The sequence below is a fragment of the Phyllobates terribilis genome, unplaced genomic scaffold, assembly GCF_046119375.1.
Source record: "Phyllobates terribilis strain yellow unplaced genomic scaffold, ASM4611937v1 Scaffold_2__4_contigs__length_985480577, whole genome shotgun sequence".
Lineage (NCBI taxonomy): Eukaryota > Metazoa > Chordata > Amphibia > Anura > Dendrobatidae > Phyllobates > Phyllobates terribilis.
Window position 1 is genome coordinate 134239818 of NW_027362762.1, and position 144179 is coordinate 134383996.

Below are 144179 nucleotides of genomic sequence, written 5' to 3' on the forward strand. Positions count from 1 at the left end.
TCGGCACTGTCCCTATTGGGGCTCACAATCTACATTCCCTATCAGTATGTCTTTGGAGTGTTGGAGGAAACCGGAGAACCCAGAGGAAACCCACACAAACACGGGGAGAACATACAAACTCCTTGCAGATATCGTCCTTGGTGCGATTTGAACCCAGGACCCCAGCGCTGCAAGGCTACAGTGCTAACCACTGAGCCACCATACTGCCCTTGGGTTGTTACGGATGCGGCAATAACAAATGTGCACCTTTTTGTTTACTTCAGTTTGTACATAAAAGATCATACTGCAGTAATGTCCCCCATCCTGGTCCTCATACTGCAGTAATGTCCCCCCATCCTGGTCCTCATACTGCAGTAATGTCCCCCCCATCCTGGTCCTCATACTGCAGTAATGTCCCCCCCATCCTGGTCCTCATACTGCAGTAATGTCCCCCCCATCCTGGTCCTCATACTGCAGTAATGTCCCCCCATCCTGGTCCTCATACTGCAGTAATGTCCCCCCCATCCTGGTCCTCATACTGCAGTAATGTCCCCCCATCCTGGTCCTCATACTGCAGTAATGTCCCCCCCATCCTGGTCCTCATACTGCAGTAATGTCCCCCCATCCTGGTCCTCATACTGCAGTAATGTCCCCCCATCCTGGTCCTCATCTTGCAGTAATGTCCCCCCATCCTGGTCCTCATCTTGCAGTAATGTCCTCCATCCTGGTCCCCCATATTGAAGTAATGTCCCTATCCTGTAGTAATCTCCTCAATTCTGATCCCCATATTGCAGCCATGCCCCCCATCCTGATCCCCGTATAGCAGCCATATCCCTCATCCTGGTCTCCATGTAGCAGCCATGTCCCCCACCCTGGTCCGAGGACGCACATTCAATTGGAGAGAATCCCTGGCATGAGCGACCCCCTGGAATGGGCCGCATTATTACGGGAGCTCACTTGCCTGAAGGCCACATGAAACGTGTTTGAGATCCTTAGCCTAAAGGCCCTGTCACACATAGCGACGCTCCAGCGATCCCGACAACGATACGACCTGTCAGGGATCGTTGCTGCGTCGCTATGTGATCGCTGGTGAGCTGTCAACAGGCAGGCTCACCAACGATCAGGGGAGCAGCGACATCGTGGAAAGAATCTTTCCACGATGTCCTGCTCCTGGTTACCAGCCTGCTGAAGCAGGAGCAGGCTGGTAACCATGATAAACAGCGTGTTACTAGGGGCACAAGCATACCTAGTAACCTGTTGTTTATCATGGTTACCAGCCTGATCGCTGCTCCTGCTGGTCACACACAGCGATGTGTGCTGACCAGCGGGAGGGCAAAGACCAAAAAATGGTCCAGGACATTCTGCAGTGATCAGCGACCTCACAGCAGGGGCCTGATCGCTGCAAAGTGTCACACATAGCGACATCGCTGGTGAGGGCGCTGTTGCGTCACCAAAACCGTGACACAGCAGCAATCTCGCTATGTGAGACGGGGGCTTAAGGCTTTTGTGAACATATCTTTTTAAGAAGTGATCTAATCTATGCTCTAAATCACTTTCATTTCCCCTGCTGGACAAGCCTTTTATCCAGTGTTGTAGCTAGAGTCTGATGAACCCCGGTGCAAGATTTGGACTGGGTTCCCCCCATCCTAATTTATATATACCCTCATCCTGGTATATATATATACCCTCATCCTGGTGTATATATATATATATATATATATATATATATATATATATATATATATATCACCCATCCTGGGTTGCCGCTGTTCTTTAATGTGTAGAAAAAAAATAAACCATTATACTCACCAGATACAAACATAGAAGTCATGAGGCCCCATAGCAGAAGTATAATGCACTTCCCATAGAACTCCATATAGTATAGTGCACAGCCATAGTCAACCATGTAGTAGTATGGTCACGGGCACTGTGTACTCACGGATTTAAAAATAAATAAATACTGACCTTCCCCGCCACGCAATGTCCTCTTCTGAAGCCGGCAGCTGACTTCAGTGTGTAAGCGATGGGAGCGCATGACGTCACTGCCATGCTCCCCCGGTCACGTGCGTGCCGATGTCAGCTGCTGGCCTCTGATTGGCTGGCAGTGTGTATTGCCGCGCACGAACCCGATGGGTCTGTGCGCGGCAATACACTTCAGCTGAAGTATTTGCGGTCATTACGCCCCTGCTTTTATCATGTGTATTTTTTTTTTTGCTTTCTTTCAGACGAGTTAGGGCTTGTTTAGATAAACGTATTAAATGGCGGTGTACTAATCATATACAAAACTGATAGCATACGGACAGCACACTGACCAATATGCATGCCAAAGTGGTAATTCACATACACGTTTTTACACATGGATTGAAGCATGCACTACTTTGATCCGTATTCTGGATCAGACTCGCCTATTATAAATCAATGGGTGCATTAAAAAAAAACAAATCACATATTGGCTCATATCCTGATGTCATGTGTTTTTCATGGATACGTTACAATTATAGAGCTTGGAAAAGGTATTTGTCCTTTATTACGTACGCCAACAGTGATGAAAATTCGTCTTTTTTTCTGGACGTAAGGGTATGTGCCCACGTAGCGTTTTACAAGCATATATGCTGCGGAATTTCCACAGCGTAAACGCTTGTGAAACGCTAGGTAATCCGCCCCCCCATGGTCCCCAAGGGGAATCTGCAAGTTCTATGCCCATGCTGTGGATTTTTCCACAGCGTTTTTGATGCGGGCAAAAAGCCGCAGCATGTCAATTAATTTTGCGTTTCCGCAAGGGGAATTGCCTTTGCAATGCAATAAAAAACGCAAGGCAATTCCGCATGCGTTTTTCCGGGAGAGGACATGCGGAAATGAAGCAGAAATTTTCTGCTTCATTTCCGCAACGTGGGCACATAGCCTAAAATTGATGATTTTGCATACGCACATGGGAACACACAGCCTACGTCCACCTAGATGGTCTAGAATAGATCACTACTGCTCCTATTATTTCTGCATATAATTGTTGATTTCTTCAGCTTTTTTATCGTAGTGTCTCAAAACCTGATGAGCAGTCTGATACCTTCACATCTCAAATATTACATGCTTCTTGACTATAAATATTGTAGTAATCATGCAGATTTTGGCATTGCATATTTGTTTTATTGTTCTTTTTCTTATATCATCATGTTTCTATTTCTGTTGTTTGTAACCTTTTTAATAAAAAAAAAAGTTTTAAATCTTTTTAATTAAGTCTACATGTAGAATATTCAGGTTTTTTTTTTTCTTTAAAAAAAAAGTAATCTTTAACATAATTTCATCTATTGTAAGTATTTATTATGAGTGTCAAGATGGATTGATTGAACATGGGACTGTTACTCAACACAAAGACGACAAAGATATTGACTACTGCCAGGTACGACGGGACACATTTAAGATGGATGGAGATGAACTGGAAGTTGTAAAAGACTTCAACCTATTAGGATCGATGATAACTTAAGATGCAGCAACACCAGAAATCAATAGGAGAATAGCTATTGGCAAACAATGAAATCACTGGGCAAGGTCTTCAAATCGAGGAACATTTCACTGGCAATTAAGACAAGGCTCATACATAGTTTGGTCTTTTCCGTGGTACCATATGGATGCAAAACCTGGGCGATAGAGAAACAAGACAGAAGAATCGACGCCTTCGAAATGTGGTGCTGTAGAAGGATGTTATCAATACCATGAATGGCAAGAACGATTCTTTCACTAACCAGTGGTCAATATTCAGATTCACATATATTCCATGCAACCTTACAGCTGCGGCAAGAACCACTGACCATTTGATAAAGACTCTTGGAGCCACTGGCAGACCAAATGGAAATGGAATATCAGACCCCACCTGAATGGCCAACCGAAAAAACTTGCGATGGGCTGGCAGAATTGGAATGTGCAGATACGCATTCTGAAGATCTATGCTTGCCAGGAAAGTCCTCCTTCTGGTGAATCCCTATCACAGACCAGATAGTTTCCATCTTAAACTTTTTTTATTCTAGAAAACTGTTTAGAAAGGTTAGATCTATAACCAGATGCCATTTTGACCCCTGGTTTGGGGGCTGTAAAAACTAGGGAATAGACTTATGACCTCTTTTGCTGAACTAGAACTTTTTACAGAGTCCCTTTTTGGAGGAAGTCCTGTATCAGATGGCAGATCAACAGATTCTTGCCATGATTTAAAAGGAAACCATTTGGAGGATAATCCTTTAGCACTAGAGAATACCCCCTCCTCACCTCTGACATGAACCCAAGGTCTGAAGAGGTAACTGACGACATTGAGAAAAATTGGATAATCTTCCTCCTATGGGTAACTGATCACTGGCGTCATAATTGTGATGTTTGACAGAAGGATGACTTGTTCTTTGCAGAGACCGTCTCCGGCTTTGGCCTGGACTGCTTCCTTTTTGTTTATCTTCTTCTAAATCTGGGGCAATTCCTTCTTTAAGAACCAAATAGCTTAAGGGTTCTCTTAAGTTGCGGAAAAGAGAATCCCTTACCCTCACTTAATGACTTGAGTATCTCTATCTGTCGACCAAAAAGACATGAAGGTTGATCTCTTCTCTTCCCACTCCCTATTCCAAATTAATGGACAACTGGCTAAGCCAGATTCTCATTGCTTGGCAACTGGAACAGATTCTAAGGCGATTTTGGAGGCAGATGTCATAGATCTCTTTGGAAAGAAAACTGCCATCCTGTCCATTGAGTCCTTTAGAAGGGAAGACTCTTCTAAAGGAAAAATCTACAACTGACAGCCTATCCCTTTGCCAGGTCGGGCCACATTAGGAGTTGCATCCCAGTATGCCATATATTTAGGATCTACTTTATAGATAGCCCTGAACCTGACTTCTAGGTCCAACTTTTGCTGACTTTGCCCACTCCTTTTGCAGACACTCATTCAGAACGGGGACAGAACAGGAGCTCTATGGAACGCTCGCTCTGTCTGCAACAAAATTTTATAAATCCATGATCTTTTCATTACTAACAAACTTTCCTTCCACAGAATCACCGAAATCTGTCTCACTGCCTCTGACTCAGCCTCTCCAGCTGCACTTTCGTAACGTGGATTCCATCTTTCTCACACCTCGTGCCCCATTGGCAAGCATGGCGGAGGAGTTGGTTTTCTCCTGTCAGATAACTGCTCCTTCACCCAAATTCCACTGCCACCCTCCATTACACTCCCTTCTTTTGAGGTGCACTGTGCGCGCATCTATTCCCCCTCCATCTGCCCCCCCCCCCCAGACTCTGTATCTAGACTTTCTCTTTCTTTTTTTGGAGGAGCAGACATCTAGAAATAAACAATAGCAGGCACATACCCCCTGTGTAGGGGCTCACGTCAACCACAGGCACCCAAATACCTCTGCAAACAGAGAGCAGCTGCCTGGCAAAAGTGCACTGACTAACAGGCAGTGGTGCTTTAAATATGATGTCTCACTGACGTCATTGGCTGCACATGCGCTTGCAGGATTTAGAAGATGCGCACCTCTAAAAGCGCGCTTCGGACCAGACGCCGGGCGTATGCACAGGTTGCCTGTCTTTCACACTGACTTTATACTCTATCGCATACGCACGAGGCTCCTGCCGCCAGTTCCTGGAGAGAAAGATCAGCTCAGTAGCGATATCAAGACAGCAGAAGGAGACATGTAATGGAGGATACACCAATGCCATACAGACACACCAACCTGGGCACAATCTAAAACTGCTATGACTGAGGGACAACGTATAATTGAATACAGTCAGCTCCGTCTTCTACCCCGAGGGACAAGAGAGCCCCTCTTGTATACAGGGAGGAATACAGTTTTACTCCCCTTATTGTGTAGGATTGAGGAGTGATAAATTACTTGCGATTAATTAGTTTTAATTGCTTATTAACATATCTTCTATTTCTAGCTAGGGGTAAATTATTAATCCATTAAATGCTGCCGTAGGATGCCCAGGAAAGAAAAGTTTTTTTTTTTATTGTTTTTTTTTTTACAAAGAATATTGTAGTAAAACATAAAACAAAATTATATCAATTGGTATAAACATAATTCTACAGGCTGACAGAATAACGCTTACATTTTTTGCACAGTACAGTGAATAGCATCAAATTTAAAAAAAAAAAAATTTCATTTTTTTCCCCTATTTCTTTCCATGAAAAGTTAATACATGCTGGGCAATAAGTTATTTGTACACCCAAAATTGTGGCACTATCAAATACAACTTAAAAAAAAAAAACAAAACTAAAAACTAGCACTCATATGGCTACATCAAAGCAAAAAAAAAAGGGAAAGTTATTGGTCTTGGATTGCAATCCTAAAAAAAGAAAAAAAAAAAAAGGCAATGAAAAAAGCATTTAGCCCTTTTTAAACAAAACCAGTCACCTTGAAATATGCTATTTACCTGCAGATATAGGGTTAATCTGCATTAAAATAGCGTTACAATGCAGCCCAGCCACGTTACTGAAAGTGCGGCTCCCAGAAGAAAATCAAGTTAACTTATTTCCTCCTTGGAGCCACCGGCTTTCAGTCATGGGGGCGTACATGGGGCGGATACAGTCGCATCTCAATATATATTGTAAGCAGTGGCTGGAAGCAAGCCCCAGGACTTTGACATCGTTTCGCTCTGAAACGATGTGCCGGGGCATGCTTAGAGTATAGTGAATGGGGCTTTGTTCGTGGCAGGTAGAGGCAGATGATGACTGAATAAGACAGCAATCATCTGCCAGGAATGGATCAAGTTCAGCTCCCGAGCCTGCTGCATTCCTCCACTACCTACGAGGCCATAGGTGTGCGCCGCTAGTCGTTAAGGGGTTAATAAGTACAAGCATTCCCAAGTTATTGTCATGTAAAATAACATAACAGATTTGAAGATGGGGCTGCAATTACAGTTGCTATTACTTTTCCATAAACCGCTTTATTTTTGGAAACCAGTACATAGAATTATGGAGAGGTTGTCCACAGGAATCAATGCGGATTTTGTGTTTTAAAAGTGCACTGGAAAAATAAAATCTAATCAGTTTCTTTGTGCAAACTTTCCGTAAGGTCGCATTCATGAATCACATACCAGTTCTGGCCATGTTTTTTATACCCATTATAGACTATAGAGCTATTCACATGTTTATGATCATTTTGTGGACTGTGTGTCCGAAAAAAAAGAAAATAATTGAGACCTGCCTGTTTTTGATCTGAGTCACAGATGAAAATTACCCATACAAATGTACGGGTCCATGAAAACCACCGGCAGCAAAAGGATGGCATCAGTGCGTAATCTGTAATGGACGTTGTAATGAATAGTAGAAGCTTGAAGTTGTTGTTTATTTTTTCATCAGTGAAAGTCACTGATAAAACATTGATGGTAAAAACTGACGCACGGACCAAATACTGATGAAACTTGTTCTTAAGGGTTTTGGATCCAACGGTCTGTATTTTTACATATTAGAAAAATCAAGGACATCTGAATTAAGTCTTAAAGGGATTGTTTGGTCTAAACAGGAAAGTCTGCAGTGACTACGTGACAGGGGTATAATACAAGCACTGTCCCAATTCCCCTGTATTCTCTGAGCGAGTGGACTATCACTTGATTCCATGTATGTGATTCACATGCTTGCAGTCACATGCCTACTAGACTCTCCCGCTTCTCAATGTTCAAGCAGAGTAGTCAAGATGGCACATGAGTGCAAGTATGTAAATCACATACATGCGGTCATAAGACTGCCCACCCGCAGAGGAATACAGGGAATCATGACTGTGTGTGATTCACACATTGTCAGGATTCAGCACACTGCAGTCACAGTGTGTCTGTAGCCTTTTCTTCTTAGGCCACGGCCCCACTATCAGTATTCAGTCAGTATTTTTTCTAAGGAGTGGGAGCCAAAACCAGGTGAGGAACAATCAGAGAAGAGGTATAATAGAAACAAGTGCACAAATTCTGCATTTATCACCCACTCCTGAGAAAAAATACTGACCGAATACGGATAGTGGGGCTGTGGCCTTAGACTGGACATCCCCTTTAAGAAGTTGTCTAGCTACACCACTCTTTTCCAAAGCGTCCTAAGTTAATGCTTGACCACAAGTAGATGGTTTATACAGTTTATTAAATCATAGGCATCGGCTGTATAGTATTTACGAGAGATGAAATTGTGTTGCGGAGTCCAATAATGGTTCTGCCCTGTAGCAGGTTAGTGGAGTGTGTGGGGCTGTGTCCTGTTACTGCATGTTGCTCCAGTGCGACTCTTCGGGGAACACGGACCTACACTTTTGATAATATATTGCACCTCTACTTTCTCTGGTACTTTTTATATATGCACTCGGTTTTCTGGCCATTGTTTCAACTTATTAGTCATGTACATTTTGTAAATATTCAGTAAAAAAAAGTTACAACTTTTTCTGTGTTTTTTTTTCTTTTTCTAAATTGTACTAATCCGATGAACCAATGGCGCCACAGGATGAGGACTGCTGAAATCTCGCCAGCCCTGTCCGAAGGTTGGTTATTAATACTTCGAGATCAGGCAGCTTCGCATATCCACGAAATAAGTCTGCAGAAGCGAGGACATATGACATGTACTTGGCCTGTCTGTCCTCTGGCATCCGCCGACATTGTCCTGCAACTGCACTGCCAAATCCATCCATGTCATGCAGATCTTCAACTCCTTCATGTTGAAAACTTGACTGGCTTACTCGGCAGGGGAAGAGACTAATCAACCGCCTTCTAACTGGTGTGATCATCTCAGAAGGTCCAGAATGGTGTCCTGATGGCTGGTCATACTCCTCCGACCTTAGAGTTTCAGTCTCTTCCACCAATGAATCTTCTGTGACGTTATCATCATCTTGATTCTCAGGATTGTCCTGCTGTTTCGGTGGCTTTACTTCAGTTCTAAAAGTAAAAAGAGGAATTAGTCTTGCAGCCCCAATTCAGTTTGGAGTCCTAACATAGATTTATGCTCCATCACCCAGTTTTTCCTGACTAGGTGTCTCCACTACACTCTACACAGAGGAGTGGAGATCCCACTCCCCTATCTCTGCATCACACCCTCAAAAGAAAAAGCAGTAAAACACCCACGAGTCTAGTTTCTGTGTTTTTCTCCACCTCTCCGTCACTGTTCTGTCCCTCTTATCTCCATAGACTTCCAGGGGCAGTGTGCGATCTCTCAAGACAAATTTTTGCAGTTTTGCAAGTGAATGTTTATTTCAGGGAGCAAGAGGAAAGAGAACTGACTCATAAATGGAGAAAAAAAAAAAGCTTAATTCTGTAAATTACAAAATTTCTTTGCTTGTACTATTGATTAATACAATGTTGGTTGAAACAGCACCGACCATGAAAAATTGTTTCTTTCCTGCCCTCAAAATTACAGTTTACGCTCCAAAAAAAAAAAATTCTCTCTCTCTCTCTCTCTCTCTCTCTCTCTCTCTCTCTCTTACAGACCAAAAGTTTGGACACACCTTCTCATTTAAAGATTTTTCTGTATTTTCATGACTTTGAAAATTGTACATTCACAAAGTAGCCACCTTTTGCTTTGATGACTGCTTTGCACACTCTTGGCATTCTCTTGATGAGCTTCAAGAGGTAGTCACTGGAAATGGTTTTCACTTCACAGGTGTGCCCTGTCAGGCTTAATAAGTGGGATTTCTTGCCTTATAAATGGGGTTGGGACCATCAGTTGTGTTGTGCAGAAGTCAGGTGGATACACAGCTGATAGTCCTACTGAATAGACTGTTAGAATTTGTATTATAGCAAGAAAAAAGCAGATAAGTAAAGAAAAACGAATGGCCATAATTACTGTAAGAAATTAAGGTTAGTCAGTCCGTCCGAAAAATTGGGCAAACTTTGAATGTGTCCCCAAGTGCAGTTGCAAAAACCATCAAGCGCTACAAAGAAACTGGCTCACATGAGGACCACCCCAGGAAAGGAAGACCAAGAGTCACCTCTGCTTCTGAGGAATTATTTATCCGAGTCAGCGGCCTCAGAAATCGCAGGTTAGCAGCAGCTCAGATTAGAGACCAGGTCAATGCCACACAGAGTTCTAGCAGCAGACATATCTCTTCAACAACTGTTAAGAGGAGACTTTGTGCAGCAGGCCTTCATGGTAAAATAGCTGCTAGGAAAGTACTGCTAAAGACAGGCAACAAGCAGAAGATACTTGTTTGGGCTAAAGAACACAAGGAATGGACATTAGACCAGTGGAAATCTGTGCTTTGGTCTGATGAGTCCAAATTTGAGATCTTTGGTTCCAACCACCGTGTCTTTGTGCGACACAGAAAAGGTGAATGGATGGACTCTACATGCCTGGTTCCCACCGTGAAGCATGGAGGAGGAGGTGTGATGGTGTGGGGGTGCTTTGCTGGTGACACTGTTGGGGATTTTTTCAAATTTGAAGCCATACTGAACCAGCATGCCTACCACAGCATCTTGCAGCGGCATGCTATTCCATCCGGTTTGCATTTAGTTGGACCATCATTTATTTTTCAACATGACAATGACCCCAAACACACCTCCAGGCTGTGTAAAGGCCCCGTCACACTAAGCGAGATCGCTAGCGAGATCGCTGCCGAGTCACAAGTTTTGTGACGCAACAGCGACCTCCGTAGCGATCTCGCTACGTTTGACAAGTAGCAGCGACCAGGCCCCTGCTGTGAGATCGCTGGTCATGTCGGAATGGCCTGGACCTTTTTTTGATCGTTGAGGTCCCTCTGGGTAGCATGCATCAGTGTGTTTGACACCTTACCAATGACCTCGTTGGCGACAGACACAGAAACACATAGGCATACATCGTTACACAGGTCGCCACGGGTCGCCGCATCGTTGGGAAGATCTGACTGTTTGACATCTCACCAGCGACCACATAGCGATGCAGAAACGATCCCTGTCAGGTCGTATCGTTGTCGGGATCGCTGTAGCATCGCTAAGTGTGACGGTACCTTAAGGGCTATTTGACCAAGAAGGAGAGTGATGGGGTGCTATGCGAGATGACCTGGCCTCCACAGTCACCAGACCTGAACCCAATCGAGATGGTTTGGGGTGAGCTGGACCGCAGAGTGAAGGCAAAAGGGCCAACAAGTGCTAAGCATCTCTGGGAACTCCTTCAAGATTGTTGGAAGACCATTTCCGGTGACTACCTCTTGAAGCTCATCAAGAGAATGCCAAGAGTGTGCAAAGCAGTCATCAAAGCAAAAGATGGCTACTTTGAAGAACCTAGAGTATAAGACATATTTTCAGTTGTTTCACACTTTTTTGTTAAGTATATAATTCCACATGTGTTAATTCATAGTTTTGATGCCTTCAGTGTGACTGCACAATTTTCAAAGTCCTGAAAATACAGAAAAATCTTTAAATGAGAAGGTGTGTCCAAACTTTTGGTCTGTACTGTATATATATTAATTTTTTTTTTAAATTACTGTTAAAGTAGAGAGTGATATAAACAAAGCTGCCATCAATCCAATGTCAAAGAGTTGTGCAGATACCTTTTTGTGTCTTGCTACAAAAAAAAACTGGATCAGTTTTTTTTTTTTTTTTTTTTACATTTAAGTCTATGGAGAATGGATCCGTTAAGGAGGATATCCGGGACTTTGTAAGGAAAGGAAAAAAAAAAAAGTGCCTACGTACTACCTGCCTGTTGTGCAAGGCGCTGTTCTTCGCCGGCACAGAGTGGTCTCAGTCCGCTCCTGTCAGCGATTCAGCTGCCTCTGCTGACGCCACGTAGACAGAGCGGTGGCTTCTTTTCTGCCCTGCTCTATTTAACGGATCAGTTTTTCATAGGCTTCAATGTTAAAAAAAACAGATCCAGTTGAAATTATTATTTTTTTTTTTTACCCGGACAAAAAAAAAAAATGTCTGCACAATTATTTTGTCAGTACATTGTTGCTGGATCTGTTCTAACGGATGATTACTGGACATGTGAACAGAGCCTTACTAAGGTGAATCTCCTAAAAGGTTTGGTCACAGAGGACAAAACGGTAAATGTAATCAGTTATCAGGTTGGAGGTATGAGACATACTTACCGCTGGGGTAACCTGCTTGGCAAGAGCTCGTCATGATCCTGCAATCGCGGTCTCTTTGAAGTAATGGACTCCTTTTTATCCAGATCCTTTATTCTTATGGAATCATCTGTCAGAATTTTAAATACAATATTAGTTTTACGTAAAATAAACTATTGTCTCATTATCAAAACTGAGAAGCAGTATCAGTGATTTTTCATCAGCCAAAACAACGAGCGTCTCCAAAACAAGAACAAGTGTCAATCTTTCAATTATAGTTTTTCTTTGTATGTTCCACTCGTGAAAAATGACTGACGTCTGAATGAGCCCTGACTAAAGTAGGGACTGTAGCTAGCTTGATCACTGCAGTCTAACCAACAGCAGCATTTAACTGGCGCAATCGCAAAGAGCAACTGTTGTGGTGCCCATCTGCCTTGCCCACCTACTGCGAGGAGCCAATGAGGTGCACTTCGCTTGTTATTACTACTATATACTGCAATACTGCTGTATTGCAGTATATAGTACAAGTCATAAAATGATCCCAGGTTCAAGCCCCTAGAGAATTAAATAAAAATAAAGTGAAAATAAATTGAAAAAAAAAAAAATGCTATTAAAAAACTTAAAAAAAAAAAAAAAAAAAAAATAGAAAAGTTTGAACCACTCATTTCCCAAATCAAAAATAACGTCTAGCTGTGTTTGTTACAGTCCAACCTATGAAACTATGAAATAAATTAATACATATGGTATACACGGTAAAGAAAAAGCATTCTGAGGTACATACAATGGTGACCGGAAAAAGGCATCAATAATAAATAAACCACCACAACAAATAAATGCCATGTACCGCACCTACACCCAACCTTCATTACTGAACTCAAAGAAAAATATAGATTTTTATCCCAATCTACATTTCACAGTCATGGCTAAAAATGACAGCAACCTATGGAAGTATATAACACAAAATAATGCACACACAGAAAGGAAAAGCAGAATGTCACTCACATCATCTTGTATGTACTCCATTACTGTACTGCTTTTGGCCAAGTTCCCACAATGAATATTTGCTGCGTTTTTAATGCAGCATCTTACAGTTCCAGCAAAGTGAATGGGATTTATAAAAATGCATTTATTTTATGCAGTGTAAACTGACCTGCGGTGCATTTTTTAAGTCTCATCAAAGCCAAATACAAGAAAGTATATAAAAAAAAAAAAAAAAAAAAAAGCTTTTTTTTTTGCTGCTGTTTGTGTCTTTTTGGTATGTCATGCTTTAAATGAAACACGATAAAAACGCTTGTAAAAACCACACCATGAAAAAAACGAAAAGTAGCGAAATTTAGCTAACTGGTGCAGAAAATCTGCAAGATCAGAAATTCAAATATTTAGGGAAACAGTCACAAGCCACGGCTCCACTATCAGTATTCAGTCAGTATTTTTTCTCAGCAGTGGGAGCCAAAACCAGGAGAGGAACAATCAGAGAAAAGGTATAATAGAAACAAGTCACCAATTCTGCATTTATCACCCACTCCTGGTTTTGGCTCCCACTACTGAGAAAAAGTACTGACTGAATACCGATAGTGGGGCCGTGGCTTTAGGATCATTCACAAATCTGATTTTTCCATGTACCAGAAAAATGGACTGATTATTCTGATCAGAGTGTGGTCAGTATATCATCAGTTTTTTCTCGGACTTGACTTAAAGAAAAAAAAAAAACAAAAAACAAAAACTTTCTTCACCTTCTTCATTCTGACAACAGTCCATGAAAATTGTCCGAGTGAGGCCTGATCAAAATTGGACATCCGTGAAAAATCACAGATATGTGAATGGACCCATAGACTATTAAAAGTACGAGTGCCATCCGTGAAAACCAAGGATAGCACTCATACGTGAAAATCGGACGTCTACATGAGCCCTCAGTCACTAGAAATGGAGGCCGGCATGTCCCTTTAGCCAAATAGAACTACGGTCAATTTCGATTACAAAAATCACTCCATGTAAAAACTGCTGCGGCCAATTCCAAAGTCTGCATTTACCCTAAATATAGCATGCCTGAGAATAGTCATTTAACAGCAACATCCTATAAGCATAAAGCAATGTTCCTGATTAAGACAGATCATGAGGATATGTCAGATATTGAGATTGTTGGGGCCGATGAGATACGGTGACACCACAAATGAGCTTCAGTCAGGAAAGCTAATGAAATAGTATTACAGGCTGACATCAGTCAGTGTGAGAAAAATAAAATATGGAAAAAGCTGAACAAAATAGTAACTGACTGGAAGACAAGATTACAGTATCCACAAGATATACCTGAAGTTTTCCAATTTCTCAAGGGTTCATGAGGATTATTCTCTGCCTGAAAGCATAAAATAGGAAGGTCAGTAAGAAAGAAGATTGATAAAGTTGTAGACTTTCCTGCAGACACAATTAACTTTAAAATAACAAACTTTGCTTTACTTATTCTTACACTTACCCTTAAGAGTTCAGCAGCTCTACTTCGTGATTGACTGCAGCGCTGTCCATGTGGAGTCACCACTGCAGCCAAACAACACCTACAGAGAGACACTGCTGGACCAAGGAGGGCAAGAAAAGCTTAGTTTGTTTTTTTTTCTTTTAAAGCTAACAGTATCTGTGGGAAAAAGTTTTCTGAAATAGGACAACCCCTTTAATATTTAATTTTCTTATTATATCTCTGGTTTTTATTTTAGAGCTTTAACTTTTCATCTTCCTTAGTGCCAGCTTGGATCTATATTTCTCACTGGCAGGTAGATTTCGTAACTAAATCATTTTTCACACCAATTTCAAAGACAACATAGTACCTAGCTCTACTTTTCTATGTATATGAACAAAAATAAAGACATGCTGTTATCAAATAACCCCACTGTACAAGTAAGAAATATTGGGGCATTTTTATCAAGCTAAACTCTCGCGAATTCTGGAGCAATTTATGCAAAAAAAACCCTCCAACCCTGAAATTAAAGACTTGCGCCATATTTGTGTTTTTGACAATTTTTGTACATTTTTCAGCTGAGAGCCGAATTTGGTGAAAACAGGAGATCCTGATGGAGTGTCAGCGTGGCAGTGTGTGTGACCCTGTGTGCCAAAAAAGGGCTAAATTTAGGGTGCACATTCCTGGCACAAAGTAAGCCAACTAATAGTTGCTGTAACTTTAGATTAGATCGGTGCACCAGATTTATCAAACAGCATTTATCACTATGATAAATCTGGGACATTTTAAAAAACTGTTTGGTCTTAATTTCCACAGACTAAAGGTCGACATGTGAAGTGCAGCGTTAAATGACTGCTGACTGGCAACACGTTTGCTGGTCGACAGTTCTTAATGATCCTTTTTACAGAGCTCGATCCGGCTTCAGATGCGCACTGAGCGCTCCGTAACAGATCACTCAGTGCTTACACTGACATTGCTCTCGGCAGCACATATCCTATTTACACACGACGAAGCGATGGAAAAAATTATGGTGTTTGGGCGAACAAAAGCTCATTTCACCCTACAAACGAGTGACTGCACGATTATTGTGAAACACGCTGGTTCCCAATAATAGTGCAGTGTAAAGAAACCTTATGAATTAGACAATATTAATAAATATGCCCCATAATGTCCATACTATTACTGAACAAAGTCTACTGTATAAAGGCCAACATTACAACAATACCTCATAGGAAAATACAGTACACATCTAAGGACTCACAGGTAACGTCTTCACTGACAGTTGTCGCCTACTATGCCCTCTCTTCACAATCCAGCCAGCACTGCTACGAAGTCGTTTCAGTTCAGTGGCTTCTCTCTGCAGAATTAACATAATGTTACAATATGTATATATATATATATACATATACATATATACATATACACATATATACATATACACATATATACATATATACACATATATACATATATATATATATATATATATATATATACACATATATATACATATATATATACACACACATATATATATATATATATATATATATATATATATATATATATATATATATATATATATATATATATATATATACACACATATATATATATATATATATATATATATATACACATATATATATACACACACATATATATATATATACACATACAGTCATATGAAAAAGTTTGGGCACCCCTATTAATCTTAAGCTTAATGTTTTATAAAAATTGGTGTTTTTGCAACAGCTATTTCAGTTTGATATATGTAATAACTGTTGGACACAGTAATGTTTCTGCATTGAAATGAGGTTTATTGTACTAACAGAAAATGTGCAATCTGCATTCAAACAAAATTTGAAAGGTGCATAAGTATGGGCACCCTTATCATTTTCTTGTTTTAAATACTCCTACCTACTTTTTACTGACTTACTAAAGCACTTTTTTTGGTTTTGTAACCTCATGGAGCTTTGAACTTCAGAGCCAGGTGTATGCAATCATGAGAAAAGCTACTTAAAGTGGCCACTTGCAAGTTGTTCTCCTGTTTGAATCTCCTCTGAAGAGTGGCATCATGTGCTCCTCAAAACAACTGTCAAATGATCTGAAAACAAAGATTATTCAACATAGTTGTTCAGGCGAAGCATACAAAAAGCTGTCTCAGAGATTTAACCTGTCAGTTTCCACTGTGAGGAACATAGTAAGGAAATGGAAGAACACAGGGACAGTTCTTGTTAAGGCCAGAAGTGGCAGGCCAAGAAAAACATCAGAAAGGCAGAGAAGAAGAATGGTGAGATCAGTCAAGGACAATCCTCAGACCACCTCCAGAGAGCTGCAGCATCAACTTGCTGCAGATGGTGTCACTGTGCATCGGTCAACTATACAACGCACTTTGCACAAGGAGAAGCTGTATGGGAGAGTGATGCGAAAGAAGCCATTTCTGCAAGCACGCCACAAACAGAGTTGGCTGAGGTATGCAAAAGCACATTTGGAGAAGCCAATTTCTTTTTGGAAGAAGGTCCTGTGGACTGATGAAATCAAGATTGAGTTATTTGGTCATACAAAAAGGCGTTATGCATGGTGGCAAAAAAAACACAGCATTCCAAGAAAAACACTTGCTACTCACAGTAACATTTGGTGGAGGTTCCATCATGCTTTGGGGCTGTGTGGTCAATGCCGGCACTGGGAATCTTGTTAAAGTTGAGGGACGCATGGATTCCACTCAGTATCAGCAGATTCTTGACAATAGTGTTCAAGAATCAGTGATAAATATGAAGTTACAAAGTGGATGGATCTTTCAGCAAGACAATGATCCAAAACACCGCTCCAAATCTACTCAGGCATTCATGCAGAAGAACAACTACAATGTTCTGGAATGGCCATCCCAGTCCCCAGACCTGAATATCATTGAACATCTGTGGGATCATTTGAAGAGGGCTGTCCATGCTCGACGACCATCAAACTTAACTGAACTGGAATTGTTTTGTAAAGAGGAATGTTCAAAAATACCTTCATCCAGGATCCAGGAACTCATTAAAAGCTACAGGAAGCGACTAGAGGCTGTTATTTTTGCAAAAGGAGGATCTACTAACTATTAATGTCACTTTTCTGGTGAGGTGCCCATACTTATGCACCTGTCAAATTTTGTTTGAATGCAGATTGCACACTTTCTGTTAGTACAATGAACCTCATTTCAAGGCAGAAACATTACTGTATCCAACAGTTATTACATATATCAAACTGAAATAGCTGTTGCAAAAACACCAATTTTTATAGAACATTAAGCTTAAGATTAATAGGGGTGCCCAAACTTTTTCATATGACTGTATATATATATACATACACACACACATACATACATATATATATATATATATATATACACACATACATACATACACACACACACGTGCATCTCACTAAATTAGAATATCATCAGAAAGTTTATTTATTTCAGTCCTTCGATACAAAAAGTGATACTCGTATATTATATAGAGTCATTACAAACAGAGTGATCTATTTCAAGTGTTTATTTCTGTTAATGTTGATGATTATGGCTTACAGCCAATGAAAACACAAAGTCATTATCTCAGTAAATTAGAATACTTTATGACAACAGCTTGAAAAATGTTTTTAAAATCCAAAATGTTGGCCTACTGAAATGTATGTTCAGTAAATGCACTCAGTACTTGGTCAGGGATTCTTTTGCATCGATTACTGTATCAGTGCGGCGTGGCATGGAGGCGATCAGCCTGTGGCACTGCTGAGGTGTTATGGAAGCCCAGGTTGCTTTGATAGCAGCCTTCAGCTCGTCTGCATTGTTGGGTCTCTCATCTTCCTCTTGACAATACCCCATAGATTCTCTATGGGGTTAAGGTCAGGTGAGTTTGCTGGCCAATCAAGCACAGTGATACTGTTGTGTATAAACCAGGTATTGGTACTTTTGGCAGTGTGGACAGGTGCAAGTCCTGCTGGAGAATGAAATTCCCATCTACAAAAAGCTTGTCGGCAGAGGGAAGCATGAAGTGCTCTAAAATGTCCTGGTAGATGGCTGCGCTGACTTTGGTCTTGATAAAACACAGTGGACCTACACCAGCAGATGACATGGCTCCCCAAACCATCAATGATTGTGGCCTCTCCACTCTTCCTCTAGACTCTGGGACCTTGATTTCCAAATCAAAATTGGAACTCAATGACTGCCTTCTGGACATCTGTCAAGTCAGCAGTCTTCCCCATGATTGTGGAACCTACTGAAACAGACTAAAGAACCTTTTAAATGCTTAGGAAGCCTTTGCAGGTGTTTTTTGGTAATTATTTTAAATTTACTGAGATAATGACTTGTGTTTTCATTGGCTGTAAGCCATAATCATCAACAGAAATAAACACTTGAAATAGATCACTCTGTTTGTAATGACTATAAATTATAGGAGTTTCACTTTTTGTATTGAAGAACAGAAATAAATTAACTTTTTGATGATATTCTAACTTAGTGACATGCACCTGTATGTACATACATACATACATACACACACACACACACACACACACACTGTAGTGCTAAGATGTTAATGGCCATCAGGAATCCATATTGGTAGCCTGTTTTTAAAGAACCCTTTAAGATATTTCACAGTAACAGTTCAGCTTGTTAGCCTTGTACTTTCTGTAATTTTCCCAACACCTGGACCGAGTAGCTCTAGTATCAATGTTTAGTTTATAGTATCACCCAGTACCACATCGTTCTTTTATCAATGTTTAGTGAGAACGATGCATGTTTATATTCGTTCGCAATATTTGGTGAGAATATGCTGTGTTTATAGAATGGTAAAACATCTGGTACCAGGAGGCTTTGGCACGTTTCATCTCCGGTGATATATTTGATATATTTGTTTGGTGTTAACTGACATCTGAAGAGCTGGCCACTCAGAAGAAAAATACTATATCGAACAAATAGAACCTGTCAGAATTTGTGTAGTATTTGGTTACGCAAACATGTGTTTTCAAACAAGACAAACTAGTGAAGTTTTCAGCTAAGACAGAAGTCTGTTGACCTGTGGACTAAAAGGGGACGCCCTGACGTCGCAGTGTGGATTCATCCCAGGACTTTTTTCTGTCTTCGCTGTTTTGCTTCTCATGGCTGAGGTCTCCCGGACAAATGATGTATGTTGCTCCTGGTGAAGTTTTACCTGTATAGCGTGCGCAGTAAGTAGTTTACCTCTGTGATTTATATTATGCAAAAGTTTACACAATATCACACCGTTTCCTATTTTCTGTAATCATTTAATTATAATAAAAATTAATCGCCTTCTTTAAAGCCGTATCCGAGCCCTTTAAATACTTGGCAAAACACACACTCATACACACATATATACCTACAGTGGGTACGGAAAGAATTCAGACCCCTTTAAATGTTTCACTCTTTGCTACATTGCAGCCATTTGGTAAATTCTAAAAAGTTCATTTTTTTTTTCTCATTAAAGTACACTCTGCCCCCATCTTGACTGAAAAAAAACAAATGTAGAAATTTTTGCAAATTTATTAAAAAAAGAAAAACTGAAATATCACATGGTCATAAGTATTCAGACCCTTTGCTCAAAACTCATATTTAAGTTACATGCTGTCCATTTCCTTGTGATCCTCCTTGAGATGGTTCTACGCCTTCATTGGAGTCCAGCTGTGTTTAATTAAACTGATAGGACTTGATTTGGAAAGGCACACACCTGTCTATATAAGACCTCACCGCTCACAGTGCATGTCAGACCAAATGAGAATCATGAGCTCAAAGGAACTGCCGAAGGAGCTCAGAGACAGAATTGTGGCAAGGCACAGATCTGGTCAAGGTTAAAAAAGAATTTCTGCATTACTCAAGGTTCCTAACAGCACAGTGGCCTCCATAATCCTTAAATGGAAGAAGTTTGGGACCACCAGAAGTCTTCCTAGACCTGGCAGTCCAGCCAAACTGAGCAATCGTGGGAGAAGAGCCTTGGTGAGACAGGTAAAGAAGAACCCCAAAGATCACTGTGGCTGACCTCCAGAGATGCAGGAGGGAGATGGGAGAAAGTTCCACAAAGTCAACTATCACTGCAGCCCTCCACCAGTCAGGCCTTTATGGCAGAGTGGCCCGATGGAAGCATCTCCTCAGTGCAAGACATATGAAAGCCCGCATAAAGTTTGCTCAAAAACACATGAAGGACTCCCAGACTATGAGAAATAAGATTCTCTGGTCTGATGAAACAAAGATAGAACTTTTTGGTGATAATTCTAAGCAGTATGTGTGGAGAGAACCAGTCACTGCTCATCACCTGCCCAATACAATCCCAACAGTGAAACATGGTGGTGGCAGCATCATACTATGGGGGTATTTTTCAGCTGCCGAGACAGGAAGACTGGTTGCAATTGAAGGAAACATGAATGCGGCCAAGTACAGAGATATCCTGGATGAAAACCCCTTCCAGAGTGCTCTAGACCTCAGATTAAGCTGAAGATTCACCTTCCAACAAGACAATGACCCTAAGCACACAGCTAAAATAACAAAGGAGTGGCTTCAGAACTCTGTGACCATTCTTGACTGGCCCAGCCAGAGCCCTGACCTAAACCCAATTGAGCATCTCTGGAGAGACCTGAAAATGGCTGTCCACCAACGTTCACCATCCAACCTGACGGAACTGGACAGGATCTGCAAGGAAGAATGGCAGAGGATCCCCAAATTCAGGTTTGAAAAACTTGTTGCATCATTCCCAAGAAGACTCATGGCTGTACTAGCTCAAAAGGGGGCTTCTACTCAATACTGAGCAAAGGGTCTGAATACTTATGACCATGTGATATTTCAGGTTTTTTTTTTTTAAATAAATTTGCAAAAATTTCTACATTTCTGTGTTTTTTTTCAGTCAAGATGGGGTGCAGAGTGTACTTTAATGCGAAAAAAATGAACTTTAGAATTTACTAAATGGATGCAATGAAACAAAGAGTGAAAAATTTAAAAGGGGTCTGAATACTTTCCGTACCCACTGTATGTTACCTACTAACATTCTTTAATAATAAAAAACATAAATGTACTTTTCTTCTACTTACTGGCCGAGCACTTGTTTTTGGCTTTGGTGGTATTTTAGAGGGGGCATGGCCTGCAAAAAAAAAAAAGTATCCAGTTGTACAAGAGGGAAACCTCTGAGGTTGTGAGGTAGTTTCCTAGAATGATATATGCATGGTAGAACAATCTATTGGATACCATTCGGCCAGGCTGTGGATGCATGCAGAACTATAGTCGTTGCTCACTCCTAATCGCAATGGGACAACAGTCATTAGCCAACAACCAGTTAAAGGCATATTCTCTTGATGATAACCCCTGTACATATGCCCTATTAGAACCCCCCATATAACCCAAAAAGGAGAACTCCCATACTGGAGTATTGAAGCTGTATAATAACTCTAGGTTACTCTCGCAGCCTCTGTTGAAGAAGAAGTGTCCAACTAGACAACTCTGAGAAAGACGACAAGATGTGGGCTGGGGAGCATGGGGGCAGAAACAAGCACCTCGGGTGAGTTACCTCTGTGCTGCCTTTGATTAGACTTGCTGTTACTTGGTCATTTATTACGGATGGTCACCACGCTCATGGTTTTTGTGATGTACTGGCGGCTGTGCCCCATGCAGGTGGTTCTTATCTATACTGTGTGTAAATTTACAGTTTTAATAAGTCATCAATACATTTATCTATGCTTTTATTTAGAGCTAGGTCTCATTTTCGGATAGGATATACTTTGCATTTTGGGGGCTTTCTTAGTTTTCATTTGAAAACCTGGTCTTAGCATTTCATATGGAGCACAATCTGGTTATAGACCCGTCTGCCTGTTGGGCTGCAGGATGTATGACAATTTCTTAACTGTCATGGTGGCTGTATTCAGAATGGATATGTCTCTTATAAGACACTAATGTTACTGCTGCCAATGCCATCACTCTACAGGTGATCTTATATCAAGCTTCCAAGACCGCGGCAATCAACATTAAGATCACACATTTTACTACAGCTATATCATTCTTGCTTTCTAAGATTTCTATTTCTGGAATTAAAGGGGTTTTATCTACGAACAAAGTACATATTAAATCAATAGATCTTGGAATAATTATAACTTCCACAATTGGATGTGTTAAAAAAAAATGTTCCTGTGCTGAGATAATCTTATAAATGTGCCCCTGCTGTGTTCTGTGTAATGGCTGTGTCTGACCGTACAGGAACATGGTCTGATCATACCACATCTCCTGGGCAGGGGAGGAAGCAAAAGAGTATACAGAAATTACAGCTCGGGATCACATCTGATTCTTTCTGTGAGGTAAAACATTTCTATGACGCCCCATTCCAAAATCTGATGTACATGTATGGCTCAAGTCGTTATTGGGTGTATGGAGAAAGCCGTTTTGGTAATGGCTGTTCCAGGACCGGCCTCTAACAGTTGCAGGTGGAGCAGGGCTCCGCTTGCAACTATTAACCTGTTAAATGCCGCTGTCAAACTCTGATAGCAGCATTAACACAGCACGCCAGCATGGGGGCGGGTCATTCTCTGCACCCATTGGTGCTCCTGCAACGCAATCACGGTCTGTTGATGACCTCTGTACAGACCATGTTCCTGTACGGTCAGACACAGCCATTACACAGTACACAGCAGGGGCACATTTATAAGATTATCTCAGCACAGGAACATTTTTTTTTTTTTTTTTTTTAAACACATCCAATTGTGGAAATTACTACTATTCCAGGATCTATTGATTAAAATGTACTTTGCTGGACATCCCCTTTAACATTAGATCACAGTAATTATTATTTACCATCTGCATTTTGTTCAGCATTCTTAGCGGTGTTTCTTCTTGGACAATTTATAGTACTTTGTATCTAAATGAAAAAATATAAGTGTAAGGAGACTTATAAGCCATGAAATGCTATTTTGGGAATTTAAAGAGAACCTGTCAAGATTTTATATTCTAAACAAATAGCATGTATATAAAGGTGTTTTAATGCTGATTAAATCGTTTTTCTTGTAGAAATCCATTTTTCTGGTTTAGAGAAATCCATAGTTGAAATTGCATGCTAATGAGTTAAAGGTACAGTAGGCGGGCATTGTACTTACAGCTCCCAGTCCTCTCTCCCTTTCCACATTCAGTTGAGTGCTTCCTGTCTCTGAATGATAGGTCACTAAAACAAGAGTCAGGCAAGAAGCAGGCAGGGAATAGGGTGAGAGCGCAGGAGAGCTTCAAGTGCAATGTCCAACCCCACTGCACTTGCAATTCAATAGCATATAATTTCAAGCTATAGATTTCTCAAATACAGCAAAATACATTTCTACAAGCAAGGTAAAGAAGGGAATTTGTCAGCAGTTTTTTTTGCTATGTAACCCAAGAGCAGCATCGTGTAAGGGCCGGATTCCAGAGATGTATCACTTATTGGGCTGCTCGGTGCAGTTTTGATAAAATTCCATTTTCTTTGCTGTAGATGTAGCAGTTCTCTGAATGCTGAGCTGTGTATAACCCCGCCCACACCCCTGATTGGCAGCTTCCTGTGTATATTGTCAGCCTGCTGCCAATCAGTGGTGGGGGTGGGGTTACAGATTAACCTGACTGGCCTGCACTTGTGCCAGGTTTGGTTAAATGTCTTATTGGTGGGTATCAGTTCAGTCCTTGTGTAAATCTCTTCATTATGCTGATCAGTATCCCAGTCTGCACACTGTTGTATTATACTAAGGCTAAAGATGGCCATACATATTAGGTAGCAGTCAGGTGAATAATCGTTTGGCTGACAGCTATCTCCCTCGATTCCCCATACTGAGAAATGCTCGGCTCGACCGGATGCTTCTGTGTTTCCCATGCGAGAGAGGATCACAGACTTATTTGGCATAGGTTTATCTCCCCGTCAAGCACAAGGATTAGCAGTTGAAATTCCAACACGTTGATCCTTTTCTCCCCCCGATATTATCAGTTTGGGCAGTAGTATTGGGTTTGCATGATTTTTATTTTCTTTTGTGGATTGGGCCTTAAAGGGAATCTGTCAGCAGGTTTTGGTACCTCATCTGAGAGCAGTGTAAAGAAAGAAGAGAGACCCTGATTCCAACGATCTGTCACTTAGATTACTGGGAGCAGCCGTTCTGACACAATCAGAGCTGATAGATTTAGCAATGCAGCAGAGCTGAGGAAGCTAACCCCGCCCACACCAGGCTCTGTATATACATTGTCTATAGACAGTGAGCTGCTCATCACTGAGGGAGGGGCAGGGTTGGAGTGATGTAGTCTGGGGAATGCTAATCACAAGTGATAAACCCTTCAATATAAGACAACACCACACATGGTAAAAAAGGACATATCATTCAACTTTCTGTTTTGGCCTATATCTCCTGCGGTCTTCAGATTACATACCAAAAACCTACTGACAGATTCCCTTTAACAGAGTTTATTAAGCTGATAAAGCGGTTGTCTAGGAATTCAGTTACCTGTGGAACGATACTCCTGAACTGTCCGGTAAGAGTCCCTGAAATAAAAGAAGAGTTAAAATTATAAAACATTTCCAATTTTAAAAATGCATATAAAATTCCAAAACACACAATATTTGTCCATATAAAACACCCATGTAAAATAATAATATTGTCAAATCTTGCAGAGCTCAGTAAAAGAAAGCTATATAAAAAAAAGTCAATGTCCTGGCTGCTTGCCACTATGGGGCACTTACAAGTTCAAGGCATTCATTTAAAATGAAAATCTTAAAAAGGGTTATCCCTCAAAGTAGAATTTAATTAATGGATTTGAAATAAAAATAAAGTTCCATAAAGTTCCAAATGAGCCTCTGTGTAATGGCTGTGTCTGACCGTGCTGGAACATGGTCTGCACATACTACTGATCATGGCCAGGGAAGGACGCAAAAGGGTACACAGACAGGACAGCATGGGATTGCAGGTGCTGCTTTCTGTGAGGTAAAGCATGTTTAAAAATAAATAGCAAAAGCTTTTCCTCACAGAAAGAATCAGCTGTGATCCTGTGCTGTCCTGTCTGTATACTCATTTCCTTCCCCTCCCCCAGGAGATGTGGTATGATCAGACCATGTCCCTGTATGGTCAGACACTGCCATTACATAGTGCACAGCAGGGGAACATTAATAAGATTATCTCAGCACAGGAAAAACCCCTTTAAGAAAAAAAACAGTATACAGTAAGCGCATAAGCCCCCCTAGTGGTTAGGTTAGCAAGAAACAGCAGGCAATTGAAAATGGCCTGACTGCAGGATCAGGTAACACGCACACACATTTTTTCAGCTCAGCAATTTAGTTTAGGATACCAGTACGTATGTCTAGTTTAGGACCACTGTGAAATACACAGAGAAGTCACATGCAACCATATTTATTAGTCTTTCAAACATAACAGGCTCTGTTCACACCAGCATCAGTGCTGATTTTCTTGTCAAAACTCTGGATAATTCAGCAGAATCCAAAGGACCCCCAAGTCAGTAGGGTCTATCAGACAAAGCTGGTGTACGTTGTGCAATTGATCTGTTGCAACGTTTTGGCTTCTGTTAAATACAAAAGCTAGAAGAATGATGTGAACAGAGACTTATGACAATATTTTATCATTCGCAGGTGTGTTTTCTTCATGTTTATTCTCATATTGTCAGTAAACTTTTCTTCCTTATAAAAATAGGCATCATATCATAAGTTATAATAAGGGATTTAAAATTGGACAAGTATTACGAACCTGTGTTATGGATCTGAATTTTCAGAAACTATCAATTTCTATTGGAAATAAAGGTTTTACAGGACTAAAAAAAAAATTAACTAGGATAGGTCAATGTAAGGTCAGTCAAGGCTCAACAATTTAGATCTTGACAGTCAACAGGATGAAGGGGCCATGTGGGTCCCCATCATTCTTTACATAGGAACATCTACACTTCCAGGTGCCTAGTGCTGCCGCTCAGTCTCATTCATGTGATTGGGAATGAGCACCAGTACCAGAAGAACCAGAAGAAATGCCTCTTACTGTGTAAACAAAAGGAAGGGATGTTACTGAGCTACAGTACCAGGCACAGTCACCCATATGACAAGGCTCTGTGTGTGTATAAACAATGGAAGGGATGGTACTGAGCTACAGTACCAGGCACAGTCACCCATATAACAAGGCTCTGTGTGTGTAAACAATGGAAGGGATGGTACTGAGCTACAGTACCAGGCACAGTCACCCATATAACAAGGCTCTGTGTGTGTGTAAACAATGGAAGGGATGGTACTGAGCTACAGTACCAGGCACAGTCACCCATATAACAAGGCTCTGTGTGTGTAAACAATGGAAGGAATGGTACTGAGCTACAGTACCAGGCACAGTCACCCATATGACAAGGCTCTGTGTGTGTAAACAATGAAAGGGATGGTACTGAGCTACAGTACCAGGCACAGTCACCCATATAACACGGCTCTGTGTGTGTGTAAACAATGGAAGGAATGGTACGGAGCTACAGTACCAGGCACAGTCACCCATATGACAAGGCTCTGTGTGTGTAAACAATGGAAGGGATGGTACTGAGCTACAGTACCAGGCACAGTCACCCATATGACAAGGCTCTGTGTGTGTGTAAACAATGGAAGGGATGTTACTGAGCTACAGTACCAGGCACAGTCACCATAAAGCATGGCTCTGTATGTGTATAAACAATGAAGGGGGCGGTACTGAGCTACAGTACCAGGCACAGTCACCCATATAACAAGGCTCTGTGTGTGTAAACAATGGAAGGAATGGTACGGAGCTACAGTACCAGGCACAGTCACCCATATGACAAGGCTCTGTGTGTGTAAACAATGGAAGGAATGGTACGGAGCTACAGTACCAGGCACAGTCACCCATATGACAAGGCTCTGTGTGTGTAAACAATGGAAGGGATGGTACGGAGCTACAGTACCAGGCACAGTCACCCATATGACAAGGCTCTGTGTGTGTAAACAATGGAAGGGATGGTACGGAGCTACAGTACCAGCCACAGTCACCCATATAACACGGCTCTGTGTGTGTATAAACAATGGAGGGGACGGTACTGAGCTACAGTACCAGGCACAGTCACCCATATGACATGGCTCTGTGTGTGTGTAAACAATGGAAGGGATGGTACTGAGCTACAGTACCAGGCACAGTCACCATAAAGCATGGCTCTGTATGTGTATAAACAATGGAGGGGACGGTACGAGCTACACTACAAGGAACAGCCGCCCATATGATACGCCTTTGTGCCATAAATATTTGCTCCGGAAAAAGCCCCCAGTCAGAGACCTTTTCCATAGGGACTAACAGATCTCCAGTAGTCATCTCAATGAGACTATTGTCAGATGGTCATGTAAATGAAGTCACACACCTAGTTTTCTGGAGATTGCCATTATCTGTTGTGGGCTGGCAATATTAGAGATTCTTCTTTTGTTCTGTGCTTTTTCTTTAAGCAATGTTGTAACATTACTGGGACTTGTCACAGGGAAGCTTTCTCCATTAGAGAGGAGGGATGTTGACAAGTCATTTTCCATTGTCTCCACTGAGGCATCACTGATGCTGGTAGATACTTCTGCCTTGCTCCCATCCTTCTCCAGAGTAAGTGGAGAGCGGAGAATCGATTCCGGTTCTGTCATGGAAGAACGCCCTGAAGGATGGCTTTCGGAAGTTGCTTGAGTTTGAAGGTCCTTAGCTGGTTGGACATTAAAAAAAATCAGAACATTCTACCAATGTATCATCTCCTATAGATTTACTAGCAGCTGAGCATGGAGCTGCATCAAGTGTACTTATACCTGATCTGTCTGGTGCATCACTGTCCGAGGACAATGTGCTATGGAGAATAGAAATCACATTGTTTAAGTTCCTTTTTCTTTTAGAGAAACTCTTTGACACTTTGTCTGGCATTTTCTCATCTTGTGATGAAACAGTTTGTTCTTCTGTGAAATGTTTTTTCTCAGAAGAGTATCTTGAGGGAATACCATGCACATTAATGTCTGGCAGTCTCTCTGGAGTCTTGTCCCTTTCAGAATTGTCTGAAGATGCTGAGGTTTTGGGGACATCGGTATTCATAGCATCATCTGTAGTCATTTCACCCTGCAAGAAAAACAACAAGATTAGTTTTAAGAGGTCCCCAAACACCAGCAATCTAATACGCTGAAAGGTCTTATCAACACCTTAATGAACAGGCTTTTTTTTTGAGCTTTGTTTTTTCCTCCTTTTCTTCCAAGAACCATAACTTTTTTTTATATTTCCGTTGACAAAACGTATGAGGGAGTTTTTTTTGTAGGACAAATTGACAAATTGTAACTTTAAATGACACTAACACTGCAGTGAAAAAAAAATGCAATTCTGCCACTGTTTTTACATTGCTCATTGCATGTTACCTGGCAACATTCTTCCAGTCAGTACTGATTATAACAATACCAAAACTTAAGGATTGTTTTTTTTAAATATATGAATGGTGAACAGGGGGGTAATTTTATATTTAATGGCTTTTTTTCAGATTTTTGATGTTTGTGTTTTAAACACATTTTTTAATTAGACCTCTTATCGGACTTGTTGAGCGCTGTAGTATCACACTGTATTGTAAAATTGACGATATCCTATGAAGTCCGGCCACAGGTTGGGCTTTAAAGGAATTCTAACATGGCACATATGAGGCATTTATTTGACCTCAAGCTGGCATGGCAACTCATCAGTGACACAAAAAGGTGTTGTGCGGTCTTTATAGGGTTGTGATGATAGCTGCCATGTAGGAAGCCTTTTAAATATTACTGTTACGTTTGACAGTGGCATTTCAGGGGTTAAGCTTCACAGAGCTAGCTTTCACCTCATCAGTTACTCTGGGATGTTGGCTATGTAATACATCCGCTACCTGCGCCGTATGGAATGAGCAAAACTTTTCAGCTACATTTACAGTGGCTGTTGCCGAGGTTAATACATATGGGATTTACAAGCTCAAAAAACAAAGAAAACAAAATAAAGGAGTATGCCCCTCAGGATTAACCCCTGTACATATGCCCTATTAAAGCATATGGACAACAGAGAGGATCTACAAAGACTGGCGGGGGCATTTAACATAAGAGCCATGGGTAGCACTCCGCTCCACCCACGACTGTTAAAGGCAAATGATGGCTGATTAAATCAGCCATCATCTGCTGGGAAAGGTACGAGCATGCATCAAAGTCAGGGACACGACTTGACACATACAGTGCATTGTGAAAGTATTTGGCCCCCTTGAACTTTTCTACCTTTTGACACATTTCTGGCTTCAAACAAAGATATAAAATTCAAATTTTTTTGGGAAGAATCAACAACAAGAAAACTGAAAAATGGGGCGTGCAATAATATTCGGCCCCTTTACTTTCAGTGCAGCAAACTCACTCCAGAAGTTCATTGCGGAACTCTGAAGGATCCAATGTTGTCCTAAATGACTGGTAATGATAAATAGAATCCACCTGGGTGTAATCAAGTCTCCGTATAAATGCACCTGCTTTGTGATAGTCTCAGGGTTCTGTTTCAAGTGCAGAAAGCATCATGAAGACCAAGGAACACACCAGGCAGGTCCGAGATACTGTTGTGGCGAAGTTTAAAGCCGGATTTGGATACAAAAAGATTTCCCAAGTTTTAAACATCTCAAGGAATCATAGAATCATAGAATGGTAGAGTTGGAAGGGATCTCCTGGGTCATCTGGTCCAACCCCCTGCTCAAAGCAGGATTCACTAAATCATCTCAGACAGATGTCTGTCCAGCCTCTGTTTGAAGACGTCCATTGAAGGGGAACTCACCACCTCTCGTGGCAGCCTGTTCCACTCATTAATCACCCTAACTGTCAAAAAGTTTTTCTAATATCTAATCTGTGTCTCCTCCCATTTAGTTTCATCCCATTGCTTCTAGTCTTTCCTTGTGCAAATGAGAATAAAGATGATCCTTCTACAATGTGACAGCCCTTGACATATTTGTAGACAGCTATTAAGTCTCCTCTCAGTCTTCTTTTTTGCAAGCTAAACATTCCCAAATCCTGCAACCGTTCCTCATAGGACATGGTTTGCAGACCAGTCACCATTCTGGTCGCTCTTCTCTGAACTTGCTCCAGTTTGTCTATGTCTTTTTTAAAATGTGGTGCCCAAAACTGTACACAGTATTCCAGATGAGGTCTGACCAAAGAGGAGTAAAGACTAATAATGACTTCACGTGATCTAGACTGTATGCTTCTGTTAATACATCCCAGAATTGTATTTGCCTTTTTTGCTGCTGCATCACACTGTTGACTCATGTTCAGTCTATGATCTATTAGTATACCTAAGTCTTTTTCACATGTACTGTTGCTTAGCTCTATTCCTCCCATTCTGTATATGCTTTTTTCATTTTTATTGCCCAGATGTAGTACTTTGCATTTTTCCCTGTTAAAAAACATTCTGTTGGTTGCTGCCCACTGCTCCAGTTTATTTAGGTCTTTTTGAATCCTCTCTCTCTCTTCTCTAGTATTAGCTATCCCTCCTAGCTTTGTGTCATCAGCAAATTTAATCAGTTTACCCTCAATTCCTTCATCTAAATCATTGATAAAGATGTTGAACAATACAGGTCCCAGGACGGAGCCCTGTGGTACCCCACTTGAGACATTCATCCAGCTGGATGTGAAGCCATTTACAATCACCCTTTGAGTCCGATCACTAAGCCAGTTATGAATCCACCTAACAGTTGCCTGGTCCATTGCATACTTGGTCATTTTTTCAATAAGGATGGTGTGAGATACTTTGTCAAATGCTTTGCTGAAGTCAAGATATACTATATCTACAGCATTTCCCTGATCCACCCAGTCAGTGATTCTGTCATAGAAGGAAATTAAGTTAGTCTGACATGACTTGTTAGTTATAAACCCATGCTGACTCTGGTTAATCACTTCATTCTTATCCAGGTACTTACATACATGTTGTTTAATAATTTGTTCAAAGATCTTTCCTGGTATAGAAGTCAGACTCACCGGCCTATAGTTCCCTGGGTCCACCTTCTTCCCCTTTTTGAAGATAGGAACAACATTTGCTCTTCTCCAGTCTTCTGGGACTTCTCCTGTTCTCCAAGAATTTTCAAAGATTATGGAGAGTGGTTCTAAAATTTCTTCTACGATCTCCTTCAGTACTCTGGGGTGTAATTCATCTGGACCTGGAGACTTGAACTCATTTATGTTAGCTAAATATTCCCTCACAATCTTTCTGTTTACAAATAACTTGGATTCTTCTATTCCTTTAAAAGGACAGTGAAGATCAGTTGATGTTACATTTTCTTTCTGAGAGAAAACAGATGCAAAATAGGAATTAAAAAGTTTGGCCTTCTCAACATCCTCTCTTACCATTTCTCCATTTTCATCCTGTAAAAATCCTATAGCATCTTTGACTTTTCTTTTACTTTTGACATACCCCCAAAATCCTTTTTTATTGCTTTTGACATCTCTTGCAAGCCTTAATTCATTGTCAGCTTTAGCTAACCTGATACATGCCCTGCAGGATCTGCAGACTGCATTATAATCTTCTTTAGATATGCCTCCCTCTTTCCATTTAATAAACATTTCTTTCTTTCTTTTTAGCAGGTGTTTAAGTTCTGTGTTCATCCATCCTGGTTTCCTTAAATGCTTCCCATTCTTCCTACTTTTCAGATTGTTAACGATTGTGCTTTGAGAATCTCATTTTTAAAAATTTCCCATCCTTCCTGGACATTTTTGTCCTTAAGGACATCCAGCCATTGGATCCCTCCTATTCTCTTTCTGAGTCTCTTAAAATCTGCCTTTCTAAAATCTAACCTTGAAGTTTGAGTCTTCACATGTCTTCCTCCTCTAGTTATCCAAAATTCTATAATAGCATGATCGCTGCCTCCTAGGGTCCCAGCCACTTTTACCTCCTCAACCATTTCCTCCTTGTTTATAAGGATTAGATCCAAAGTAGCAGATCCCCTTGTTTTCTCCCCTACCTTTTGGAAGATAAAGTTGTCAGCAAGAGAGGATAAGAATTTGCTTGACCTGTTAGTTTTACTTGAGAGAGATTCCCAACAAATGTCTGGATAGTTGAAATCTCCCATGACCACTACGTCATATTTTTTTGAGAACTTGGTCATTTGATACATAAAGAGTTCATCCATATCTTCAGCTTGCCCAGGTGGCCTGTAGTAAATGCCTACAATGGTGTCCTTTCCGTTGTTCTCTCCTTGTATTCTTACCCAAACAGTTTCCACAGAACTCCCAGTCTCTGAAGCTTCAATCTCTGTGCAGATATACGCTTTTCTAACATACAATGCGACACCTCCTCCTCGTTTATCAAGTCTGTTTCTTGCAAATAAGTTGTATCCTTTTAGCCTTTTATTCCAATCATGTGTATCGTCCCACCAAGTTTCAGTGATTCCAATGACATCATATTTCTTTTCCTGCGTTAGTAGTTCTAATTCTCCTTGTTTGTTGCCCATGCTTTGTGCATTTGTATAAAAACATTTTAGTTTGTGATTGGTTTCTCTTCCTCCCATATTTTTATTATTTAAATTGTTTTGTCTTTGTTCTTCCTTTCCACTTCCAGTAGCAGAGATCTCAATAGTATTTGTCAGCTGTATGGCTTTTTCTGGCCTTTTGCTTCCCTTCCCACATTGTTCTAGTTTAAAGCTCTCCTGATGAGTGTAGCAAGGCGACTTCCAAATACATGCTTTTCAGTCTTCGTAAGGTGCACCCCATCTCTAGCAAGTAGTCCATCGTATAGGTAATTCATTCCGTGATCCAGAAATCCAAATCCTTGTTGACGGCACCATCGACGTAGCCAGTTGTTCACCTGTAGAATCTTATTCCACCTCATTGTTCCATGGCCATCCACTGGGAGGATGGATGAGAAGACCACCTGCGCTCCCAATTCTTTCACTTTCTTGCCCAAGTCTTCAAAGTCACTGCAGATGGTTTCCAGGTCCTTTCTTGCAGTGTCATTTGTCCCCACATGTATTAGCAGGAATGGGTAGTGATCTGTAGGTCTGAAGAGTCTTGATATCCTGTCAGACACATCTTTAATTTTTGCTCCTGGAAGACAGCACATTTCTCTTGAGGTTATGTCTGGTCTGCAGATAGCAGCCTCTGTTCCTCTTAACAGGGAATCCCCCATGACCACCACTCTCCGTTTTTTCTTCACAACATTCTTCTTTCTCCATCCAGGAGGATTCTGAGGGCTTACAAGGTTATTCATTGCTGGCAAAGTCTTATCTTGCTGTATTTCTTCATGGTTCTCCTGTGTGAGAGCCTGGTACTGGTTCCTGAGCAGTATAGGTGCTGACTGCCTCTCTATCCTCCTGCTTCTCTGGGTCACATGCTTCCATTCCTCTGTTTCCTCAGGTGCAGTTCGAATTTCTTCTCTTTCTGAATCATGAAGAGATAATTCTGCTCTGTCTAAGAACTCTTCACCTTCCTTAATGATTTTCAAGGTAGTTAACCTCTCTTCTAGATTTCGCAACTTTTCCTCCAACAGGGACACAAGCTTGCATTTCTGGCATGTGAAGTTTGGCTTTTCCACTGGCAAGTCTGTGAACATGTAGCAGGATATGCAGCTCACCAAATGGCTCCTGGACTCTTCCATGTTCTTACTGTTAATGTTCTGAAAACAGTGAAAAAAGCTGCGCGCGGTTTACCGATGTCCTCTTTTCAGCTATAACAGCCAAAATCCAGTGTTCTTTGAGCTCACGGAGACTCTTCACTTACCCCAAAATGCAGTGGGAATATGCAAATTATCTCGCACTGTGCAAGCGATCATATTGAAATGGAAGAAGTATCAGACCACAGCAAATCTACCAAGACCCGGCCATCCCTCTAAACTTTCATCTCCAACAAGCAGAAGACTGATCAGAGATGCAGCCAAAAGGCCCATGATCACTCTGGATGAACTGCCCAGATCTACAGCTGAGGTAGGAGAGTCTGTCCATAGGACAACAATCAGTCGTACACTGCACAAATCTGGCCTTTATGGAAGAGTGGCAAGAAGAAAGCCATTTCTCAAAGATATCCATAAAAAGTCTCATTTGAAGTTTGCCGCAAGCCACCTGGGAGACACACCAAACATGTGGAATAAGGTGCTCTGGTTAGATGAAACCAAAATCAAACTTTTTTTCCACAATGCAAAACGATACGTTTGGCGTAAAAGCAACACAGCTCATCACCCTCAAAACACCATCCCCACTGTGAAAAATGGTGGTGGCATCATCAAGATTTGGGCCTGCTTTTCTTCAGCAAGGACAGGGAAGATGGTTAAAATTGATGGGAAGATGAACGGAGCCAAATACAGGACCATTCTGGAAGAAAACCTTTTGGAGTCTGCAAAAGACCCGAGACTGGGACGGAGATTTATCTTTAAACAAGACAATGATCCCAAACGTAAAGCAAAATCTACAATGGAAAGGTTCAAAAATAAACATATCCAGGTGTTAGAATGGCCAAGTCAAAGTCCAGACCTGAATCCAATCGAGAATCTGTGGAAAGAGCTGAAAACTGCTGTTCACAAACGCCCTCCATCCAACATCAATGAGCTCGAGCTGTTTTGCAAGGAAGAATGGGCAAGAATTTCAGCCTCTCGATGTGCAAAACCGATAGAAACATACCCCAAGCGCCTTGCACCTGTAATCGCAGCAAAAGGTGGCGCTACAAAGTATTAATTCAAGGGGGCCGAATAATATTGCACGCCCCACTTTTCAATTTTTAATTTATTAAAAAAGTTTAAAATATCCAATTTCGTTCTACTTAACGATTGTATCCCACTTGTTGATTCTTCCCCCAAAAAATTGAATTTTATATCTTTAGGTTTGAAGCCAGAAATGTGGCAAAAGGTAGAAAAGTTCAAGGGGGCCAAACACTTTCACAATGCACTGTATGTACGTCAACAGTCGTGAAGGGGTTAAAAGGAGTCAATCTTGTTTGCGCATTGAATGCAAGTCTAAACTGAAGACATTTGTAAAATTGAGTATGAGTCAAGCCAAATTTCTCTTTAAAGGGAACCTGTCACCATTTTTGCCAATATAACCTACGGCCATCACTATTCAGCTCCATGTGACCGCATTCTATGTGACAGAGCCGGCGCATGCGCACTGCATTACTTTGCTCTCCCCTCAGCAGGGCAGAGAAGTGCGCCTGCGCAGAAGTGAGAAGGGGAACCCTATGTGGATGAAAAAGGGTGTCATCCACACGAAGCACTAAAGGACGGCATTGCAGAGCAGGCACCAGACCAAGACTAGTAACACTCATCCAACCGAACGGCCCCATAGGTGAGTATAATAATAAAAAGATCTTTTTTTTGGCCTTACAGGGCAAATTGGAGTCATATGGCAGCATTATAGAATACGGTCACATGGAGCTGAAAGGTAGTGGCTGTAGGTTATATCGAAAAAAAAAAACAACTGGTGACAGGTTCCTTTTAAGTTGTTTGACTGCGCCTAATTAATTGTATATACGCCCTTATCTAAACAGTCTTGTAAATCCTCTAATTTATTAAATTCAGAGAATTTCTTATTACACAAGATAGGGGTTAGCTCATTGTATCCATTCATATCCACAATATGCTTACCTCTTGTCCAAGCCCTTATATATTCATGCAAACATTGGATATGTCGATTTGTTGCCAAAGGAGCATCCCAACTCGACAATATTAATAGGAATTTACCATAATGTCCCCATATTAAGTTATTCTAGAATACCCAAACTCTTTTTCATCCCACCCTCTCAAGTGTTGCAGATGTGATGCAAGGAAGTAAATGAATGTGTTTGGATTTGCCAAACCTCCAGAATCTTTATCCCTCCGTAGAAGTTAAATTTTTCATCTTGCCTGTTTTTTTTCCTTTAAGGGAATGAAACAAACTGGGATGTTTTAAGGAAAGAGCAGGGATCCAAATAGGGGCATGATTGTGTTAGACACCCGCTACACATGCAGGGATCTCCTAACAGTCGCAAGACATGCAGCCGCGGCGACTCGAACATAGTTTTCGAGCACGCTGAAGATACTCGGTAAGCACCCAAGTACAAGAGTGCTCGGTTAACCCCTTAACCGAACATGTTCGCTCATCACTAATTACGTCCCAATACTGGCCAGAGCCAGTGTCAGGACATACTTTGTGGGAGGAGTCCCACTGAAGATAGCAGCCCCAGTGTCTCCCATAAGTAGTATAGGCTGCAGCCCCAGCATCTTCCATGTGATCTATAGGCCACAGTCCCAGCGTCTCCCATGCGATTTATAGGCTGCAGCCCCAGCGTCTCATGTGTGATGGATATGCTCAAGCCCAAGCATCCCCCATGTGATTTATATACTCCAGACTCAGCATCTCCTGTGTGATGTATATGCTCCAGTGTCTTCAATGTGATGTATAAAATAGTCGGTGTCTTCTATGTGATGAATACTGAGGTCTCAGTGTCTCCTATGTGATTTGTATACAGCAGTCTCAGTGTCTCCTATGTGTTGTATATACAGCAGCCTCAGTGTCACCCATTTGATTTATACAGCAGTCTCAGTGTTTCCTATGTGATGTATACATAGCAGTGTTAGTATCTCCTATGTGATATATACATAGCAGTGTTAGTATCTCCTATGTGAACCATCTTCAGCCATCACATTAGCGGTGAGTTAATTGCTTGACCAAATATAGCAGGATAAATTTCAAGTTGTTCTGTAAAGCCCCCCAATGAAGTTATAAATATCCTAATGGCCTTTGGCAGAAAAAAGGTTCCCCACTCCTGGTCTACAGTATAAAAGTTGTATACAAGAGAGGAATCCGTGACCCAACCCCATCCTTTTAAAGAACAGACCACAAATTTTACCACTTCACACTGTTGAATGCCTTAGCGACATTGAGGGAAAATATGGCTTTATGCCCAACTATTGTAGTTGGTTTCTGCAGATTTTAAAATAATCTTCATAAATGTAGGACTGTAGATCTACTTAGCATAAAACCAGATTGATCTAGATCAGGGGTCCTCAAACTACAGCCCGCGGGCCACATGCGGCCCGCGGAGGACTTTTATCCGGCCCGCCGGGCTGTGGGCAGAGGAGAGCGGTGTCAGCGCCCGCCCTTCTCCCCCGCTCGCTCAGGGCCCCGGCAGCCGGATACTTACCTCTCCCCGTGCCTTCGCAGATCCGCTGTCTTCCTGCTGTGTGCTCCCTGTGACGTCTCAGGTCAGAGGGTGCGGTGACGTCTTTCCACCGCGCCCTCCCCTGAGCCGTCAGACAGCGCAGAGCGGGACAACACCGGAGACGCTGGAGTCTGGACCTGAGCAGCGGCAGAAGGCAAGGAGGGAGGTGAGTATTGGATTTTTTTTTTTTAATGTATGGAGGCATGGGACATAATATTAGGGGTGACATCCTGCATGTGGCATTATATGGGGGGGGGGGGGGGGGTTGTGTGACATCCTGAATGGGGCATTATATGGGGGGGGGGTGACATGCTGCATGGGGCATTATATGGGGGGGGGGTGACATGCTGCATGGGGCATTATATGGGGGGTGACATCCAGCATGGGGCATTATATGGGGGGTGACATCCAGCATGGGGCATTATATGGGGGGTGACATCCAGCATGGGGCATTATATGGAGGGGGTGACATCCTGAATGGGGCATTATAAAGACAGGGGAGTGACATCCTGCATGGGTCATTATATGGGGGGGGGTGACATCCTGCATGTGTCATTATATGGGGGGGGGGGGGGTGACATCCTGAATGGGGCATTATAAAGACAGGGGAGTGATATCCTGCATGTGTCATTATATGGGGGGGGGGGTTGGGGTGACATCCTGAATGGGGCATTATATGGGGAGTGACATCCTGCATGGGTCATTATATGGGGGGGGGGGGGGGTGACATCCTGAATGGGGCATTATAAAGACAGGGGAGTGATATCCTGCATGTGTCATTATATGGGGGGGGGGGGGTTGGGGTGACATCCTGAATGGGGCATTATATGGGGGGGGTGACATCCTGAATGGGGCATTATATGGGGGGGTGACATCCTGAATGGGGCATTATATGGGGGGGTGACATCCTGAATGGGGCATTATATGGGGGGGTGACATCTTGAATGGGGCATTATAAAGACAGGGGAGTGATATCTTGCACGGGGCATTATATGGTGGGAGAAAGGGAAATCCTGCATGGGGCATAATAAAGGGGGGGGGGGGGGACGACAGCCTGCATAGGGCATTATAAGGGGGAAACAGCCTGCCTATTGAGGACCTACGCTGCCTATTGGGGACATTTACCGGCCTATTGGGGACATTTACCGGCCTATTGGGGACATTTACCGGCCTATTGGGGACCTATGCTGCCTATTGGGTACATTTACCTGCCTACTGGGGACCTATGCTGCCTATTGGGGACATTTACCTGCCTATTGGGGACCTATGCTGCCTATTGGGGACCTATGCTGCCTATTGGGGATATTTACCTGCCTATTGGGGACCTATGCTGCCTATTGGGGACCTATGCTGCCTATTGGGGACATTTACCGGCCTACTGGGGACCTATGCTGCCTATTGGGTACATTTACCTGCCTACTGGGGACCTATGCTGCCTATTGGGGACATTTACCTGCCTATTGGGGACCTATGCTGCCTATTGGGGACCTATGCTGCCTATTGGGGACATTTACCTGCCTATTGGGGACCTATGCTGCCTATTGGGGATATTTACCTGCCTATTGGGGACCTATGCTGCCTATTGGGGACATTTACCTGCCTATTGGGGACCTATGCTGCCTATTGGGTACAGTTACCTACCTATTGAAATACCAGTTGATTTAACTTTACTTGTTCTTCATTTTAAATATTGTATTTGTTCCTGTATTGTTTTTTTTACTACAAAATAAGATATGTGCAGTGTGCATAGTAATTTGTTCATAGTTTTTTTTAAAAACTATATTCCGGCCCTCCAATGGTCTGAGGGACCGTGAACTGGCCCCCTGTTTAAAAAGATTGAGGACCCCTGATCTAGATGAATACATTCCCGCAATGACCTTAAGTAGTCTATTGTCCAGGGCTTTTGCAATAAATTTTAGCATCAACTGGAAGAAGCAAGACAGGTCGGTATGGCGTAATGAGTCTTTCCGTGGGTTTAACAGAACAACAACTATTGCCTTGCTCATAGAACTCGGCAGTCGGCCTAATTGTAATGCATTCGGGAACGTTTTCAACAGCCTGGGGAACAAGATCACAATATTTTTTGTAAAATTCCCTTGGCAGGCCATCAGAACCTGGGGCTTTTTCATTTGCTAAAGGCTGCAGGGCATCTTCAAGTTCAGATATTGTTAAAGGCCGTTCTAAAAAAAACAATGCTTTCATCAGTGAGCCTATTGTATTTTGTCCAAGAGTCTCAAGTTTCACTCCATTCCCTGGAGACCTAGATCTATAAACCTTCTTATAATAGCACTGTAAGGAATTTAATATATTAGCATTCCCTGTTGATCTAGCCCCATTTTCTGTAATCAGTTGTATTATATGAAATTGACCTTACTGAGATCTAATTATCAGATAATAGAGAACCAGCGCTCTCCCCTTGTTCATAATATTTTTGTTTAATAAAGAACCTTTTATTTTCCGCATTAGACATAAGATGTTCACTAAATAATTTTTGGGTCTTCTCCAATTCATGTCGAGCACTCCCAGGAGGGTTCAAACTATAATGACATTCAGCCTGTTGTACTTTATTTTGAAGACCCCGTGTAAGTGCTTTTGATGTGGACTTATGCCTAGAAAAACTCCCCTAACACATGCCTTCATCGTATCCCAAATCGTTGGTATTGGCGATGTGACTTCATTAAGTCGGAAAAATTCTAATAACTCGTTTAAAAGAGTGGCCTAACAAATTGAGCCATAAGGGATCAAACACCAAGGACATCCCCGTCCCCATCTGTACCACCTACAGTAGCATTTTTATAGGAGAATGATCTGAAATACCCCTAGCCCAATATTCAATACTAAGAATCAATAGGATTCCTTTCATATCACCAAATCTTTGATAAGGAGAGATGTGAGACAGTAACAAGAACATTGTTTCGCTAGCATATTCCTGTGGAGCCAGATATCAAAATACTCCATCTCAGACAAGGACCTAGCCGGAGTAGTAGGGGGTGCCCATTTGGGGATAGTGCCTGTAGGAGATCTCTCCCAGTAAAGGTGTAGGTAATTTTTGAGGTATCCAAGTATAGAAACTGGAACTATGAAGGAGGGAAAATATAAAAACTATTTTTTTAAAAAAGAACTTCACCTTTGTATGGGGTAGAGGGGGGGGGGATAAAGAGCAACCAAAATTAGTGTGCCATCATGCATAAAACATAACAGACAAATAAAACAACCCTCCGCCTCAATAATGGATTTAAATCACTTAATGAGATCAGTTTATGTATCAGCACACTCACCCCTCTAGCATGACTGGAATACAACAAATGATAGGAATGACCCACCCATGCTCTATTGTTTCTGCAACCAAATGAGTTACAGATAGGAAAAAAAACCTGGTTGAAATTGGTATCCCCATGTGTATATTGTGCATCTTTTATTGGGATCCCCCATGTGTATATTGTGCATCTTTTATTGGGATCCCCCATGTGTATATTGTGCATCTAAACTGGAGCATGAGACCTGTATACAACGGGTGAAATAAGTATTGAACATGCCACCAAATTTTTAAGTAAATATCTTTCTAAAGGAGCTATTGACATAAAATTCTCACCAGATGATGGTAACAACCCATCCAAACCATACAAAGAAATCAAACCATAGATGTCTATAATTATGTGCATGGAAATTACACAGGGAAAAAGTATTGAACACATGAGAGGTGCAAAAGCCATGGAAAGTCATGGCTCCAGCTGAAATCTATCAGTAATTAGAAAGCAATCCTGCCACTTAGTGAAAAATAATATCAGCTGGTTGAACTGAAGACTTATAAAAAGGTGTCTCATTATCAAGGTGTCACACAAGAAACATCTCATGATGGGTAAAACCAGTGAGCTGCCTCAAGACCTTCATATCCTCATTGTTGCAATACATACTGATAGCATTGGTTACAAAAGAATTTCTAAACTACTGAAGCTTCCAGTGAGCACTGTTGGAGCCATAATTCAGAAGTGGAAAGAACATTATTTTACCATAAACCAGCCAAGGCCAGGTGGTCCCCGCAAGATTTTAGACAGTGAGGAGTCAAAAGAATTATCAGAAGAGTTGTCTAAGAGGCAAGGATCACCTGTGGTAAGCTACAGAAAGACCTGGAATCAAAATGTACAATTGTTTCAAAGAAAACTACAAATAATGCACTCAACCTCCATGGCAAGACTCCATTGCTGAACAAAACAAAAAAATGATCAAGCATGTTTAAAGTTTGCTCAACAACATTTAGACAAGCCAGTAAAATACTGGGAGAATATAGTCTGGTCAGATGACACCAAAATTGAACTCTTTGGATGCCATAATACAGACACTGCATATCAACCCAAAAACACTATACCAACAATGAAGTTTGGAGGTGGGACCATCATGGTGTGGGGCTATTTTTCAGGATACGGCACTGGCAAACTTCATGTGATTGAAGGAAGGATGTAAGGACAAATATACAGAGACCTTTTTGATAAAATCTGCTGCCATCTACCAGGATGATGAAGGTAAAACAAGGGTGGACATTTTAGTAAGGCAATGATCCCAAACACACAGGAAACTCTCAATTGGTTTCAGAGAAAAAAAATAAAGCTACTAAAATGGCCTAGCCAGTCACCGGACCTGAATCCAATAGAAAATGTATGGAAGAAACTAAAGCTCAGAGTTCATAGAAGGAGCCCACAGGACCTTCAGGATTTGAAGAGTGTTTGTGCGGGGATACAGGATGAGCCTCCAACACGACAAGAGTTTATAAGACAGGCAGCTTTTATTATTCAATTAGAAAAATAAATTTATACTAAATGGAAAAAAGACAATATGTTTGATAAGTTATGGAAGCCCTGGTTAGAGAGAGGAGGAGTTCCTGAGAGTGCTGTTTTCATTCAATAATAAGGGTTTGATTAAGGTATGGTGAGAGGGGAGGGGGGGGGGTTAAAGGTTGCTACTGGTTATAAGAAAAGACAATATGTATGCATGTTCAATTTTTTTTCTTGAATAAAAATCTGTTTTTAAATCACACCTGAGCAATGCGTGTGACTAGTTTCTCCATACAGGAGGAGTCTTGAACTGGTCATCACCGACAAAGGCTTTTATACGAAGTATTAAATAAATTTCAGTACACGTATTCAATACTTTTCCTTGTGTCATTTCTTATTATTACACATAATTAAATTTATGGACACCTATGGTTTGATTTCTTTGCCTGTGTGGATTGGATGAGTTGTTATCGACATCTGATGAGAATTTCATGTCAATAGCACCTTTAGAAATATACAGTACAGACCAAAAGTTTGGACACACCTTCTCATTTAAAGTTTTTTCTGTATTTTCATGACTATGACAATTGTACATTCACACTGAAGGCATCAAAACTATGAATTAGTACATGTGGAATTATATACTTAACAAAAAAAAAGTGTGAAACAACTGAAAATATGTCTTATATTCTAGGTTCTTCAAAGTAGCCACCTTTTGCTTTGATGACTCCTTTGCACACTCTTGGCATTCTCTTGATGAGCTTCAAGAGGTAGTCACCGGAAATGGTCTTCCAACAATCTTGAAGGAGTTCCCAGAGATGCTTAGCACTTGTTGGCCCTTTTACCTTCACTCTGCGGTCCAGCTCACCCCAAGCCATCTTGATTGGGTTCAGGTCTGGTGACTGTGGAGGCCAGGTCATCTGGCGTAGCACCCCATCACTCTCCTTCTTGGTCAAATAGCCCTTACACAGCCTGGAGGTGTGTTTGGGGTCATTGTCCTGTTGAAAAATAAATGATGGTCCAACTAAACGCAAACTGGATGGAATAGCATGCCGCTGCAAGATGCTGTGGTAACCATGCTGGTTCAGTATGCCTTCAATTTTGAATAAATCCCCAACAGTGTCACCAGCAAAGCACCCCCACACCATCACACCTCCTCCTCCATGCTTCACGGTGGGAACCAGGCATGTAGAGTCCATCTGTTCACCTTTTCTGCGTCGCACAAAGACACGGTGGCTGGAACCAAAGATCTCAAATTTGGACTCATCAGACCAAAGCACAGATTTCCACTGGTCTAATGTCCATTCCTTGTGTTCTTTAGCCCAAACAAGTCTCTTCTGCTTGTTGCCTGTCCTTAGCAGTGGTTTCCTAGCAGCTATTTTACCATGAAGGCCTGCTGCACAAAGTCTCCTCTTAACAGTTGTTGTAGAGATGTGTCTGCTGCTAGAACTCTGTGTGGCATTGACCTGGTCGCTAATCTGAGCTGCTGCTAACCTGCGATTTCTGAGGCTGGCGACTCAGATAAACTTATCAACAGAAGCAGAGGTGACTCTTGGTCTTCCTTTCCTGGGGCGGTCCTCATGTGAGCCAGTTTCTTTGTAGCGCTTGATGGTTTTTGCAACTGCACTTGGGGACACTTTCAAAGTTTGCCCAATTTTTCGGACTGACTGACCTTCATTTCTTAAAGTAATGATGGCCACTCGTTTTTCTTTACTTAGAATTCATATTATGGCAAGAAAAAAAGAAGCTAACAGTCTATTCAGTAGGACTATCAGCTGTGTATCCACCAGACTTCTGCACAACACAACTGATGGTCCCAACCCCATTTATAAGGCAAGAAATCCCACTTATTAAACCTGACAGGGCACCCCTGTGAAGTTAAAACCATTTCCGGTGACTACCTCTTGAAGCTCATCAAGAGAATGCCAAGAGTGTGCAAAGCAGTCATCAAAGCAAAAGGTGGCTACTTTGAAGAACCTTTTTTGTTAAGTATATAATTCCACATGTGTTAATTCATAGTTTTGATGCCTTCAGTGTGAATGTACAATTTTCATAGTCATGAAAATACAGAAAAATCTTTAAATGAGGTGTGTCCAAACTTTTGGTCTGTACTGTATTTACTTAGAAACTTGGTGACATGTTCAATATTTTTTTCACCCGCTGTATATTTCCATGAAGCTTTCAAGCACGAGTCGGAAAACCCGCAGCAAGTCCATTCTTTGCGGCCCGAAATCCACAGACATCAGCATGAGCCCTCATGTAGATATTTCCCCACTTTAAAAATAAAAAAATAGAATATACACAAAATCTAGTAAGCAACACCAATAAACTAAAGACATTTCTCTCCGGAGGAGGAAACAGAAGCTAATTTAAGTCCAAAGCTTGAGTCATTGAACTGTAATTGGTTTATACCAGAATTATATGTTTGATTGAAAACTGAACAACATCAAATATTCTCGCTACCTATAGTGCATAAGAGCAGTTGCACGTAGAGGAGCTCTTGGCCGGGGATGTCTGACGGGCGCTCTAGGGGCGCATTCTATTACAAATTGGGGGGGATAAGACCTCTTTCCCATATACAGTGGAGAGCTAGGTTTCAATATATTCAGCAGAATTTTTACCTTCAAGCCCTCTAAGGGACACTATCAAGCGTAGATTGTAAACTTTTTGTACCTTTACATCTTTCCAATTCTAAATATTAAATGATACATGAAGTTCACAGGTGTGTACTGCAGGGGAAACTGGAAAGGCTCCATGTTGTCCCAGCTAATATATAAACATAATTCTGTTTGTAGAAGTGGGCAAACCCACAAAACTTACATTTTGATTGTCCGAGGCTGCATCCATTTCTGTAGTTAGATTCGACTCCGACCCTGTTAATTAAAAAAAAAAAATTGCTTTTATATTACTTTTTCATGTAAATCTGGATAAAAAAAAACAATATGATCATTTAGGCTGCAATGTAAAACTAAATTGTGTTTCACCAGAGACAAGCAGATTATTTTCTATCCAAGTTGAATCAGTTGTGTGTCTTACGGCGTTATATTTTTCTTGGACCTATAGATTTAAAATAGGGAGGCATCTAAGACTCAGACAAAATAGTGCATGCTATGATTTTCTCCGTGGAGACCTACATACATTGTTTCATTGACTTGACTAATGGGTCAGTGTTGTGCTGACTGGTCTACACTCGGACAGCACTTGCATGTGAACCTTGTTAGTGTTATGGTAGACCGGCTCACTCGGCTGCTCACAGAGGTAGATTGAGGACCGCTGTCTCTTTAAATCTCATGTTGGTTTATTAAAACATGACATAAACCAATATAAAGTTCATCAAATCAAACACGGCCCGTCTGGCATAACGGCAAAACAAAAGAAAATGTACAGCATAGTCCATACGTCAGTGGGAATCTGGCACTCGGGGTTAGCAAAAATCACACGGCTCATTTTAGCACAAAGCACAAGCTTCCTCTCTCTGGAGCTAGCCTCTCCAGATACACTGAACACCTAATGACTCAAGAGGCTGGCTATTTATCCTCTAAACCCCACCCTCAGGTGGAGATATGGAGAACAGCCTTCCAACCCAGTCTACAGCTGTTCACCTAGCCCATTAAAAATGTCAGATTATCCCCTCTCAACACACAGTGTGCTGGAAAAAAACTTTTAGGTTTCAAATCACTGACGCCAATAGCCTCAGTGAAACTTATATCCCCTCCAGTACTTTGCCAGTGAATTTATCACAGTGTGAATAGGCCCTAAACAAGTGTAAATGTCTCTGCTTACCACCAAGCTCAGAATAAATTTGAGATAAATCTTTCTTTTCCTCTGATGACATAGTCTGTAGAATCTCTTGAAGCTGTCATAAAATAGAAAAACAAAATATTAGTTTCTCCTGATGGCCTATTACAATTTTCCAGCAACTGTAGATCATTGGACTAAAGCTGCAAGTAATATTTGTTGTAGGTAGCCACACTAAAAAAAAAAAAAAAAAAAGTTTCTAAGCTTCTTCAAACCTCAGGTAGGATGGCCTCACCACAACATAAAAAACAACCTTTCCCCAAGAAAAATTGATGAATAAAGCTGTATGATAAAAAACAGATAGTTTTACTCCAGAATTCTGGTGCCATGTGCGCACGTTCAGGATTTGAAGCAGAAATTTCCTGAGCATTTCTGCATCTCCTTGGCAGGAAAACCACTGTGGAAAAACCGCGCGGTTTTGCCGCATTTTTGAAGAGTTTTTTTTTACATCAATGAATTTTTTTTGGAGCTAAATAAAGTTATTTGGTGGGACATTGCTAAAACCCTTGGATTACTGTCAGAACTGGGGTGAGTATATTGGTTAATTACTCCTCTGCTACCCCCTTTGCAAATCCCTTCACTGGCTCCCAAATGCCCAGCATATCCAGTTCAAACTAATCACAACGACCTACAAAGTCATCCATAACCTCTCTCCTCCGTACATTTCTGAACTAATCTCTCGATACATTCCCTTATGTAATCTCCGGTCCTCCCAAGACCTCCTTCTCTCCTCCACACTTACTCGTTCCTCGCCCAATAGCCTCCAAGTTTTCTCCCGAATATCCCCCGTCCTATGGAATTCTGTGCCTCAACAAGTCCAATTATCCGCCACACTTGGATCCTTCAGACAGAACCTGAAAACCCATCTCTTCAAACAAGCTTACAGCCTGTCATGACCTTGCTTGCTGCCACCTCAACAACACCGGAGCCATTGCAATGCTCCAACCTACTGTCTCCTTCCCCGTTACTGTAGAATGTAAGCCCGCAAGGACAGGATCCTCTTCCCTCTGTACCAGTCTATTATTGTTAGTTTGTTTACTGTAAGTGATATCAGTTTTTGGTATGTAACCCCTTCTTATGTACAGCACCATGGAATCAATGGTGCTATATAAATAAATAATAATGATTAAATGTGTCTGTTGTATTTCAAATAAAGTGTTTGCTCTGTGTCTGTGTGTTTATTTAACTTTACTTTAATTAGGTTTGGTGATGAAAGGGTCTGATTGACACCTTGTCATCACCAAACAAAACAGCTAGGTGTCAGCTAATTCCATTCGCCCAATGTCATTAGCACTTCCATTCATGTAACTTCTGGGGCAGTAGTGAGCTGCTATTTTTGGCCTAGGAAGGTGCCATTAGGCAAACATCGTCCCTATCCATTATTAACAGCTCACAGCTGTTTTGTTAGCCGCTACGTCCCCACGAGCAGCAACAAGCAGCGCTTTGGACGCAGCGTATTTTTGCTGTTCTAATGCCGGTACATGTGAATACACCGCATATAATGACACTTCAAATCGGTCAAAATCTGCAGCGGAGACTAGGTGTCTGCTACAGAAATTGACATGCTGCGGGTGAGTTTGGGTACGTGGCAACGGTCAAGAGCCACTGCAGGTTTGACGCTGCGTGTTTATATAGTGTCAAAGCTGCATCGTCCAGATGTTACAGCATAGTGGATGGAATCTCTAGAAATCCCACTATGCGTGCATCAGAGGCTGCGAATCACCCGTGGACACTGACATGTGGCGCGTCTTTCAGGACAGCAGTATGTCAAATTTTCTTGCGGAGTATCTAGTCTCCGCAACAGAAATTTGACCACTAGAATGTATTGAATGCGGTAAATACACATGGTTCAGTGAACACATGTGGATTTTCCTGTGTTCAATAGAATGCAATTTTGGACGCAGCAAAAAATGAGTCCAAAGCACTGCTACGTCCGAATCGCGGGCACAGAGCCTAAAATGAAAAAAAAAAAAAAAAAAAATGGCGTGGGCTCCCACGTCATTTTTATAACCAGCAGAGGGAAAGCCGACCGCTGGTGGCTGATATTCGTTACCGGGGAAGGGGCCATTAGCCATTAATATTAGCCCACAGCTGTTTGTTTAGCCTTCACTGGCTAGATTACAGGGGGACCCCAGAAAAAAATTGGCGTGGGGTCCCCCTATAAAATCTAACCAGAAAAGTCTAAACAGACAGCTGTGGGCTGATATCAATAGCTAGGAAGGGGCCATAGATATTAACCCCCTCCGCAGCCAATATCACCCCTCAGCAGTCACAGAAATGGCGCATCCATAAGATGCGCCAAATCTGGCGCTTAGCCTCCGCTCTTACACTGCCCTGTAGCGGTGGCGAGTGGGGTAATGGGGTTGGGGTTCACTTTAGCCTTGTATTGGCGGCTGACGTGAAGCCTAGATTAGTAATGGAGGGAGTCTATGAGACGCCCTCCATTACTAACCGCGTAGTAAAGTTATTGCCGGCTTTTCAATAAATACACTGCCAGAATAAAGTATTTCAATGAAATAAATACACGGTTTAATTTTTTTTTCTTATTGCGCTGTCAGTCCCGAAGCCTTCAATCTTCTGAAAAAAAATTAAAATAAAAAACAACCATATCTCTCACTTGTCTGCCGTCACGACATAGTCCACGATTACCGCCAACGATTGTCCCTCGGCGATCCGTGTCACTTCTACAGCAGTGACATCAGCAATCACTGATGTCATTGCTGTAGAAGACAGCAATGTATACTGACAGGAGTGTAAAATCACTCCTGTCAGTGTACATGCTGCTGGAGTGAGGTCAATGGGGTTCATCAGCTGAAGATCAGCCCCGGTAAGCTCACTACCAGTACTGGTGGGAATATCCTTGAGAATGTTCCCACGGTGAGGTCACGTGAGCGATCAGCTGATCGCTCACGTGACCGCAGGCACTGGCAGCGCAGTACACTGCTGGGAGCGAGCGCGCTCCCAGCAGTGTACCGCCAGCTGCCGGGCTGAAGACATCACCGAGGACCAGGAGAACACCGGGGGGGGCGTCGGACAGGCGAGTAGTGTTTTTTATTTTTTTTAACCGCGTGGTATCGGGCTCGGCTGAGGAGACTACTGCTCCCCTAGCCGAGCCGCTGTCGCTGTTATCAGTAGGAGCGGTGGTCGTTTGTGAGGAGTAGTAGTCCTCCTCTGCCGACCTGGGTACCACCCACAGAATGTTTCCACCGCAAATTTGCGCCCATTAACTTGAATTGAACAGCAGCAAATCCACAAGTATAATATCTATAGCTGTAGATTTTCTGTATTTCAATTAAAGGCAATGGGCACGAATTTGCGCTGGAGCGGCATGGCTGGGGGGAGCAGTAGTCTCCTCAGCCGAATCCGGTACCACGAGGTTAAAAAAATAATAAAAAATAATAAAAACACTACTCACCTGTCCGGCACCCCCCGGTGTCCTCCTGGTCTTCGGTGAGGTCTTCAGCCCGGCAGCCGGCGGTACACTGCTGGCAGCAAACACAATGGACATGCTGTGTTTTTTTACGCAATGGAAATCCTGAGCGGAAACTTCCGCATCATGTGCACAGCACATCAGGATTACCATTGCAATACCTGGCAGACTGATTACATAGTGTTTTTGATGCTTTTTTTGCGTCGAAAACGCTAAGTGTGCCTAAAACGGTTTCCAACATTACAAATTTTTTGCAAAACTCAAAAAGGTGCACAAATTTGTTTACAACTTTAGGTGTTTTCATGCTAGTCCCGGACAGCTGTGCCATCTTTTTGAAAAGTGGTTGGAGACTAGCAGGGAAAGGTTGTGGCAAAGCACTGCCCACAAATTCATCAAAAGTGGAGTAAGTTACAACAAAATGTACTCTAGTTTCCTACTGGCATAGAATCCTTATGGTGGCATACAGCAGAAGATGCTCCAAGCACACCCTCCATCAAGAATGACGTGCAAAGCGCTGGTCTTGATGAATAGGGGGCTAAAATATTTAAAAATTAAGAATCGGAATGAGGACAGAAGAAATATAAAATTGGTTTGGGGCAAAAAAAGTAGAACTGTAGGTTAGTAATATAGAAATGTTTAGCATCATCTAATTCTACTAGCAGAAGAATAAATAAATATACAGACTTACTTTTGGCGAGTCCTGACCAGTGGCGCAAAAAATGAGGGAAAAACAACATGGTTGGAAATCTACCTTCTGCACAAAACTTTACCCAAAAATGTAAACTTGGAAATAAAAAAATCTCAAAATTACACAGCTAAAATCAAAGTTTCATGAAGCCGTAAAATCAGCATAAACCTTAAAAAGGCTGGTCTTAAGGTTGGAAGTCATCCCTATCCATGAAGTAGAATATAACGGCCTGACTGCTGGGGTCCTGACCAATTGAACCCCCACCGAACCATAGAACATGGTGAATGGAGCAGTGGTCGATCATGCACATATCCTCTCCATTCACTCTTAACACTAGAACTACTGATGGAGTCATTTTGACTCCTTTCGTTTTTTATTTCTCTTCTGTGACTACATTTTTCAGAATTCCGGCTTGAAACTCGGTGACTTTTCCTCAAATATGATGTGAAAAAAGATTTTGTGAGAATAAATAATTTTGGTGAAAAATTTGTGCGTTTTTTTCAAAATTTACCAAGAACTACTGAAGGGAGTCATTTTGACTCCCTACTATATTTTGAGATCCTTTTGTCACTAAATGTTGCTATAAAGTTTTGTGCATAATTTTTTCACTCTGTCTTATTTACCCTGATGTTCATATAGATGTAGTTCAATTTACATGTCAACTTTTCACATTTTCCTTGTGTTTTACCTGCTTTTATTACTGTGTAATGCTGAACAAAATAGCTTGTTTACTCTAGGCTCTTATGCTAATGAAGGGTGGTGTTTTTCTAAGGTCCTAGCAGGAGACAGTATTCTGGATAGTAACTTTACTTTCAGTTCAGCTGAAGAGACAAAGAGAACAGACGCAGACATACGAGCTCTGAAGACTCATACAGGTATGAATTGTTATGAAATAGTTTAGCTGTCTGTCAACTGATTCAGCCCACCTACTTTTGAAGGTGGCAGAACAGTTATTATTTCTTTTAGTTTTCATTTCATTTCTATTTTTCAGCAGGGAACTATATAGAATTATGGAATTTGTGAGGAATATGGAGAGAAGACGTTTGATAAAGCCTCAGGATATTCTGGCTACTTTGCAATCCATACCGGAGGATGAATCGGAATCCGAATTGCAGGAACATGTATTTGATTCTGACAGTGATGAAGATTTCATTCCTCAGAACATATCAAGTGAATCTGAAGACTCAGAAGGAACAAATCCAGAAGGTAAGTAGTTATGTGTATTTATTTGTTCTTCCACACACTGAGTTAGGGCCTGTGCACACTAGCAGAATTCTGGCTGAATAGCCATCTGGATATTCTTGCCGCAATACAGGCCGTACCTGCCCGCTCATGCCTGAAGCTCCGCTCCGAACCCCGGGCTGGAGCCGCTGTCAGGGACAGAGCAGCGCTTGCTTACGCGCGAGCACGGCTCCGTCCCAGACAGCGGCTCCAGCCCGGGGTTCGGAGCGGAGCTTCAGGTATGAAACTCCGCTCTGTACCTGAGCGGGCAGGTACGGGCCGGATTGTGGTGAGAATATCCGGTCGGACATTCCGCCGCTAATCCAGCCAGTGTGCACGGACCCTTACAAAACAAAAATTCTAAATATTCATCAACTTTTTTACAGATATTCCAAGCACATCAACTGGGGATCGGGCTCATGCAGTTATGTTGCCTCGTGACCATCCTCCTGGTCGTGGACAGAAAAAATCAGCAAAACGTCCCAGAAATTAAAGAACAACAGATAACGATGGCGGCGAAGGTAATGCAACAACAAACACCAGAGAAGGCGAATCTGAAGGAATACTAGTTTCAGCTGATGGTATTCAATGGAAACCTGTTGAAATTGGAGAACACTTGCCTGGTAGGCGTGACAGCCAAAATATTCTTCGAGAAGCACCTGGCCCTACAGGATACGCCAGAAGAAATATCATTATCGATAGTCCTTTGAGCGCATGGCGTTTATTTTTTGATTCATATATATTGACACATATAAAGAACTGTACGCTTGCAGAAGCATGCAGGAACAATAATTTACAGTTTACTCTATCTGATGAGGAGCTAGACACATTCATTGCGATATTCTATGCTCGTGGAATATCTGGCACGAACCGTCACTCGATTAGCAGTATTTGGTGTAATGACTGGGGAATACCGTTTTGCAAAGCGACAATGTCTAGGGACCGCTTTGTTGAAATTATGAGGTTTCTCAGATTTGATGAGAAATCTACTCGATCGGAGAGACTGCAAACGGACAAGTTTGCTCTATTTTCTACTGTGTGGGACAGGTTTATTGAAAATTGTATTGCGTGTTACAAACCTGGCCCATACATAACGGTGGATGAGCAACTTTTCCCAAGCAAAACTAGGTGTCCATTCACGCAGTACATGCCTTCCAAACCAGATAAATATGGCCACAAATATTGGCTAGCTGTTGATAAGAGGAGCAAATATCTGGCAAATGGCTTCCCTTATCTAGGCAAAGATGACACACGCCGTGCTGAGGACCGTTTAGCTGACCATGTGGTAATGAAGTTATTGGACCCGTTTTTGAAAAAAGGTCGCAATGTTACAACCGATAATTATTTTACTTCAGTAAAATTAGCTAAACAGCTAAAAAGCAAAGGAACAACCATCGTGGGAACACTGAACAAGATAAGGCGAGAAGTGCCTAAAGAAATAAAATCCATGAAAGAGGAATTGTACAACACTAAAGTGTTTAGAAATGAAGACAATTTTACACTTACAGTATATCAAGGAAAGCCCAACAAAAATGTTGTCATTTTGAGTTCCGTCCATCCAGATGTTGTTGTTGCGTCTGATTCCGCTAAAAAAACTCCAGAAACGGTAAAGTTTTACTATGAAACAAAATATGGAGTAGATGTAGTGGATCAGATGGCACGAAAATATACCACACGAACATGCACAAGGAGATGGCCTGTTCATGCATTTGAAAATGCCTTAGACTTTGCGGGTATAAATGCATGGATAATATTCAAGGAGATTACCCACCAAAAAATGTCACGCAAGGCATTTTTGCAAACGCTTGTGAGAGAGTTGAGTGGTCCTTATGTCACAGATAGGGAAAAGGGTTCCACATCCCAAGTTTCTACATGCTCAGAAGTGATGGTTCAAACAAAATTTTGCCAGATCAAAGAAAAGTGCAAGAAAAATAGATCTGTCGGAAATTGTAAGACTTGTGGTAAGTCTTTGTGTGGGCAATGTACTGCCATAAATCAAAGGCAATGCCTAAAATGTGAAACACCAAATGTTTAGAAGGTGAATTCTGCGCCATATTTTCATTTTTATGCTCCTCCACCTACATTTTCTCTGCTTTTTGTTCTTCAGTTGTTGTTTATATGTGTGCACTTGAATAAAAAAAAATGTTTGAAAAACGTCTATTATAATTATTGTTATTTTCTGTAGAAAAATAAGAAAAGCAGAAAAAAAACAATCAAAAGCATTACTGTTGGATCTCACAATAATAATACATTACAAAAAATATAATTATTAATAAATAACCACAAATGAAACTCTAAAAATAAACGAAAACAAGCAAGGAGTCAAAATGACTCCTTTCAGTAGTTCTAGGCGGGGTCACGAGTCCAGTAGTCCTAGTGTTAATGGGACTGCCAGGGATAGTCGATGCAGGGTTCAGATGGTCTTCAGCACTCCAATGAAGAATGAATGGAGAAGATACACACAATCAACTAAAGCTCCATTCACCCAGGGCTCTCCACAGCCCAGATTCTCAGGATGTGGAAGTTATGTCCTCTCAATGGGATCGGGGATAACTTGTAAACTTAAAACAACACCTTTAAAGAGAATCTGTCAGCAGGTTTTCGCTATCTCATCTGACAGCAGCGTGATTTAGGAAAAGAGACCACGATTCCGACGATGTATCACTTAGTTTACTGGAAGCAGCCATTCTGACAGAGCTTTTAGATTCAACAATACAGCAGAGCTGAGAAAGCTAACCCCGCCCACACAAGGCTCTCCGTGTATATGGCTATAGACCGTGAGCTGCTTATTAAAGGAAGAGGCGGAGTCAGACTTGTAAGCATGCGGCCAGCTAGTTACAGCAATGTTAACTTGATTAAAGCTTCAGTCTAAGTAAACAATAGCACACAGCCCGACATGTGACACATCCTTAAGTTCAGTGTTTTAACCCCTACCTCATGCTGTCCTCAGATTACATAATAAAAACCTTCTGACAGATTCCCTTTAAAAGGAGTATTTCTAATTTAGGCATTTATGAGAGAACGGACCTGGAAAACTGTTTTTTTTTTTAAAGGGAATTTGTCATCAGGTTTGTCTTCTGTAATCTGAGATCAGCATGATGTAATGGAAAAAACTCTGATTCCAGTGATGTGTCACTTCCTGGTCTGCATGCTGCCATTTTGATACAATCACCGTTTTCTCTGCTGCAGATCTAGTAATGCTCAGAATGCCGAGCCCTGTATAACCCTGCCCACAACACTCATTGGCAGCTTTCTGATAATCTCCTGCTGATAAAACACTAATTTTATTGAAACAGCAACACAGCCTAGTAAGAGAAGCATTGCTGGAATCAGGGTCTCAACCATCTGTGTAAAAGTGAGGAGGAGGTCAGACAAGGATTATATCAGTTGACTGCTGCTACCTTCATCGCATGGGTGCGGAGATTGCGCTCAAAGGGGACGTTCCTTTAAAAATTCGGTATCTAGGGGTAATATTTCTCCTTGCGGAGAGTGACGTGTTAAGCACGTCAGGTGAGGAGACTTTTAAAGCCGCAATGCTCCTATCACATGATTTAAGATAAAAAGCCAAGACCAGAAACTCAATCAGTTTCTGGTCTTGGCTTTTTAGCCTACATCATGTGATAAGGCTCGTTAAAGGGTAACTATTGACTTTTGGGATTGCTACTTCCTGTAGGTGGCACTAGAGTTCTAGTCCCCTTCCTCTCTCAAGAGACAATTTGCTTTTAAAAATTCTATATTTTCGTGTATAGTGAAGCGCTAAAATAGGCATACCTTCTTACTAGGTTTTCTGTTTGAACTATATTTCTTTTTTCTTTTTGGAAATCCACCTTAAATAAGGAAATACATATTATACATTTTATATACAACTTTTTGATCACTTTTTATTATGCTTTTTGGGACGTGGAATGAACGAAAAAAATAAAAGAAAAAAACAGCAATTCTGGCTTTTAAAAAAAAAAAAAAAATACCATTCAGTATAATTGACATATCTTCATTCTGTGACGTAATAGGATAATCAAAGATTTGTAACGTATCTTATCAGAGAGATCAGCTTCTTTTTCCTCTTGGATTTTCCCATTACCAAGTGAGGTGAGGACAGTTGGTGCTTTAAAAATTCTATAAAATAGGTTAGGGAGGAGGAGGAGCTGGAGGCAAACAGACATTCTGCTGCAAGTTCTCCAGAAATTATAGTTTAAGGCCCCAATTCACTACAACTGACACTTGCCAGTCTTAATCAGGGGCATGCAGCAACAAAGTGTGACAAATTCATTAAGAGGATCACACCACTTAATGAACTTGGCGCCTATTCTCAGTGCTGTGTGCCTTGTCAGAAATGTTACTCCAGTCAGGGACTAGAGTAACATTTCTGAAGTAATAAAGTTTTGAAGAATCTGACGGGGAGTAGCTACCCAATAATCTCTCTAGCGCCACCCATTATGGCAAAGCCGTCTGAAACTGGAGTGAAAATGCCAAAAGTTGGGTTGTGCCAACAATTTTGGTGTCTTTTCAAGGTGTTTTACGACACAATTCTGACAATTTGATGAATCAGGGCCTAAGATTTACTACTTTGCACACACGAAACAAAATACTTTATAAAAAACTATTTTCTTTTGTTGCCATAACATATATTTTCCTGTAGACAGAGTAGTAGAATGGTTTATTTTTTTGGCTGGACAAGCACTAGTCGGCACTGGTACCAATCTTTGGGAACAGATGAAGTTTCGATCATCTTTTATTGTATTTTTTAGATGAACAAGAATCAGAAATTTTGGCTTTTTTAACACCACTCACTGTGTGGAACAAAATATAACTTTGTATTTTTCAAAAGAAAATTACTTTTTAAATAAATAAAATTGGGGAAGGGTGGTGGGGTGAGGATATCTTCATATTCTGACAGTCAACTTTTTTAATTTAATTATTTTGCTTACAGTGCTATCTGGGGAATGTCTGCATGACAAGCTGTAAGGGGTTTTGTTTGTTATTTGACACTATATTAGGGTACATACAAACTTTTTGATAAATTTTCATTTTATTGAGGGGCAGGGTTGAGCAAAAACAGCAATTCTGGTATTGTTTTTCCTAATCTTGTTTGCACTTTCACCATGCGGAATAAACAATGATCTAGCTTTATAGTATTTGTTGTTATGGACATGGCGATAGCAAATATGAGTTTTTTGGTGGGTTATTTTCCAGATAAAGCCACTTATTTTTTGCAATATTTAGAGTCTTTAACATGCAATCCATTGATTGCATAGATAATCCATTGTAGTACTCATGTAGTGCAGAGTATTATCTCAGTTTTAGGATGACAGGTCCCCCATTAGCTCCCGACTCATTCAAGAACCAATAGCTTTTCATCGATGGTGGACCTGGAGGCCATTATTAAGGCTTTGGTTGCCACAATTTTGCTGTGAGTGGTTGGTGGAGGGCTCAAGAAACTGACAGAAATTGGGATTTTACATTAAGGGGTTAATGGTATTTTCATGGCACTGTACAGCCCTACCATTGTATACCTTGGAGAACTTATTTGGTTAGACCATTTTTAACAGTCTTCTGAAACGTAGTTACTAACTGGTATAATCCAGACTTAGACATGAGATGAAATAAATCAGTTTCACCAATGGAAGTTAACATAACAGAGTACTCACTGAGAGAGAAAAAGTTCTTCACTTTTGGACTCCGTATAGAATCACTTTGTTCTGAGCTTGTGCCTGTGCTCATGCTGGAAGTAAATTAAATATTGAGAGGATAATGACTGACATAATGATATCATTTTGGCATTTTTCTTTGTACATTTTAGGACAAACATACTATATATGTATAAACACAATGACAGATTACCCCTCAATGCCAGAAATGTAACATCTATTGGCCAGGTGACAGGACACATAGCTATTTTGCTATGCCTCTGATCATTTCTGCAGACGGACACGTCACACCTTCCTTGTACACACAATGACTGAATATTTGAATATATGCAGTCACAACTACAATGTTTAAAAAGGAATGTTTAAAAGCACAAATCAGATTCTGTCTGTATGATTGCTGGGGCATTTCATAGAAAATATAGACAGGAACCATAGCTGGAGACTAGACAAGCCCAGCGCCACCCCGGATCAGCTTTTCTCCATACTTTCCTAGAAGATTGATAGATCTCTCCCATAGCAAGAGACCTGTTAATCACCTGCAGCCATGCTGAGAAGAGCCCCGACTGGGGCTGCTTCCGGACTATCCTAGGAAGAGCCCCGACTGGGGCTGCTTCCGGACTATCCTAGGAAGAGCCCCGACTGGGGCTGCTTCCGGACTATCCTAGGAAGAGCCCCGACTGGGGCTGCTTCCGGACTATCCTAGGAAGAGCCCCGACTGGGGCTGCTTCCGGACTATCCTAGGAAGAGCCCCGACTGGGGCTGCTTCCGGACTATCCTAGGAAGAGCCCCGACTGGGGCTGCTTCCGGACTATCCTAGGAAGAGCCCCGACTGGGGCTGCTTCCGGACTATCCTAGGAAGAGCCCCGACTGGGGCTGCTTCCGGACTATCCTAGGAAGAGCCCCGACTGGGGCTGCTTCCGGACTATCCTAGGAAGAGCCCCGACTGGGGCTGCTTCCGGACTATCCTAGGAAGAGCCCCGACTGGGGCTGCTTCCGGACTATCCTAGGAAGAGCCCCGACTGGGGCTGCTTCCGGACTATCCTAGGAAGAGCCCCGACTGGGGCTGCTTCCGGACTATCCTAGGAAGAGCCCCGACTGGGGCTGCTTCCGGACTATCCTAGGAAGAGCCCCGACTGGGGCTGCTTCCGGACTATCCTAGGAAGAGCCCCGACTGGGGCTGCTTCCGGACTATCCTAGGAAGAGCCCCGACTGGGGCTGCTTCCGGACTATCCTAGGAAGAGCCCCGACTGGGGCTGCTTCCGGACTATCCTAGGAAGAGCCCCGACTGGGGCTGCTTCCGGACTATCCTAGGAAGAGCCCCGACTGGGGCTGCTTCCGGACTATCCTAGGAAGAGCCCCGACTGGGGCTGCTTCCGGACTATCCTAGGAAGAGCCCCGACTGGGGCTGCTTCCGGACTATCCTAGGAAGAGCCCCGACTGGGGCTGCTTCCGGACTATCCTAGGAAGAGCCCCGACTGGGGCTGCTTCCGGACTATCCTAGGAAGAGCCCCGACTGGGGCTGCTTCCGGACTATCCTAGGAAGAGCCCCGACTGGGGCTGCTTCCGGACTATCCTAGGAAGAGCCCCGACTGGGGCTGCTTCCGGACTATCCTAGGAAGAGCCCCGACTGGGGCTGCTTCCGGACTATCCTAGGAAGAGCCCCGACTGGGGCTGCTTCCGGACTATCCTAGGAAGAGCCCCGACTGGGGCTGCTTCCGGACTATCCTAGGAAGAGCCCCGACTGGGGCTGCTTCCGGACTATCCTAGCAAGAGCCCCGACTGGGGCTGCTTCCGGACTATCCTAGCAAGAGCCCCGACTGGGGCTGCTTCCGGACTATCCTAGCAAGAGCCCCGACTGGGGCTGCTTCCGGACTATCCTAGCAAGAGCCCCGACTGGGGCTGCTTCCGGACTATCCTAGCAAGAGCCCCGACTGGGGCTGCTTCCGGACTATCCTAGCAAGAGCCCCGACTGGGGCTGCTTCCGGACTATCCTAGCAAGAGCCCCGACTGGGGCTGCTTCCGGACTATCCTAGCAAGAGCCCCGACTGGGGCTGCTTCCGGACTATCCTAGCAAGAGCCCCGACTGGGGCTGCTTCCGGACTATCCTAGCAAGAGCCCCGACTGGGGCTGCTTCCGGACTATCCTAGCAAGAGCCCCGACTGGGGCTGCTTCCGGACTATCCTAGCAAGAGCCCCGACTGGGGCTGCTTCCGGACTATCCTAGCAAGAGCCGACTGGGGCTGCTTCCGGACTATCCTAGCAAGAGCCGACTGGGGCTGCTTCCGGACTATCCTAGTCTCCGCTAGAGTCCCTAGCAGGATCTTCTAACTAGATTTTCTCTGAAACAGCCGGGCTCTGATTTACGGTATGCTGCCTGCGGTTTGGACAGTATGAATGAGATAACAGGCTCCCTTAAAAAAAAAAAAAGAAAGAATCCATAGTGAATCGCTATATAAATCTCCAGTAAAATATGATGAAGGTTTTAAAGTCTGCAAATGAATCAATCTAGCAGAAGGGTAAAACGTCCAAGCTTTATTTCCATAGTCAAAAAAAAAACTTTATAGGGAAACATTGTGCAGCACACAACACTCCTGGTAAACGCATCTTTAGTAAAGATGAGCAAATTTATTTGAGATGAATGGAAATCTAATAGAATTTTACAAAAAAAAAAAACACAACAATCCTGAATCTCAATGTCTGTTCAAATTCAGCAAAATCTCAGCCAGCTGCCTGCTATACACACTGAACTGTTGGCTGAGCAGGTTCAACTGTTGGTAGTCTTATTTGTGTTCGGCCCTAAAGGGGTGATCCGAAACCAAAGAGGAATTTTCATACTAAATGTCTACTTAATTCAATAATCTAATCACTTTTCTAATACACTTAAATTTCTCACCGTTTACTAAATTCCCAACTGTTTCCCATCTACTCTAAAGTTCCTGGGGTACTCAAATAGGATGTCATGAGGAGGCAAGAACAGCGGTCACTGCTGCAGTCCCCACTCTGACATGGAGAGGCATCTGTAATGGCCGTTTCAGGTGCCCTAATAAGCATGTGCCGGTTGTCAATTCCAACACACTCACACTGTACTCTCCTGCTGGCTCTAGACAGACGCGATGAGCCGACAAGAGAGCGCACTGTCAGTGCCCATTGATAAGCTGAGAATGCAGCGAGCAAGGGGAACAGAGGCCCGCCTATCCCCGAAACTAGGGCCAGTTTTAGACAGTGGGGCCCTGGGAAACAGTTTAAAAGTGGGACCCTAAATGCTCACATACTGCACCATCACAGGCTGATTAAGAATGATGGGCACAGGACAATCTAGTCCCCATACAGTATCATGCTATCAGCAGCACATCTGCAGTTTACATCTGGTGATGTGCTGCGGACAACAATGATTTTTATTCTGTCATATGTATCTTAGTGTGAATTCACAAGGAGCAGATGTTCCAGAAATCAATGTACTTGCAGCCAATACAACTCCATTCAGTAGAGTGAAACTCTAGAAACTTTTGCAAATTCCCAGAGGAATAGGACAGTCACAGAAATTTCTGCAACAGAAACTGCAGCCTGTGAATACACCCTTGCATATTTATACTATAAAAAAAACTTACGGCTGGCCAGATGTGGACGGGAGAGCTTCCTGTAAATGTAAAAGACGGAATTTATTACACCCAGTGCTTTACATAGAATATATTCATAAACATATTCATAACCCTAACTAACATCCATTAACATTTGTATATCTTTATACCGTGTTTTAAACATTTGTGCTCGCTCTTATTAGGCCTTGTTCACAGAGAGAAGTTTTGCACTTGAATTTCCAAGCTAAATAATAGTGGATACTAATTAAAATAACACTTTTTCCTGTATGCATTCTCAATATTGCAAATACTACAGTGAATACAGGTTAAAGGGCTTGTCCAATAAACAAGATTTATCACATTTCAATAGATGAGAAATTTTTGATTGCTGGGAGTCCGGGTGCTGAATTCCCCATTGATCCTGAGAATGGGGGCGTCCAAATAGATCTGGGTGAAGGAAGAGTGAGCATTTATGGCCACTGCTCCATAAATTTACTATCACTCTTATAATAGACAGTTAATGGTCACACATGCTCAGTACCAGTTCATTTACACAGGGCACTTTGGGACCCCTATTCTTGTGATCAGCGGGGGTCTCATCAGGCATACAGTACATTTAATACCTACCCTATGGATAGGGTTTATGGGACAACCCATTTAAAAGAGGCTGTTTAGTTTTTCTATCACAGTATTAGAGAATTAAAGGGTTATTCCTAAATATCAAGTTGTTCCCTATCCATAGCACTTGCAACCCCAAGGTTCTGCAGCCCCTACTTGGAGTGGAGTTGTGCATTTTTGACCTCCGCACCATTTATTCTCTATGGGACTGCTCGAGAAAGTAGTGTATTGCACTTAGCCATTTCTGGTAGTCCCATAGAGAAGGACTATAGTGGAGATTGAGAATGTGCACCTCCACTCCATTCAAGAGCGTGCAGCAGAGCCTAGGTTCTTCAGGTTGTAGAGCCCTATCCTTGAGATCACTGGGGGTTCCAACAGTCTGACTCCAAGTGGATAGATGGAATGGAGTGATCTCTCTGATAAGCATGAAAGGACTGAAGGGCGTCCAAGACCAGATTGAGGTTCTCCAGATGCAGGGGGCTACTACAGTGGCCCAGAAATCGCTCTGCCCAGGCAGGCAGTCATGTCTGATGGCCTACAAATCAGGTTCCACTGGACAAGGATAGCCAATGCATGAACCTGGCCCTTAGGAGTCAACCCTGTGACCTATGGCTGTTGGGTAGAACTCAGCTTTTTTTCTAAGACATATTCCTAGTGTCAGCAATTCCCGTGTCCCCCAATGAAGCGTCTAAGAAATGACACTTTTACTGACTACTGCAGTCTCAGAATTATTCAAGCCTTTCATGACAAGTGTCTTTAAAACTTAGTAGAGCACCTCTGGCGGTTACGACCTGCTGCAAACAAAATGCATCGCCAGACACAAGCTTCTTGCAGTGTTTCTGAGGAATCTTAGCCCATTTCCCTTGGACAATGGCCTCCAGTTCACCAATAATCTTGGGTTTGTGCGATGAAACTGCCTTTTTAAAATCCCACCAAAGATTTTCAATCGGGTTCAAGTCAAGTGACTGATGACCAACCAAAATCTTCCCGTACTACTTCTGAAACCAAGCATTGGTGCACAAACTTCATCATCCACACAGAAGAAATTATGTTTTCTCCGAGGATTTTCGGATACTGAACTGAATCCATCTTGCCCTCCACATGCTGCAGGTTTGCTGAGTAAGTAATGGAGACCCAGTGCATTCCGACCGCCATGCTTCACTGTAGACAGGATGTGATTTTCATATGCTTAATCCTTAGGCCCAAAAAGTTCCAATTTTCTTTCATCTCTCCATAGACTAGAATACTTCTGTGGCTTATTTATGTGGTTTTGACCATAGTGAAACAGACTTTTCTTGTCCTTTTGTGTCTGTAGATGTGCAAGTCTTAAGTTTGTGCATGGAAATATTCAATGTTCAGTACGCGCCTTTCATGTGCACACTGAAACCTCACTGCCTGCTGCCGCCAAATCTTGCTGCAGGTCTTTTGTAGTCACTCGAGGGTTTTGACCATCTGCCTCATGAGGAATGGGCTAAAATTCCTCAGGAACGCTGCCAGAAGGTGGTGTTTGGCTATGCATAATGTTTGCAGCAGGTCATAACAGTCGAATGTGCTCTGGCTGTTATGACCTGATATTTGACATGACCAGATATTGGACATGAAGGGGTTAAGTAATTCTGAGACTGTGGTAGTCATTGCAAGTGCCATTTTTTGTTGAAAAACACTTTTTATTTTAGTTGTGCTAAGAAATGTAAATTGTTCTTTTGGTTTATTGCAAACAGCAACATAATAATCAGCTTATTTGTATGTGCTTTTAACAGCAAACTTTTTGACGGTTTCCAACAACAAACAGAAGAATGTTGATTACAGTTCTTGTCTGTAATACAGACCGTTACTCCAAGATACGAAGCATCACTTTGAAAAGTACTGACCTCACTGTCGTCGATTTTAACAGCGGAATGAATTGCTAGTAGGAATGTGGTTTCTCGCTGATCATTGATTTGCGCATTCTGCATAATGGTAGTATGTGGATCACCTGCATAAAAAATATTAAAACAGAAATAATGTTATCTCATAGACACTGTTCTGAATACGATGGAATGGTGGTAGAAAAACTCACCAAGTAATAAAAAAAAAAATATATCCAAACGATCAGTTTAATCACTTGGGCGGGGTGACCCATTTTTCTTGAATGCTTTGGGAGCCATGTCACTTTTCAAGAACCTTTGAGTCATCAGCAACATGGAAAATCTTACTTTTTCCGTTGACAGATTATGGACCTGAGTAGGGGCTTAGTTTTTGTGTGATGAGCTGAAGTTTTTACTGGTTCCATTCTAAGGTTAATAACAAATGTTTGAAAACTTTTTACTCCAAATGAACAAATTAAAACAGTAATTAAGGAATTGGTTTTTATTTATTTTTCCCCATAAGTTTCGCATTATTTTTCAGGTCAGCATGATAATAGCGATACCAGATTTATATAGATTTATTTTTGGTTTTGCAGGGACTGGTTCAAGATTCCTGGAGTGGCACATGAAGGCGCACCCAATTCGTCAGATGTGGACCTGTTCATGAATCCGGACCCTCTGACTCCACCATGCCCCCTCTTGAAGACCGGGGAGAAAATTGTCGGTCTTGATAAAATCAGGGCCTAAATGTACAGAACGACCCATTTCCAATCTTTCTGTGTGCAAGAGAAGAGTGTCCGGCCTGTCTATTAAACAATCTTACATATAGCCAATTGGCAATCCTTTAACACCTTCACGACCTTGAAAATGGAAAAGATTTTCCATTTTTGTTTTTTCCTCCCATTCTTCAAAGAGCCATAACTTTTTTATTTTTTTGTCCACATAGCCATATGAAGGATTGTTTTTTTGTGGGACGAGTTGTATTTTTTTGAAGGACATCATTAATTTTATCATGCGATTCACTGGAAAGTGGGAAAAAAAAATACACAATTGTTTTTAGAGTTTTTTTTATTCACAATGTTCACTGTATGGTAAAACTGACCAGGTGGTAGAATTCCCCAGGTCAGTATGAGTACGCAGATACCAAACATCTAGAATTTTTTCTTTTTCTTTTTTTTTTTTATTTAAGTGGTGAAAAAAAAAATTCAGAAATTTACAAGAAAAAAGAAATTTCACTTGCGGCGGAATTTTGTGAGACCTGTAACGTTTTAATTTTTTGGGATATGGGGCTGGGTGATTGCAGACCACTCAGGGAGCAAAAGATCCTAGTTACTTACCGGTAACGGGATTTTACAGAGCCCATGACAGCACCACCTGAGAGAGGGTATCCGCCCACCAAGGACAGGAACCTACTGAATAAAAAGGCGGTACCTCTCCTCCGCATCAGTTTTGTTTCAGAGCATGAGAGGGCTTCCGAAGACAGGTTAATACATAACCGCCACCTCAATATTTGTACTAAACACCTTAAAAAGTGCACACCACAGTGATAAAGGGGAGGGAATTAATAGGGTGCTGTCATGGGCTCTGTAAAATCCCGTTACCGGTAAGTAACTAGGATCTTTTCCCCTTCTCCCATGAGAGCACCACCTGAGAGATTTATAGAGATCAAATACCAGAGGGAGGGATCACCGCTTGCAACACCCTTCTACCAAAGGACAGATCAGTAGAAGAGGAAAGGTCAAGACGGTAATGTTTGTAAAATGTAGCGGGGGATGACCAAGTTGCCGCCTTACATATGATGTCGATGGGCACATCCACCTTCTCAGCCCAGGAAGCAGCTACCGCTCTGGTGGAATGGGCCTTCAGGTTCTCTGGAACCGGCAGATTGCTAGAAGAGTAGGCTAAGATAATAGTATCCCTGACCCATCTAGCTATGGTCCCCCTTGTAACCTTAAGTCCTTTCCTAGCCCCCTGAAAGGATATAAATAAGGCGTCACTCTTTCTCCAGGCTTTTGTCACTTCCAAATACTGGACTAACACCCTCCTAACATCTAAGGTGTGAAGCTTATGTTCCTCAGAATCCCTAGGATTAGGATAGAAGGAAGGGAGAGTGATTACCTGCGCCCTATGGAACTTGGAGGCTACCTTTGGAAGATAGGCCGGGTCTGGTCTTAAGATTACTCTATCCATACATACTTGAGTGAATGGATGGTTAACGGATAGTGCGTGTAAGTCACTGACTCTACGAGCTGATGTCAGGGCTACCAGTAGAGCAGTCTTTAAAGTTAAGATTTTTTCTGAAACCTTCTCTAAGGGCTCAAAGGGAGGTTTGGTTAATGCTTCCAGAACTAAATTAAGGTCCCAAGGAGGCATTCTTGGAATAGAAATAGGTCTGGATCTATGACAAGCTTTAATAAATCTAATGATCCATCTATTTGCTGCCAAGTCATAATTATACAGTGCCCCCAGAGCGGATACCTTCACCTTAAGAGTACTGGTGGCTAGTTCCATATTTAACCCCTTCTGGAGGAATTCTAATATGGCCTCAATAGGAACCCTCCCTTTGGCGGACTGACCCGAGGTAGACAAGAACTTAGCCCAGGTTCTACCATAGATTCTAGTTGTTATCGGCTTTCTACTTGCCAGAAGGGTAGTAACAAGATCCGGAGAAAACCCCCTTTGCGTCAATAGCGACCTCTCAAAATCCAGGCCGTCAAATGCAGGCCTGCTCTTTGGGGATGACAGACTGGGCCCTGCCTGAGGAGATCCGGGATGTCCGGAAGAACCCATGGATCTGCTTGGGACATTCTCTTCATCCAAGTGAACCATGGTCTCTTGGGCCAGAACGGGGCGATCAATATAACCCTCGCCCGTTCCTCTCGGATCTTCCTCAGGATAGTAGGGATCAGTACTAAAAGGGGGAAAGGCATAAGCTAGAGTAAAATCCCACGGAATCTGCAGCGCGTCCACCGCAAACGCCCCCTCTTTTGGATTCAGGGAGCAAAAGGTCTCGGTCTTCCGATTGTGTCTGTTTGCAAATAGATCTATCTGGGGCTGTCCCCACCGACCCACAATCTGCTGAAAAACGGCTGGATTCAACTCCCACTCTCCTTGTTTCAAGATGTGACGACTCAAGAAATCGGCCTTTATGTTCTCTTCCCCTTTTATATGCAGCGCCGAGAGCGTAACCAGCCGACTCTCGGCAAACCTGAAGATCTGATCCACTACTAACATCAGAGGGAGAGACCTGGTACCCCCCTGATGACTGATGTAGGCGACTGTTGATCTGTTGTCTGACATTATCCTGACGTGAGGACCCTGAAGAACAGAACTGAATTCTTTTAGAGCGTTTCTCGCTGCCAACAGCTCTTTCATGTTGGAAGAGAGACTTGTCTCGCTGTCCGACCAGAGGCCTTGTACAGAACGATCCCTTAGGTGAGCTCCCCAACCTTCTGCACTTGCGTCTGTTGTAATTGTATCCGACACCTGGAAGGTCCAAGGAACCCCCAAAGATAGGTTGACCGGAGATGTCCACCAGTCCAGGGAGTTGATCACGACATCTGGAAGAGATATTTTCCCATTCAGACGACCTTTGAGCCGCCTGTCCGCTGCCAGAATCTCCTGTTGAAGACATCTGGAATGGTACTGGGCCCACTGAACCGCCAGGATGCAAGATGTCATTGTACCCAACAGAGACATTGCACTCCTCAGGGTCATGGTCGGATTGCTGATAACCTGAGATATTAGGGATCTGATCTTCAGCTTCTTTTCCTCTGGCAGAAGACAGGTTTGGTTTTCTGAGTCCAGAATGAGACCCAGGAAAGACTGAACCCTCTTTGGTTGCAGCCTTGACTTCTCCAGATTTAACAGCCAACCTAGGCGTCTTAGACTGGCCATGACGTCCGCCAGGGCTAGAGCACAGAGTTGACTTGATCTGCCCACTACTAAGAAGTTGTCCAGATAAGGGATGACCAGAATATCTCTTTCCCTCAAGTGCGCTGTGACCTCCAGAATGATTTTTGTGAAGACTCTCGGCGCCATGGAAATGCCAAAGGGAAGAGCTGCGAACTGAAAATGCCTTACGTGCCTGCCTAATTGTACAGCTACTCTTAGAAACTGTTGATGATCTGGCAAAATCGGGACGTGGTAGTAGGCGTCCTTCAGATCGAGGACGCACATAAAACAGTCCGGAAATAACATCTTTATGGCAGATTTTATTGTTTCCATCTTGAACGGCCTGTAGACTAAATGGTCGTTCAGCCTCTTTAAGTTCGCAATGGTCCAGAAGGAGCCGTCCGGCTTCTTTATTAGGAAGAGTCGAATAGAATCCTCTTCCTTGCTCGGGTGCAGGTGTTTCCACCAGAACTCCTTTCATGAGCAGAGAGAGAACTTCCTGCTGTAAGGCTATCTGTTCCGCTAAACCCCTGGGGGCTGATATTTTGACAGTGTTCTTGGGCCTGCTTTTGAACTCTAATGTGAGCCCCCTCTTGACTATCCCTAAGATCCAAGAATTGGATGAAATTTCCTTCCAGGCAGGCAGAAAGTGGGACAATCTTCCTCCCACCTGGGGGGGACTGTCACTTAGGGGCTTTCTTACTCTCGGAGGAGGGACCCCCGAACATGAAGCCTCTGTTATACGACTTTCTGTCTTTCCAGCTACCTTGGTCTCTGGGAGCTTTACCGCGGCTGTATTTTCTCTTCCGAAAGGAGCTGTTAAACCGGGAACCAGACACCGTGGGAAATCCATGTTTTTTGTCTGCGGCTTTATCTAGGATGTCCCCCTCACAAGGGATTGAGCACAGTTTAGACTTTGACTGCACATCCCCTGGCCAGCTCTTGAGCCATAGCGCCCTACGGGCTGCATTAGAAAGGTTTGCAGACTGGGCAGCCAGCCTAACTGAATCTGCCGATGCATCTGCCAGGAATGCAGCAGCTCCCTGCACAAGAGGAAGGTCCGATAGAATTTTCTTCCTGGACACATTCCCCCTAATCTGGTCTTCCAATTGTTGAAGCCAGATCATCATAGATCTAGCGGTGCAGGTGGCTGCTACTGCCGGTTTAAGGGCCCCTGCTGACAACTCCCAGGCTTGCTTAAGGAAGGACTCCGCTTTTTTATCCAGCGGGTCTTTTAAGGCTCCTAAATCCTCAAAGGGCAGAGTGGATTTTTTTGAAGATTTTGAAATGGCCACGTCAATCTTAGGGGTTTTGTCCCATTTAGCCGCATCCTCCTCCTCAAAGCGGTACCTCCGCTTGGAGGGTGACGGCAGCTGACCCTTCCTCTCCGGTTTCTTCCATTCCCTTTCTATCAGAGATTTAATCCTGACATTGACCGGGAATGAGCGTCTCCTCCTTTGGTCTAAGCCCCGGAACATAACATCCTGGACTGTTCTGGACACCTTGGTATCGGTAATACCCATAGTCACTCTGACGGCTTTAACTAGTCTCTCAGTATTATCAACCGAAAAACAAGGTCTGCCCCCCCCCCCCCCCCCATCATCATCCGAAGACTCCGATGATGATGATGAGGAGAGATTACAGGAGGAAGGCAGTTTTCTTGTAAAACGGGACTCCACTGATTCCTCTGATTCTGAAGAAACTAGTTTTCGCTTCTTCTCCACCTGGTGAGGCTCCCATCAGGGACAGGAACCAAAACTGATGCGGAGGAGAGGTACCGCCTTTTTATTCAGTAGGTTCCTGTCCTTGGTGGGTGGATACCCTCTCTCAGGTGGTGCTGTCATGGGAGAAGGGGAAAAAATAAGCAATCACTGGTGCAGTGATGATATACAATTAATTCTATGTAAATAAAAATACAATATGGGGGAATACGCACTTTGAGACATTAATGGAACATCCATCTGCCCCCTTTTGGATAGCTAATGGGATCTGTGTGTTAACAGATATTTATGAAAGATCTATACTGATGTCATTTGAACAGGTGCAAAATAAATTCAAGGTTCCAAGATCTCATTTCTTCAGGTATCTCCAACTTAGGAATGGGCTTAGATCTCTTACAAAACTGTGAAATAAATCAAACTATTTCCTCATTTCCCTTAATAGGAATACTTAAATCTCAAGGCCCACAAGGTCTTTCATCTAGCGTGTATACATATTTGCTATCAACAGGCTTAGATCCTATTCCTTTGCCAGCAAAAAATAAATGGAGACTTCTAATTCTGAATATGGGGGAGGAGGCATTTGTCTCTCCCTCTGTTAATAAGATGATTCAGCTTTATATTATTCATCAGTCATATCTCACACCCCACAGACTGTATCAAATGGGGCGTTCTTCTAATTCAGAATGTTCACGTTGTCATACCATAGATGCTGACTTTGTTCATTTCATTTGGGACTGCTCCATTATTAGGTCCTTCTGGCAAGAAGTTACCTCCTTATTATCCTCTTTAATATCCATTCCAATTCCATGTGATCCCCTGATTTGCCTTTTTGGAGTAATGGATGATGATGTCTGGGACTATTATATTAAGATTTTTTTGAGAGAAACCTTATTTTTGGCCAGGAAATTATTGGCTCTGAGATGGATGGGCAACACACAGCCAACATTGCATTCCTGGATTGTTCTGGTTAACTCCGTATTTCCATTTTAAAAGATAATATATCAAAATAGAGGCTGTCCATTAAAATTTTCCAAAATATGGGAATATTGGAATTCTTCATGTCTTACAATCTCTACTTAGGCGAAAGGTGTGGGCTGGAAAGTAAATATGTTAAGAGATATGTGTATAAATAGTAAATCACGTGTTACAGGTGACAAATGATACTTATGGAGGCAGACATCTAGATCCTTATACATTATGATGGGAGTTATTTTAAGTACGGAAAAGACAGCATAAGTTGGATAAGTTGTGGTTAAGAGTTTCAAGTTCGGATTGTATCCTAATCAGGAAAATGTCCTATTTTTCCTTCTTTTTCTCTACGTATAATTTCAGATGATGTGACATTTATAAGGCAAGGAAACTATATGTATGTGGTAACCCATCTGACATGTTTACTTTTATATGTCCTTCTTGATGTATGTCTATGTTGATGTGATGTCTCTGGATGTTTTCCGATACCAAATGCAATGTATAATTGTTTATAAAATTGTTTAAAGATTCCCATTTCATGGACTATAAATACAGAATAGGTACTGTAGTATATTGGAGGTGAGAGGTAGTCTGAATAATAAGAATAAAAAAAAAAAAAAAAAAAAAAAAAAGATATACATATATGTCAAAAAAGTGATGTGACGCCTCAGTGATCCACCACGTGCATCTGAATGAAGGTTAATGGTCTTGTGCCAATTATCCGTCATGAATCAGATATTTTTAAGTGAATCTGTCAGCTTGTTTTTCTTACTCCCATGTACTGATCTAATCTGTGTTATGTCGCTGTAATGCAAATTAAATTCCATACCTCTGTTTTTTCAATCCTATATTCCTTTCCGGAGTAATCTCTTTTCCAATTTTTACAGAAATTACCATCAATACTACACAATATATCAACAGGCCATAACCGCAAATCACGAGCACTACAGTAGTGACTATACACTGATCATTGACAAAACCATTGAACTAAAACAAATATTCCCACCATACGGTGAGCATAAAGTACTAGATACCAGTCCTACAGGGGCGCTGTGTAGACCACGCGGGCCCATTATACTGCATGGAGGACTATGAGGGGCCCATTATACTGCCTGGAGGACTATGAGGGGCCCATTATACTGCCTGGAGGACTATGTGGGGCCCATTATACTGCCTGGAGGACTAGTCTGGGCCAATTTTACTGTATGGAGGACTATGTGGGGTCTATTATTCTGTATGGAGGGCTTTGTGGGCAACACAGTTGGGGCATCATACTGTGTTGGGGGTCGCCATACTTTGCTGTTGGGGGTACACTAGGGTCATCATACCGTGCGTTTGGAGGGTACAGTGGAAGAATTCGCTGTGGGAATATCATACGGTGTTTGGGGGGCACTTTTGTTAGCATTAAATTTTATTATATGTATTATTTATTACTTCAAGGTTATTTTGTTATTACATATTTAAATTAGGCTCTTGGGCCACATGCTTTTTACTGCTCTTACATAACATATTATATTATTCCAGTATGCCCATTTATGATTGTGTTTTATTTTATTCTAAGATCTATTAATTAAAATGTACTTTGTTTGTGGCACAACCCCTTTAAAAGCGCACCTGTTAGCAGGATTGTGCTCAGTAAAGTACATACACTGTCAGGTGGGCGACATTACACTGATTAAAATGATACCTGTGTTGATGAAATCCTTCCTGTGGTTCTTGTGTCATCTTTACTTTCAGTTTGGAGATAATGATATGCTCGTGCTCCGGGGCAGCCTGTGGGGGGCGCTCTATCTGGTGCTCTGCTTACATATTCATCTGTATGCTCTTATGACAGGTCTCTGTGCCTTCACTGACCTGCCTCCTGTTTTACATAATGCATCTAGTAGTGCGGGGCTAGGTAAAATATGACGTCAGCAGTCACACCTTGTCAACAGAGCAGAGCAGAAGAGAAGTCGGCACGCTGTCAACATGACGCCAGTGGAAGCCGCTGAATTGCTGCAGGAGCGGTGTGTGACCTCTCTGTGCCGGCAGAGATCGGCGCCAGGCCGATTAGTTCTAGTGGCCCATAGTAAAATAAATTAAATAGTCCTGGATAACCCCTTTAAAAAGGTAATTAGGTCATACATCTGTTATAAATATTACAGTCACAAATATTAAATTCTGTATTATGAGGAGAAAGATCTCACCATTATTATCATTATGATTTCTTATATTATTCTTCCTGGAATATAAACATACAATTATTGAAACAAACTACAAATTCAGCGAAGCTTACATGTGACATACGTACGGGTATAACTTACTGACGCTCCCTTGTTTTAATAACATCCAACTAAAACATACAATACATAACATTATAGCATTTAAAAAAAAAATAAAAAAAAAATCCAGAACTCTTGTCTTTACAGCAAAAAATTATTGTAATATATTTCAGGTGAAATGATCCTGTATAAGGTTTGTCAAAAAAGACTCACCTTTCTTTTTTGCGAATTAACCATGTACGATAACCGCAATGTGTCAGTCTATCGCAATTTTTTCTTTTCCAGTTCCCAATCAGAGTTAGCAGAGCAATTTCTTCTTGCTCTTACTAACTCTCCAACCTTTTTGACAAGTGGCACGATCCTGCAAGTAGCAAGCTATTGCCCGTTATTGAGTTCCAATACGTTACTTAGGCAATCGATCAAGTCTCTAAATCAGCTTTAATGTATAAATAAATAAAAAATAGAAAATATTTCAATTATGTGTACCTCTGATGTGAATTTTAAATTGATAGACTTGCTATTTAGATGATCAATTAAGACTGGCATGTGGCCACCATATCAGCGCTCCAGATCATAAGCAGGTCATCGATGTAGCCACCATACCAGATCAGCGACCTATCAAAATCCCTATACACAGGAAAAAAAAATAGTTGTTTCCCCCCCCCCCATCAAGGCCATGTAAAATACTCACCAAAACAGCAAGAACTTAGAGCCCGTACCAGCTCCTGTTATTTGCAGATAATTAAAAGTGATAACTTTCAAACAGGGTGCAAACACTAACTAATCTGCAACGTTACCTTGCTCTACCAGCTGTATTCTGCAGCTTTGTTCTCTTTCTGTCTCTCTACACAAAAAAAAAAGTCCATACATATTTAGATAAAACACTTTCATGTTAAAAACCAATAATATTCATCATGAGCGCTGGAACCATATTTGACATTCTGTCCGTGTGGTTTCAGTGATCGAAACGGAGTCAACATGATTGCATGCACCTTCAGATGACAGATTATGGCCGTTGGCTCTTTATAGAAGTCTATGAAGTTTAATTAGCAATTAACAGTACAGCATAAGTATTATTTCAGTTTTAGTCACTCAATGCAATGACAAGAGACTGCAAAAGAAGCAGGTCATTGACCCTTTAGTGACCAGGGAAGTTTTACTATGTTTTAACCATTTTGTTTTTTCCTTCACTAGTTCCAAGAGTAATTACCTTATTACATCTGCCGACATGGCCATAGGGCTTTTTTTTGCAGGAAATTGTAGTTTAGAATGACACCATTCAATTGAACAAATGATGTATTGAAAAACGGGAAAAACCGCTAAGTGTCGTGAAATTGCTAAAAAAAAAAAAAAAACAACTGGCGTTTTGTACACCAGTTGTAACAAAAGGGAGCGCTTAATAAATTTGGCACAACTTACTCAAGAGGCGAATGTCTCTTAATAAATTTGGTGTATGCCTCTTAAAAGGAATCTGTCAGCAGGTTTTTGCTATGTAATCGGAGGACAGCATGAGGTATGAGTTTAAACACAGAATTCAAGGATGTGTCACATATCCAGCTGTGTTCTGTTTACTTACACTGAAGGTTTTATCACCTGGTGATTATCATTGCTGTGACTAGATGGCGTGTGGGCTCTTGTCCTCCTCTGCCGCTGCCTGTGATGAGCAGCTCACTGTCTATAGACAATGTACATACAGAGCCTGGTATGGGCGAGGTTAGCTGTGGTGTGGGCGGGGTTAGCTTTCTCTGCTCTGCTTCATGCTAAATATAAAAACTTTGATTGTGGCAGAACTGCTGAACCCAGTAAACTAAGTGATACATCGTTGGATTCAGCTTCTCTTTACCTACATTAGACTGCTCACAGATGAGATGGCAAAAACTGCGGACATATTTTATTTAATAAAAATGACACATCTTAGAACTGTGTGAGCTACTGCCAGAAATGTTCTCTAGCCAGGGCTGATGTAATTTGACACTTTTGTGGCATAAAACTACAATGAATTTGTTTTTTACCTGACCCTCTCCAACCCACATTTCAAAAAGTAGATGGAGCGGGATTGGTGTAAAAATGCCAAGTTACAACACTCTGAGTTGCACAAAAATATTTGTGAAATTTAAAGCAGTTTTACACCAGATTTCTGATGCAAACTGCTAGATGAAACTGGGCAGGGGGTCCAGAGAGGACAGATGTTTCTAAAGAAATAAATGAATAAAAACTATAGATAAGTGTAAAACAAGCAAGCCGGTTTTCTAATTGCACATTTGTCCTTTTTGGCTTGAATTTCCTATCATGAAGCTCAGATTTGCCTCATATTTTACAATGCAATAACTTATTTTCTGGAAACATGGCTCTGTAATATAATGAATGAATGAAACATTCAGTACGTTTTCACAGAATCGCTCCTCTCAATTTGAAAACAAATAGTGGGGTTGTCCATCGAAGGAAAAATATTTCTTACACAGCTCAGGATGGTGTATAAAAGATTAAAACAAAACGATCCAACCTCACTAATTCTCCAAGCACGGTGGAGAATTAATCTGGATGGGAAGTGCTTATGTGCAAACAGAATTTTCTGTGGAAAAAAAAAAAAAAAAAAAGCACATTTGTTCACATAATATAATAATTAGAATGAGCCAAGTACTTTACCTGCCAGCGCTCAGAGTCTGTAAGATATAAACACAACACGATGGTCAGCACTCGGGTATGTGACAATGAATGAATTATTGAGACATGAATAATTATTACAAGGGGTAGCTTTAGGACTGGTCTTCAGAAGCGCACGGCTCCCTTGCCGTAAGGCTTCCTACTTGCCGGAGGCCACGTGCTCCTGAAGATTGACCGTTTCGGACCGGCGGCACTTAAACCCAGCTAGAAGTGAGAACTCCTGATGAGCCCAAAAGGGGCATAGTTAGGGACAGAACATAAAAGTCCCTCTAATAAAAAGTGATCCCCCAATGATAGGATTGAAAAGCCCTGATCTTAGTGATCACGAAACTCGATCTTCAAATCCCCAATGGATTAAGAAAAAAAAAAACAATCTTTCTTAGGTCTCGATGTTGGAGCCATAGCTGTTACTAGAGACTATAAAGATCTAGAGCCTTCCCACTTAAAAAAAAAATATATTTAAAAGAGGTACCAATCATTTTTTTTATATTATAGGGGCTGTTCAATCAATGAGGTACAGGTCCTGATTCCAACACCCATCGGTCAAAAGACCACTCTGAAGCATGGAGCGCCTGCATAAGCTGTGCACAAAAAGATGTGTAAGGGGTTCAATGGTAATTCCCTGTGTCCGTACACCGCTCTCAGGAGAAAAGTCACATCATGCAGAAATCAATGGAGTCGCTCTGCTCCCATTTGCATCAGTTATTAGATAACCCCTTTCTGTTAGGAGCAGATATCCCTCACTGCTTACTGTTGGCAAAGAGTCTGATGAAGGCTTTAAAACTGCCCCTGCTGGATGATGTCTGGGGCGTTTCCTAGAGCAGAGCACATCCATCATGAATAACAAGTTTTACAAGAAGGGTTGCACTATAAACCGTTTGTCTGCAGCCCGGGCCTATGGCGGCAGGAGGAACAGTACACTAAAGCTCTGCGTGGGCGGGGCTGCACCAACTACTAAGCTACTGTGTCAGCCAATCACTGCGCGCCATCAGTGACATATGCAAATGAGCTTCTGAGAAAAGGGACATTATACTGTATTAAGGACTACGTGGGGCCCATTACACTGTCTGGAGGACTATAAGGACTTGATGTACTGGACCTGACCCTGACTTGGGCTCCTTGATTGACTGGACCTGACTTTGACGTGGTTAACATTGAACTTTTTTTTTTTTTCTTTTATCTGTTGCCTTCGCTCTGCCCTTTGCAACATGCATGTTGGTATATTGGATGGTGTGATATTTCAGCCCCTATTCAGACTCAGAATACTTACCTGTGGTCTCATCTAGTATATTTACTATAGCACACCTTGCTGTGCACTCTGAGGTATTTCTAATAGGTTTGTGGTTTATATACACTGTTTTTCTGAGTTGCTGGGCATCTAAGAGGAATCTATAGGGACCATCTTTGTGCATCACTGGGGGATTTTCTTGATAATGATTACGTGGCCACCGCTCTGCGACTAACAGCAGACACAGCATGAGTCCATCGGCCGCAACAAACCTGTGTCACCATGACTATGGAAGCCTCGCTTCCCCCATAAGGACCTCTGGCCAGCACACATGCGCTGAGTCTGTACTGACAAGCGCTTGTCAAACACTTCCGGCATAGAGGTCGCGCCTCCTGCCTCCGCTGCACGTAGCTCCAGACTGCTCCTTCCAGCTGGTGAGGATTTTGTTTTAATTAAGCAAGACACATATATATAGGGGTGCAATGGAACCTCACAGGCCCCTGATGAAGCCACTTCTGTGGCGATACGCATAGGGTAGTTTGTTTCCCTAGCCACATCCACTTATGATTTTTTTCCCTCCTTACTTGATTATGTCTTTATGATTTCATGGGGCTTTTTGGTCAGTGCAACTGTCTGTCCAGCTGAGACCGTCTTTCATGGGCTGACCAGGTATTCTGAACAGGGTTCTGGTTTACAAGATACACCTGCATTTGGTGGGTCTCTGCTGGGTATGTATTGCTGAACAGGCCTTGTTGTGCACAGACATGCATCTACGTTTGCATTAGTTTTGCAGGTCTGTGCTCATCCATCTGGCACTAAATTACCTTTGCTGCCCTATAACACCAGCATTTATTGGTTTCTTTATTTAGTGTGGGGAGTTTAGTATCAGAAGGATCTTTCATCATCAGAAACAGCACATGTATATTCTATCTGCATCATTCGCATATTTTGCCTGTATAGTCTGATGTTGGATGGGCTACCACACAGTGTGTTTACTTGGTTTTTACTTGCGTTAACATTTTTTGGTTTTGTTCTGTTACATGCACTTAATAAAATGTTTACATTTTTTCATATATCTTTTGCATATGGTGATCACTGCATATTAGCATAATTCTTCTTCTTGCTTATTTTCAGCCCACTAACCCCTGTATGGAGGACTGCGCGGGGCCCATTATACAGTGTGGAGGACTATGCGGGGCCCATTATACAGTGTGGAGGACTATGCGGGGCCCATTATACAGTGTGGAGGACTATGCGGGGCCCATTATACAGTGTGGAGGACTATGCGGGGCCCATTATACAGTGTGGAGGACTATGCGGGGCCCATTATTCTGTATGGAGGACTATGCGGGGCCCATTATACAGTGTGGAGGACTATGAGGGGCCCATTATTCTGTGTGGAGGACTATGCGGGGCCCATTATTCTGTGTGGAGGACTATGCGGGGCCCATTATTCTGTGTGGAGGACTATGCGGGGCCCATTATTCTGTGTGGAGGACTATGCGGGGCCCATTATTCTGTGTGGAGGACTATGCGGGGCCCATTATTCTGTGTGGAGGACTATGCGGGGCCCATTATTCTGTGTGGAGGACTATGCGGGGCCCATTATTCTGTGTGGAGGACTATGCGGGGCCCATTATTCTGTGTGGAGGACTATGCGGGGCCCATTATTCTGTGTGGAGGACTATGCGGGGCCCATTATTCTGTGTGGAGGACTATGCGGGGCCCATTATTCTGTGTGGAGGACTATGCGGGGCCCATTATTCTGTGTGGAGGACTATGCGGGGCCCATTATTCTGTGTGGAGGACTATGCGGGGCCCATTATTCTGTGTGGAGGACTATGCGGGGCCCATTATTCTGTGTGGAGGACTATGCGGGGCCCATTATTCTGTGTGGAGGACTATGCGGGGCCCATTATTCTGTGTGGAGGACTATGCGGGGCCCATTATTCTGTGTGGAGGACTATGCGGGGCCCATTATTCTGTGTGGAGGACTATGCGGGGCCCATTATTCTGTGTGGAGGACTATGCGGGGCCCATTATTCTGTGTGGAGGACTATGCGGGGCCCATTATTCTGTGTGGAGGACTATGCGGGGCCCATTATTCTGTGTGGAGGACTATGCGGGGCCCATTATTCTGTGTGGAGGACTATGCGGGGCCCATTATTCTGTGTGGAGGACTATGCGGGGCCCATTATTCTGTGTGGAGGACTATGCGGGGCCCATTATTCTGTGTGGAGGACTATGCGGGGCCCATTATTCTGTGTGGAGAACTATGCGGGGCCCATTATTCTGTGTGGAGGACTATGCGGGGCCCATTATTCTGTGTGGAGGACTATGCGGGGCCCATTATTCTGTGTGGAGGACTATGCGGGGCCCATTATTCTGTGTGGAGGACTATGCGGGGCCCATTATTCTGTGTGGAGGACTATGCGGGGCCCATTATTCTGTGTGGAGGACTATGCGGGGCCCATTATTCTGTGTGGAGGACTATGCGGGGCCCATTATTCTGTGTGGAGGACTATGCGGGGCCCATTATTCTGTGTGGAGGACTATGCGGGGCCCATTATTCTGTGTGGAGGACTATGCGGGGCCCATTATTCTGTGTGGAGGACTATGCGGGGCCCATTATTCTGTGTGGAGGACTATGCGGGGCCCATTATTCTGTGTGGAGGACTATGCGGGGCCCATTATTCTGTGTGGAGGACTATGCGGGGCCCATTATTCTGTGTGGAGGACTATGCGGGGCCCATTATTCTGTGTGGAGGACTATGCGGGGCCCATTATTCTGTGTGGAGGACTATGCGGGGCCCATTATTCTGTGTGGAGGACTATGCGGGGCCCATTATTCTGTGTGGAGGACTATGCGGGGCCCATTATTCTGTGTGGAGGACTATGCGGGGCCCATTATTCTGTATGGAGGATTATGCGGGGCCCATTATTCTGTATGGAGGATTATGCGGGGCCCATTATTCTGTATGGAGGACTATGCGGGGCCCATTACTCTGTATGGAGGACTATGTGGGGTTACAGGATTGTGGCATCATACTGTGTAGGGGGTCACCATACTTAGCTGTTGGGGGTACAGTAGGGTCGCCATACTGTGCGTGCGGAGGGTACAGTGAAGGAATTGACTTAGGTGGTATCATACCGTGTTTGGGGGGCACTTTTGTTGGCATCAAACTTTATTATCTGTATTATTTATTAATTGAAGGTTTTTTATCCTTTTGTCATTACATATTTAAATTAGGCTATTGGGCCACATGCTTTTTACTGCCCTTACATAACATTATATTATTCCAGTATGCCCTATTTGTGATTGGGCTTTATTTTATTCTAAGATCTATTAATTAAAATGTACTTTGTTCATGGGACAACCCCTTTAAGTTTGAATCCATTTGAAAAGTTTCATCATTATATTTGATAAGGAAAAACTTCCTCAATTCTAGACATTTTTTTTAATAAATATCAAGGCTGGCCTGCGACTTTGTCCAAGCTTTTTTTTCTGTCCCTGTCACAGGCCTAGGTGTGGAAAGATCATTACAAAAATCTCTGTATTGTCCCCTCATATATTTAAACATTGTAATAAGATCGTCCCTAACCCTTCGTTTTTCCAAACTCAATAACCCCAAGCTTGATAACTTGTCTTCGTTCTTCCTACTTGCCAGGGGGCCATGCGCTCCTGAATATTGACCGTTCGGGTTGGCGGCATGGCTGTAGTGTAGATCACCGCTGCAGCCAATCACTGCCCTTGGCGGCTCTGCTATTTTTGATGGCACAAGCCGCTGAGTTCAGTAATTGGCTGTAACGGTGATGTGCACTGTAGTCAGGATTTCACCGATTATTGTCATCAATGTCTGTACTCTGATCACTTTTGGCATGTTAAACTGGCCATATAATGGAACGGCGGCTGCAGAGCTGAAGAAAAGAGTTTTTATTTTTTATCTCCAGTACAGAGATATTAGCTTGTAAAGTTTAGATTCTCATTTCCCCTTCAACCAAGGGGGTGCATTTTCACAATTTGTACTATTTCGCTGCATGATGTTGGCCAATCATAAGTGCTGTCGACTTTGCTTCGCTCTCCCTTCCCCCGCACAGAGAGGAAACCTGAGAAAGGTACGTGGGAAGGCACGCCGCCGCGTGCGAAGGCTGCCTTAAAATGTCAGGAGGCTCTAGTTCATGAGTATTTAATGTTAGTAAAAATGACATCTGTCCTATTAGTGCAGGGGAGCAGAATGATCCCATTGTTGTGCTGCAGGTTAAGACGTAAGGGAGATGATAAAATTACCAGACGTGTAAAACCCGTCAGCTAAAGTATTAAGGTATTTACGTCACACATCCGTTATACACATTACAGTCGCAAATATGAAATTCTGCATTATGAAGAGAAAGATCTCACCATCATCATTACGGCGATTTCTTATATAGTTGTTCCTGAAACATAAAACATTTATTGTAACAAACCCTCAGATTTTACATTCAGAGAGAATTACATGTGATATATGTATAGGAACATCTCAGTGACATTCCCAGATTCCAGCGATGTGTCACTTACTGGGCTACTTCCTGTAGTTTTGATAATCTCCTTGTTTTGTCTGCTGTAGAGCTACCATTTTCTCTGAATGCTGAGCTTTGTATAACCCCACCACCTACACATAGTGACAGCATTCTGTGTACACTGTGTATAGGCAGAAAGCTGCCAGTGTTCAGGGTGGGGTTTATACAAAGCCCATGAATATGGAGGACTTTATGGCAGCAGCAGGTTAACTAGTCCTATAGTGAGAATACAGTGATTTTATAAAAACTACACTAAGCAGCCTAGTAAGTGACACATTGCTGGAATAAGGGTCTCTGCCTCTACTCTATGCTGCTGTCATTATGTAGCAAAAACCTAGTGACAGATTCCCTTTAATAACATCCAACTAAAAACATCCAATACTATTCTGCATTATAGAGTCCAGCACGCTGACTTCCTAGCATAAAAAATGTTATCTGTACTTTATAATTAAATAATCCTGTATAATCCTTTTGAAAGTTTTCATGATGGATATTAACCCCTTAGAACAAACTTATGTCAGTGCTGGGGTGATTACGTGTGTGGACAGGACAAGGAAGTTGAGCTTTTGCCACATGTCTAAAGCCGACTAAGCTAAGAATTGTTTTTCTTCAAATCGAGAAAAACTGATGCAACGAGGATTGCAAAATCTGACACAGGAACCAACAATGTGTCCAGCTTACTGAAAAAAAAAAAACAAGACGTTTTCATGTAGGAGAAAAATCTGAAACTGGTCAAAAAGTGAAAAAAGGAGATTTTTGTGTGCTCACCGTAAAATCTTTCTCTTAGCCTCTAATTGGGGGACACAGGACCTTGGGTGTTATGCTGCTGTCCACTAGGAGACGACACTAGGCTTAATCTGAAAAAGATTAACGGTGGCTCCTCCTCTGCAGTATACACCCCTGGACGGCGTCCGCAATCTTCAGTTTTGTGCAAAAGTAGTAGAAGGAACGTAACATTGATAACATAATTATACCTATAAGAAGGCAACTATGTACGAGCTCAAAAAAAAAACAAATATGAGAACTCAACATAACGGCCCGGAACGGGCAACAGGGTGGGAGCTGTATCCCCCAATTAGAGGCTAAGAGAAAGATTTTACGGTGAGTACCCAAAAATCTCCTTTACTCTGTCGCCTCATTGGGGGACACAGGACCATGGGACGTCCCAAAGCAGTCCCTGGTTGGGAAGCAATGGACGAATTTTGTGTAGACAGGCCCCTGTAATTGGGGCACTGCCGCCTGCAGGATACGTCTACCCAGGCTCGCGTCTGCCGAGGATTGGGTATGAACCCAGTAGTGTTTGGTAAACGTGTGTAGACTAGTCCAGGTGGCTGCCTTACACACTTGTTGCGTCGAGGCCTGGTGCCGAATGGCCCAGGAGGCCCCTACCGCACGTGTAGAGTGTGCCGTAATACCTGCTGGAAGAGGAGAATTTTTGAGGTGGTAGGCCTCTTGTATGGTGGATTTGATCCACCTGGCAAGGGTAGCTTTGGAAGCTGGTAGACCCTTGCGGCCGCCTTCCAGAAGAAGGAAAAGAGAATCAGACTTCCGGAAGGGCGCAGTCCTAGACACAGATACGTAATGCCCTGACAAGAGGGAGAATGTGTGTCACTTCTCGCATCGCCTGGGCACTGCGGGTCCGCCCTTGGTGATTTACATATGGCACAGCCGTGGCATTGTCCGACTGAACTCTGATGTGAGAGGCTGCCAGTAAGTGATGGAAGGCTCTCAACGCCAGGAGAATGGCACGAATTTCCAAGATGTTGATGGGCATGGTCGCTTCTGTCGGGGACCACTTGCCCTGTGCTCTGTGGTGTAGGTGTACCGCACCCCAACCCGTCAGGCTCGCGTCAGTGGTCAGAACTTTCCATTGACCCGTGAGAAAGGATTTCCCCTTTGTTAGTGAGGTTGGTTTGAGCCACAAGTGCAGGGACTTCCTGGTTGACGACGTCAACTGAAACTCCCTGCCGAGAGAAAAAGGGTTCCTGTCCCATGATTTGAGGATGGCTAGTTGGAGAGGCCTGAGGTGAAGCTGGGCAAATGGGACCGCTTGTATTGCTGCCACCATCCTGCCAAGGACTCATGGCAAACCGGAGAGAACGAGGGGGTTTGCGAAGTAGGGTGCGGACTCCTAAACAGAGAGGCAGTGCCTTGTCCTTGGGAAGGAGTACTAGACCCTTGAGGGTGTTGAATAACATTCCCAGGAAGGTCAGAGACTGACTCGGGGTTGGTGATGACTTTTGTAGGTTAACTAACCAGCCCAGGCGACTCAGAATGTCGACTGTGATTGAGAAACTGAGTTAGCAGTCCTTGAAGGTGGAAGCCTTGACGAGGAGATCGTCCAGATATGGAACGACTATTATGCCTCTGGAGTGCAGGACGTCCATGGTGACTGCCATGACTTTGGTAAACACTCTGGGAGCCGTGGCGAGTCCGAACGGGAGAGCCACGAACTGGTAGTGTTCCTGGTTGATTGCAAACCTGAGAAATCTCTGATGGGCGGAAGCAATTGGTATATGCAGGTATGAGTCTTGAATGTCTATGGAGGCGAGGAATTCTCCTTTCTCCATGGACGCAATGATGGACCGAAGGGACTCCATGCGAAAATGACGCACCCATACATATTTGTTGAGCTGTTTTAGGTCCAATATGGGCCGTACGCTGCCTCCTTTTTTGAGGACTACGAATAAATGTGAGTAGAACCCTTGGAAGTGCTCGGCGGTGGGGACCGTTACTATGACTCCTGCTTGAAGAAGCGATGAGACCACGTGGTGGAAGGCAAGAGCCTTGGCTGGCGGCTTTGAGGAAACAGACAAAGAATCTGTTTGGCGGGTTGGAAGTGAACTCTATCTTGTATCCTGAAGACACTAGTTCCCTGACCCACCAGTCTTCTGTAATAGGCAGCCAGACTTGGTGAAAGAGCGAAAGACGGCCGCCTACAGGTGAGGTGTCTTCCGGAGTTCGCGAGTCATGATGATGAGGAAATGCGAGATTTTCCTCCTTTAAATTTTGACTGGCCTGCCCTTGATTGCCAGGTCTTGTCCGACTTTTGCGTCGACCGCGGGTTGTTCCTGTGTGGAGTGCGGTTGTTATTTTGTGCTGGTCGCGAGACGGACCAGCCGGAAGAGTTCCAAAAGGATCGGAATCGTGCCTGATTGCGCTTTTTGTAAGTTTGCTTGGGCTTCAGTTGGGGGAGAGAGGTAGTCTTACCCCCGGGGCCATTGGATATCATTGTGCCCAACTGTTCACCGAAAAGCCGACCGCTGAGGTATGGGAGGTGTGTGAGGGACTTCTTTGAGGCTGCATCTGCTTTCCATTCCCGCAGCCAGAGGATACGCCGAATTGTGATACCGTTTGATGCTATCCCCGCTGCACCCCTTGCAGAATCCAGAGCTGCATGGAGCATGTAATCTGCTACAACTGCTATTTGGGCCGCTTGGTCCGACAGTTCAGGGGTAGATGCTTGTAGGCCAGTTTGTAAATTTTTGGCCCAGGCCAAGATGGCCTTGGCAGCCCAAACTGAGGCAAACGCGGGAGCCAGGGAGGTCCCTGCGGCCTCGAAAATTGAACAAGCCATGCGTTCCACCTGCCGGTCTGCTGTGTCCCTGAGGGTTGAGCTATCTGGCAGTGAAAGCAGTGTCTGTGCTGCTAGTCTGGAGACTGGGGGATCCACTTCAGGTGGATCTGTCCACTGTTTGGTGACCTCCTGTGGAAAGGGGTACTGCGCCTCCAGATATTTGCGATTAGTAAACTTTTTCTCAGGTTGTGAGAACTGCTTTTTAAGGATCGCTTTAAACTCTGGGTGGTCAAAGAAGACCTTAGGCGGTTTCAGGACTCCTTCAAAGGAAATCTTATGTCCTGGTGTCTCCAGGGGTGGGTCGGAGATGTCCAGCACCAGATGGTTGGATGAGATTAGATCATCAACTAGCACTGTATTGCCAGGAGGGATAGGGATTAGGGACCCTTCGGTTTCCTTGTCTGAGTCGGAATCACAGATGTCTTCCGAATCCTGTGTATCACTAAGGCGTCTCCTGCTGGGAGAACCGGAGTGGAGGCCTTCTCTGGTCAGGGATGGCTGTGGGGATCTACATTGTCTGTCCCTGTCAGGGGACGGTCTAGATGAGCTGGGAGTACGGTGTCTCTCACTGGAAGGGGACGACCGTGTGGTATGGGATGACGCAGATGAACGTGATCTGTGAGTCTGCTTGCGTCCCGACCTAGACGTGGATGTGCCCGTTCCATCATGTCCCCGAGTGGAACTCTCCCTTTGCTGAGTAGTGTTCATAGCCGAGGCATGACTCTGCAGAGCCTGAAGCAATGTGGATGTGAGGTTATCTATAGACTGCGTCATAGATTGCGACATCTGAGTGACCCATTCCGGTGTGGTATTAGGCACCGAAGTAATGGCATGGGCTTCATGGGGCTCTGGCACAGCAGTTTGCATGCAGTCTTGGCAATGTGGATACGTGCTGCCACTAGGGAGAGTATTACTGCAGGCTGTACAGAGTGCATAATAGCAGTCCTGCCTGGTTCTCTTGGACATTGAGCCCGGCATAGTATACAGGGGTGGCTATGCAGAGGGGGCCAGCAATGCAGAGAAGCTTATAGGATTCACAGCCGAGTGAGAGACTCCAGCTGTGATCTTACCGCACCAGTGTGCCTCTTAAGTCCAGCGCCGCAGATCCACAATCCTGTGCCCCCCGGAGACTGGCTGTCGACCGGTAGCTGCAGGGTTAATGATCCTGTAGCAGATAATGGCCGCCGGAGTGTGGAGAAAAAGGTGGGCGGAGAGCTGAAAAGGGTGGCAGCATTGCTGAAAAACGCGCCCTTTCAGTTAGTCTCCGCCCCTTCTATGACACTGTATAGTGTCATATTCGTAATCCGGGGGCGGACCGGGGGGGCGGAGAGTGGGCGGCGGCTCCGGCTAGGCCGGAGCCGCGGTGTAAATTTACAGCCGATGCCCAAAAGGGCTCCAGGCCGGCGCGGAAGTCCGGGGGGGTTGTGCCGGATCTGAATCGGACACCCTTCCCCCCCCCCCCCCCCCCCCCGGTTTTAACGGCAGAGATGGAGGTGGGGGTATTAGCGTAAGGGGGGGCCCTTAAAGGGTCCCCCTGAGGCACCATAGCGCTGGTGCAAGCAGAGAGACAGGGCTGGGAAGGCCTGTATTATCTCTGTATGCCTTGTCTGCCTGCACTGTACCCCGGCCCCAACAGGAGTCTGCAGCAGGGCTGGGATTCCTGGAAATCTGTGCAGAGTGTCAGCTACTGGGAGCTGTAGATTGCTGCCTGCACAGGCCCTACCTAAGGCGTCTCAACCTAATACCCCCCAGAGGGGGATTAGGGAGGGTGCTGCTGTCACCATCAGGGGGCTGTTATCCTCGCCTCGACCTCAACCCAGAGACCAAAAGGAATTGGGGAAGGAGGGGGGGGGGGGGGGTCTCTACTTCGGACCAGCACCCGAGGGGCTGGGGAAGGAGAGACATGGTAAGGAGACGTCTCGACTTCATCTGTGCACCCCATAAAAAGGGGGAAGAGGAAGGAGCCATGCCGGGAGTCTCGCAGGAGACCCACTTATCTTCATCTGTAATTAAGTCGGGGGAAAAAAATAAAAATAAAAATAAAAAATTTCGGAAATTTTTTTTTAGGTGTGCCTCCTATGCGACACTAAGCAAAAATTGAAGTTGACTGACGCCGTCCAGGGGTGTATACTGCAGAGGAGGAGCCCCTGTTAATCTTTTTCAGATTAAGCATAGTGTTGCCTCCTAGTAGACAGCAGCATAACACCCATGGTCCTGTGTTCCCCAATGAGGCGACAGAGAAACATTTAGGGCAATATCCCCTACAAGACAAAGTGCTCAGTTTATACTATCTGAGCTGATGGACTCTAAACTGTTATAGTGAAGGATTTAGTAATTTATATCCCAACAATGTGGAAAAAAGAAACTGAAATGTAGGGTCAAGATATGTGAAAAATGTAACAATATCTTTAACAATTGGTGGAACTCCCAGTAATTCTGAGAACAGGTCTCAGCGGTGCGATGGTAGAGCAATGCGCCCTCTGTGCCATTCACGGTCAATGGTAGCGCTGGAGATAGAGTGCAGTGTTTGGTTACCCCGGCAGTCCCATAGGCAAAGAATAGAAGTACACATGCTCCATTCAGACGCAGCTCGGCAAGGGCCTGTTCTCAGGAACGGTGGAGGTCCTAGCGGTGGGAACCCTCAGTGATTAGCAATTAAAGGTGATAACGTTACCTTGGTCTACTTGTAGATTTCTGCTGTCTTTTTCTCTTTTGTTTTCTCTAACAAGAAAAAAAGAAACTGAATACATTTTTAGATAAAACACATTCATATTAACAATCAAGATTAGCTTCCAATAGAAGTCTATGAAGTTCAATTAGCAACAATTAGTATGGCATCAGTATGGTTTCAGCTTTTGGTCCCTCATAGCACTGACAAGAGGCTGCACGGGAAGCAGGACATTAACTTGCTTTGCAGCGCTGGAGCCCTGGGATCAAATCCCACCAAGGACATCATCTACAGGAGTTTGTATGTTCTCCCCATGTTTGTGTGGATTTCCTCTACGTTCTCCGCTTTCCTCCCACACGCCAAAGAGAGAATATAGATTGGGACAATGTATGTACATCATATACTGAAGATGTTGGCGTTATAGAAGCATAATTAGAAAGTAGTAAAAGAAAGAGAGGTAGAAATACATAGTGCTATGACATAACCCTCTGCAGATGGAGTTTATTCCCCATGGTCCAAGGTTATCCTGAATGTACGATCCACTGAAAGTATACTCAACATAAAATTGGGCTAACAAAAAAAATAAGAAAAAACAAAACAAAAAACACACACGAACCTATACTGACTGGAAATGGTTCACAAGATACAGAAATACAGTCCTTAAAATGGTTGTCCCCCTGTGGACAACACCTTTTCAATCCTTATTTTTTCCCCCCAGTAAAATACTAACACTTACCTCCGATGCCGTTCCAGCAGTGTCGGTACTGGTTCTTCCTGAGATCACATGGCACTTATGTCACAACCTTTATTTTTTATTTTACTCATGTACCATATTTTTCAGACTATAAGACGCACTTTTTTCCTCCAAAATTTGGGAGGAAAGTGGGGGTGCATCTTATAGTCCGATATACATAAATGCTGTGGCTGTGGGGGAAGTGACAGCAGCGGAGTAGTGGGGCACAGTAGGCAGAAGCCACCTTATGCAGCCTACACTGTGCCCGTTACTAAAGAAAATGAATATTCACCGCTCCCCATGCCCATGGGCGTGGGGAGCAGTGAATATTAATTTTACTTAATAGGCGGCACACTGGGCCCGCAGCGTGGCTCTTGGCAAGTATGGCACCCTTCATCCCCTGTATGTATGCCCCCCCTCCCCTCCATCTTGGTATGCTTCGCCCCCCCTCCCCATCACGCTGCACAAAAAAATAAAAATAAACAATCATACTCACCTGCTCTCTCCTCCAGCACTGCGTCCCTCTGCTGCCGACAGGGTTCACACTGCGTGAGCCGCGCATGGCGTACCTGCCATACGCCCTCACACAGTGATGTGCTGTGCTGGAATAGTCATTGCTCCCCACGCCGGGACTGTGTGCGTGGGGAGCAGTGACCATTCATTCTCCCTAATAGCGCACACACTGTAGCCGCAGCGCGGCTCCTGCTGCCGCTTTGAAGTCATGTGTGCCTGCTATTAAAGTCCATGAATATTCACCACTCCCATGGGAGTGGATTGTAGTGAATATTCATGGTCTTTCATAGAGAGTACACATGACCGCAGAGCGGAAGCAGGAGCCGCGCTGCGGCTACAGTGTGTGCGCTATTAGGGAGAATGAATGGTTAATGACTATTCCGGTACAGCAGATCACTGTGTGAGGGCGCATGGCAATTACGCCATGCGCGGCTCCAACAGTGTGAACCCTGTCGGTAGCAGAGGGACGCAGCGCTGGAGGAGAGAGCAGGTGAGTATAGTTGTTTATTTTTTTTTTGTGTGCAGCGTGACGGGGATCAGGGGGTGCCAAGCATACCAGGATGGGGGGGGGGGCATACATACCAGGAATAGGTATGAGTGGGGCCATATATACCAGAAAGAGGGATGAAGGTGCCATACATATCAGGATGGGAATGAGGGGGATCATGCATACCAGGATGGGGATAAGGGGTGCCATGCATATCAGGATGGGGATGAGGGCCACTTATTACAGGAAGGAGGGGGCCATATATACCAGGATGGGGGATATTAACAGAATTGGGGGACATTACCCCAATACCAGTGTCAGAAGCAGACCCTCTCCCCCTTAACAGGGCATCATGACCACATTTTTTGCTTAAATTTTTTTTCTATTTTCCTCCTCTAAAACCTAAGTGCGTCTTATGGTCCAGTGCGTCTTATAGTCCGAGAAATACGGTATATAACACCATTAATTCCACAGCGCTTCACAGACAATATCATCACTGTCCCCATTGGAGCTCACAATCTAAGTTCCATATCAGTATGCCTTTGGAGTGTGGGAAGAAACCGGAGAACCCAGAGGAAACCCGCGCAAACAGAACATACAAATTGCTTGCAGATGTTGTCCTTGGTGGAATTTGGACCCAGGACCTCAGCGCTGCAAGGCTGCAGTGCTAACCACTGAGCCATCGTGCCGCCCTTTGCAATCAATCAGAGCTGGCTTCACTCTCCTCGCCTTCAGACGTATCACATCGATCCGGAAAAAGTGAGAGCAGGAGCAGCCCTCAATTCCTCCGGATGTCTTAATTTATCCAAAGGCGAGGAGAGTGGAACCAGCAACAATGTCACGCAATCCCCGGGAGAGCCAGTACCAACCCCGCTCTCCCACCGAAGGTGGTTATAACCTAGTAATAATTTTACTAGGGAAAAACATAAGGATTGAGAAGAGGTTGTCAGAGCAGTGGACAACCCTTTTAATAGTGAACAGTAGAGGCATGAATGAGACTGTCAGTATATATTTATCCATCTAAAACACAAGAGTCACTGATGCAACAAGACTGATGTTTTTGTACAGTTTAGTAACTTGGGAGGAACCGCTCACCAACATATATACTTTGACAGTTATATTAGGTTGCACTTATATCCAAATTTCACATCATATTGGCAAAAATTGCTTGACATAAGGTGACCAAGAGCTACATTTTGCGTTTTATGCCTTTCGTCGGGTATAGACCAAGACACCAGGAAGACATGGACTGCTGTGAAAAAGAAACCCCTGTGGCAGGTCTGGGGTGGTATTCCCTAATGGCTGACTAGAGAGGGTCTCACTACCAGTGTGAAGACAACAGAAGTGTGTGGCCATGTCAAGCATAAAACTCCCAAGTCTGCCAATGGGCAATATATACTTGACAGTCTATTCTTCCACACAGCTGTCCATGTCTTCCAGGTGACTCTTCTATGGTTTGCCATTTAAGAATACCACACCGGACAGTCAACTCCTCTACAGTCAATCACGTATGCCTCACGAAGGGTATAAAACCCGAAACGTTGCCATTTATCACGTTATACCTTTATTTCAAGTAATTACATCTCACTCAATGTGGTGTGAATTTTGGATATGAGAGAGAACCAATAACACTGTAAAAGCATATCCTGTGCGGTTTCTGAATTTAGAATACAGATTTAAGGAACAAAGAGGTCTGCTGTAGGGGAACGAGCACCCTTTCTTACCTTGACGTCAAGCGGGGGTTGTGAAACCTACAATGATTCATTGGTGTTTGGCAGAGACTTAATTTGGCATATCTTACTCTTCTGCTTAAGACTCATTAAGAGGCATGAACCTATTTCACAACTGCTGTGCGCCTCAGGCAGAAAAGTTACAGCAGCCAGGGGCTGGCGTAATTAACACCTACCTTTCAAAAATATGGTGGAACTGAGCAGGACTGGTGTAAAAAAACGGCAAGAGTTGCAAAATTTGCGAACAATTTCAACTTGGGGAAAAATATTGCTACATTTCAAGCAGTTTTACATTAAAATTCTGCCGCAAGCTGCTTGGTGAATTGGGGCCACAAAGTACAGATTTTTAAAAAGAAAAATTATTAAAAAAAAACAAAACTAAACACGGTTCCAAATTATTATGCAAATAATATTTTCTCAGATTTTCCCAAATTACCTATATGAATTGCAGTCATTGTAATTTTCCAGTCAAATAACTATTAGAGTACAATTGAAAGGTTTTTGTACAAACTGCCTATGATAACAGTATATTTTTAAAAAAATAAAAAACTCAAACTGCATGTTCCAAATTATTATGCACAGCAGAGTTTTCAACCTTTTCATTTTTTCATCTGCATCTCTGGCTGATATGGGCATAAAAGGGGACAAACTTATGGTGTGACACCCATGCTCCCCTGACCTCAACCCCATTGAGAACCTTTGGAGCATCATCAAAAGGAGCGTCTATGATGGCGGGAGGCAGTTCACATCTAAGCAACAGCTCTGGGAGGGTATTCTGTCCTCATGCAAAACAATTGAAGCAGAAACCATCCAAAACCTGACAAATTCAATGGACGAGAGAGTTCAGAAGCTCCTTTCGAACAAGCGGTCCTATGTGCAAATGTAACATCACCTTGAATAAAGTTCTGAGTTGAAAACTGTTTGATTTCAGTTTGTAATAACCTGCTAATGCTTATAATTTCAAAAATGACCATTTTTTTGTTCTTTATTAAAATGAAAAGGTTGAAAACTGCTGTGCATAATAATTTGGAACATGCATTTTTAGTTTTTTATTTTTTTAAAAATATACTGTTATCATAGGCAGTTTGTACAAAAACCTTTCAATTGTACTCTAATAGTTATTTGACTTGAAAATTACAATGACTGCAATTCATATAGGTAATTTGGGAAAATCTGAGACAATATTATTTGCATAATAATTTGGAACACAGGGTAAAATAAGCTTTTCTAGTAATCATGCACTTGTCTCCAAACAAGCATGCAGCCTTCCTAATACTACTTTTGTCCTTTTTGCCTTTAATATCCTAAAGTGAAGGCCAGATTTGCCCCATATTTTGCAAGGCATTGCCTTGGGAAAGAGGATAAGTGAGGTGCATTAATTTAAAAAAAAAAATTCTTCCAGACAATCCCTTTAATTTGGAAGGGAAGTTGTTAAAAGCAAGCAAATTTTCTCTGAAATAAAAAAAAAACGTGTTTGTTCATGTATTGTAATAATTAGAATGATCCGAGTACTTTACCTGCAGGCGCTCCAAGTCTGTAAAATAGAAACACAACACTATGATCAGCACTCAGGTATGTGACCCAAAAAAAAAAAAAAAAAAAAAAAAAAAAAGTGAATGAATAATTATTTATAGAGGTTGTCTTATGATCGCTCTTCAGAGGCGCACCGCTCCTCTGCCTCCAGGCTCAGAACTTGCCTCGGGCCGTGCATTCATGAAGAATAAAAGTTCGGGCTAACGGCATGGTTTGTGCCTGAAGAGAGCGCTCCCCAGGAGCAGCTTTGTCTCTGCAGCATCGGAGGAGCGCAGGGCAATCAGATGGACGGAACCAGTGATCCAACAGGTTCAGCTCCTGGCCCTGGAGACCAACCTCCACTAAAGACTGCAGAGGTGGCTGTAATCTAGGCAATCAGCAATACTCCACATAAAAAGTCCCTCCCTTCTTAAAAAGAAGCTAATTGTAATGTGTTTGTAAATACAAGCAACTTTGCAATTTTACCTATTTAACAAGATGAGAATTACCCTTTACAAACTACAAGTAAAATTATTCAGGTCTAGCAGCCTTAAAAAAAAAAAAAAAAAAAAAAAAGACGAGGCACTGCTGGAGAGCCACAATTTAATGGGGTTGTCCGTTTTCATAGCAGATTTGTGCAGCCAAGCATTGGCCCAGATGGTCTTGTGCGGTCAACCTCAGCATCCCCTCTGAGATCAGTGATTGGCTGCAGAGGTCATGTGTAGTAGATGGGACATCACTTCTGTATCCTTGTAAACAAAAAACAGAGCAGCAGACAGGTGTCACTACAGCGGCAGGGGCTGACACTCACACAGACAAAAACACTGCCTTGAAAAAGTATTCATACTTTTATGTGATATCGACACATAAAAGCAAATCATACGTGGTTTTGTAAATATTTGAGTCAATACTTTGTAGGACCACCTTTCAGTGCAATTATTACTACAAGTCTTTTGGGGTCTGTCTCTACCAGCTTTGCACATCTAGAGGCTGAAATTTTCGCCTGTTCTTTGCACACTCGCTCTGTGAACAGCAATTTCCAGGTCTTGCCACAGGTTCTCAATGGGATTTAGGTCTGGACTGTGACTGGGCTGTTCACTCACATGAATATGCTTTGACCTAAACCATCCATTGTAGCTCTGGCTAGATGTTTAGGGTCATTGTCCTGCTGGAAGGTGAACCGATGCCCCAGTAATAATTCTATTGCAGCCTTTAACATGGTTTCCTCCAGGACTGCCTTGTATTTAGCTCCATCCATCTTCCCATCAACTCTAATCAGCTTCCCCATCCCTGAAGAAAAGCCTCCCCACAGCATGACGCTGCCACCACCATAACTGACGGTGGGGCTGGTGTTTTCAGAATGATGTGCAGAGTTTGTTTTCGGCCGCACAGAGTTTTCATCTGACTAGAACACTTTTTTCCACATGTGACATGGGGGACACAGCTAGAATGAGAAAGAAGGTGATTTGGTCAGATGAGACCAAAGTGTAACTTTTTTTTTGGCTACATGCAAAACACTATTTGTGGAGGAAAACTAATACTGCACATATACAATTGTCTGATTCATAGTTATTACAGAGTAACACAGGATTTTCACTGTCTAAACAATAGGTTGCAAAAAAAAAAAAATCAATTCAAAAAAGTTTCAGGAAACAAATGTTTGAAAAGCTCCCCAAAGGAAGAGCATTTCCACTTTAAAAAAAAAAATCGTCATTTTGATCGCCTTAAAAAATTCCATGTACGCAACCTTAAGCTATGATCACATTGAGCTTTTTGGGGAGGTCAATGGCAAGAGATTTTCAAGCGGAAATCCATTCAGGAAGAGAAAAAACTCCTCCAAAAAGGGGTTTCCTAAAGAGATTTTGATGAGGATATGGAAGAGGTTTTTTTTTCTTACGTGTTCTTTACATATTTATGATTGGACACTGACTAGTTTGGAAAGGTTTCCTTAAGGATCCGCTTCAAAGAAGTAGCATGCACTTTATTTTTGCACCAGGCATTTTTCATAACACCTTCAATGAACAAAAAAGCTCAGAAAACTCATCATACGAACAGGAAAGTGCATTTCCCACGGAAAAGAATTGGAAGGGTTTTCCAAGAGCTTTTGAGGAGGATTTTGGAAAAGATCCGCTTAAACTAAAGAACAAACACTGCACACTTTTTTTTTTTTTAGAGCAGAAAATATCCTCTTTAAAAACTCATCAAAAACAGACTGTTCCATCCAGTTTCTGCTCTGAAAATTTTTGCAAAAAGACTGTGTGTACATACCTTATAGAGAACCTATCAGCAAGATTTAACACTATAAAGTAAAGCCATGGCCATAATGGCGCTGGGATGCTGATTAATCTGATACCTGATGTGAAGGAATCCAACCTGTGGTTATTTAAGCCTAATACTAAACTCATACTTCCTATTCTTATGAGCAGCCAATTGCACATTAGCAGTAAGAGAATGTCTCTGACCCCATCTTCTGGGCATGCCATAATATGGGCAAAAGGATATTATCAAGATAGGGGGAGCTGTGGCATCACCAATTTTGAATAGTGGATCCGGATTTATCTTTTCATTGTAAGCCTACCGGTGATGATAATGAAACTGCTGAAAAGTCACCTGATGCATGTAAACATTTAACATACAGTACAGACCAAAAATTTGGACACACCTCATTTAAAGATTTTTCTGTCTTTTCATGACTATGAAAATTGTACATTCACACTGAAGGCATCAAAACTATGAATTAACACATGTGGAATTATATACTTAACAAAAAAGTGTGAAACAACTGAAAATATGTCTTATATTCTAGGTTCTTCAAAGTAGCCACCCTTTGCTTTGATGACTGCTTTGCACACTATTGATGAGCTTCAAGAGGTAGTCACCGGAAATTGTTTTCACTTCACAGGCGTGCCCTGTCAGGTTTAATAAGTGGGATTTCTTGCCTTATAAATGGGGTTGGGACCATCAGTTGTGTTCTGCAGAAGTTAGCTGGATACACAGCTGAGAGTCCTACTGAATAGACTGTTAAGAATTTTATTATGGCAAGAAAAAAGCAGCTAAGTAAAGAAAATCGAGTGGCCATCATTATTTAAGAAATGAAGGTCAGTCAGTCCGAAAAGTAGGGCAAACTTTGAAAGTGTCCCCAAGTGCAGTTGCAAAAACCATCAAGCGCTACAAAGAAACTGGCTCACATGAGGACCGCCCCAGGAAAGGAAGACCAAGAGTCACCTCTGCTTCTGAGGATAAGTTTATCCGAGTCACCGGCCTCAGAAATCGCAGGTTAACAGCAGCTCAGATTAGAGACCAGGTCAATGCCACACAGTTCTAGCAGCAGACACATCTCTACAACAACTGATAAGAGGAGACTTTGTGCAGCAGGCCTTCATGGTAAAATAGCTGCTAGGAGACCACTGCTAAGGACTGGCAACAAGCAGAAGAGACATGTTTGGGCTAAAGAACACAAGGAATGGACATTAGACCAGTGGAAATCTGTGCTTTGGTGTGATGAGTCCAAATTTGAGATCTTTGGTTCCAATCACCGTGTCTTTGTGCGACGCAGAAAAGGTGAACGGATGGACTCTACATGCCTGGTTCCCACCGTGAAGCATGGAGGAGGAGGTGTGATGGTGTGGAGGTGCTTTGCTGGTGACACTGTTGGGGATTTAGTCAAAATTGAAGGCATACTGAACCAGCATGGCTACCACAGCATCTTGCAGCGGCATGCTATTCCATCCGGTTGGCGTTTAGTAGGACCATCATTTATTTTTCAACAGGACAATGACCCCAAACACACCTCCAGGCTGTGTAAGGGCTATTTGACCAAGAAGGAGAGTGATGGGGTGCTACGCCAGATGACCTGGCCTCCACTGTCCGCAAACCTGAACCCAATCGAGATGGTTTGGGGTGAGCTGGACCGCAGAGTGAAGGCAAAAGGGCCAACAAGTGCTAAGCATCTCTGGGAACTCCTTCAAGATTGTTGGAAGACCATTTCCGGTGACTACCTCTTGAAGCTCATCAAGAGAATGCCAAGAGTGTGCAAAGCAGTCATCAAAGCAAAAGGTGGCTACTTTGAAGAACCTAGAATATAAGACATATTTTCAGTTGTTTCACACTTTTTTGTTAAGTATATAATTCCACATGTGTTAACTCATAGTTTTGATGCCTTCAGTGTGAATGAACAATTTTCATAGTCATGAAAATACAGAAAAATATTTAAATGAGAAGGTGTGTCCAAACTTTTGGTCTGTACTGTAAAAACCTGATATTTAAAACAATGGGACAATTTCTGATTACACTTTCTCTTGATGGCTCATTCTATAAAAAAAATTAAAAAAAATTTGAGCCTCGTCTGGTAAGATAGCTGTGACACCTCCCATTAGACTCAATGATACAAGAATTATAAATATGGGTTTTAAGGAAAATTCCTTATAATAATGAATTTTGGCTCTTATTTCCATTTGACTGCAGCTATACTGAGAAAACAAAGTTTTTAGGAAAAAATCGTTTGCAGTTTAAATATCCAAGTTGCCCGCGAACATATGAGCAGAGCATTAAAAGGAATAGGTGACCACATTTTTTCTTCCCCATCTGGGAGCAGCATGTTGGAGCAGAGACCCCAATTCCAACAATGTCTCATGCTGCTACTTGCTGTCATTTTGATAAAACTGATTTTATCTTCTGTAGTTTTCTGAAGGCAACTCTGTATACCCCTGCCCATTGGCAGCTTTCTGTGTACACAGTGCATAGACAGAAAGCTGCAAATCAGTGGTGTGGGGGCAGGGGTCATACAGAGCTCATGAATATGGAGGACTATAGGGCAGCAGGTTTACTAGTCCTCTAGTGATTAAAATCACCATTTTATCAGCAGGAGATTATCAAAACTACAACTAGAAGCCCAGTAAGCGACATCACTGAAATCAGGGTCTCTGTCTCTACATTATGCAGCTCTCAGGTTAGGTGACAAAATTCTGATGGCAAATTCGCTTTAATACCACTACATGTGCTTCTCACAAAATTAGAATATCAAAAAGTTAATTTATTTTAGTTCTCCAATACAAAAAGTGAAACTCATATTATATAGAGTCATTACAAACAGAGTGATCTATTTCAAGTGTTTATTTCTGTTTATGTTGAGGATTATGGCTTACAGCCAATGAAAACACAAGTCATTATCTCAGTAAATAAGAATAATTAACAAAATACACCTGCAAAGGCTTCCTAAGCATTTAAGAAGGTCCCTTAGTCTGTTTCAGTAGGCTCCACAATCATGGTTAGACTGCTGACTTGACAGATGTCCAGAAGGCAGTGATTGACACACTCCACAAGGTCCCAGAGTTCCAATTTTGATTTGGAAATCAAGGTCCCAGAGTCAGGAGGCAGAGTGGAGAACAGCTTGAAAAAAAGTTTTTAACCCCTTAACAACGCTTGCCGTATTAGTAAACACATTTGCGTACCCCCCGTTCAGTGAGGGCTGCTGCACTGAGCCCTCACTGAACCGAGCACATGTCAGCTGATATGTGCCAGCAACAGCCCCGGGTGTTAACATGTTAAATGCCGCTGTCAATCTCCGACAGCGGCATTTAAGTCGTGCTTCCGGGTAGCATGTCATAAGCCCCGCCCATCGGCGACCCCGTCACGTGATCGCGGGTCACCGATGGGTGGGCATGACAACCCAGGGTCTGCAGCAGACACCTGTGGTTGTCATGATCTGGTCGCTATGAGCGCCACCTAGTGGTCGGCGCTCATAGCACAGGACCATTTTTGCTGCATGCAGGAGACCGGCTGGTCCCCTGTATGTAGCAGAGGCGATCGGACAGTTGCTGCTTCTAGTCTCCTATGGAAACTATTGAAGCAAGCAAAAAAAAAAAAAAAGTTTTTAAAAATATAAAAACGAATAAAAAAATATAAAAGTTTAAATCACCCCCCTTTCGCCCCATTCAAAATAAAATATATTAAAAAAAAAACCTACATAGACATATTTGGTATCGCCGCGTTCAGAATCGCCCGATCTATCAATATAAAAAAAAAGAATTAATCCAATCGGTAAAAGGCGTAACGAGAAAAAAATTCTAAACGCCAGAATTACGTTTTTTGGTCGCCGCAAAATTGCAATAAAATGCAATAACGGGCGATCAAAACATCGGATCTACCCCAAAATGTTATCAATAAAAACGTCAGCCCGGCGCGCAAAAAATAAGCACTCACCCAGCCCCAGATCACGAAAAATGGAGACGCTACAGGTCTCGGAAAACGGCGCTATTTTTTTTTTTTTTTTTTTTAACCAAATTTTGGATTTTTTTTTCACCACTTAAATATAAAAGAACCTATACATGTTTGGTGTCTATGAACTCGTAATGACCTGGAGAATAAGAATGGCAGGTCAGTTTTAGCATTCAGTGAACGTGGTAAAAAAAATAAAATAAAAAACAACTGTGGTATTGCATTTTTTTTTTGCAATTTTACCGCACTTGGAATTTTTTTCCCGTTTTCCCGTACAGGATATGGTAAAACTAGTAATGGCGTTGAAAAGTACAACTCGTCCCGCAAAAAATAAGCCCTCACATGGCCATATTGACCAAAAAATAAAAACGCTATAGCAACAAGGGGAGCAAAAAGCGAAAATGTAAAAACGGAAAATGCTCCGGGGCTTAAGGGGTTAAAATCTGAAATGTATGTTCAGTAAATTAACTCAATACTTGTTTGGGGCTCCTTTTGCATCAATTACACCATCAATGCGACGTGGCATGGAGGTGATCAGCCTGTGGCACTGCTGAGGTGTTATGGAAGCCCAGGTTGCTTTGATAGCAGCCTTCAGCTCGTCTGCATTGATGGGTCTGGTGTCTCATCTTCCTCTTAACAATACCCTATAGATTCTCTATGGGGTTAAGGTCAGACGAGTTTTCTGGCCGAGTTTGTTGTGTTTAAACCAGGTATTGGTACTTTTGGCAGTGTGGACAGGTGCCAAGTCCTGCTGGAGAATGAAATGTCCATCTCCAAAAAGTTTGTGGGCAGAGGGAGCATGAAGGGCTCTAAAATTTCCTGGTAGACGGCTGCACTCACTTTGGTCTTGATAAAACACAGTGGACCTACACCAGCAGATGACATGGCTCCCCAAACCATCACTGATTGTGGAAACGTCACACTAGACCTCAAGCAGCTTGGATTGTGGCCGCTCCACTCTTCCTCCAGACTCTGGGACCTTGATTTCCAAATGAAATGCAAAATTTACTTTCACCTGAAAACACCTTGGACCACTGAGCAACAGTCCAGGTCTTTTTCTCCTTGGCCAAGGTAAGACACTTCTGGCGTTGGCTATTGGTCATGAGTGGCTTGACACAAGGAATGCGACACCTGTAGCCCATGTCCTGGATACGTCTGTGTGTGGTGGCTCTTGAAGCAATGACTCCAGCAGCAGACCACTCCTTGTGAATCTCCCCCAAATGTTTGAATGGCCTTTTCTTAACAATCCTTTCAAAGCTGCGGTTATCCCGGTTGCTTGTGCACCTTTTTCCACCACACCTTTTCCTTCCACTCAACTTTCCATTAATATGCTTGTATACAGCACTCTGTGAACAGCCAGCTTCTTTAGCAATGACTTTTTGTGGCTTACCCTCCTTGTGGAGTGTGTCAATGACTGCCTTGTGGACACCTGGTCAAGTCAGCAGTCTTCCCCATGATTGTGGAGTCTACTGAAACACACTAAGGGACCTTTTTAAAAGCATCAGGAGCCTTTGCAGGTGTTTTTTGTTAATTATTCTAATTTACTGAGATAATGACTTCTGTGTTTTTATTGACTGTAAGCCACAATTATCAACATTAACAGACAAACAGATGAAATAGATCACTGTTTGTAATGACTCATTATATAGGAGTTTCACTTTTTGTATTGAAGAACTGAAATAAATTAACTTTTTGATGATATTCTAATTTTGTGAAAAGCACCTGTATTTGTGCACAACAGAATGCCAATTTAATTATTAACTGTGTATTTAGCGCAGCCTGTGGGGTATACATTTTTTTTTTTTATTATTAGAAGGCAGCCTATGGGGGATGCAGTTGCATACATCAGGGTTCTAGATCTCCAGGATAAATCAGGACATTTTTCTGATGTATGCGCTGAATATAGTGTGAATACATCCAATAAACATTAGTTACAGACAATAACACATTGGAACAGAAATTGACTTACCATTAGCATTGGTCGAATATTTGTGTTTAGAACAATAGACACTGTAAAACACAATCGTAACAAGTCTAATTCAGAGCAATGAGCTTTTAAATTAGAGTCAGTTTACAATTAAGAGCTAAGACTTTGGTAATATCGACCTATGGATCTGTGACCTGCTGGAAAGACTTTGTGTGGTACTGACATGTACACAAATACACATTGCAAAAATAAAATAGAGGGGGAAGACCTCTGTGGTATACCCAGTGTTAAGAACGTTTGGAGTTCAAAATGCGTTAGTTTCATAGAGGTTTCCTCCTTTTATTTTATTTTTGCAATGTGTGTATCTTTTTAAAGGATGAACAATAAAATCACGATTTTACCTGCATTTGGATCTGGACCCCCTATTTCCTTGGACTCCCTTTTTATAAGGCCGTTTAATATAGATCCCAACAGGGGCAGAAGGACCCCAATGATATATCATGCAGTATGTTGGAGTTTGTTGCTTTGACAGTGAGAACCGTGCTGCATGATGATCTACTCAAAGGCTTCATTCATACACTCCTCAAGGCTGAAAGTGCAACACCAAGAAGGAGAAGTTGTGGACTTCACAGGATAATAGACAGGATAGTGACATGTAAAAATGGAAACAACGTTTTCTAAACATCTTGATTTATTCAGTATGAGCGTCACATGCAGAAATCCCCGCACATACACACAGCTGATATTAATGAGGTTATTAATATTGGTCTGAGGAATGTTCCTCCACATGGGCAGCAAATCATCAAGATCCGCTGCTGGCAGCTCTTTTTGCAATTACCAAATGATAACGTCCCAGATGTGCTCAATGGGGACAAGTCTGGAGACACTGCAGGCCATGGTAACACTTTTAGGCGTTGTAGTCTTGAAAAATGTCTCCATTGATAACTTCACTGATGGCAGCCAATGCCGCCTGTAAATACAGGGCTTTCTGTGCATGGCACTCATACTCAGTACTGAATAAATCAAGATGTATGAAAATTTTGCTCCCATTTTTGTATCATTTGCATATCATTAACTTCTTTACCAATTCTGTGATTGCCATAATTCTACAACTTTCCTTCTTGGTGTTGCAATTTCAATGTTGAGAGATGTATATCCATGAAACACAGTCACTGCTCATACCTGACCTTACTGTAGGGTGTTTAGACCTGAAATAACTGCCTCATCTATGCCATCGGGCTGAGTACTGCACATCAGTCTCCTATTCAAATCAACAGGAGGCCGATGTGTAGCACCCTGCGGCGGCCACTACAAGTAGACGAAGCAGCTCAGCAAGTGAGTACTTCAGGTTGGTAGCCACCCCAGATAACAGCTGATCAGCGGGGTGTCGCGCCCCCACAATCAGACATCGATGACCTTTCTTAATGACAGCTCATCAATATAAAAGTAGTGGACAACCTCTTTAAACTGTCATGTGTGTTTGCATGAGTAATAACACTTTTTCTGGTCATTCTATGGCTTATATCCTGCATATGTATCCAGTTTTCCCTTCTCTTCTGGTTCTTATTTTTCTGTCATCTCTGAGCAAGTAGGTGTAGATTAGCTGCTATGATGTCTCCCATACACAGAACATACAGAGATAAATTCCAGTTCTACTTTCTCTGTAGCACTCAAACAGCATTATGGAGGATATTATACAGCCGTTCTGAGCCGAGTAGCTGTGAATCCAGCACTAAAGTGAAAAATCTGTAGAAGCTGCAGCATGAACTGCCTGTGTCTGCCTGGTTTCTCACCCCCCATCTCCATAAAGTGTAAAAAGAGGTATAACCAAAAACCTCACTCTGCTGGCAGTTCGCCTTGTGTTGACCAAAAAAAGATTTGAGCAGTTTATCAGAATGGATGTCGAGAAGGGCTGTGGTGTCAATAAGCCAAACCACCAACAACGACTTCTGACTCCAAATCCAGAGCACTGCCTCACTATTGAGCAGGTACATAAAGTGCAGCACAGATTCATCTCCACTAAAAGTCTAGACCCTTAGATCAGGAACAGAACAGACATTTATAGGACATTTCATAACTTTCCCAAACTCTTAAAAATTTACAGCACATCCTGCATTGTACTAATGATACAAATTTATTATATATTTTAGGAGTCGGAGTCAGTCCATTTTATACCGACTCCACAGCCCTGATGTCGAGTTCATAAGGTTGGGGGGGGGGGGGAAGTGTCTGATAAGTGGAGAAAGCAGCATACTTTTCTGATAAGATACATTACAAAATTTCTTATACTCAGTTTGTACTATTGGTTTTCACAAAGTTTTTTGAAATGACAGTGATCATTTATTTGCCAGCCTTTTGAGCAATTGCACGGACACACACAATTTCTGCATCTTGCATTCAAAATTTTTAACAAACCTGAAGATCTGACATCACAATTGCGACCAACTAAAGAGATTTTCTATGAATATTTGGACGTTGAGAGATATGATAAGAAACAATTGTCAGAATCGACATGTATTACACCGTTAGCCGCCTCACTGTATACACACACACGTAGTTATGCTCATGTAGTTGAAAACAAAATGTAACTTACATAAATTTACGTGGAATGGGCTTGCCCTTAGCTCTTATTAGACATGGATAGTGATAATTTCTCTTACAAGATTGGACGTCACAGCCGACCGTTGCTCCTCGTTTCTTACAAAAAGTACATCGCTGCAAATAAAAACTTGTGTGTTATAAAAAGTAAGTGAAAAATAGTTACCAAATAAAAGAAGTTTGAACAGAACCTTGCACCATTTTTTTCACGCGCATGTAATGGTGACTACAGAGTGCAATAAAATGTTTTGTTTCTTTTTATTTTACCTCTCCGTCGCGATGATATTGTAATGCGATGATATTAGAACCTAAAGTATTTAGGACCTAATGAGTTAACTTTCTGCTAAGTCCAAGTGGGTGTTATTAGTTTTCATGGGGGGCGTGTACTTCTTCCCCCTATATGAGTAGCCCAATCCTAAGCAGGCAACAACACAGCAGAAAGAGAACACGCCCCCACACTAAGTTAGGTTTCTAAGTCTGTATTTTTAGGTTGTGCTACAGACAGGATTTTGTGGGACTTACGAATACACAAGTATTACAGGTTATCCTTTTGCAATTGTTAGTACCACCTTACTCAGACTACACAGCTCTGCTGACCATCAGCCTCCTCTAACTTCTCAACTCTTGGCATAAGCCTTTTTTAAAAAAAAAAAAAAAAGGGACTTCAGGTGCTTTTATATTGATGGCCTATCCTTTCCTATTTATGGTGTTTACTAATCAGGTGTCACGGGTATATCAGAGGTGACAGTCACCCTGCAGTTGGTTGCAGGAGATCTCTATGTTTGGCATTACTTCTTAGATGAGAGGCTGTCTCTAGGACCTAGCCGCTACCTCTGTCTGGTAATTAGCTCCCTGGCCTGGGTGTATATATACCTGGTGTGTCTGAGAGGGAGGTGCCAGCTATATTCATTACTACTTGTGAAGGCTTAGCAAGAGCAGTACTTCGGCCTCTCTGGAGCTTGAGGCTGAGTTCGCATATGTCTGGAGTCGTCTAAAGCTAAGCATTCTCCCCTTGTTTGTCTATCCTTGTTGTCTATAGAGTTTAGTGGAGATCGACTAGTGCTCATCTCCTCCCATCCCTAGCCTTAGCCATACGCCAGGGAAAGACAGGGCGAGGCACGCGCGCGGCGATTGCTGAAGAGGCAATGTAGGGACGGTAGTTGAGACAGGGCGACACTAGACCAGACTAGGAGGTCTCCACTTCCCCCTTTCCCTAGTGTCTGGGCTCTCTTTCCCTCTTCCCACTGTGTTGCACTAAGTCTTTCCCACACCTGGCGTGAGATCAGGTTAGTTATTTTTATATATATTGGAATTTTCTGGACGTGGCTATAAGCTTCCTGAGTTTCGAGGGAGCTATGTGCTGATAGGCAAGGAGGTCTTCAACAGAACTTTGACCATCATAGCAATTCATCAGCACCCCAAGATTGCATCACGGCAGCGCCGATGGGCGCATAGAATGACGCACTCCCATGCCGGGGTAGGTTTCAATGCTGCTGTCAGAGCTTCGCTCCCCCTGTGGCTGGTAACTGCAGGTCCTGGCTGTACACACAATCATTTCCTGCTAGCTATGGGGTGAACTGCATACGCCCGCTACAGACTTGCGGCATACATTTACTGTGGATATTGGTAAGTGTTAAAAGTACCAGACAATCCCTTTAATTGGAGGAGGTTAATGGACTACTCTGGTCACATGGCCAGAATTATATAAATAATTGAATATAAATTATAACATTTTTACAGATCTTTAAACAGCATGTACGAAAAATAAAATAAAAATGTGCCTGGTCAGGAACGGGGGGAAAACGGCCTGGTCTTGATTTGGTTAAACACATTTTTAATTTTTTTTTATTCCATTTTTTGAGGGTTGTGAGATTAATAAAAACTGCAGTTTTGGCATATTATTTTAGGATGTTCACTATAAAAGGATATGCTAACTTTGTCTGCACATCAATATGATTCTAGAGATAAAAGTTTTTCCTATGGTTAAATATGTCTGCACAATAAAAAAAAAACATAATATATTGACACACATAAATATATTATATTTCTGTCACTAGAGCCAAGACTTTATTTTTTTTTTTTTACAATTTTTGATGCCAAAACTGTCAGGGTGCATACAGCTTTGTGATCCTTGCTGCCTTAACAAGTCATCAACACCCGGTTTTGAGAGGCAGTTAGTGAGATTGGGGTACAGGAGTGATGGAGGACATCCTTATGTCAACCACTGAAAGCAGCATCTTAGGACACAAATGGTAGGGATTGGAGTCCTCTCTAATCCTGGCCATTATGGCAAGGTGCTGGCTGTATAATGCCATGTCATAGTAATTGGGGATCTCTATAGCACCCCAGAGCAATAATAATACATAAAAAGCATGGGAATGGGTTAATTATCTTGTGACCAACGATTCATTACTGTGGACATGATAGGCAGGATTCACACATCAGGGAGCGGTTGCGGGTCTCCTGACCAGAACGGTCGATGCCTGGATGGCTGTCGAGTTCTGGTCATATCAGTAGGCTTGTGGCAGGATGGTGCATAGATGGTGCTGAAGACACATTTACAGTGTGTCTTCAGCAAAATGGCGCCAGACAGCGCGGTGCTCTGTCGCCGCACTCCTCCCCCGGCCTCCGGCAGAACAGGACGCTGCAGCGCTGGAGTACAGAGAAGAAAGGTGAGTATAACTGTTTATTTTTTTGGGGATGTGTGTATAGTGGGGGGGGGGGGGGGGGTGAGGGGAGCCACGCATAGCGGGATTGGGGATGAGGGGAGCCACGCATACCGGGATAGGATGGTGGGGGCAGCACAAATACCAGGTGGGGGGCAGCACATACCAACATGGGAGACAATATACCACCCGGGCGTAGAACGGGTTCAATAGCTAGTAGAAATATATGACACCATCACGCCCGGGTCAGGAGATGAGTGATCAGTCCGTGCCTTGAGGTACGAGATCGATGATCATGAACGTCTGAACGAGCCCTTAGCCAAAGATCGAGGGCAGGTGACATTGTTATACAATTGGAAAACCAAAATGAATCATTAGTCACTTGCACAGCACAGGATCCGAGGGGTCATTATACATACTGCCCGCCATTGGCCCTCTTGGCCTCAGTAGCAGAGTTTACATAGAGCAAATGGCAAATATAAGAGCTCCGACCATCTACTGTGTATACTGATGAGGCAAATTGGGCCTAGTTTGGGAAAGTTAATAGTGACCTGTAACAGGTTATAGACTCATTTTAGAAACAACACTATAGACAGGGACAGAAACTCAGCGCTGCATAGAATGAACTTACCAGTTTTTGTCCTCTATCAATTTCTGATATCACAGATTCAATATTAAATCCAAAGCCTTCCGCATCCTCTTGTGAGTCTTTCTCAGTAACCATAGGGGAGAACAGCTTTAAAAGACAAAAAAAAAATAAATAAAATAAGGCTGTGTGCACACAATGAGTTTTTGAAGTTACATTAGGTTACTTGCGTTTAAGTGCATTTTTTTTTCATATGCGTTTTTATCATGTTTTTGACTCTTCTTGGTATGTTGTGGTTTAACCCCATCACGACATATGATGTACATTTACATGACGAGATTGCGGGACAACAATGGGATGCCATGACAGCAGGGGTCTGCTGAAGACCACTTTGCTTGTCATGACCATTCTCCAGTGAAAGCCAGCGTTTGGCCGGCGTTCATAGGAGATTGTGATTTTCTCTATGTGTCGTAGTCCTGAAGCCCTGCTAGGTACAGTACAAGCGATCAGACAATCGCAGATTCAAGTCCACTAAGTGGAACTATTAAATATTTTTTAAACATTTTTTACTGTATTAAAAAAAAATAAAACAAGTCCAAATCCCCCCTTTTCCCCATTAAAAATAAAGAAAAAAAAACCCAAACAAACAAAAAAAAAAAACCCACACATTTGGTCTGGCTGCATTTGTAAAAGTCAAATCTATCAAAATATAAAATAAATACATCTGTTCGGTGTAACGAGAAAGAAAATTAGAAAAATATATATTCTCACTCGGTCATTGGCACAAGCCTTAAAGATTAGATCTTTTTCACCCAAAAAAAAATTTCTGTAGAAAGAATATTTCTAAAAAGAACATTTGTTGCCCAATGTCACTGAACAGATTGATCAACAATAATGGACAACATGGACGAAAATGTATTTGCGCCTGATTCCGAGACATCTGTCCACCAAAGGAACCCATTGCACAAAAAATAAAATAATATCCTGCGTGGAATACATCACTCAGACTGAATACAGCACAGCCATGTGAACACAGCCTTAGCAAACACGGTGCAGTACTAAAAAGCTTATCAGCAAGTTGCCCACATTCATATAATACATACGCGGCCTCCAGTCTGTACCATTAGAAGTTAATTGAGAAAAGTAAAAAAAAGGTATAAAGATGTAGACGACATATGTCGAAACTCAGACGTAGTTCACACACATACGTGTTGGCTGCACATGGCCTCCGCACACGTCATAAGTCTGCAGACGTACAAATAGCCGCATTATGATCCTTACTAGCTGTCTGCCTACAGTCAGGTGGCATCAGACAGGCTATTCAGATGCCGCCACCCATGACATCCATGAACAGGACGTGCTCGGCTAGAAACTGTGCCCCAATAGCGCCAATACATGCTACAGAGTGCCAAGCTAGTCAGTGCCCGAAAATAGAGTATATAAAGAGCCAATGGTGCCAAACAGTGCCCAGATAGCACAAATGTAACCGAGGGTCCAGACAACCCGACAGCAGAGCGCCCCACAGAGGACACGACCGAACAGCATGTGAAACTGCGCCTAGATAACACTACAGCCACACGTATCCAGTTAACGCCACCACGCAGTGCACCACGGATCCAGATACTAGATAACACCAACGCATGTCCAGATACCGCATCTGCGTGCCCAGAAACCGCCTACGCGCAGAGTGCCCAGAAAAAATGAGCCCCTTATCACCCATACAAAGCTGTGGGATAATACACAGGGATTCCTGACTGCAGGGAGAGGAGATATCCGTCCTCCCGGGACACAGAGCGCGGAGGAAGCCGCAGGACCGCACCGAGATTACAGGCCGCCTGTACAACCCCAGGCCCAGCACTACACTGTGCAGACCCCGCCGCCCCCCACAGGGCGACCCTAGACCCCGCCGCCCCCCACAACACCCACAGGGCGACCCTAGACCCCGCCACCCCCCACAACACCCACAGGGCGACCCTAGACCCCGCCGCCCCCCACAACACCCACAGGGCGACCCTAGACCCCGCCGCCCCCCACAACACCCACAGGGCGACCCTAGACCCCGCCGGCCGCCATCACACACAGGGTGACCCTAGACCCCGCCATCACACACAGGGTGACCCTGGACCCCGCCATCACACACAGGGTGACCCTGGACCCCGCCATCACACACAGGGTGACCCTGGACCCCGCCATCACACACAGGGTGACCCTGGACCCCGCCATCACACACAGGGTGACCCTAGACCCCGCCATCACACACAGGGTGACCCTAGACCCCGCCATCACACACAGGGTGACCCTAGACCCCGCCATCACACACAGGGTGACCCTAGACCCCGCCATCACACACAGGGTGACCCTAGACCCCGCCATCACACACAGGGTGACCCTAGACCCCGCCATCACACACAGGGTGACCCTAGACCCCGCCATCACACACAGGGTGACCCTAGACCCCGCCATCACACACAGGGTGACCCTAGACCCCGCCATCACACACAGGGTGACCCTAGACCCCGCCATCACACACAGGGTGACCCTAGACCCCGCCATCACACACAGGGTGACCCTAGACCCCGCCATCACACACAGGGTGACCCTAGACCCCGCCATCACACACAGGGTGACCCTAGACCCCGCCATCACACACAGGGTGACCCTAGACCCCGCCATCACACACAGGGTGACCCTAGACCCCGCCATCACACACAGGGTGACCCTAGACCCCGCCATCACACACAGGGTGACCCTAGACCCCGCCATCACACACAGGGTGACCCTAGACCCCGCCATCACACACAGGGTGACCCTAGACCCCGCCATCACACACAGGGTGACCCTAGACCCCGCCATCACACACAGGGTGACCCTAGACCCCGCCGGCCGCCATCACACACAGGGTGACCCTAGACCCCGCCGGCCGCCATCACACACAGGGTGACCCTAGACCCCGCCGGCCGCCATCACACACAGGGTGACCCTAGACCCCGCCGGCCGCCATCACACACAGGGTGACCCTAGACCCCGCCGGCCGCCATCACACACAGGGTGACCCTAGACCCCGCCGGCCGCCATCACACACAGGGTGACCCTAGACCCCGCCGGCCGCCATCACACACAGGGTGACCCTAGACCCCGCCGGCCGCCATCACACACAGGGTGACCCTAGACCCCGCCGGCCGCCATCACACACAGGGTGACCCTAGACCCCGCCGGCCGCCATCACACACAGGGTGACCCTAGACCCCGCCGGCCGCCATCACACACAGGGTGACCCTAGACCCCGCCGGCCGCCATCACACACAGGGTGACCCTAGACCCCGCCGGCCGCCATCACACACAGGGTGACCCTAGACCCCGCCGGCCGCCATCACACACAGGGTGACCCTAGACCCCGCCGGCCGCCATCACACACAGGGTGACCCTAGACCCCGCCGGCCGCCATCACACACAGGGTGACCCTAGACCCCGCCGGCCGCCATCACACACAGGGTGACCCTAGACCCCGCCGGCCGCCATCACACACAGGGTGACCCTAGACCCCGCCGGCCGCCATCACACACAGGGTGACCCTAGACCCCGCCGGCCGCCATCACACACAGGGTGACCCTAGACCCCGCCGGCCGCCATCACACACAGGGTGACCCTAGACCCCGCCGGCCGCCATCACACACAGGGTGACCCTAGACCCCGCCGGCCGCCATCACACACAGGGTGACCCTAGACCCCGCCGGCCGCCATCACACACAGGGTGACCCTAGACCCCGCCGGCCGCCATCACACACAGGGTGACCCTAGACCCCGCCGGCCGCCATCACACACAGGGTGACCCTAGACCCCGCCGGCCGCCATCACACACAGGGTGACCCTAGACCCCGCCGGCCGCCATCACACACAGGGTGACCCTAGACCCCGCCGGCCGCCATCACACACAGGGTGACCCTAGACCCCGCCGGCCGCCATCACACACAGGGTGACCCTAGACCCCGCCGGCCGCCATCACACACAGGGTGACCCTAGACCCCGCCGGCCGCCATCACACACAGGGTGACCCTAGACCCCGCCGGCCGCCATCACACACAGGGTGACCCTAGACCCCGCCGGCCGCCATCACACACAGGGTGACCCTAGACCCCGCCGGCCGCCATCACACACAGGGTGACCCTAGACCCCGCCGGCCGCCATCACACACAGGGTGACCCTAGACCCCGCCGGCCGCCATCACACACAGGGTGACCCTAGACCCCGCCGGCCGCCATCACACACAGGGTGACCCTAGACCCCGCCGGCCGCCATCACACACAGGGTGACCCTAGACCCCGCCGGCCGCCATCACACACAGGGTGACCCTAGACCCCGCCGGCCGCCATCACACACAGGGTGACCCTAGACCCCGCCGGCCGCCATCACACACAGGGTGACCCTAGACCCCGCCGGCCGCCATCACACACAGGGTGACCCTAGACCCCGCCGGCCGCCATCACACACAGGGTGACCCTAGACCCCGCCGGCCGCCATCACACACAGGGTGACCCTAGACCCCGCCGGCCGCCATCACACACAGGGTGACCCTAGACCCCGCCGGCCGCCATCACACACAGGGTGACCCTAGACCCCGCCGGCCGCCATCACACACAGGGTGACCCTAGACCCCGCCGGCCGCCATCACACACAGGGTGACCCTAGACCCCGCCGGCCGCCATCACACACAGGGTGACCCTAGACCCCGCCGGCCGCCATCACACACAGGGTGACCCTAGACCCCGCCGGCCGCCATCACACACAGGGTGACCCTAGACCCCGCCGGCCGCCATCACACACAGGGTGACCCTAGACCCCGCCGGCCGCCATCACACACAGGGTGACCCTAGACCCCGCCGGCCGCCATCACACACAGGGTGACCCTAGACCCCGCCGGCCGCCATCACACACAGGGTGACCCTAGACCCCGCCGGCCGCCATCACACACAGGGTGACCCTAGACCCCGCCGGCCGCCATCACACACAGGGTGACCCTAGACCCCGCCGGCCGCCATCACACACAGGGTGACCCTAGACCCCGCCGGCCGCCATCACACACAGGGTGACCCTAGACCCCGCCGGCCGCCATCACACACAGGGTGACCCTAGACCCCGCCGGCCGCCATCACACACAGGGTGAACCTAGACCCCGCCGGCCGCCATCACACACAGGGTGAACCTAGACCCCGCCGGCCGCCATCACACACAGGGTGACCCTAGACCCCGCCGGCCGCCATCACACACAGGGTGAACCTAGACCCCGCCGGCCGCCATCACACACAGGGTGACCCTAGACCCCGCCGGCCGCCATCACACACAGGGTGATCCTAGACCCCGCCGGCCGCCATCACACACAGGGTGACCCTAGACCCCGCCGGCCGCCATCACACACAGGGTGATCCTAGACCCCGCCGGCCGCCATCACACACAGTGGCAGCGCCCCCGCTCACCATGCAGTAGTAGTGCGCCACTACGCTGCCGTCCACCGTGCTCTGCAGCTCCCCGGCGGTCGCGCTTCCCTCGGACAAGCCGCAGAAGTCGCAGATATCCTGCGGGGACATGGCGGAGTCTCCAAGCTGCGGCTGCCCGGTTACTTTCGTTTCTCCGCGATACTGCCGTTTCTGTTTGTATGTAATTATTTCGGAAAAAGCGTCCGGGCGTGTAACCAGGGGAGGGCGGGGCGTGTGACCGGAAGAGGGCGGAGCGTGTGACCGGAAGAGGGCGGGGCCAGGGCGCTGTCCGTCCACAACACGTGATCGTCTCATCACGTTTAGGCCGAGTTCAGATGCGCAGATGAGCACCCGTTTCTCATCCATAGTAGAAGTGGTTTTCATCGGTTTTTCCTTTTTATGCCTCGTGTTTTATACACCATTAAGTAAACAGCTCCACAAAGCCGAATACACTTTCTTATTGATAATCACATCAGGTAAAAACAAGTGCGTTACAGATGGGACGTACTAAACGGCATATTGGGATGATGGGCTGCAATGCTAGACTCGACCACTAGAAGGCAGCACATTTTTCAAATGCAGAGCAGGAAATGACTTCTGGCCTTGATACTGGATTAGAAGAAGCAGCAGTTTTTAACTCTTGACCTGTAATATAGAAAGAAATCAGAGGGAATTCAATGGAAATACTAAACTGAATCAGAACATCCACACGGCTGGATTAAAGTTTAATAATAGAACCAGGGAAAACAGATTGTAACTATTTGGGATTATGTGTAGAATATCGGGGTTACACACGCCTGGTGATATATCTCATCTACTTCTCATAGGAATATGGGTATAACTATTGTTCTGTATGGGGATTATGGCTAAAATATCACAAATACACATGCCCAGGAACATACTTCATCTACTTCTCATAGGAATATGGGTATAACTATTGTTCTGTATGGGGATTATGGGTGAAATATCACAAATACACATGCCCAGGAACATACTTCATCTACTTCTCATAGGAATATGAGTATAACTATTGTTCTGTATGGGGATTATGGGTGAAATATAACAAATGCACATGCCCAGGAACATATTTCATCTACTTCTCATAGGAATATGGGTATAACTATTGTTCTGTATGGGGATTATGGGTGAAATATCACAAATACACATGCCCAGGAACATATTTCATCTACTTCTCATAGGAATATGGGTATAACTATTGTTCTGTATGGGGATTATGGGTGAAATATAACAAATGCACATGCCCAGGAACATACTTCATCTACTTCTCATAGGAATATGAGTATAACTATTGTTCTGTATGGGGATTATGGGTGAAATATAACAAATGCACATGCCCAGGAACATATTTCATCTACTTCTCATAGGAATATGGGTATAACTATTGTTCTGTATGGGGATTATGGGTGAAATATCACAAATACACATGCCCAGGAACATATTTCATCTACTTCTCATAGGAATATGGGTATAACTATTGTTCTGTATGGGGATTATGGGTGAAATATCACAAATACACATGCCCAGGAACATACTTCATCTACTTCTCATAGGAATATGGGTATAACTATTGTTCTGTATGGGGATTATGGGTGAAATATCACAAATACACATGCCCAGGAACATACTTCATCTACTTCTCATAGGAATATGTGTATAACTATTGTTCTGTATGGGGATTATGGGTGAAATATCACAAATACACATGCCCAGGAACATATTTCATCTACATTCAATAGGAATATGTGTATAACTATTGTTCTGTATGGGGATTATGGGTGAAATATCACAAATACACATGCCCAGGAACATATTTCATCTACTTCTCATAGGAATATGGGTATAACTATTGTTCTGTATGGGGATTATGGGTGAAATATCACAAATACACATGCCCAGGAACATATTTCATCTACTTCTCATAGGAATATGAGTATAACTATTGTTCTGTATGGGGATTATGGGTGAAATATCACAAATACACATGCCCAGGAACATACTTCATCTACTTCTCATAGGAATATGGGTATAACTATTGTTCTGTATGGGGATTATGGGTGAAATATAACAAATACACATGCCCAGGAACATATTTCATCTACTTCTCATATGAATATGGGTATAACTATTGTTCTGTATGGGGATTATGGGTGAAATATCACAAATACACATGCCCAGGAACATACTTCATCTACTTCTCATAGGAATATGGGTATAACTATTGTTCTGTATGGGGATTATGGGTGAAATATAACAAATACACATGCCCAGGAACATATTTCATCTACTTCTCATATGAATATGGGTATAACTATTGTTCTGTATGGGGATTATGGGTGAAATATCACAAATACACATGCCAAGGAACATACTTCATCTACTTCTCATAGGAATATGGGTATAACTATTGTTCTGTATGGGGATTATGGGTGAAATATCACAAATACACATGCCCAGGAACATATTTCATCTACATTCAATAGGAATATGTGTATAACTATTGTTCTGTATGGGGATTATGGGTGAAATATCACAAATACACATGCCCAGGAACATATTTCATCTACTTCTCATAGGAATATGGGTATAACTATTGTTCTGTATGGGGATTATGGGTGAAATATCACAAATACACATGCCCAGGAACATACTTCATCTACTTCTCATAGGAATATGGGTATAACTATTGTTCTGTATGGGGCTTATGGCTAAAATATCACAAATACACATGCCCAGGAACATACTTCATCTACTTCTCATAGGAATATGAGTATAACTATTGTTCTGTATGGGGATTATGGGTGAAATATCACAAATACACATGCCCAGGAACATACTTCATCTACTTCTCATAGGAATATGGGTATAACTATTGTTCTGTATGGGGATTATGGGTGAAATATAACAAATACACATGCCCAGGAACATATTTCATCTACTTCTCATAGGAATATGGGTATAACTATTGTTCTGTATGGGGATTATGGGTGAAATATCACAAATACACATGCCCAGGAACATATTTCATCTACATTCAATAGGAATATGTGTATAACTATTGTTCTGTATGGGGATTATGGGTGAAATATCACAAATACACATGCCCAGGAACATATTTCATCTACTTCTCATAGGAATATGGGTATAACTATTGTTCTGTATGGGGATTATGGGTGAAATATCACAAATACACATGCCCAGGAACATATTTCATCTACTTCTCATAGGAATATGGGTACAACTATTGTTCTGTATGGGGATTATGGGTGAAATATCACAAATACACATGCCCAGGAACATACTTCATCTACTTCTAATAGGAATATGGGTATAACTATTGTTCTGTATGGGGATTATGGGTGAAATATCACAAATACACATGCCCAGGAACATATTTCATCTACATTCAATAGGAATATGTGTATAACTATTGTTCTGTATGGGGATTATGGGTGAAATATCACAAATACACATGCCCAGGAACATATTTCATCTACTTTTCATAGGAATATGAGTATAACTATTGTTCTGTATGGGGATTATGGGTGAAATATCACAAATACACATGCCCAGGAACATATTTCATCTACTTCTCATAGGAATATGAGTATAACTATTGTTCTGTATGGGGATTATGGGTGAAATATCACAAATACACATGCCCAGGAACATACTTCATCTACTTCTCATAGGAATATGGGTATAACTATTGTTCTGTATGGGGATTATGGGTGAAATATAACAAATACACATGCCCAGGAACATATTTCATCTACTTCTCATATGAATATGGGTATAACTATTGTTCTGTATGGGGATTATGGGTGAAATATCACAAATACACATGCCCAGGAACATACTTCATCTACTTCTCATAGGAATATGGGTATAACTATTGTTCTGTATGGGGATTATGGGTGAAATATCACAAATACACATGCCCAGGAACATATTTCATCTACATTCAATAGGAATATGTGTATAACTATTGTTCTGTATGGGGATTATGGGTGAAATATCACAAATACACATGCCCAGGAACATATTTCATCTACTTCTCATAGGAATATGGGTATAACTATTGTTCTGTATGGGGATTATGGGTGAAATATCACAAATACACATGCCCAGGAACATACTTCATCTACTTCTCATAGGAATATGGGTATAACTATTGTTCTGTATGGGGCTTATGGCTAAAATATCACAAATACACATGCCCAGGAACATACTTCATCTACTTCTCATAGGAATATGAGTATAACTATTGTTCTGTATGGGGATTATGGGTGAAATATCACAAATACACATGCCCAGGAACATACTTCATCTACTTCTCATAGGAATATGGGTATAACTATTGTTCTGTATGGGGATTATGGGTGAAATATAACAAATACACATGCCCAGGAACATATTTCATCTACTTCTCATAGGAATATGGGTATAACTATTGTTCTGTATGGGGATTATGGGTGAAATATCACAAATACACATGCCCAGGAACATATTTCATCTACATTCAATAGGAATATGTGTATAACTATTGTTCTGTATGGGGATTATGGGTGAAATATCACAAATACACATGCCCAGGAACATATTTCATCTACTTCTCATAGGAATATGGGTATAACTATTGTTCTGTATGGGGATTATGGGTGAAATATCACAAATACACATGCCCAGGAACATATTTCATCTACTTCTCATAGGAATATGAGTATAACTATTGTTCTGTATGGGGATTATGGGTGAAATATCACAAATACACATGCCCAGGAACATACTTCATCTACTTCTCATAGGAATATGGGTATAACTATTGTTCTGTATGGGGATTATGGGTGAAATATAACAAATACACATGCCCAGGAACATATTTCATCTACTTCTCATATGAATATGGGTATAACTATTGTTCTGTATGGGGATTATGGGTGAAATATCACAAATACACATGCCAAGGAACATACTTCATCTACTTCTCATAGGAATATGGGTATAACTATTGTTCTGTATGGGGATTATGGGTGAAATATCACAAATACACATGCCCAGGAACATATTTCATCTACATTCAATAGGAATATGTGTATAACTATTGTTCTGTATGGGGATTATGGGTGAAATATCACAAATACACATGCCCAGGAACATATTTCATCTACTTCTCATAGGAATATGGGTATAACTATTGTTCTGTATGGGGATTATGGGTGAAATATCACAAATACACATGCCCAGGAACATACTTCATCTACTTCTCATAGGAATATGGGTATAACTATTGTTCTGTATGGGGCTTATGGCTAAAATATCACAAATACACATGCCCAGGAACATACTTCATCTACTTCTCATAGGAATATGAGTATAACTATTGTTCTGTATGGGGATTATGGGTGAAATATCACAAATACACATGCCCAGGAACATACTTCATCTACTTCTCATAGGAATATGGGTATAACTATTGTTCTGTATGGGGATTATGGGTGAAATATAACAAATACACATGCCCAGGAACATATTTCATCTACTTCTCATAGGAATATGGGTATAACTATTGTTCTGTATGGGGATTATGGGTGAAATATCACAAATACACATGCCCAGGAACATATTTCATCTACATTCAATAGGAATATGTGTATAACTATTGTTCTGTATGGGGATTATGGGTGAAATATCACAAATACACATGCCCAGGAACATATTTCATCTACTTCTCATAGGAATATGGGTATAACTATTGTTCTGTATGGGGATTATGGGTGAAATATCACAAATACACATGCCCAGGAACATATTTCATCTACTTTTCATAGGAATATGAGTATAACTATTGTTCTGTATGGGGATTATGGGTGAAATATCACAAATACACATGCCCAGGAACATATTTCATCTACTTCTCATAGGAATATGAGTATAACTATTGTTCTGTATGGGGATTATGGGTGAAATATCACAAATACACATGCCCAGGAACATACTTCATCTACTTCTCATAGGAATATGGGTATAACTATTGTTCTGTATGGGGATTATGGGTGAAATATCACAAATACACATGCCCAGGAACATATTTCATCTACATTCAATAGGAATATGTGTATAACTATTGTTCTGTATGGGGATTATGGGTGAAATATCACAAATACACATGCCCAGGAACATATTTCATCTACTTCTCATAGGAATATGGGTATAACTATTGTTCTGTATGGGGATTATGGGTGAAATATCACAAATACACATGCCCAGGAACATACTTCATCTACTTCTCATAGGAATATGGGTATAACTATTGTTCTGTATGGGGCTTATGGCTAAAATATCACAAATACACATGCCCAGGAACATACTTCATCTACTTCTCATAGGAATATGAGTATAACTATTGTTCTGTATGGGGATTATGGGTGAAATATCACAAATACACATGCCCAGGAACATACTTCATCTACTTCTCATAGGAATATGGGTATAACTATTGTTCTGTATGGGGATTATGGGTGAAATATAACAAATACACATGCCCAGGAACATATTTCATCTACTTCTCATAGGAATATGGGTATAACTATTGTTCTGTATGGGGATTATGGGTGAAATATCACAAATACACATGCCCAGGAACATATTTCATCTACATTCAATAGGAATATGTGTATAACTATTGTTCTGTATGGGGATTATGGGTGAAATATCACAAATACACATGCCCAGGAACATATTTCATCTACTTCTCATAGGAATATGGGTATAACTATTGTTCTGTATGGGGATTATGGGTGAAATATCACAAATACACATGCCCAGGAACATACTTCATCTACTTCTCATAGGAATATGGGTATAACTATTGTTCTGTATGGGTCTTATGGCTAAAATATCACAAATACACATGCCCAGGAACATACTTCATCTACTTCTCATAGGAATATGGGTATAACTATTGTTCTGTATGGGGATTATGGATGAAATATAACAAATGCACATGCCCAGAAACATATTTCATCTACTTCTCATAGGAATATGGGTATAACTATTGTTCTGTATGGGGATTATGGGTGAAATATCACAAATACACATGCCCAGGAACATATTTCATCTACATTCAATAGGAATATGTGTATAACTATTGTTCTGTATGGGGATTATGGGTGAAATATAACAAATACACATGCCCAGGAACATATTTCATCTACTTCTCATAGGAATATGGGTACAACTATTGTTCTGTATGGGGATTATGGGTGAAATATCACAAATACACATTCCCAGGAACATATTTCATCTACATTCAATAGGAATATGTGTATAACTATTGTTCTGTATGGGGATTATGGGTGAATATAACAAATACACATGCCCAGGAACATACTTCATCTACTTCTCATAGGAATATGGGTATAACTATTGTTCTGTATGGGGATTATGGGTGAAATATCACAAATACACATGCCCAGGAACATACTTCATCTACTTCTCATAGGAATATGGGTATATCTATTGTTCTGTATGGGGATTATGGGTGAAATATCACAAATACACATGCCCAGGAACATACTTCATCTACTTCTCATAGGAATATGGGTATAACTATTGTTCTGTATGGGGATTATGGGTGAAATATAACAAATACACATGCCCAGGAACATATTTCATCTACTTCTCATATGAATATGGGTATAACTATTGTTCTGTATGGGGATTATGGGTGAAATATCACAAATACACATGCCCAGGAACATACTTCATCTACTTCTCATAGGAATATGGGTATAACTATTGTTCTGTATGGGGATTATGGGTGAAATATCACAAATACACATGCCCAGGAACATATTTCATCTACATTCAATAGGAATATGTGTATAACTATTGTTCTGTATGGGGATTATGGGTGAAATATCACAAATACACATGCCCAGGAACATACTTCATCTACTTCTCATAGGAATATGGGTATAACTATTGTTCTGTATGGGGATTATGGGTGAAATATAACAAATACACATGCCCAGGAACATATTTCATCCACTTCTCATAGGAATATGGGTATAACTATTGTTCTGTATGGGGATTATGGGTGAAATATCACAAATACACATGCCCAGGAACATATTTCATCTACTTTTCATAGGAATATGAGTATAACTATTGTTCTGTATGGGGGTTATGGGTGAAATATCACAAATACACATGCCCGGGAACATACTTCATCTACTTCTCATAGGAATATGGGTATAACTATTGTTCTGTATGGGGATTATGGGTGAAATATAACAAATACACATGCCCAGGAACATATTTCATCTACTTCTCATATGAATATGGGTATAACTATTGTTCTGTATGGGGATTATGGGTGAAATATCACAAATACACATGCCCAGGAACATACTTCATCTACTTCTCATAGGAATATGGGTATAACTATTGTTCTGTATGGGGATTATGGGTGAAATATCACAAATACACATGCCCAGGAACATATTTCATCTACATTCAATAGGAATATGTGTATAACTATTGTTCTGTATGGGGATTATGGGTGAAATATCACAAATACACATGCCCAGGAACATATTTCATCTACTTCTCATAGGAATATGGGTATAACTATTGTTCTGTATGGGGATTATGGGTGAAATATCACAAATACACATGCCCAGGAACATACTTCATCTACTTCTCATAGGAATATGGGTATAACTATTGTTCTGTATGGGGATTATGGGTGAAATATCACAAAAACACATGCCCAGGAACATATTTCATCTACATTCAATAGGAATATGAGTATAACTATTGTTCTGTATGGGGATTATGGGTGAATATAACAAATACACATGCCCAGGAACATACTTCATCTACTTCTCATAGGAATATGGGTATAACTATTGTTCTGTATGGGGATTATGGGTGAAATATCACAAATACACATGCCCAGGAACATATTTCATCTACATTCAATAGGAATATGTGTATAACTATTGTTCTGTATGGGGATTATGGGTGAAATATCACAAATACACATGCCCAGGAACATACTTCATCTACTTCTCATAGGAATATGGGTATAACTATTGTTCTGTATGGGGATTATGGGTGAAATATAACAAATACACATGCTCAGGAACATATTTCATCTACTTCTCATAGGAATATGGGTATAACTATTGTTCTGTATGGGGATTATGGGTGAAATATCACAAATACACATGCCCAGGAACATATTTCATCTACTTCTCATAGGAATATGAGTATAACTATTGTTCTGTATGGGGATTATGGGTGAAATATCACAAATACACATGCCCAGGAACATACTTCATCTACTTCTCATAGGAATATGGGTATAACTATTGTTCTGTATGGGGATTATGGGTGAAATATAACAAATACACATGCCCAGGAACATATTTCATCTACTTCTCATATGAATATGGGTATAACTATTGTTCTGTATGGGGATTATGGGTGAAATATCACAAATACACATGCCCAGGAACATACTTCATCTACTTCTCATAGGAATATGGGTATAACTATTGTTCTGTATGGGGATTATGGGTGAAATATCACAAATACACATGCCCAGGAACATATTTCATCTACATTCAATAGGAATATGTGTATAACTATTGTTCTGTATGGGGATTATGGGTGAAATATCACAAATACACATGCCCAGGAACATATTTCATCTACTTCTCATAGGAATATGGGTATAACTATTGTTCTGTATGGGGATTATGGGTGAAATATCACAAATACACATGCCCAGGAACATACTTCATCTACTTCTCATAGGAATATGGGTATAACTATTGTTCTGTATGGGGTTTATGGCTAAAATATCACAAATACACATGCCCAGGAACATACTTCATCTACTTCTCATAGGAATATGAGTATAACTATTGTTCTGTATGGGGATTATGGGTGAAATATCACAAATACACATGCCCAGGAACATACTTCATCTACTTCTCATAGGAATATGGGTATAACTATTGTTCTGTATGGGGATTATGGGTGAAATATAACAAATACACATGCCCAGGAACATACTTCATCTACTTCTCATAGGAATATGGGTATAACTATTGTTCTGTATGGGGTTTATGGCTAAAATATCACAAATACACATGCCCAGGAACATACTTCATCTACTTCTCATAGGAATATGAGTATAACTATTGTTCTGTATGGGGATTATGGGTGAAATATAACAAATACACATGCCCAGGAACATATTTTATCTACTTCTCATAGGAATATGGGTATAACTATTGTTCTGTATGGGGATTATGGGTGAAATATAACAAATACACATGCCCAGGAACATATTTTATCTACTTCTCATAGGAATATGGGTATAACTATTGTTCTGTATGGGGATTATGGGTGAATATAACAAATACACATGCCCAGGAACATACTTCATCTACTTCTCATAGGAATATGGGTATAACTATTGTTCTCTATGGGGATTATGGGTGAAATATCACAAATACACATGCCCAGGAACATATTTCATCTACATTCAATAGGAATATGAGTATAACTATTGTTCTGTATGGGGATTATGGGTGAATATAACAAATACACATGCCCAGGAACATACTTCATCTACTTCTCATAGGAATATGGGTATAACTATTGTTCTGTATGGGGATTATGGGTGAAATATCACAAATACACATGCCCAGGAACATACTTCATCTACTTCTCATAGGAATATGGGTATAACTATTGTTCTGTATGGGGATTATGGGTGAAATATCACAAATACACATGCCCAGGAACATATTTCATCTACATTCAATAGGAATATGTGTATAACTATTGTTCTGTATGGGGATTATGGGTGAAATATCACAAATACACATGCCCAGGAACATATTTCATCTACTTCTCATAGGAATATGGGTATAACTATTGTTCTGTATGGGGATTATGGGTGAAATATCACAAATACACATGCCCAGGAACATACTTCATCTACTTCTCATAGGAATATGGGTATAACTATTGTTCTGTATGGGGTTTATGGCTAAAATATCACAAATACACATGCCCAGGAACATACTTCATCTACTTCTCATAGGAATATGAGTATAACTATTGTTCTGTATGGGGATTATGGGTGAAATATCACAAATACACATGCCCAGGAACATACTTCATCTACTTCTCATAGGAATATGGGTATAACTATTGTTCTGTATGGGGATTATGGGTGAAATATAACAAATACACATGCCCAGGAACATACTTCATCTACTTCTCATAGGAATATGGGTATAACTATTGTTCTGTATGGGGTTTATGGCTAAAATATCACAAATACACATGCCCAGGAACATACTTCATCTACTTCTCATAGGAATATGAGTATAACTATTGTTCTGTATGGGGATTATGGGTGAAATATAACAAATACACATGCCCAGGAACATATTTTATCTACTTCTCATAGGAATATGGGTATAACTATTGTTCTGTATGGGGATTATGGGTGAAATATAACAAATACACATGCCCAGGAACATATTTTATCTACTTCTCATAGGAATATGGGTATAACTATTGTTCTGTATGGGGATTATGGGTGAATATAACAAATACACATGCCCAGGAACATACTTCATCTACTTCTCATAGGAATATGGGTATAACTATTGTTCTCTATGGGGATTATGGGTGAAATATCACAAATACACATGCCCAGGAACATATTTCATCTACATTCAATAGGAATATGAGTATAACTATTGTTCTGTATGGGGATTATGGGTGAATATAACAAATACACATGCCCAGGAACATACTTCATCTACTTCTCATAGGAATATGGGTATAACTATTGTTCTGTATGGGGATTATGGGTGAAATATCACAAATACACATGCCCAGGAACATACTTCATCTACTTCTCATAGGAATATGGGTATAACTATTGTTCTGTATGGGGATTATGGGTGAAATATAACAAATACACATGCCCATGAACATATTTCATCTACTTCTCATATGAATATGGGTATAACTATTGTTCTGTATGGGGATTATGGGTGAAATATCACAAATACACATGCCCAGGAACATACTTCATCTACTTCTCATAGGAATATGGGTATAACTATTGTTCTGTATGGGGATTATGGGTGAAATATCACAAATACACATGCCCAGGAACATATTTCATCTACATTCAATAGGAATATGTGTATAACTATTGTTCTGTATGGGGATTATGGGTGAAATATCACAAATACACATGCCCAGGAACATACTTCATCTACTTCTCATAGGAATATTGGTATAACTATTGTTCTGTATGGGGATTATGGGTGAAATATAACAAATACACATGCTCAGGAACATATTTCATCTACTTCTCATAGGAATATGGGTATAACTATTGTTCTGTATGGGGATTATGGGTGAAATATCACAAATACACATGCCCAGGAACATATTTCATCTACTTCTCATAGGAATATGAGTATAACTATTGTTCTGTATGGGGATTATGGGTGAAATATCTCAAATACACATGCCCAGGAACATACTTCATCTACTTCTCATAGGAATATGGGTATAACTATTGTTCTGTATGGGGATTATGGGTGAAATATAACAAATACACATGCCCAGGAACATATTTAATCTACTTCTCATATGAATATGGGTATAACTATTGTTCTGTATGGGGATTATGGGTGAAATATCACAAATACACATGCCCAGGAACATACTTCATCTACTTCTCATAGGAATATGGGTATAACTATTGTTCTGTATGGGGATTATGGGTGAAATATCACAAATACACATGCCCAGGAACATATTTCATCTACATTCAATAGGAATATGTGTATAACTATTGTTCTGTATGGGGATTATGGGTGAAATATCACAAATACACATGCCCAGGAACATATTTCATCTACTTCTCATAGGAATATGGGTATAACTATTGTTCTGTATGGGGATTATGGGTGAAATATCACAAATACACATGCCCAGGAACATACTTCATCTACTTCTCATAGGAATATGGGTATAACTATTGTTCTGTATGGGGTTTATGGCTAAAATATCACAAATACACATGCCCAGGAACATACTTCATCTACTTCTCATAGGAATATGAGTATAACTATTGTTCTGTATGGGGATTATGGGTGAAATATCACAAATACACATGCCCAGGAACATACTTCATCTACTTCTCATAGGAATATGGGTATAACTATTGTTCTGTATGGGGATTATGGGTGAAATATAACAAATACACATGCCCAGGAACATATTTTATCTACTTCTCATAGGAATATGGGTATAACTATTGTTCTGTATGGGGATTATGGGTGAAATATAACAAATACACATGCCCAGGAACATATTTTATCTACTTCTCATAGGAATATGGGTATAACTATTGTTCTGTATGGGGATTATGGGTGAATATAACAAATACACATGCCCAGGAACATACTTCATCTACTTCTCATAGGAATATGGGTATAACTATTGTTCTCTATGGGGATTATGGGTGAAATATCACAAATACACATGCCCAGGAACATATTTCATCTACATTCAATAGGAATATGAGTATAACTATTGTTCTGTATGGGGATTATGGGTGAATATAACAAATACACATGCCCAGGAACATACTTCATCTACTTCTCATAGGAATATGGGTATAACTATTGTTCTGTATGGGGATTATGGGTGAAATGTCACAAATACACATGCCCAGGAACATATTTCATCTACATTCAATAGGAATATGTGTATAACTATTGTTCTGTATGGGGATTATGGGTGAAATATCACAAATACACATGCCCAGGAACATATTTCATCTACTTCTCATAGGAATATGGGTATAACTATTGTTCTGTATGGGGATTATGGGTGAAATATCACAAATACACATGCCCAGGAACATACTTCATCTACTTCTCATAGGAATATGGGTATAACTATTGTTCTGTATGGGGCTTATGGCTAAAATATCACAAATACACATGCCCAGGAACATACTTCATCTACTTCTCATAGGAATATGGGTATAACTATTGTTCTGTATGGGGATTATGGATGAAATATAACAAATGCACATGCCCAGAAACATATTTCATCTACTTCTCATAGGAATATGGGTATAACTATTGTTCTGTATGGGGATTATGGGTGAAATATCACAAATACACATGCCCAGGAACATATTTCATCTACATTCAATAGGAATATGTGTATAACTATTGTTCTGTATGGGGATTATGGGTGAAATATAACAAATACACATGCCCAGGAACATATTTCATCTACTTCTCATAGGAATATGGGTACAACTATTGTTCTGTATGGGGATTATGGGTGAAATATCACAAATACACATTCCCAGGTACATATTTCATCTACATTCAATAGGAATATGTGTATAACTATTGTTCTGTATGGGGATTATGGGTGAAATATCACAAATACACATGCCCAGGAACATATTTCATCTACATTCAATAGGAATATGTGTATAACTATTGTTCTGTATGGGGATTATGGGTGAAATATCACAAATACACATGCCCAGGAACATATTTCATCTACTTCTCATAGGAATATGGGTATAACTATTGTTCTGTATGGGGATTATGGGGTGAAATATCACAAATACACATGCCCAGGAACATACTTCATCTACTTCTCATAGGAATATGGGTATAACTATTGTTCTGTATGGGGATTATGGGTGAAATATCACAAATGCACATGCCCAGGAACATACTTCATCTACTTCTCATAGGAATATGGGTATAACTATTGTTCTGTATGGGGATTATGGGTGAAATATCACAAATACACATGCCCAGGAACATACTTCATCTACTTCTCATAGGAATATGGGTATAACTATTGTTCTGTATGGGGATTATGGGTGAAATATCACAAATACACATGCCCAGGAACATATTTCATCTACTTCTCATAGGAATATGGGTATAACTATTGTTCTGTATGGGGATTATGGGTGAAATATCACAAATACACATGCCCAGGAACATACTTCATCTACTTCTCATAGGAATATGGGAATAACTATTGTTCTGTATGGGGATTATGGGTGAAATATCACAAATACACATGCCCAAGAACATATTTCATCTACATTCAATAGGAATATGAGTATAACTATTGTTCTGTATGGGGATTATGGGTGAATATAACAAATACACATGCCCAGGAACATACTTCATCTACTTCTCATAGGAATATGGGTATAACTATTGTTCTGTATGGGGATTATGGGTGAAATGTCACAAATACACATGCCCAGGAACATATTTCATCTACATTCAATAGGAATATGTGTATAACTATTGTTCTGTATGGGGATTATGGGTGAAATATCACAAATACACATGCCCAGGAACATATTTCATCTACTTCTCATAGGAATATGGGTATAACTATTGTTCTGTATGGGGATTATGGGTGAAATATCACAAATACACATGCCCAGGAACATACTTCATCTACTTCTCATAGGAATATGGGTATAACTATTGTTCTGTATGGGGCTTATGGCTAAAATATCACAAATACACATGCCCAGGAACATACTTCATCTACTTCTCATAGGAATATGGGTATAACTATTGTTCTGTATGGGGATTATGGGTGAAATATAACAAATGCACATGCCCAGAAACATATTTCATCTACTTCTCATAGGAATATGGGTATAACTATTGTTCTGTATGGGGATTATGGGTGAAATATCACAAATACACATGCCCAGGAACATATTTCGTCTACATTCAATAGGAATATGTGTATAACTATTGTTCTGTATGGGGATTATGGGTGAAATATAACAAATACACATGCCCAGGAACATATTTCATCTACTTCTCATAGGAATATGGGTACAACTATTGTTCTGTATGGGGATTATGGGTGAAATATCACAAATACACATTCCCAGGAACATATTTCTTCTACATTCAATAGGAATATGTGTATAACTATTGTTCTGTATGGGGATTATGGGTGAAATATCACAAATACACATAACCAGGAACATATTTCATCTACATTCAATAGGAATATGAGTATAACTATTGTTCTGTATGGGGATTATGAGTGAATATAACAAATACACATGCCCAGGAACATATTTCATCTACATTCAATAGGAATATGGGTATAACTATTGTTCTGTATGGGGATTATGGGTGAAATATCACAAATACACATGCCCAGGAACATACTTCATCTACTTCTCATAGGAATATGGGTATAACTATTGTTCTGTATGGGGCTTATGGCTAAAATATCACAAATACACATGCCCAGGAACATACTTCATCTACTTCTCATAGGAATATGGGTATAACTATTGTTCTGTATGGGGATTATGGATGAAATATAACAAATGCACATGCCCAGAAACATATTTCATCTACTTCTCATAGGAATATGGGTATAACTATTGTTCTGTATGGGGATTATGGGTGAAATATCACAAATACACATGCCCAGGAACATATTTCATCTACATTCAATAGGAATATGTGTATAACTATTGTTCTGTATGAGGATTATGGGTGAAATATAACAAATACACATGCCCAGGAACATATTTCATCTACTTCTCATAGGAATATGGGTACAACTATTGTTCTGTATGGGGATTATGGGTGAAATATCACAAATACACATTCCCAGGAACATATTTCATCTACATTCAATAGGAATATGTGTATAACTATTGTTCTGTATGGGGATTATGGCTAAAATATCACAAATACACATGCCCAGGAACATACTTCATCTACTTCTCATAGGAATATGGGTATAACTATTGTTCTGTATGGGGATTATGGGTGAAATATCACAAATACACATGCCCAGGAACATACTTCATCTACTTCTCATAGGAATATGAGTATAACTATTGTTCTGTATGGGGATTATGGGTGAAATATAACAAATGCACATGCCCAGGAACATATTTCATCTACTTCTCATAGGAATATGGGTATAACTATTGTTCTGTATGGGGATTATGGGTGAAATATCACAAATACACATGCCCAGGAACATACTTCATCTACTTCTCATAGGAATATGGGTATAACTATTGTTCTGTATGGGGATTATGGGTGAAATATCACAAATACACATGCCCAGGAACATATTTCATCTACATTCAATAGGAATATGGGTATAACTATTGTTCTGTATGGGGATTATGGGTGAAATATAACAAATACACATGCCCAGGAACATATTTCATCTACTTCTCATAGGAATATGGGTATAACTATTGTTCTGTATGGGGATTATGGGTGAAATATCACAAATACACATGCCAAGGAACATACTTCATCTACTTCTCATAGGAATATGGGTATAACTATTGTTCTGTATGGGGATTATGGGTGAAATATCACAAATACACATGCCCAGGAACATATTTCATCTACATTCAATAGGAATATGTGTATAACTATTGTTCTGTATGGGGATTATGGGTGAAATATCACAAATACACATGCCCAGGAACATATTTCATCTACTTCTCATTGGAATATGGGTATAACTATTGTTCTGTATGGGGATTATGGGTGAAATATCACAAATACACATGCCCAGGAACATACTTCATCTACTTCTCATAGGAATATGGGTATAACTATTGTTCTGTATGGGGCTTATGGCTAAAATATCACAAATACACATGCCCAGGAACATACTTCATCTACTTCTCATAGGAATATGAGTATAACTATTGTTCTGTATGGGGATTATGGGTGAAATATCACAAATACACATGCCCAGGAACATACTTCATCTACTTCTCATAGGAATATGGGTATAACTATTGTTCTGTATGGGGATTATGGGTGAAATATAACAAATACACATGCCCAGGAACATATTTCATCTACTTCTCATAGGAATATGGGTATAACTATTGTTCTGTATGGGGATTATGGGTGAAATATCACAAATACACATGCCCAGGAACATATTTCATCTACATTCAATAGGAATATGAGTATAACTATTGTTCTGTATGGGGATTATGGGTGAAATATCACAAATACACATGCCCAGGAACATATTTCATCTACTTCTCATAGGAATATGGGTATAACTATTGTTCTGTATGGGGATTATGGGTGAAATATCACAAATACACATGCCCAGGAACATATTTCATCTACTTCTCATAGGAATATGGGTACAACTATTGTTCTGTATGGGGATTATGGGTGAAATATCACAAATACACATGCCCAGGAACATACTTCATCTACTTCTAATAGGAATATGGGTATAACTATTGTTCTGTATGGGGATTATGGGTGAAATATCACAAATACACATGCCCAGGAACATATTTCATCTACATTCAATAGGAATATGTGTATAACTATTGTTCTGTATGGGGATTATGGGTGAAATATCACAAATACACATGCCCAGGAACATATTTCATCTACTTTTCATAGGAATATGAGTATAACTATTGTTCTGTATGGGGATTATGGGTGAAATATCACAAATACACATGCCCAGGAACATATTTCATCTACTTCTCATAGGAATATGAGTATAACTATTGTTCTGTATGGGGATTATGGGTGAAATATCACAAATACACATGCCCAGGAACATACTTCATCTACTTCTCATAGGAATATGGGTATAACTATTGTTCTGTATGGGGATTATGGGTGAAATATAACAAATACACATGCCCAGGAACATATTTCATCTACTTCTCATATGAATATGGGTATAACTATTGTTCTGTATGGGGATTATGGGTGAAATATCACAAATACACATGCCCAGGAACATACTTCATCTACTTCTCATAGGAATATGGGTATAACTATTGTTCTGTATGGGGATTATGGGTGAAATATCACAAATACACATGCCCAGGAACATATTTCATCTACATTCAATAGGAATATGTGTATAACCATTGTTCTGTATGGGGATTATGGGTGAAATATCACAAATACACATGCCCAGGAACATTTCATCTACTTCTCATAGGAATATGGGTATAACTATTGTTCTGTATGGGGATTATGGGTGAAATATCACAAATACACATGCCCAGGAACATACTTCATCTACTTCTCATAGGAATATGGGTATAACTATTGTTCTGTATGGGGCTTATGGCTAAAATATCACAAATACACATGCCCAGGAACATACTTCATCTACTTCTCATAGGAATATGAGTATAACTATTGTTCTGTATGGGGATTATGGGTGAAATATCACAAATACACATGCCCAGGAACATACTTCATCTACTTCTCATAGGAATATGGGTATAACTATTGTTCTGTATGGGGATTATGGGTGAAATATAACAAATACACATGCCCAGGAACATATTTCATCTACTTCTCATAGGAATATGGGTATAACTATTGTTCTGTATGGGGATTATGGGTGAAATATCACAAATACACATGCCCAGGAACATATTTCATCTACATTCAATAGGAATATGTGTATAACTATTGTTCTGTATGGGGATTATGGGTGAAATATCACAAATACACATGCCCAGGAACATATTTCATCTACTTCTCATAGGAATATGGGTACAACTATTGTTCTGTATGGGGATTATGGGTGAAATATCACAAATACACATTCCCAGGAACATATTTCATCTACATTCAATAGGAATATGTGTATAACTATTGTTCTGTATGGGGATTATGGGTGAATATAACAAATACACATGCCCAGGAACATACTTCATCTACTTCTCATAGGAATATGGGTATAACTATTGTTCTGTATGGGGATTATGGGTGAAATATCACAAATACACATGCCCAGGAACATACTTCATCTACTTCTCATAGGAATATGGGTATAACTATTGTTCTGTATGGGGATTATGGGTGAAATATAACAAATACACATGCCCAGGAACATATTTCATCTACTTCTCATATGAATATGGGTATAACTATTGTTCTGTATGGGGATTATGGGTGAAATATCACAAATACACATGCCCAGGAACATACTTCATCTACTTCTCATAGGAATATGGGTATAACTATTGTTCTGTATGGGGATTATGGGTGAAATATCACAAATACACATGCCCAGGAACATATTTCATCTACATTCAATAGGAATATGTGTATAACTATTGTTCTGTATGGGGATTATGGGTGAAATATCACAAATACACATGCCCAGGAACATACTTCATCTACTTCTCATAGGAATATGGGTATAACTATTGTTCTGTATGGGGATTATGGGTGAAATATAACAAATACACATGCCCAGGAACATATTTCATCCACTTCTCATAGGAATATGGGTATAACTATTGTTCTGTATGGGGATTATGGGTGAAATATCACAAATACACATGCCCAGGAACATATTTCATCTACTTTTCATAGGAATATGAGTATAACTATTGTTCTGTATGGGGGTTATGGGTGAAATATCACAAATACACATGCCCGGGAACATACTTCATCTACTTCTCATAGGAATATGGGTATAACTATTGTTCTGTATGGGGATTATGGGTGAAATATAACAAATACACATGCCCAGGAACATATTTCATCTACTTCTCATATGAATATGGGTATAACTATTGTTCTGTATGGGGATTATGGGTGAAATATCACAAATACACATGCCCAGGAACATACTTCATCTACTTCTCATAGGAATATGGGTATAACTATTGTTCTGTATGGGGATTATGGGTGAAATATCACAAATACACATGCCCAGGAACATGTTTCATCTACATTCAATAGGAATATGTGTATAACTATTGTTCTGTATGGGGATTATGGGTGAAATATCACAAATACACATGCCCAGGAACATATTTCATCTACTTCTCATAGGAATATGGGTATAACTATTGTTCTGTATGGGGATTATGGGTGAAATATCACAAATACACATGCCCAGGAACATACTTCATCTACTTCTCATAGGAATATGGGTATAACTATTGTTCTGTATGGGGATTATGGGTGAAATATCACAAATACACATGCCCAGGAACATATTTCATCTACATTCAATAGGAATATGAGTATAACTATTGTTCTGTATGGGGATTATGGGTGAATATAACAAATACACATGCCCAGGAACATACTTCATCTACTTCTCATAGGAATATGGGTATAACTATTGTTCTGTATGGGGATTATGGGTGAAATATCACAAATACACATGCCCAGGAACATATTTCATCTACATTCAATAGGAATATGTGTATAACTATTGTTCTGTATGGGGATTATGGGTGAAATATCACAAATACACATGCCCAGGAACATACTTCATCTACTTCTCATAGGAATATGGGTATAACTATTGTTCTGTATGGGGATTATGGGTGAAATATAACAAATACACATGCTCAGGAACATATTTCATCTACTTCTCATAGGAATATGGGTATAACTATTGTTCTGTATGGGGATTATGGGTGAAATATCACAAATACACATGCCCAGGAACATATTTCATCTACTTCTCATAGGAATATGAGTATAACTATTGTTCTGTATGGGGATTATGGGTGAAATATCACAAATACACATGCCCAGGAACATACTTCATCTACTTCTCATAGGAATATGGGTATAACTATTGTTCTGTATGGGGATTATGGGTGAAATATAACAAATACACATGCCCAGGAACATATTTCATCTACTTCTCATATGAATATGGGTATAACTATTGTTCTGTATGGGGATTATGGGTGAAATATCACAAATACACATGCCCAGGAACATGCTTCATCTACTTCTCATAGGAATATGGGTATAACTATTGTTCTGTATGGGGATTATGGGTGAAATATCACAAATACACATGCCCAGGAACATATTTCATCTACATTCAATAGGAATATGTGTATAACTATTGTTCTGTATGGGGATTATGGGTGAAATATCACAAATACACATGCCCAGGAACATATTTCATCTACTTCTCATAGGAATATGGGTATAACTATTGTTCTGTATGGGGATTATGGGTGAAATATCACAAATACACATGCCCAGGAACATACTTCATCTACTTCTCATAGGAATATGGGTATAACTATTGTTCTGTATGGGGTTTATGGCTAAAATATCACAAATACACATGCCCAGGAACATACTTCATCTACTTCTCATAGGAATATGAGTATAACTATTGTTCTGTATGGGGATTATGGGTGAAATATCACAAATACACATGCCCAGGAACATACTTCATCTACTTCTCATAGGAATATGGGTATAACTATTGTTCTGTATGGGGATTATGGGTGAAATATAACAAATACACATGCCCAGGAACATATTTTATCTACTTCTCATAGGAATATGGGTATAACTATTGTTCTGTATGGGGATTATGGGTGAAATATAACAAATACACATGCCCAGGAACATATTTTATCTACTTCTCATAGGAATATGGGTATAACTATTGTTCTGTATGGGGATTATGGGTGAATATAACAAATACACATGCCCAGGAACATACTTCATCTACTTCTCATAGGAATATGGGTATAACTATTGTTCTCTATGGGGATTATGGGTGAAATATCACAAATACACATGCCCAGGAACATATTTCATCTACATTCAATAGGAATATGAGTATAACTATTGTTCTGTATGGGGATTATGGGTGAATATAACAAATACACATGCCCAGGAACATACTTCATCTACTTCTCATAGGAATATGGGTATAACTATTGTTCTGTATGGGGATTATGGGTGAAATATCACAAATACACATGCCCAGGAACATACTTCATCTACTTCTCATAGGAATATGGGTATAACTATTGTTCTGTATGGGGATTATGGGTGAAATATAACAAATACACATGCCCATGAACATATTTCATCTACTTCTCATATGAATATGGGTATAACTATTGTTCTGTATGGGGATTATGGGTGAAATATCACAAATACACATGCCCAGGAACATACTTCATCTACTTCTCATAGGAATATGGGTATAACTATTGTTCTGTATGGGGATTATGGGTGAAATATCACAAATACACATGCCCAGGAACATATTTCATCTACATTCAATAGGAATATGTGTATAACTATTGTTCTGTATGGGGATTATGGGTGAAATATCACAAATACACATGCCCAGGAACATACTTCATCTACTTCTCATAGGAATATGGGTATAACTATTGTTCTGTATGGGGATTATGGGTGAAATATAACAAATACACATGCTCAGGAACATATTTCATCTACTTCTCATAGGAATATGGGTATAACTATTGTTCTGTATGGGGATTATGGGTGAAATATCACAAATACACATGCCCAGGAACATATTTCATCTACTTCTCATAGGAATATGAGTATAACTATTGTTCTGTATGGGGATTATGGGTGAAATATCACAAATACACATGCCCAGGAACATACTTCATCTACTTCTCATAGGAATATGGGTATAACTATTGTTCTGTATGGGGATTATGGGTGAAATATAACAAATACACATGCCCAGGAACATATTTAATCTACTTCTCATATGAATATGGGTATAACTATTGTTCTGTATGGGGATTATGGGTGAAATATCACAAATACACATGCCCAGGAACATACTTCATCTACTTCTCATAGGAATATGGGTATAACTATTGTTCTGTATGGGGATTATGGGTGAAATATCACAAATACACATGCCCAGGAACATATTTCATCTACATTCAATAGGAATATGTGTATAACTATTGTTCTGTATGGGGATTATGGGTGAAATATCACAAATACACATGCCCAGGAACATATTTCATCTACTTCTCATAGGAATATGGGTATAACTATTGTTCTGTATGGGGATTATGGGTGAAATATCACAAATACACATGCCCAGGAACATACTTCATCTACTTCTCATAGGAATATGGGTATAACTATTGTTCTGTATGGGGTTTATGGCTAAAATATCACAAATACACATGCCCAGGAACATACTTCATCTACTTCTCATAGGAATATGAGTATAACTATTGTTCTGTATGGGGATTATGGGTGAAATATCACAAATACACATGCCCAGGAACATACTTCATCTACTTCTCATAGGAATATGGGTATAACTATTGTTCTGTATGGGGATTATGGGTGAAATATAACAAATACACATGCCCAGGAACATTTTTTATCTACTTCTCATAGGAATATGGGTATAACGATTGTTCTGTATGGGGATTATGGGTGAATATAACAAATACACATGCCCAGGAACATACTTCATCTACTTCTCATAGGAATATGGGTATAACTATTGTTCTCTATGGGGATTATGGGTGAAATATCACAAATACACATGCCCAGGAACATATTTCATCTACATTCAATAGGAATATGAGTATAACTATTGTTCTGTATGGGGATTATGGGTGAATATAACAAATACACATGCCCAGGAACATACTTCATCTACTTCTCATAGGAATATGGGTATAACTATTGTTCTGTATGGGGATTATGGGTGAAATGTCACAAATACACATGCCCAGGAACATATTTCATCTACATTCAATATGAATATGGGTATAACTATTGTTCTGTATGGGGATTATGGGTGAAATATCACAAATACACATGCCCAGGAACATACTTCATCTACTTCTCATAGGAATATGGGTATAACTATTGTTCTGTATGGGGATTATGGGTGAAATATCACAAATACACATGCCCAGGAACATATTTCATCTACATTCAATAGGAATATGTGTATAACTATTGTTCTGTATGGGGATTATGGGTGAAATATCACAAATACACATGCCCAGGAACATACTTCATCTACTTCTCATAGGAATATGGGTATAACTATTGTTCTGTATGGGGATTATGGGTGAAATATAACAAATACACATGCTCAGGAACATATTTCATCTACTTCTCATAGGAATATGGGTATAACTATTGTTCTGTATGGGGATTATGGGTGAAATATCACAAATACACATGCCCAGGAACATATTTCATCTACTTCTCATAGGAATATGAGTATAACTATTGTTCTGTATGGGGATTATGGGTGAAATATCACAAATACACATGCCCAGGAACATACTTCATCTACTTCTCATAGGAATATGGGTATAACTATTGTTCTGTATGGGGATTATGGGTGAAATATAACAAATACACATGCCCAGGAACATATTTAATCTACTTCTCATATGAATATGGGTATAACTATTGTTCTGTATGGGGATTATGGGTGAAATATCACAAATACACATGCCCAGGAACATACTTCATCTACTTCTCATAGGAATATGGGTATAACTATTGTTCTGTATGGGGATTATGGGTGAAATATCACAAATACACATGCCCAGGAACATATTTCATCTACATTCAATAGGAATATGTGTATAACTATTGTTCTGTATGGGGATTATGGGTGAAATATCACAAATACACATGCCCAGGAACATATTTCATCTACTTCTCATAGGAATATGGGTATAACTATTGTTCTGTATGGGGATTATGGGTGAAATATCACAAATACACATGCCCAGGAACATACTTCATCTACTTCTCATAGGAATATGGGTATAACTATTGTTCTGTATGGGGTTTATGGCTAAAATATCACAAATACACATGCCCAGGAACATACTTCATCTACTTCTCATAGGAATATGAGTATAACTATTGTTCTGTATGGGGATTATGGGTGAAATATCACAAATACACATGCCCAGGAACATACTTCATCTACTTCTCATAGGAATATGGGTATAACTATTGTTCTGTATGGGGATTATGGGTGAAATATAACAAATACACATGCCCAGGAACATTTTTTATCTACTTCTCATAGGAATATGGGTATAACGATTGTTCTGTATGGGGATTATGGGTGAATATAACAAATACACATGCCCAGGAACATACTTCATCTACTTCTCATAGGAATATGGGTATAACTATTGTTCTCTATGGGGATTATGGGTGAAATATCACAAATACACATGCCCAGGAACATATTTCATCTACATTCAATAGGAATATGAGTATAACTATTGTTCTGTATGGGGATTATGGGTGAATATAACAAATACACATGCCCAGGAACATACTTCATCTACTTCTCATAGGAATATGGGTATAACTATTGTTCTGTATGGGGATTATGGGTGAAATGTCACAAATACACATGCCCAGGAACATATTTCATCTACATTCAATAGGAATATGTGTATAACTATTGTTCTGTATGGGGATTATGGGTGAAATATCACAAATACACATGCCCAGGAACATATTTCATCTACTTCTCATAGGAATATGGGTATAACTATTGTTCTGTATGGGGATTATGGGTGAAATATCACAAATACACATGCCCAGGAACATACTTCATCTACTTCTCATAGGAATATGGGTATAACTATTGTTCTGTATGGGGCTTATGGCTAAAATATCACAAATACACATGCCCAGGAACATACTTCATCTACTTCTCATAGGAATATGGGTATAACTATTGTTCTGTATGGGGATTATGGATGAAATATAACAAATGCACATGCCCAGAAACATATTTCATCTACTTATCATAGGAACATGGGTATAACTATTGTTCTGTATGGGGATTATGGGTGAAATATCACAAATACACATGCCCAGGAACATATTTCATCTACATTCAATAGGAATATGTGTATAACTATTGTTCTGTATGGGGATTATGGGTGAAATATAACAAATACACATGCCCAGGAACATATTTCATCTACTTCTCATAGGAATATGGGTACAACTATTGTTCTGTATGGGGATTATGGGTGAAATATCACAAATACACATTCCCAGGAACATATTTCATCTACATTCAATAGGAATATGTGTATAACTATTGTTCTGTATGGGGATTATGGGTGAAATATCACAAATACACATGCCCAGGAACATATTTCATCTACATTCAATAGGAATATGTGTATAACTATTGTTCTGTATGGGGATTATGGGTGAAATATCACAAATACACATGCCCAGGAACATATTTCATCTACTTCTCATAGGAATATGGGTATAACTATTGTTCTGTATGGGGATTATGGGGTGAAATATCACAAATACACATGCCCAGGAACATACTTCATCTACTTCTCATAGGAATATGGGTATAACTATTGTTCTGTATGGGGATTATGGGTGAAATATCACAAATGCACATGCCCAGGAACATACTTCATCTACTTCTCATAGGAATATGAGTATAACTATTGTTCTGTATGGGGATTATGGGTGAAATATCACAAATACACATGCCCAGGAACATACTTCATCTACTTCTCATAGGAATATGGGTATAACTATTGTTCTGTATGGGGATTATGGGTGAAATATCACAAATACACATGCCCAGGAACATATTTCATCTACTTCTCATAGGAATATGGGTATAACTATTGTTCTGTATGGGGATTATGGGTGAAATATCACAAATACACATGCCCAGGAACATACTTCATCTACTTCTCATAGGAATATGGGAATAACTATTGTTCTGTATGGGGATTATGGGTGAAATATCACAAATACACATGCCCAGGAACATATTTCATCTACATTCAATAGGAATATGAGTATAACTATTGTTCTGTATGGGGATTATGGGTGAATATAACAAATACACATGCCCAGGAACATACTTCATCTACTTCTCATAGGAATATGGGTATAACTATTGTTCTGTATGGGGATTATGGGTGAAATGTCACAAATACGCATGCCCAGGAACATATTTCATCTACATTCAATAGGAATATGTGTATAACTATTGTTCTGTATGGGGATTATGGGTGAAATATCACAAATACACATGCCCAGGAACATATTTCATCTACTTCTCATAGGAATATGGGTATAACTATTGTTCTGTATGGGGATTATGGGTGAAATATCACAAATACACATGCCCAGGAACATACTTCATCTACTTCTCATAGGAATGTGGGTATAACTATTGTTCTGTATGGGGCTTATGGCTAAAATATCACAAATACACATGCCCAGGAACATACTTCATCTACTTCTCATAGGAATATGGGTATAACTATTGTTCTGTATGGGGATTATGGGTGAAATATAACAAATGCACATGCCCAGAAACATATTTCATCTACTTCTCATAGGAATATGGGTATAACTATTGTTCTGTATGGGGATTATGGGTGAAATATCACAAATACACATGCCCAGGAACATATTTCGTCTACATTCAATAGGAATATGTGTATAACTATTGTTCTGTATGGGGATTATGGGTGAAATATAACAAATACACATGCCCAGGAACATATTTCATCTACTTCTCATAGGAATATGGGTACAACTATTGTTCTGTATGGGGATTATGGGTGAAATATCACAAATACACATTCCCAGGAACATATTTCATCTACATTCAATAGGAATATGTGTATAACTATTGTTCTGTATGGGGATTATGGGTGAAATATCACAAATACACATAACCAGGAACATATTTCATCTACATTCAATAGGAATATGAGTATAACTATTGTTCTGTATGGGGATTATGAGTGAATATAACAAATACACATGCCCAGGAACATACTTCATCTACTTCTCATAGGAATATGGGTATAACTATTGTTCTGTATGGGGCTTATGGCTAAAATATCACAAATACACATGCCCAGGAACATACTTCATCTACTTCTCATAGGAATATGGGTATAACTATTGTTCTGTATGGGGATTATGGATGAAATATAACAAATGCACATGCCCAGAAACATATTTCATCTACTTCTCATAGGAATATGGGTATAACTATTGTTCTGTATGGGGATTATGGGTGAAATATCACAAATACACATGCCCAGGAACATATTTCATCTACATTCAATAGGAATATGTGTATAACTATTGTTCTGTATGAGGATTATGGGTGAAATATAACAAATACACATGCCCAGGAACATATTTCATCTACTTCTCATAGGAATATGGGTACAACTATTGTTCTGTATGGGGATTATGGGTGAAATATCACAAATACACATTCCCAGGAACATATTTCATCTACATTCAATAGGAATATGTGTATAACTATTGTTCTGTATGGGGATTATGGGTGAAATATCACAAATACACATAACCAGGAACATACTTCATCTACTTCTCATAGGAATATGGGTATAACTATTGTTCTGTATGGGGATTATGGGTGAAATATCACAAATACACATGCCCAGGAACATATTTCATCTACATTCAATAGGAATATGAGTATAACTATTGTTCTGTATGGGGATTATGGGTGAATATAACAAATACACATGCCCAGGAACATACTTCATCTACTTCTCATAGGAATATGGGTATAACTATTGTTCTGTATGGGGATTATGGGTGAAATATCACAAATACACATGCCCAGGAACATACTTCATCTACTTCTCATAGGAATATGGGTATAACTATTGTTCTGTATGGGGATTATGGGTGAAATATAACAAATACACATGCCCAGGAACATATTTCATCTACTTCTCATATGAATATGGGTATAACTATTGTTCTGTATGGGGATTATGGGTGAAATATCACAAATACACATGCCCAGGAACATACTTCATCTACTTCTCATAGGAATATGGGTATAACTATTGTTCTGTATAGGGATTATGGGTGAAACATCACAAATACACATGCCCAGGAACATATTTCATCTACATTCAATAGGAATATGTGTATAACTATTGTTCTGTATGGGGATTATGGGTGAAATATCACAAATACACATGCCCAGGAACATACTTCATCTACTTCTCATAGGAATATGGGTATAACTATTGTTCTGTATGGGGATTATGGGTGAAATATAACAAATACACATGCTCAGGAACATATTTCATCTACTTCTCATAGGAATATGGGTATAACTATTGTTCTGTATGGGGATTATGGGTGAAATATCACAAATACACATGCCCAGGAACATATTTCATCTACTTCTCATAGGAATATGAGTATAACTATTGTTCTGTATGGGGATTATGGGTGAAATATCACAAATACACATGCCCAGGAACATACTTCATCTACTTCTCATAGGAATATGGGTATAACTATTGTTCTGTATGGGGATTATGGGTGAAATATAACAAATACACATGCCCAGAAACATATTTCATCTACTTCTCATATGAATATGGGTATAACTATTGTTCTGTATGGGGATTATGGGTGAAATATCACAAATACACATGCCCAGGAACATACTTCATCTACTTCTCATAGGAATATGGGTATAACTATTGTTCTGTATGGGGATTATGGGTGAAATATCACAAATACACATGCCCAGGAACATATTTCATCTACATTCAATAGGAATATGTGTATAACTATTGTTCTGTATGGGGATTATGGGTGAAATATCACAAATACACATGCCCAGGAACATATTTCATCTACTTCTCATAGGAATATGGGTATAACTATTGTTCTGTATGGGGATTATGGGTGAAATATCACAAATACACATGCCCAGGAACATACTTCATCTACTTCTCATAGGAATATGGGTATAACTATTGTTCTGTATGGGGCTTATGGCTAAAATATCACAAATACACATGCCCAGGAACATACTTCATCTACTTCTCATAGGAATATGAGTATAACTATTGTTCTGTATGGGGATTATGGGTGAAATATCACAAATACACATGCCCAGGAACATACTTCATCTACTTCTCATAGGAATATGGGTATAACTATTGTTCTGTATGGGGATTATGGGTGAAATATAACAAATACACATGCCCAGGAACATATTTTATCTACTTCTCATAGGAATATGGGTATAACTATTGTTCTGTATGGGGATTATGGGTGAAATATAACAAATACACATGCCCAGGAACATATTTTATCTACTTCTCATAGGAATATGGGTATAACTATTGTTCTGTATGGGGATTATGGGTGAATATAACAAATACACATGCCCAGGAACATACTTCATCTACTTCTCATAGGAATATGGGTATAACTATTGTTCTCTATGGGGATTATGGGTGAAATATCACAAATACACATGCCCAGGAACATATTTCATCTACATTCAATAGGAATATGAGTATAACTATTGTTCTGTATGGGGATTATGGGTGAATATAACAAATACACATGCCCAGGAACATACTTCATCTACTTCTCATAGGAATATGGGTATAACTATTGTTCTGTATGGGGATTATGGGTGAAATATCACAAATACACATGCCCAGGAACATACTTCATCTACTTCTCATAGGAATATGGGTATAACTATTGTTCTGTATGGGGATTATGGGTGAAATATAACAAATACACATGCCCAGGAACATATTTCATCTACTTCTCATATGAATATGGGTATAACTATTGTTCTGTATGGGGATTATGGGTGAAATATCACAAATACACATGCCCAGGAACATACTTCATCTACTTCTCATAGGAATATGGGTATAACTATTGTTCTGTATGGGGATTATGGGTGAAATATCACAAATACACATGCCCAGGAACATATTTCATCTACATTCAATAGGAATATGTGTATAACTATTGTTCTGTATGGGGATTATGGGTGAAATATCACAAATACACATGCCCAGGAACATACTTCATCTACTTCTCATGGAATATGGGTATAACTATTGTTCTGTATGGGGATTATGGGTGAAATATAACAAATACACATGCTCAGGAACATATTTCATCTACTTCTCATAGGAATATGGGTATAACTATTGTTCTGTATGGGGATTATGGGTGAAATATCACAAATACACATGCCCAGGAACATATTTCATCTACTTCTCATAGGAATATGAGTATAACTATTGTTCTGTATGGGGATTATGGGTGAAATATCACAAATACACATGCCCAGGAACATGTTTCATCTACTTCTCATAGGAATATGGGTATAACTATTGTTCTGTATGGGATTATGGGTGAAATATAACAAATACACATGCCCAGGAACATATTTCATCTACTTCTCATATGAATATGGGTATAACTATTGTTCTGTATGGGGATTATGGGTGAAATATCACAAATACACATGCCCAGGAACATACTTCATCTACTTCTCATAGGAATATGGGTATAACTATTGTTCTGTATGGGGATTATGGGTGAAATATCACAAATACACATGCCCAGGAACATATTTCATCTACATTCAATAGGAATATGTGTATAACTATTGTTCTGTATGGGGATTATGGGTGAAATATCACAAATACGCATGCCCAGGAACATATTTCATCTACTTCTCATAGGAATATGGGTATAACTATTGTTCTGTATGGGGATTATGGGTGAAATATCACAAATACACATGCCCAGGAACATACTTCATCTACTTCTCATAGGAATATGGGTATAACTATTGTTCTGTATGGGGCTTATGGCTAAAATATCACAAATACACATGCCCAGGAACATACTTCATCTACTTCTCATAGGAATATGAGTATAACTATTGTTCTGTATGGGGATTATGGGTGAAATATCACAAATACACATGCCCAGGAACATACTTCATCTACTTCTCATAGGAATATGGGTATAACTATTGTTCTGTATGGGGATTATGGGTGAAATATAACAAATACACATGCCCAGGAACATATTTTATCTACTTCTCATAGGAATATGGGTATAACTATTGTTCTGTATGGGGATTATGGGTGAAATATAACAAATACACATGCCCAGGAACATATTTTATCTACTTCTCATAGGAATATGGGTATAACTATTGTTCTGTATGGGGATTATGGGTGAATATAACAAATACACATGCCCAGGAACATACTTCATCTACTTCTCATAGGAATATGGGTATAACTATT

General features: G+C 41.7%; 2 protein-coding genes across 3 annotated transcripts; both read right to left on the bottom strand.

Moving 5' to 3' along the window:
- Positions 1–5924: 5924 nt before the first annotated feature.
- Positions 5925–72586, bottom strand: LOC141197489 (uncharacterized). Of its 2 annotated transcripts, XM_073662694.1 has the most exons (17): positions 71881–72586; positions 63135–63238; positions 60676–60704; positions 57069–57142; positions 55192–55247; positions 50200–50211; positions 46067–46139; positions 45104–45156; positions 28182–28482; positions 27761–28081; positions 24868–24905; positions 23216–23279; positions 21469–21518; positions 15659–15754; positions 14259–14304; positions 11976–12081; positions 5925–8853 (listed from the first exon to the last, which is right to left on the bottom strand). In XM_073662694.1, exons 2-17 carry the CDS (start codon positions 63216–63218, stop codon positions 8397–8399), a joined length of 1860 nt encoding a protein of 619 aa, XP_073518795.1. In that variant the 5' UTR covers positions 63219–63238; positions 71881–72586; the 3' UTR covers positions 5925–8396. The 2 variants fall into 2 exon arrangements, with proteins under 2 accessions (XP_073518795.1, XP_073518796.1); XM_073662695.1 differs by lacking the exon at positions 50200–50211.
- Positions 72587–72601: 15 nt separating this feature from the next.
- On the bottom strand, positions 72602–111403 carry PHF11 (PHD finger protein 11). Its single transcript, XM_073669015.1, has 9 exons — positions 111089–111403; positions 105663–105767; positions 102361–102482; positions 99810–99850; positions 91630–91646; positions 86656–86702; positions 80247–80281; positions 74602–74618; positions 72602–72799 (listed from the first exon to the last, which is right to left on the bottom strand). The coding sequence occupies exons 1-9, from the start codon at positions 111401–111403 to the stop codon at positions 72749–72751; spliced, it is 750 nt and encodes a 249-aa protein (XP_073525116.1). The 3' UTR covers positions 72602–72748.
- Between the last annotated feature and the right edge of the window lie 32776 nt (positions 111404–144179).

Excerpts from the sequence above, each read along its gene's own strand:
- LOC141197489 (XM_073662694.1), bottom strand. The coding sequence starts at position 63,218 with ATGCAGAATGCGCAAATCAATGATCAGCGAGAAACCACATTCCTACTA. Across the intron at positions 55,248-57,068 it reads GAAGAACTTTTTCTCTCTCA|GTGGATTTCCAAAAAGAAAA; the intron begins GTGAGTACTCTG and ends TCCTTATTTAAG. Across the intron at positions 45,157-46,066 it reads AATTTATTCTGAGCTTGGTG|GGTCGGAGTCGAATCTAACT; the intron begins GTAAGCAGAGAC and ends TTTAATTAACAG.
- PHF11 (XM_073669015.1), bottom strand. The coding sequence starts at position 111,403 with ATGAGACGATCACGTGTTGTGGACGGACAGCGCCCTGGCCCCGCCCTC. Across the intron at positions 102,483-105,662 it reads TTGATAGAGGACAAAAACTG|CGATGTACTTTTTGTAAGAA; the intron begins GTAAGTTCATTC and ends TTTTATTTGCAG. Across the intron at positions 80,282-86,655 it reads AAATCTACAAGTAGACCAAG|GAACAACTATATAAGAAATC; the intron begins GTAACGTTATCA and ends TTTATGTTTCAG.